At 34.4% G+C, this 144179-nt stretch overlaps 3 protein-coding genes, 2 long non-coding RNA genes, 1 other non-coding gene and 2 pseudogenes across 13 annotated transcripts; all 8 read left to right on the top strand.

The window, feature by feature from the left end:
* Window positions 1-18954: 18954 nt before the first annotated feature.
* Window positions 18955-19764, top strand: LOC107628225 (ethylene-responsive transcription factor ERF098 pseudogene; annotated as a pseudogene).
* A 29367-nt stretch (window positions 19765-49131) lies between these two features.
* LOC110268750 (uncharacterized) lies at window positions 49132-53862 on the top strand. 2 transcript variants are annotated; one of them, XR_015904760.1, is made up of 5 exons: window positions 49132-49191; window positions 49299-49339; window positions 51569-51599; window positions 52886-52961; window positions 53753-53862. It is a non-coding gene; the product is annotated as an uncharacterized LOC110268750 (long non-coding RNA). The 2 variants fall into 2 exon arrangements; XR_015904759.1 differs by lacking the exon at window positions 53753-53862 and having other exon boundaries at window positions 52886-52995.
* Window positions 53863-57313: 3451 nt separating this feature from the next.
* On the top strand, window positions 57314-57676 carry LOC148573181 (uncharacterized). Its single transcript, XM_088505701.1, has one exon. The coding sequence runs from the start codon at window positions 57314-57316 to the stop codon at window positions 57674-57676; it is 363 nt and encodes a 120-aa protein (XP_088361827.1).
* A 5276-nt stretch (window positions 57677-62952) lies between these two features.
* Window positions 62953-64718, top strand: LOC148573180 (uncharacterized; annotated as a pseudogene).
* A 9520-nt stretch (window positions 64719-74238) lies between these two features.
* On the top strand, window positions 74239-74915 carry LOC148573179 (uncharacterized). The gene is made up of 3 exons (XR_015904761.1): window positions 74239-74308; window positions 74411-74513; window positions 74860-74915. It is a non-coding gene; the product is annotated as an uncharacterized LOC148573179 (long non-coding RNA).
* Window positions 74916-76130: 1215 nt separating this feature from the next.
* On the top strand, window positions 76131-77865 carry LOC110268749 (putative acyl-[acyl-carrier-protein]--UDP-N-acetylglucosamine O-acyltransferase, mitochondrial). The gene is made up of 5 exons (XM_088505700.1): window positions 76131-76134; window positions 76404-76468; window positions 76827-76931; window positions 77015-77101; window positions 77647-77865. The coding sequence occupies exons 1-5, from the start codon at window positions 76131-76133 to the stop codon at window positions 77863-77865; spliced, it is 480 nt and encodes a 159-aa protein (XP_088361826.1).
* An 8880-nt stretch (window positions 77866-86745) lies between these two features.
* LOC107625049 (protein trichome birefringence-like 14) lies at window positions 86746-95793 on the top strand. Of its 7 annotated transcripts, none has more exons than XM_021115607.2 (6): window positions 86746-86958; window positions 92355-92421; window positions 92880-93063; window positions 93666-93863; window positions 94054-94249; window positions 94580-95793. In XM_021115607.2, exons 3-6 carry the CDS (start codon window positions 92910-92912, stop codon window positions 95406-95408), a joined length of 1377 nt encoding a protein of 458 aa, XP_020971266.1. In that variant the 5' UTR covers window positions 86746-86958; window positions 92355-92421; window positions 92880-92909; the 3' UTR covers window positions 95409-95793. The 7 variants fall into 7 exon arrangements, with proteins under 7 accessions (XP_020971266.1, XP_016183067.1, XP_020971268.1 ...); XM_016327581.3 differs by having other exon boundaries at window positions 92806-93063; XM_021115609.2 differs by lacking the exon at window positions 86746-86958 and adding an exon at window positions 88029-89843 and having other exon boundaries at window positions 93699-93863.
* Window positions 95794-136121: 40328 nt separating this feature from the next.
* Window positions 136122-136229, top strand: LOC148573178 (small nucleolar RNA R71). Its single transcript, XR_015905651.1, has one exon. It is a non-coding gene; the product is annotated as a small nucleolar RNA R71 (small nucleolar RNA).
* The last annotated feature ends 7950 nt before the right edge of the window (window positions 136230-144179 follow it).

Below are 144179 nucleotides of genomic sequence, written 5' to 3'. Positions count from 1 at the left end.
CATTATATGTTAGATATGTGGGCATTGTTACCATGCTGAGAACCTCCGGTTCTCATTCCATGCGGATTTTGTGGTTTTCAGATGCAGGACGTGAGGCTCCTCGCTGAGGCTTGTTTGAAGCTTCTGGTTAGCGAAGATCCTTATCTTTTGGGACTTTATTTTGGTTATATGTATTTATATCGATACTATTTATCTCCACTGTTTATATATATATATATATATACACTGTATTAACTCCTCTTAGAGGTTATTTTGGAGACGCAGGTTCTGTAACTTTGTATTTTGGGGTTTCTTTTGGGTTTTCCTATATATATCTATATGTAAACTTATGTGCTCTGACCGGTTATCTTCGCGAACCGAGTCTTGAGCCTTGTTATCTATATTTTGATACTCTTTTATATCTATTCGTGTTAGCCTATCTTTTATGTTACTTCGTTTCCATTATCGCATTCAGAAGTGTTGTACTTTTCAATTTAATGATTTTGCTTTACCCTTTTCTTCAAAGGCTACTAGTTAAAAATCTTTTTTACTATTATTATATATATAATTTTACTTTTAGAGGTCGTAATACCTCACCACCTCTGTCTTATGACTTAAGCATAAGGCTCTGTGTGGTAGGATGTTAGAAAATGGACCATTGAAGGACATTGTAAATGTAGTGGTCGTAGATAGTTACCTCAAAGGAATAATATTAAAGGGGTTTAGGATGTGTGTTGGATATGGGAGTAGGACAAGATATTGGAAAGACTTATGGCTAAAAATAAGGTCGAAGGACAAGTTCCCAAGACTATGCGATTTCAGTGCATAGATCATAACTTATTATGAATTGTGGTTTTTAGGATGGTCTATCGTGGAATTAGAACCTTAGATGAAGAAGGTTTTTCTTTGAGTGGAAGAGTAAATACCGCGAGAAACTTCATATTATACTACAAAATGCTTTCTTGAATGTAGGTACAGAAGATAATATCATTTGGACGTTCTTGGTAGACGAAGATCTTTCGATCAAGTCTTTGGTGAATACGACAATTGGAGAAAAGTTAGGTTTTGTTGAATCCAAACACTTCTTTGACAACATATGGAGAGGAGTAGTCCCACTTAGAGTAGATATGATGGTATGGTTTGCGGTACTTGGGAAGCTAAACACAAAGGGGAGGCTTGCAAGGCTCAAAATAATTGCGAAGGACAAAACAAAATGTATCCTTTGTGGCATAACTGATAAGGATGTGAATCACCTTTTTGTACATTGTGAATATGTAGATAAATTATGGGCAAGTGAATTATGTATAAAGGGAGTGAATTGGGTGACACCGTTAGGTATTAAAGAGTTATTTTAGCATTAATGTGGGCAACAGAAAATTGTGATGGATAGAGAAAAATTGATTAATTTGTATTTTACAGTTGTATGGGTGACCTGGTAGGTTAAGAACCTAATTTTTTTGGAAAATAGAGAAATCCAGTGGGAAGAGGCTTGGGGAGAGATTATAAGTCATTGGAAGAAATGAGAAAAATATAATTATAAGAGTCATTAAGGTGGGAACCTTAGGAATAGAGAGGTAGATAAAAGGAATATATGTCCTAATCCTCTAAAAGTTAGGTGTTGGTGGTTATGCTCAGATTTTATACCACAAAAGCAATATTTTGTAGTGGGTGGATATATGCTAAAGAATAATAATAAGTTAAGGGTTATTCTTTGTGAAATGGTTTTTGGAGGTAATAGATTGATGGCTTTGGTAGATGGAAGTGAAATTGTTATGCAATTTATTCTTGAAGAGGTTCTTGAGATGATAAAGGAATGTACATTCATAAAATGGACGAGTCATGCCTTCTCGCGTGGCAACAAAGGAAGTCAAGTATATATTGGAGAATGAATTTTGAAAGAAACAAGTTCTGAACTTGATGCAAAAGGTGTCCAACATAGAATTTCAAATGGTCCAAACAAAGAAATTCATCTTCATTGATAAATGGAGAAAAATGGCTCAATTAAATAATGATAATGTTGTAATTAGCAATTTTAATTTATAAGTATAACTTAAGGTGTTTGTTTTTTACTACACATCAATTGGAACAATGTCTATCCTGATAGCAATGCTGAAGGGATAACGTGTGTTCTAAATTTTGATGTTGGTTTGGATATTAGGATGACTAGATAGTTTATTTGGTGATTAGTAAGCATAGTGATGTTTTGTTGGTAGTTGTACTTAACATACTTCTCTCTGTTTTTTGGGGTCGAGATCTTTGCAAAATTATCAAAAAAAGAGATATACACATGTCCTTTCTTGGACAAACACTTATAACATTTATACTGAGTAACATAACCTAATAATAATAATCAAAGATCAGATTTATAGTCTAGTTTTTGTTTGTTATAGGGTTTAAATAGGAGAAAACATGTACACCTAAAGACTTTTAACATATTATAATCTAATTTATTGTGAAGCAACATTTCAAAAGGTGTTTGATTTTGTAAAACAAGTATAGGAAGACGATTAATGATGTAAATGTCAATGATAAAAACATCATCCTAAAAATACATAGATAGAGAGACTGTGATAAGCAAACGAAAACAAACTTTAATGATGTGCCTATGTTTGTGTTCTACAGTTTTCTGTTGTTCATGTGTATATGGACATGAAAGGTGATAATGAATTCCATAAAAATATAAAAAAATTACAAAATTATTAGAGAGAAATTATTTTCCATTATCAAATTGCAATGCTTTAATAAAATAACCTGTTTGTTAGTTAATAAGTATAAGCAAGTAAATTTTGAAAACGCATCAACAAAATAAATATAGTAACAAAAACTATTTTTAGAGTAAATTGGAACAGAACCCTAAATATTAACATACAAAGGTCTAAAGGTGCATTATAATTATATTTGAAGGTAGTAAGAGGTTGTTGATGCATTTTAGCCAAATGATAGATTTCACACGTAGAAATAAGTGAGGAATTCATTGAAACATAATTATCACATTGTTTTAAAACATGTAAAATGGTGTTAGAGGCACTATGGCTTAACCTCTTGTGCACAAAGCAAAGTTTTTCTTCTTTAGATTTAGTGGTAATGGTCCAAAGAATAAATTTAGGATGAGAATGCAAATTAGTATGCAATCCATAAGAATGGCAAGATATAAAACAATTTAAAAAAATATTAGGATCTTTATTTTTTAGAGAAGTATTCAAAGTACATTGGTGTTGGTAAGAATTATTATTTAATATAAAGGATGAATCAGTGTTTAAAGCAAAAGAATTAGAAGGTGCAACAGTAAAAGATGCTAAAGTTTGATTACATTTTGGATATTGAGCACACACAAAATCAACAGAATTAGTAACATGTAAACATTTAGAAATAGAGACAATATTAAATCTATAGATGTCATTATCATCTTTGCTCTAAAGAAGGTATTATTGGATAACCTGATCACGAATAACATAATAATATGGCCAAACTTTGAATAAAACATGGTTGTTAGCAACAAATTGTGACACACAAAGTAAGTTATGTATAATATTAGGTACATACAATAAATTATTTAGTTGAAAACATAAATTATTAAGAGAACTAATAAGAATACGACTGCTTGTATGATGAATAGAGATACCTTGTCTATTACCAACAAACAGTTTTGAACCTTAACATGTGTTTGATGAGGTTAAGAGGTTGGAATGATCTGTAGTGATATGATGAGTAGCCTTAGAGTTAGGGCACCATGGTGAATCAAAGATGGATGAAGGGTTGGAGAAGTAAGCCCATAGTTGATGAAATGAGGATGATGGGGGTGTGGCATGAAAATTTCATATGAAACCATAGTTGGTGGTCAAGATGGTGCATTTGAACCTTGAAAATGTGTATCAAATCGGTAGTAATAATTTTTCACTACATGGCCTAAACGATCACACAATTGACACTGAGGAACCCCAATTGAACCTTCCACCACAATTAGAACTGCCTCCTCTTACATCTCTCCTGCCTTCAAAGCTACGCCTAGAAAATGGTTGATTGAAAGAGGGATTTTGTTCCAAATTATCTTGGGCTAGAGTGAGTAATAATTGTTTGAACTTTTTTGTTGTGTTTTCAGGAAAGGTCAGTAAATTTTCAACATCACCGATATTGAATAGTTCTAGTTTCACTTGGATTAAAGAGATATAGTTTGAAAATTTCTCAAGGAGACCTTTACAAATCGTTTCAAGATGGCCTTCATTAGAAAGATTGTAACTTGTGGCAGCCAATGATGCAACAAGATTCTTAATTTTGGAAGGTTAATCTGTGATGGAAAGATACTTCTTCTTTAATTCATGAGTTGATTGCGGAGTTGTTTTATTTTTATCTTCGTAGATTCAATCGAATGGTGTTGAAGCTTTTACTAGATTTTCAGAGAGGATGAGCAATGCACTATGAGATTCTTCAAGGAGGAATAGACAAAAGCTAGAATCCATGTGCTCAAATTATTGTCTTATTGAACCCATTCTACATACTTGGCAGAAATTATTCCAGAGGCTTTGGCAGCTTCATATTCAAACTTGGGAGGTGCCTTACTGATGGGAGAGAAATCGTCGGTAAAGAATTTCACAAAAAATAATCGCATTGCAAGTATAGATCTAAACCGACAATTAAACCTCAATCAAATTTAATTTGTTTGTCACTTAAGCAAACCCAATAAAAATCGACCGAAGTATTTAAACATCGGGTCGTCTCTCAAGGAATTGCAGGGAAGTGTACTTATAATTGGTTATGAGATTGTATCTTTTTGGGTTTTGTGATAAGAGACAAGTAATATAAATAACAAGGAAATAAAATAACAACTAAGAAAAGTCTTAACAAGGATTGAGAATTAGAATTCTTATCCTCATTGTCATAGTCACTTGTAATGGTAATTGCCTTTTGTTCTCACTTAGTTAACCTCTAACAGTTGAAGGTAAGTCAAGTGAGCAATTCAACTTGAGCTCACAAGTCCTAATCAAAGACTAGAGTTAGTGAAGCTCAAGCCAACTAGCAACTTTCAATCACCAACCAACAAGAGTGTTTTGATAACTCAAGTGTCTCCAAATTATTCAATCCAAGCTAAGAACATAAAAAAACTAATTTAAAATTCAACAAAGCATTTTATCAAACACTTGGTGGGCACAAAATAAAAGCTTAGACAAACAATAAGAGAATGAAAAATTTAAAACTAACAATTGCAAGCATCAATGATAACAAATAAAGGAAGGAGCAATAACATGAAATACATCAAATTGTATTAAAAAGGAAATTGAATCTAACATGAAGAGTTCATAAATTAAATTGGAAAAATAAAAACATCAACAAGGGAAATTAAACTAAGATGCTAGAATAATAGAAATAGAAGAAAACTAAATTAAAGTAAAGTAGAATTCTAAAATTGAGAAGAAACAAAGCTAAAAATCCTAAAATCTAGAGAGAGGAGAGAGCCTCTCTCTTTCTAGAAAACTACATCTAAAACCTAATAATTGTAAATAATGAGCTGTCTCTCTTGATTCTCCTACTCTGTAGCCTCTAGTCTGTGTTTTCGGGCTTGGAACTGGGCCAAAAATAGCCCAGAAATTGGCCCCAGTGTTTTCTGATATCTGCAGCACGTGATGCTTTTTCACGCGTATGTGTCGCTTGATAAGATCCTGGTCATGCGTATGCATCATGTCACGCATACACGTCGCTCGTCTGCTGCATTGATCACGCGTACGCGTCGCTGCTAGCTTCTCAAAACATCATTTTCTTGCGTTCCTTCCACTTTTGCATGCTTCCTTTCCGTCCTCTAAGTCATCCCTGCCTATAAGCTCTGAAAACACTCAGCAAACATATCACGGCATCGAATGGTAATAAGAGGGGATTAAAGTTAGCAAATTTAATGCCAAAGAAGCATGTTTTCAATCAAAGCACAGAATTAGGAAGGAAAATGTAAAACATGCGAATTATATGAATAAGTGTGAGAATAATGGATAAAATCTATTAAATTAAGCACAAGATAAACCCTAAAAATGGGGTTTATCACTTACCTTCTTGAATGTGATCTTCAAGTTCCTGGCCTCTAATGGTGAAGAGCACATATTTTTGCCAAGCCATGAAATTAGAATCATCGAACTTATCAAAGATTGGGGCTAAAAAAATTGTTTGTGGTGGCAGTGGAAATTGTTAACATCATGGATCGATTTTGGCTCTAGATACCATGTAAAGATTCAAGAATAATGCAAATCTGGGTTCTTGATGAACACATTACTTTTTAGTGAGAGTTTCAGAGAAAATAAACTGAGTACATAAATTGAGTACATGTATTGAAGAAAAATCTGAAAAAGAATAAAATTAATTCTAGCTACAGTACCATATCTAGCAATGGTAGTTAGAATTATTATTCAAGACAAAAATCCTAACTATTCTTTACACATGCAAATACCTTAACCACATTTTTCTCTTAAACCAAACCCAAACAAGTAAGCAAAATTAACACCGTCTCACTCTGCACACTTTTATCGGCACTACTACTACCATGTGCTACTGCCTATTTACCTTTTCGCCTCCTCCACACACCACCTACTTTGCCATCCTGTCTCCACCTCCGAACCTCAACTCAACTTTGCCTTTAGATATGTCACCATATCTTCATTATCGCCTTCACCTCCAACACCACATTCGGATTAAACCCGACCGCCTCTGCCTTCTTTTCTCTACCCCTATCTCTGTTTTGCCTCTTGATTTTTTACTTCATCCAGCTATCAAGATGATTAAATAATTTTCCAAAGCACCAAAAATAATATCTCTATAATCTTAACAATCAGACCAAGATACTCTATTTGAGTATTGTTCTTATGCAATCAAACCACAAGACGTACTGAAAAAAAGAAACATTTTTCGTTCCTTTTTAAAAATGGATTTATAAGGATCCATTCATGTATCTTAGGTTCATCATCATATTTTATCCAAAGTTTTGCTCCAACAAATATTATCATTTTCCGTTGGCTATCTTGTAATATTCTCCTCTTTTGAATAATTGATCACCATCTCCTCTAATGTTCCTAAAGCTTCTTCAAGGATAAATTGCATCACAATATCCACTCCCAAAATTGTCATAGCTGTACAACTACATGTTTCAACACATTCATGAAATAAAAACTAACATTGTCCTCTGGCCATTTTTTTTCATCCTCTTCTTGTAATATAAATTTTTTTAGTATAACAGAAATGTTTGAAAGATAATAAAAACTAACTCAAAGTTATTTTATTTTATATTTATTAATTATCTTTAAAATAAATATATAATATTAAATATAATAAATTTATAATTTTAGATGTTATATACATAAAATTATAAATATTAAATTAAATAAAATAATTTTAGATTATTATCTTTAGCATTACTGATTAAATTTCTTTCTTCAAGATTTTTCTTTTAAATAATCAATTGCCGCTTCTCATCACTTCATTTCAACTCCAGATTGGTACCCAACTTCCACGTTTTAAATGTCGCATTATCGTTGTCCTCTTCCATGGATTCATTGTATTTTTCTTGATCACTCTTAGCCTCTCTTTTATACTTTGGGGGTGTAACCTGATATAGCAGACTTAGAATTAGTTAGTTAATTGCTGCTGTTAGTATTAGTCAGTTAGAGTTGCCAGCTAGCAAAGTTAGTTAGACAGATTAAGTTAATTAGCTCTTGTGTAACTATATAAAGATAAGCATGTAATGCAGAAACATATGATGAATGAACACAACTTTCATCTTCGCCAAAATCCTTCTTTCTCATCTTCTCCAATTCTCTCCTTCTGCAGATTCCAATTCTCCAAATTCCAATTCACTAACAGCTTCTTCTTCACTTGCACCTTCCTCCTCTATTCATCTCTCTCTCTCTCACTCCCTTCTCCAAATTCTTCACCCTTCACCTTTGGACTCACCTGACAGAGATTGATGAGAGCCCAAATATCTCTAACCACGAAATTTCACACAATTACAATAAAATTCCACAGCAAAATTACAACTTTGATCCATTATGATTCTCACTACACTGACTCATTTGCTCCTAGTTTGCATCAACCAGACATGTCTCAAACTCATGTTCCACCTACACATCATCAAAACTATCAAAATTTTCAAACACCATCAACTTTGCATTCTGAATTTGTTGATCACACCATAAATGAACCTGTATATTCAACACACACACTGTTGAACAAACAGAAAATCTTACATCACATGCATCACATCAAAATCCACAGCCACTTGAACTTAGAAAATCTACACGAATTAAAAGGTTACCAGTCTATCTCAAAGACTATCATTGTAAAGTGAACAATTCAGTTTCTAACTCCACTCATCCTTTTTGCAGGTACCCTATTTCGCAGCATATTTCCTATGATGCACTCAATCCAAAACACAAGGTTTTTTCTTTGGCTGTTGCTGCAAACGTTGTACCTAGTAACTATGAGGAAGCTGCTGCTCACCCTTGCTGGAGAGAAGCTATACAAAGAGAACTTGAAGCTCTGAAGAAAAATCAAACTTGGCAAATCACAACACTCCCTCATGGCAAGAAAGTTATAGGTTGCAAGTGGGTGTTCAGGATTAAATTCCTCCCTGATGGAACCATCGAAAGATACAAAGCGAGGTTGGTTGCAAAGGGCTTCACACAAATTAAAGGTGTCGACTTCATTGACACATTCAGCCCAATGGTTCGAATGTCGACTTTGAGAGTGGTTTTGGCCTTGGTGGCTATAAAACAATGGCATATCAAGCAGCTAGATGTGAATACTGCTTTCTTGCACGACGACCTACATGAAGAGGTCTATATGACGCTTCTTCCAAGGCTTGAACAATCTGAATTGGCAGCGAACTCAGTGTGTAAATTGTGGAAATCGCTCTACGGCCTGCGGCAAGCTAGTAGGCAGTGGAATTTGAATTTGATTGAAACATTGAGCTCGGCTGGTTTCTCCAAATCAAAATCGGATCATTCTTTGTACACCAAAATCATAGCTCATGGGGTTACAATCATCATGGTTTACATGGACGACTTGGTCTTGACAGGCAATGATCTTGCTGGGATTGATTCAATCAAGCAGCTACTTGATCAAAAATTCAAAATTAAGAATTTGGGAGACTTGAAGTACTTCTTAGGCATGGAAATGACCTGCTCGTCAAAAGGGATCCATCTTTGTCAATGCAAGTATGCCTTAGACATCCTCAAAGACTTCGAATTCTTAGAGTGCAAGCCAACTAGCACTCCAATGGATTATACTTCTGCATCAAAATTGTCAAGGGAAAGCGGCAATGCATTAGAGGATCGAGCCCCATACAGACAACTAGTTGGCAGGCTCTTGCACCTGACCAACACAAGGCTATATTTAGCTTATGCAATGGGAAGACTTAGTCAGTTTATTGACTATCCCACAGATGTGCACCTGCAAGCTGCTCACAGGGTACTGCCAGTGACGGACCCAGAAAATTTATGTTAGGGGGGCAAAAATAATATACATTACTATCAAAAGATATATTAATTCAAATTTAAAAATATAAATTAAAGTGCACATTAATTAATCAAATACAAAAAAATAAAAAATTATATATAATAAAATAAGACGAAAAATATTTTTCTATTACTATTTCTAAAAATAAAAAAATATGTATTCTAAATGAGTAAATTGATCAATTGACTTTAGAAATTTATATGCAACATAATTACATATAATAAAATAGAACGAAAGATAAACAAATAAATAATAAGGATCACTAAATTGAGAATAAAATAAAATATATAAATTTATGAAAAAATAAAAAATTAGATTAATACCTACACTATAATTGTTTGAATTAAAATTTACAATTGAAAATATCAAAAAGAGAAATAATAAAATTAAAAGATACATAGAGTCATAGAGAGTTATATAAAAAAATATTTAAAATTTATCTTTTGATAAAGAGAAGATGACCACTAAAAAGAAATAGAAAAAAAAGGCTGAAAATATGAAATTAAGAAGACGGTTTAAGAGAATAAAAGAGTGGTGACGGCTAAAATTTGAGAATGAAAAAATACTAAATTTGATTAGGTTAACTAATAGTCAAAATGATAGAAAGATAAAATGAATTTGAAACTTTAAATAATTAGGTTTAATTTATTTGTAACGAAGTCATTTAAAATTTAAAATAAAAATATATTATATATATATATTTCAAAAAAAAATTGAAATGGGAGTGGGGGCACGTGCCCCCTACTCTAGCACTTAGGTCCGTGCTTGGGTACTGCGGTACTTAAAAGGATGTCCCTCAGTTGGTCTGTTCTTCCTGGCTGCCAATGATCTTAAACTCACAGGGTTCTCGGATGCAGACTAGGCAACGTGTGCAGATTCCAAAAAATTCATCACTGGCCATTGCTTCTACATTGGAAATTCACTCATTAGTTGGAAAAGCAAGAAACAGAACACTGTTGCGAGGTTGTCCTCAAAAGCTGAGTACAGAGCTCTGGCCCTGGCAAAATGCCAAGCTCAATGGCTATCTTTGCCAAAATTCTTCTTTCTTATCTTCTCCAATTCTTTCCTTCTGCAGATTCCAATTCTCCAAATTCCAATTCACTAACAACTTCTTCACTTGCACCTTCCTCCTCTGTTCATCTCTCTCTCTCTCTCTCTCACTTCCTTCTCCAAGTTCTTCACTCTTCACATTTGGACTCACCTAACAAAGATTGATGAGAGCCCAAATCTCTCAAACCACAAAATTTCGCAAGAGAAGTTCCATTCGCTCTTCATTTCTTTGCTTTCTCACATGTGTGAGTGGTTGTTGCTGTTGTTTGATTATTATTATGATGATCAAAGTTAAATATTAATAGAAGTATTATGCATAAATATTTTTGTGTTTACAATTAAGTGGTGACTTTTAAATTTTTCTTTACAATTATTAACACAACTATTGACTCTTAAAAATACAAAATATTTTTAATGACATTAGATAAGTGGCCATAAAAAATATATTTTATATTTTTAAAATAATAATAATAATTATTGTTAAAGATTATAATTAGATCGGACAAACCGATTTAGCCAAAAAATTGATGAACCAAATTTTAAACCAGTCTAAATTAATTTTTTTTATAAAAAATAACTACAATACCTAATTATAAAAAATGACTAAAATACTCATATTATATATATTATATATTTTGAGAACTCTAAATTCTAACCATTTTCTTCTCTTTGTGTCGTCATGGGTTAAGATTTATGGTTTTTAATATATATATATATATATATATATATATATATATATAAAAGAGTATTTTGTCATTTCTTATAATAAGGGTATTATAGTCATTTTTTATAAAAAAATATTAATTTAAATCGGTTTAAAATTTATTTTATCATTTTTTTGGCCAAATTAATCTATTTGATCTAATTTTAATAAAATAATATAGTTTAATCAATTATATATATTGAATTTTAATTATTAAAAAAATTATATTTATCTAAGTGGCTCTCATTATTTTAATAATCGATGGGATTTGGTGTCAGCCAATCCTAGTGAAATGTTTTATATTTAATAATATATGTTTATAATTAAAAAATATAGATAAATAATTTCTAACTAGTTAATTTTAAATAACTGTAATTATTAATTATATATTTTTTAAAAACTAAAATTTAAGAAATCGCTAATTAATTGTATAGAGTACAATTTGAAAATATTTATTAACTTATTATTGGCTAGATCTTTGTTAATTACCTAACGAGATTGTTTATAATTATATAATCAGTTTTGAAAATATTTAGTAACTAAAGAAAATCAGTCAAAAACAACCATAACTTACTTTATTTAACATTCATTAATTATTGCGACAATTAATAAATACTAAATAAGACAAGTTTTGACTGTTTTTTTTGTTCCTTGCATTACCCACCAGTTTTTGGATAAGACACAAATAGGCGGCGATATGTTATAATATATATTCACAATTTGTTGCGTTTAATTTAAACTATTATATAGTAATAAAAAATTATCAAAGATTTCCCTTCAAGTCACTATCGTTTATGATGAAAAGGCAAAGGACACAACAAAACACATTCGTTTACCTTCACACATTTCTTAATTATTAAACCTCTAAAATAATAATTAAGTGACGGCTCTAGATCATCATCATTACCTTAACTATCGCTAACAAGCATCATCTCAACATCAGCCAATCGTAGATTGGTCCTAAGTAGTAATATGTTGAGCGCAGGTTAATAACAACTTGAAATTAACTCAAAATATGATAAAGTTTAATAGGCCACATCAATATGTTAAAATATAATATCCATTTGACCATATAGTTTGGTGAATATAATATAGGGCACGCTCATATTTTTTGGGGAAAAAAAATTCATGCTCGTATAATTGGATAAATAACTGCTGAATTGATTTTAATGTATTGTTAAGTAAAAATAATTGTTTTTTATTTACTGTTTAAATAACTATTCAAAAAAGATAGTTGATTGAATGTTGGATACAAAATTTTATATATGTCAATTCATAAAAATAAATATATATTTAAAATATAATTTACATATATAAATTAATTAAAATTTACAGTGATATCTTTCCTTGTTTCTTTATTCAAAGAAATTTGGACAAAATTATCCATATACTCTCTAATTAAAACATGTCAAGAGAATTTCTTTGGGTCACTTTCTGTTTAGTTTCCTTCTATGGTGTGCTGAGGAAAACGACACATACATACCCTCGTCCCAATTTTCATCTTCTATGTATATATTCTCTGAAGTGGTGATTCGATTCTGATGACTTATGTTACCAGTTATTCATGGCAAAATAACGTCATGTTGACATCAGCCAATCGTACGTATATGATAATTGGATTATATATATACAACAAAATTATTGATGAAGAAATATATCTTTTAAATTATTAAATTGATGAAAAATATAGATTTTAAATTTGTTGGCTACAAAAAATAACTCTAAAATAATTTAAAATGCGATAAAAATATTTAAATATATATTTTTAAAAGAAACTTTAGAGATTGAATTTTGATATAATGTATAATCGATGATAAAATAATCAGTTATAGCTTGGATGAAAATAAAAAAGTGAACATTTGGCTTAATTTTTGGAGTTAAACTAAATAATTGGGTTAACTTAGTATGTAAGATGGCTAGGGTTTTTTTTTTTTTTTTTGGTATATGGGGTTAAGATGCCTATAAACTGATGAGACCTATTTGGTTATATGGTCCATCTTTATGCGAGCATTATTATTTAAATTTTGTTGAATTAACTCTATTGACAGGATTAGGGCTTCAAGCAACTTTACTAATTAATATCATGGAAAAAGGTTATAACTTTTGACTTTGTTAGAATTTGAATACGGCTGTTTTGATGTGTTTGGATGGAAGGAAAATATGGAGAAAAGAAATGTTATAAAAAGATAATTTTATTCTTATATTATAAAATATATTAAAAAAGTAAAAAGGTAGTATTGAAAGTAGAAAAAAAAATATTAATTTTTTTTTTATTTTCTTTCTAATGTTGGAGAGAAAAAAATTAGTGGACCCACCAGTTTTTTTTCATTCATTTTTTTTCTTTTTTAATTTTCCTCCTCAACTAAATAATGAAAAATAATCATTTTCTTTCCCATTTTCTTTCCTCCCTTTTCTTTTCTTTTCTTCCATTTTCTTCTCAAACAACCATGCACTAAAGAGAATAAGAGAACGATATGGTGGGATTGAGAGAAACGAGGTACAGTAGTATTTATTGCATGTTAATGAGATTCAACGATATTTTGAAGTTGGATAAGAAATTCCTTATTCTGGTTGCAGAAGCAAATCGTTGCATGGTATGATTCTAGGTTTATGAGGAAAGTTGAAGTAATGCTATGAAAAGATATTTAATTTCAGGTGGTTTGGTGATGATTATGGTTAATAAATTTAGCAAAGACGTGTATTTTGTTTCGCTTTCATAATAATATTAATTTTATGTCTAGTAAAAATTGTAATTTCATCTTGCTTACGAATTCTTTCTAATTGTAACGATAACAGGGCACACAATTCTTTAAATAATTTTTTCTAAGAGGAAGTGATAGAGGTACTCTCTTTCAAAAGATTTCAGGCTTTTTTATTTCTCTTTTAGAATACACGATAAAAAGATTATACTTAGTGATGGTTATCATATATTGTCGAATCAAATAATATAACCAACATGTGTTTATGGCCAATAAAATGCGCATACCTCATATATATATATATGGTTTGAATTGTGTGAGTATGTGCTGTTGTGAGTTGTGAATTATATATGTGCTTATGTGCAAATTGCTATATATATGACTGTGTTATTTGCTAATGCCTCATTGGTGTTCAAAGATGATTGAAGTTGAGGTAGTGTTAGAGCTTAGAATATATCTCTAGGCTATGGTAATGTGTTAAAAGTTAAAAAGAGAAATGCATGATAAGTTTAATGGGGGTAAATATAGCTACTAGGTGAGTTCGGTAATGATAACAAAGATACATAAATCCCTAGTTCTCATCGGTCCCCAAGTAGTTAGAAAAGACTTCTTAGAAGATGTGATTTGAAAAAATAAACAAAATGAAATAAGTATAAGACTTAAAATTTTATAGAGATAACCCATATCTAACATCTCTAACATACACATTGACAAAATATTAGGGTTAAGTATAATTTTCGTTCTTAAAGTATACATTAAAATTTTTTTTTGTTTCTAACTTTTTTTACAAACAAAATTATCCTTAATATTTAATTAATTTTAAAATTGTTCTTATTTTAGGGACTAAAATCGTATGAAGGTGGTGACGGAAGCGAAAGCAGAGGTAAATCGTAGACAGTTTCTTCTTTCTTTTCCCCTTCTTTTTCTTTCCTTTCCCCTTCGCAGGAACATAAACACTCTCTTTCTCTTTTTTTTTATTTTATAATTTTTTTGTTATGGATAATTTGGTCCAAAATTTTAATATTTAAGTTAAAATGAAGATTTTAAAATTTGATTTTAAATTTTAAAGACGATTTTGTATGCAAAAAAATATTGGAGACGAAAAAAATTTTCAATCTATACCTTAGGACGTAAAATCATACTTCACCCCATTATATTACTTATACACATTTATGTAACTATTTTCAAAAGGAAAAATTTTCAAATTTATTTTTAAACAAAGGTTAATATAGCAAAACTTCCCATAAATAAATATTTTTCATCAATTATATTATAACCAAATATGATTTATGATAGTAAGGATATTTTATAATTCCACTATGTGAATAAAAAGCATTATGAGATTGATTTATAATCTTTAGGTGTTTGTTTCAGTACGATAATAAATTTATACAAATAAAAATATGGACAAATTAAAACATAATATATGGATTATATTTTTCATGTCAATAATTATTTTTTTTAAATATATATCATATCAATACTTTTACTAAATTACCCTTATGATTTAATAAAAATAAAAACTATTTTTTATTTAATGTTACAAAAATACTTAAATATCCTTTTTTTATATTGGATAAAAACTATCCTAATCTTTTTAATTTAGTCAAAATTCAATTAACCTTAGTTTTATATTTTTAAATTTGAAACCATTTAAAAATTAAAACCAAAATATATTTGATTATTCGTATACACTAAAAGATTGCTTCGTTTCTCATGAACCATAATCTAATCTTTCGTACCCCGATTCAAACCAAAAAGAAGAACACGTGTGAAAAATTGATCTTCATCATTGTATACCAGTCTACCAATAAAGTGCAATCTCACCCTTAATTTCCTACCCAAACAGCAACAGCCTATCCTCACTCTCTCTCTTCGTCGTAGCCACGCTCTCTCTCCATTGTTCTTTATGCAGTAGCAGCACGCATTAACAGCCACCTTATCGTTCTCCACGCATCAACAACCCTGTGTTGCCTTCTGTACAGAGCAACCATAGTGTCATCCTCCACATAGCAGCAACCTTATATTGCTCTCCAGTGTTGTGCCTTCCTCCACTCCTCCTTGCAGTTTCCACTCTTTGTCTTTCGTTTGCAGCCGTTCAGCCCTGTTATTTCCACGGTCTAGCCCCACAAGTTTTGTCGACACAGTCCCCTGCATCTAGAATGGAGCCTCAGGTAATTTGCAGTTCAGTTCCAACGTTTTCTGTTTTAACTTTTGATATTTTTTGATAATTTGTTGTTTTGATAATTTTAATTATTTATAGTTCTATTATTTGTGGTTATGTTCTCTACTCTAGTGTTCTCTCATGTAACCTTTATAGTTGCTGTTTTTTGATTATTTAATTTTAATTTGTGATTTGGTATTTAATTTGTGCTTGTTCTAATTTTAGTATTATTGTAATTTTAATTTATGTTGTTCTAATTTTAGTTTTAATTTTGCTTTAGTGTTATCTGCTGGAAAATGATTTTAATCCAAATCCTCAGTAGACATTGCCCTCTTCATTCTCAGCACAAGAGTTTGCTTATTAGTTGGATTTCATCACTTTTCTTCTCCTTCTCATGCTTCTTTTTTATTGTCTCTTTCCTCTTCTCTTCTCTCTTTACAACTTACTACGTGGAGAACGATAGAATGGCTGTACTGCACGAAGGGTGACACAGAGCTGTTGATGCGTGGAGAATGACAAAGTGGCTGCTGGTGCATGATACTACTGCATGAAAGACGGCGGAGAGAGAGCGTGGCTACGAGAAAAGGAGAGGATGAGGATAGGCTGTTGCTGTCTAGGTAGAAAATTAGGGATGAGGTTGCATTTTATCGGTAGATTGGTATACAATGATGAAGAACAACTTTTCATATGTGTTCTTCTTTTTGGTATGAACAGGACACTACAACAATATAGATGATTTTTTAGGGTTATATGTATAAAAAAAAATTAACAAATTTTGACACTATTTTAACTATGAAAATATGTTAATAAAAATTTTGTCAAAAATAGTATTTTTAACATATAAGTAATTGTGAAAAAAGTTTAAATCTTATTTTGATAAATATTGACTATCAAAAATAATTTGTTAGAAAAATTTGAGAATATATTTTCTGTGATACTTATTAACCATCAAAAATACTATTTATTTTGACACTTATTGACCATAAAAAATTCTCAACAAAAATTTTCAACAAAGAATGAGATGAGATCTTGAAATTGAAGAATAAACTGAAATTTTAAAAATAAAGAATGAGTAGTATGATCCCAATTAAACTGAGTGCAGTGTGATGCCAAAATTGACAAAGCCCAGAAAAGAAGAGAAATAGTGGAGTAAATTGAAAACAAACGAGTGTCAAAATTGAAGAGTAGTTTTCTACGGTTAAATTATTCATCAAGAAAATATAGAGAATTTAATATTTGTGATATTTGTCAAAAATATATATTAATTTTTACATTTAATTATGATTGTTAAAAAAAATGTTAAAATATAATAGGAGTACGAGAGATTAGATTAGAGTTTATGAGAAACAAAATAATTTTTTAGTGTATATGAATAATTAAATGTATTTTAATTTTAATTTTTAAATGATTTTAAATTTAAAAATATAAAACTAAAGTTAATTAAATTTTAACTAAATTAAAAGAATTAAGGTAATTTTTGACTAATATAAAAAGAATATTTAAATTTTTTTACAATATTAAATAATTTTTTTAATTTTTATTAAAATATAAAAATAATTTAATAAAAATATTATATTGATATAATATATATTTAAAAAAATTAATTACTGATATAAAAAACATAATTTATGTATCGTTTTTTAATTACCGATATATATAAATTTATTATTATATCGAAGTAAACACCTAACTTTTAAGTAGATGTATGACCAACGAAGAGATTAGTCATAATCCCTGCCAACATTAAGATCGATATGATATATGATTCCATAATTAACATTGCTGTAAAAATATCACCGTGAAATTATTAGTAGTATAAAAAAATCAAGTAGTTGACCAACTCCCTCGTAAATAAATATCAGAAATTCGAATATTATTATTATTATTATTATTATTATTATTATTATTATTATTATTATTATTATATATAATATAATTTATTAATTAATAATAAATTTTTAATAAAATTTAAATTTATAATAAATTAATTTTTAATTTGTTGAAATAAAAGATGTAGAAAATTAGAAGTATATATAAATGCTTTTATTTTTATATATAATCAGTTTTTTAATTTAAATTTTAAAAATAAAACTTCTTTTTATTTGAATATTTAAGAGTCTTTGTGGATTATGACTAGTATTTTTTATTTTTTGAATTTCATAAAAATCAAAACAAAAAATAAAATAAAAAATAAAATTTATTATTTTCTCACAAAATAACTAAAAATATGATAAAAAAAAAATTAGTATAGCATTAGAGCTATTTTTGTATAACCTTACAATGACGAGTTCGAACTATAAAAATAATTACTGATATAATTATTAAATTAAACGACATATATATTATATTTTTTTAATTGTGATCCTTCTCCTAAAACTTTAGACCAAATAACTCCTAATATTTTATACCGTACCTTTGCAAGTTTATAATTGTCGAGAGATCTAGTATCAAATTTGAGATTTTCCTTTAGAAAAAATTAGAGATTTTCTAGAGTAGTCATTAAAAAAATAGAAAAGGAAAGAAAGAAAGATGAATGCACGTGCGGGCGCCAGCAAAACGACAAGTGTGCATAAGCTCTGCATCATGCATGCACAACCCTTCCCTGTTGCTTTTTCCGCTATTCTTACTTCTTAGATGGGTCAACTTCAACATACTACATTTAATATTATATAATAATATTATTCTAATATCATTACAATGGGTTTTTTTATTTTCATTTATTTTTTATTCAAACCGTCACATACGACCGACCCCCTATATGGTCAAAACTTACCAAGACGACAACATAACAAACACAATTTAGTAACATTAGTCGTCACTTTATCTCCATATATAAGTGTATTATATCCATTTACCACACACCACCAATCAAGCTTCACAGAGCTCACAAATCAAACATAGAACCAGTTACTTTTTTTTGAGTGTCTAAAAATTAATTACTCTAATAATTAGGGATAATTATTGATGGAGGGAGGGAAATCATCATCATCGTCGTCGTCCTCAATTTCTAATGGCAATAATGTTGAAGTAAGGTATAGAGGGATTCGTAGGAGGCCATGGGGAAAATTTGCGGCGGAAATTCGTGACCCGACAAGAAAGGGGACAAGAATATGGCTTGGAACATTTGAAACTGCTGAAGAAGCTGCAAGGGCTTATGATGCTGCTGCTTTTCATTTCCGTGGCCATAGGGCCATTCTCAATTTCCCAAATGAGTATCAAGCTCCTCTTAACCCTAATTCGTCCTTGCCTTTGCCTTTGCCTCTTTCTGTTCATCCTCCTCCTCCTCCTCCTCCTCATTCGAACACGAATGCATATAATTTGGGTTCGTATTCGAATGAGGGGATAGTGCAAGGTGATCATAGTCATGATCGTGCTTTTGAATTAGAGTATTTGGACAATAAGTTGTTGGAAGAACTACTCCAACAAGCTCAAGATGATGATAGGTATATATACCAGTGCAATGATCATCATACATTTTACAGATAAGTGAGATTAGTTATATAATAAATCGAATGATTGGTCGTTCGAATCATGGAATCATGCATATGCAAAGGTTAATAAGAAGCAAGCTAGCTTAGAATTACGAGAGTGTTATCTGGCTTGAAATTTATTGTTCATTATTTTCATTGATTATTAATTTTGTTTGTTTATGTATATCATCATCAAAGTTCTTTCGAATGGAATTGGACATTTTATTATTATTATAATAATTTCAGGAATTTGTTTAAAGAAAATAAGAGATGATGCCACTTTTGCTAAACATTGGATTCCATTTTGATTTCCATTGCTTATCCACGTGCTGATCGCGTTGCTAATTAAGTTAAAGAAAAGAATATGTGCCCATTCAGCAACGAATTATATGAAACTGAGAACCAACATATATATGACATTAAAATCATGTTTACATGCACAAAATCATGTCTGTATGACTATAAGATATTGTATTTAAAGATATTGAATTAGTATTTTTTTTGTATTTATTATTATATTTTTTATTTTTTAAATAAAAAAATAAAAATAAATTAAATTTTTATAATTTATTTTAATTTATTATTAAATAAAATATAAAAATATTAATTTTTGGATCTTATTTTATTCTATTCTTAAAATTAAAGACGGCATAATATATTGAACGGATATGAAAATATGGTGCTCTTAAAAAAAAGAAAGAAAATAACAAAAAAAGGACAACATAAACAAAAGATATTATATCAGGAAGAGAAATTAGCTGGTAACATACTAACATGCATGTACATTAAGAGAAATTGGATAGTAATATGCATGTACATTTATTTATTTAAGAGGTAAATATCAAATTGGTATTTGAAAGATTTTTGTACTGATAAAATGGTACCTGATTTTTGTTATTGATAAAATAGTCTTTAAAAAAATTTTAAAATTTGACAAGTGTGTCCCCAAACTCGCCGGAACAAATCTCCGACAAGCACAATGCTAACATGGCCACCGTATTTTGGTGACCTGGCAAATTACCCTACAAATCCTAATCCCCCCTCCCCCAACGCAGAGTACCCCTCTATCTCCTTCTCCATCGCAACCCTCTCCCTACCCAACGCAACCCCCTCCCTCTCCCTCCCCACCGGAACCCCCATTTCCTCTCCCTTTCTATTGCAGCCCCCGACGCACACTCCCCCTTCCCTTTCCCTCCCCATCGTAGCCCCTTTCCCTCTCCCTCCTATCACAGCCCCTTAACCCCAATGCACACTCCCTCCTTCTCTCTCCCATTCAGTAACGAATTATGTAAAATTGAGAACAACATATATATGACACTAAATCATGTTTATATGCACAAAATCATGTTTGTCTGATAATAAGATATTGTATTTAAAGATATTGAATTAATGTTTTTTGTGTTTATTCTGATAGAAAGGATATAAAGATACTAATAAGAGGTATAATTTATTTTTTATTTTTTATTATTTTTATTAATTTTTTAATTATATTTTTATTATTATATATTTTTTCATTTTTAAATAAAAATAAAAATAAATTAAATTTTTATAATTTATTTTAATTTATTATTAGATAAAATATAAAAATATTATTTTTTGTTGAAGAAAATCTCATGTTTTGAAGCTGTGATATTGATGGTTTGATAAACCAAAAGGGATTAAGAGAGAAAAAAATAAGTTCTTCTCATTTTGAAAAGAATGAAAAAATTCCTTTTAAAAATATTTGTTGAGTTATTACACCTTATATACTATGTATTTCTTATGTACTCCCACTAAAAAAATTATAACAAGTAAGCATATATCTACTATTAATAAAAAAATAATCTAGGTAACACCCTCCCGCAAGCTAGAATTGTATAAATCTAATAATCCTAGTTTGAAAATATTACTAAGAAAAGGACCCGGTGGCAGAGTCTTAGTAAGAAAATCAGCAAGTAGGTCTTTGGAACGAACTAGCATGAGATCAATGAGACCAGACAAATGCTTTCACAAATAATGTGGTGGTCCACTTCAATGTACTTGGTTCTTTCATGAAAGATGGGATTATTGGCAATGTGAATGGCTGATTGGTTGTCACAGAATAGAGTGATAGCCTTCTGAAGCGGCAATGAATGAAATCCATTAAGAAAGATAACCAACTAGCTTCACAAGTGACAACAACAAGAGACCTATATTTAGCTTCTGTAGAGGAAACGGTAGTTTGCTTCTTACTCTTCCAGCTAACGAGAGAGTTCGCAAGCATAAAGTAATAACCGGTAACGGAACGACGAGTATCGGCACAGGTAGCCCAGTCAGCATCGACAAATCCGGTGAGATGCAGATTAGAAGTAGAGGAGAAGATAGACCAGTTGCAGGTCTACCTTTTAAATATCAGAGAACACAAAGCAACCTGTAGGTGAGAAGTGGTTGCACAGTCTAAAAACTGGTTCAAACGTCCCACAGTATAAGAGGGTTTAGAGTTTAGGGTTTAGTGTTTGTGAGATAAAGGAGTCGGCCGATGAACTGTCTGTAAGTAGTGTTATCCGTTAAAATGGTACCTGATTCCTTCGAGAGTTTCTAACTATAATCAAATGAGGTGGAGAAAGGCTTGCAATTTAGATAACCAAAATCCTTAAGAAGGTCCCTGGCGTACTTCCGCTAATAAATGTAAATTCCAGAGTTAGAGCGTGCTACTTCTATTCCCAAGAAGTACTTGAGATCACTAAGATTCTTTATTTTGAACTTGTCATCCAAAATTTGCTTGATGGAATTGATTTTGCCAATGTCATTCCCGGTTAAAACCAAGTCATCAACATATACTAGAATGACAGTGAAGCTTTCAGATTGTTTCTTGATGAAGAGGAAATGATCATAAAAAAACTGTTTATAACCAGCATCAACAAGAGTCTGAGTGAGCTTAATATTTTATTGTCTACTTGCTTGCTTAAGCCCATATAGAGACTTTTGCAATTTACAAAGCAAACCTAGTTGTGACACAGCCAAACCGGGTGGTATATTCATATAAACTTCCTTGTCCAAATCTCCGTGAAGGAAGGCAGTATTGACGTTCAGCTATTTCAAATGTCATTTCTTTGCCACTACTAATGCTAACATTACTCGTAGGGTAGTCATTTTGACAAATGGATTAAAAGTATCACCATAATCTACTCCTTGCACTTGAGTGAATTCTTTTGAAACTAGCCTCGCTTTGTGTCTTTTTATGGTGCCATCGGAATTGAATTTTACCCGAAAAACCCATTTGCAACCCACAGCCTTCTTGCCTTTTGGGAGTTCATTAAGATACCAAGTTCTGTTCTGATCTAGAGCTGTCAATTCAGCTTGTATTGTCTTTCTCCAACATTTATGTGTAGCCGCTTCCTCATAAGTGCTAGGTTCCAGATTTGAGGTGATGGCCAGAGAAAGGGACTTATATTTTGGGGTTAGTTTATCATATAACAAGTGTTGTTAGATAGGATATAAAGAGTTAGAGTTGGCAAAGTTGCTAGAGTGAGCTGTGTGGGTTATCATACAATGGTAGTCCTTCAAATAAGCAGGCGATTTCTTAACTCTTTCAGATTTTCTAGTGATGCAGTCATGTATGATGTCGTAGTTTTGTGATGCATGTGCATTGTTAGTGTGTGGTGTGGTAATGGGTGCAATAGTGTGTGAGAAAATTGGTGAGTGCATTGAGTTTGAGAAATGTTCATTTGAATCTGTGAGTGTGGTATGTGTATGTGATTGCAAATAATGTGTGGATGGTGTATCATATTGAAAAAGATCAATGCGTTATGGAGTACTAGTGGGTACTGCAGGAATATCAGTGCTAGTAAAATGTGAAAATGGAAAATGAGTTTCATAGAAAGTTAAATTTCTAAATATGAAAATTTCTTTTTATTTTAAATCAATAAATCGAAAACCTTTTGTTCCTAATTTAAAATCGAGAAAAGCTATTTTTCTGGCTCTTGGGTCTAATTTTGTTCTTGAATTTGTTAATGTGGAGGCATATGCAAGAGAATCAAATACTCTTAAATATGAAAGATTAGGTAAGTTACCATACAAAAGCTTATAAGGACAAGTATTATCTAGTTTAGTGTTGGGCAGCCTATTAATTAGGTGAATATCGTAAGTAACTGCGTATAGCCAAAAACAATATGAAATTCCTGATTGAAATAACAGTGCTCTAGCAACACCTAAAATGTGTTGTTGTTTTCGCTCTACAATCCCATTTTGCTCTGGTGTTTCTACACAAGAAGTTTGGTGTAAAATACCAGTTAATGCAAAACAAAATTTTAGAGTGAATTCTGGCCCATTGTCAATCCTTATATATTGAACTTGTTTTTTAAATTGTACTCTGACAAAGTTCACAAAATTAATAACCAATCGTGATGTCTTAGATTTGGTTTTCATAAAAAAAATTCAAGTGAATCTGCTCTTGCCATCCACCATAGTAAAAAAATACCTATGTCTTTCATTGGAAGGGATAGAAATAGGACCCCAGATATTCATATGAACTAAGTCAAAACAATCTTTTATTTCAATTGTACTAAGATTAAAAGATAATTTCTTTTGTTTTGCAAAACGACACGAGTCACAAGGAAGTTTTGAAGCAACATAATCTATAAAAGGATAATATTTCTTCACTAAAATCAATTTATGCATGGATATGTGTCCTAATCTAAGATACCAAATGTTGTTGTGCTCAGTGTGTGATGGTGTTGTGGGATGAGTAGCAGTCGTAGTTGCTGCCAATGAAGCTTGCTTTGTTGGAGGAGGGGAAAGTGAGAGAATTCTGGTTCTCTACTCATTGTATATAACCCTTTTATACACTCAACAATGCCAATCATCTTTGATGTGGATCGATCTTGTATCTCACAACACTTATCATTGATTAATAGTTGGCAATGTAAGTTTGAGGTTAATTTTCACACAGAAATCAGTTTAAAATCAAAAGAAGGAATGTACAAAACATTTTTGAGAAAAAAGTTTTTAGAGAATGTGATTATGCCAATGATGGTGCTAACAGTTTTGGTCCTATTTGGCAATATCACATTTATTGGAGCAATATTTTAAAAGTTTACAAAATCTTTTAAGTCAAAAGTCGCATGATCTGTTGCATCGGAGTCAATGACCCATAGTGCAGATTTTGGAGTGATAATGCTCATAATTATCGCATTAAAATGTAATACAATGGTTTCACCTGGAGCAGAGGTCTGAATAGAATTAGTCAAAATTTGATTTGCATTATGAGGTTATTGCTGCACACTTTGTGAGTTTTGTCTTTGATCAACTCTAACAAGGCAAATCTTTGTTCTGGAGTGAACTCAGATCTTGATATTTCAGTGTTCTCTTGGAGACAATTGAGTTGGGATTGTTTATCACCGAGTATATCATCATGCTCCTCAGCACGTGATTGATAGTGGTATTATGTTGTTGTCGTTGATAGAAATGGGAGGAGTACCCATACTTCTTATAACACACATCTTCTGTGTGGCCTTGCTTGTTACAATGAGAGCATGTCATTGTAACTCCACGATTTCTACTACCTAGATTTTCTCTAGGATGGAGAAAATAAGGGTTTGATTCATATTAAATCGAACTTGTGGCTTCGAAATTTGAGATTGAAGATTCGTGAGTTGATGGAGGAGATTGGCATTGCTCTGGTGGTCAAAACCACCACTCGAGGATCTATTTACCATATCTGCTATTTTGAGAAATTAATGAATCATAGAGTAATAAGGATTTAGTTCCAACTCGTTGATCGGAACAACTATGTTTACCAAAAAAGAATCTTGCGAACTAGTCTCTCATCAAACTCTATTGGATGAGTTTGAAGGAAGAGATAAGAAAAGGGAAAAGAAAATGCCGAAAGAAAAATTAGGGAAAGAAAGAAAATAGTAAGATTGGCAACGATTGTTTCTCAATTTATAACTTTTTCAATTTGATTCATAGCTTGATTGTTCTCTACGCTCACCGCACCATAAAAAAAATTTCATTTCCTAAGCTGTTCAATTTAATAAATCAAAAGGGATTAAGAGAGAAAAATAAGTTCTTCTCATTTTGAAATTGAATAAAAAAATCCCTTTTAAAAATATTTATTGAGTTATTACACCTTATATAGTTTGTACTTCTTATGTACTCCTTCTAAAAAAAATTACAATAAATAAGTCTATATCTACTATTAATAAAAAAATAATCTACATAGCATTTATGTCTTATTTTATTCTATTCTCAAAAATAAAAATAGTATAATATATTGAACGGACATAGAAATATAGTGCTCCTAAAAAAAAAGAAAATAACAAAAAAAAAGAGATAACATAAACAGAATATATTATATCAAGAAGAGAAATTAACTAGTAATATACATGTACATCTATTTATTTAATTATTATTTCACGATCAGAATATCTTCTGTCGAACATAATGACTAATCCCTCGTTATTATAGCTTACAGGTATGCAATAAGTAAGACTGTTTAAAAAACTTAAAAAAATTTTCATACTCAACGAGAATTAAATTTTTGATAACTGATTAAAAGAAGATGACCTATTCCTTTTAACTATACTCCCGAATTTTATTTAGTAGCTCTAATTAAATCTTCATTGGTTTTAGAGGGTCGGAGTAATAGTTAATTACATGGATCCAGAGGAAAAATAAACTTAAAAAAAAAACATAAATAGAAAGAGAGAGAAAAAAAAGTGAAATTATTGGTCCAAGTCTTAGCGCAATGATTTGTCTCTTTGAGTTATAAAAAACTAGTATTTTTATCCGTAATAACTACGCAATGATAATTTATTTGTCTCTTTGAGTTATAGAGAACTAGTATTTTTATCTGTAATGTTATTACGAAAATATATATTTTTTAAAATTATGTTCAACTTTATTTTGACAGTATAGATTATGCAAGGATTTATAAAATCAAACTACTTTTATAAAAAAAAAAGTTGTAGGTTGACAAAAGTTTCTAGCTAAGAAGACCAATGTATCTATGGATAAAAAATCAAATAATAAGATTTTTAGTTATTATTTTTATATGAAAATGTCTAATTTTTTATTAATAATTAATTCTAATATTCGTTATCTAAAATTTGAAACAATTTAACGTGTATACTTTTACATTTAATTAAGTAGTAAGTCTGTTGCACAAATAGAAATAATTAATTTTTATACTTGTTATTTAAAAGTAATATTTTTTCTCTCTATGTATATAAAAATATAATTAGATATTAATATAAAAAAATTATACTACTAGTTATAAAATTAACTCAAAATTAATTTTTTTAAAACAATTGAATCTTGATTCTAACTTTTAATTATAACATTAGTATTCTCTCCAAATTATACGTAATAAATATTTGAAAGAAGAGAAATGAAAATATAGATTAGAAAGATAAGTGGTGAAAATTTAAAACTAAATAAAAAATTAAAAAAATATGTATATAATAATAATACTAATATTTTTTATCTGAGTTATATTATTTTGTTAATTTTATTTTCTGTAGAATAGAAAGGTAGAAAAAATAGAGAATGAGAGAAAAGAGAGAGAAAGATAAAGATAAAGAATGAGAGTGATAGTGAGAGTTTGTTAATTTTGGAAGAAAAATTTTATTTTAATTGTAATAAAAAAATATCGGATGATATATTTTGATTTGTCAAATTACTAATATAAAATATAAATTATATATAGTGTAAAAATGGTAGAGAGAAATAAAAAATGGAGAGAGATAGATGAGAGAATTTAGGAAGAGAGTTTATTAATTTTGGAATGATATATAAAATTGTTAGAGTGGTTGAAGGAATGAGAGAGATAGAAAAAGGAAGAGAGAGGAGGGAAGAACTCTTTAATTCTAGAGGGAAAGATTTGATTTCAATTGCAATAAGGAAGTGACATGTGACACATTTTGGTTGTAAAATTAGTATGGAGGAGAGAAGAATTCTTTAATTTTGGAAGGAAAGATTTAATTTTAATTATAATGAGGGAGTGACATGTGACATATTTTGATTGTAAAATTAGTAAAGAGGAGAAGAGGATTTCTTAATTTTGGAGGGAAAGATTTGATTTCAATTGTAATGAAAAAGTGATATGTGATACATTTTAGTTGTAAAATTAGAAATATATAATAGATATAATAGATATAAAAATTTTGGATGTTACTCAATGTGTAGTTTTGAGTGTTACTTAGTGTATAAATAGATATGTGTATAGACTCAATAATAAACGACTCAATAATAATAAAATAACAATTAAGTGTTTATTTTTTCCATACATTCTCTTTTTTCTTTGTACCTTATACATTACGGTTCTTTTGTTCATCTTCTTTTCAGAACATTAAACTCTTTTTACATGGTATCAAGAGCAAGGTTCACACACACATAGACACAGAAACATATATATATATATATATATATATATTCAATTCTAATATTTTAAAATTAACAATATCATCAACACACATATATATATATAATCCATATTTATTCAATTCTAATCCTTTAGAATTAACAATATCATTCTTAAAGTACATAATAAATTAAAATAGTAGCACACATTATAATAAATACTTTAAAACATACATTCAAATTTTGTAATACTAAATCTGCAATATTAAATCTGTAATTTATTAAATCTTTAATTGAACATTGAAAAACATCAAATAATCAAATTAGAAACTCAAAAAATAATAAAATTATAAATTATACTAATACTGTAATTTACTAAATCTGCAATATTGAAAGTAAAAAAAAATCTAAATCTTTAACTTTAAAGAACCAAAATAATAAACATTTGACAATTCAACATTCAATACAAGTTCAACAATCTGTTTACGACTTACAATTAACTCTAATCAAAATAATTAATTACTAACAGCCATGAATGGATGAACCATCTGATCATCTAACATAAACGATAAGCAATAGACTAAAATTAGAAGGATAATAAAGTGTCATGACAGTTCTAAAGCTCATACGGTAATATATATAGAAGGAATAGTAATGCGAGAAGTCCGATAAATAAAATAAAACTCAAAGACGTGGAAAACAGAGGTACAAAAGTGCGAATTGTTACACATGATAACTAAAGAATAGAGATACGAGATCATGACATAATACAAAGTTATATATAAGTATGATAGTCATAAGAACACTAGCCAAAACCTGCAGAGTTTAAGCCGACTAGTTAATATAGACAATCAGAGTATTTGATTTAAAACAGCATATACATCCTATCTCTCAAGTTTAGCCTTAAGACAACAAAGTTATACTTATACAAAAGATGAGAGAATAACTATAATAAAAGTAAAACAGATACAAAATAAAGTGAAGCCATCCTCCGCTCTGTCACCAATCTGCAACTCACATAGGTGGGTTGCGACCTGCATCTAACAAAATAACAACAATATATGGTATGAGAATCGTAGGTTCTCAGTATGGTAACAGTGCCCAATATGTAAGAGATAAGATTCTGGGATGCCAAAGACAATCCTAGAACTTCACATCAAACTTAAGATTCAAACTTAAAGCAATGATAAATTTAAAACCCTAACTTAAAATCATAATGAAACAGGGGTAATCTAACTTAGAAAATTTCGAACTAAACCAACACCATCTTCCCATAGCCTTTACTAGCCTAACCTCCACGCGATCCCATCGCCACCACCTACCAAACATTCTCAACCCCAGTGGCAAACACAAACAGATACAAAGAAGTAATACACAGGTAATATGACATATACAGCAAGAAATTCAGGAAGCATATATAAACATGTTATACAATTAGGTAAAACAATGCAAGTAGGCAAAGCAAGCAAACATATAGAAAATGCACATGATGAATGCCTGTCCTATTGACTGTGATATCACATTGTCAGTACAACTGCCAACCCGACACATTCCGATGGGAATGGCGCTTCCGGTCATGAATATAAAGGGTACCCTCCCTAGGGATATAGTGCCCGGCCACTTTTCCAGAGATATAGTGCTCGGCCACTCTTATGACTCAAAAGGATGCGAGCGAGATATTGAGCCGCAGACCTCACATTACCCAGGGATATAGTGTCCGGCTACTTTTCCAGGGTTATAGTGCCCGGCCACTCTTGCAAATTACAAATCGCCTTTCAATTAGAACCAAACTCAAGTTATCACTCTCATTAACCATATTCATTCCTTCCCGAGTCCCAGACTCGTCATAATCATCATTAGTCCTTGATTCTACAAGTTAATCATCAGTTCTCAAGTTTCCAAAGTCATCACCCATATAACACTTCACCCGTTTACCCACAACTTCAGAAACCTGAGTCTTTGTCTTCTAAACTCATACAGAAATTTACCATTTAATTTACTAACCCATCTTTATCAGTCTTAGGGCCAAATCACTAGTTAGTAATCTCATACAGTAGATAAAGAAGTTTGGAAGGTTAGAGAACCCTTGAAAAGTGAAAAAAAAAATTTCAGCAAAACAGGGATCTCGCGTGCGCAAACCACTGTCCCGCATATGTATGTCTTGAAATTTGGGTGTCTGCATACGCGGCACCCTACTCACGTACGCGAGTATCCAAAACTGAATGAAATGCTAGCATCGCATGTGAAAAATTTGCATACGCACGGGTAAAAATTTGAACTTCTGCATACACATGCAGTGCCCGCATACGCGAGACACCCAGGCAATGGGAAATGCTCGCGTTGCGTGCACTGTGTTGCCTATGCAAGCCTTACCCGACTTAGAAACATTTTAAAGCTGCAGAATTTCAGATTTTTGCACTGAACTTCAATCGTGCATAACTTTTAATTTTAAAACATTTTCCATTCGTTCTTCGAATGTCTTAAAGCTCTCAGACCCAAATTTCATAAAAATCTAGTTTCATAAAAAATGGGGGTCTGGAGGCCAAGTTATGCTTCGCCAAAATTCATTAAAAATCAAGGTTTATACAAAAACATCAAAGTTCTCTAGTTTCCAAATTCCAAAACCAAACCAAACCAAAACCTACTCAATTTCATTACAAAACACTACCACATACTACACTTTACTATTCCATTGCACTTCAATCAATTCAACACCTATTTCATTCAATTTTTCCACCTCCTTCCATTATAATTCAATAAAAATCCACAATTCATAAATCAAGATCTCAACCTTAACAATTTTACATAATTTAACTCTTCATAAACATCACTCACGACCATTCAATATCAACACCAACCACAATATTCAAAACCCAATATCATCATCAACATTTATCATCAAACATTAATACTCACCATCATAATTCATCAATTTCATCACAATCATCAATAATCATCATACATTATCAACAATCCAAACCTATCATCTGGTCCACTAGTCTAAGGTTCACGAAACATTACATATTACAAAGAGAAAACCGAAACCATACCTTGGCCGATTTCCAAAATGCACAAAAGTCACCAATTGATCACAACAAGCTCAATCAAGCCACCAACTCAACTCCTCTTGCTCCCAATATCACAATTATCAAGCTATACACAATTAATTCCTAAAAATCAATACCTAAGATTCCTAAATACACAATTTCACAAGGGTTGAGAGTAAGCTTACCTTACCTACTATAGATTAGGATAAAACCCAACAAATCTCCACTAATGGTTGACACCTAAACAACCAAATCACAAAAATCTACTCAAAACCAAAATCTTAATTTTAAAATTCATAAGGGCTGAAGAATGGTGTGTGGATTTCAAAATCTTACCAATAATACTTAGTTAAAAACGACGGGCTTGGCGAGAGCTTTCCGTAGCCATAAACGAGATGTGAATCGGAGCACCGTAGCTCAAGTTACAAATGAAAGAAGATGAATGTGAATAGTATTTTCTTGCAACCCTCACATATCTTCTCTAATTCACGTTGCTGCTGCTGTGTTGTGTTGAAAGTGGCTTAAATGGCCACTTAAATAGCTTTACATATGTTGGGCTTGGGTCCAACTTGGGCCCGGTCCAATCCGTTAGCGTTTTTGGCCCGTTTGGCACAATTTTGGGCCAAACCTTTAGAATTAGCGCCCGGATTTTCATCTTTAATTATTTCTCTAAGGTTTTCTACAGTTTTTATTACTCTCACGCAGTACTGGACAGACTTAAGCCAGTACTACTAGCTAATTTACCGGTACGCGTTTTTATGCATTTTTCCGCAGAAAATTACATTTTTCTGCTCGAAAAAATCTACTGAGTCGAAATATCATATTTAAAATTTCTAATTAATATTCTAAATTTGTTTGAACCTATTTTAGGCAATTAAATTTTTTTTGTTATCTATGCGGTAAATTTTTAATTCCAGTTCTTACATTCTCCCCTCCTAATAAAAATTTTTGCCCTAAAAAATGTCAGTCACCACAATAGCACACAAGAGTAGATCTCGTTCAACTCAACGTATAGCTTCCCGACCTTTTGATAATCCTTAAAATGGTCCGTCACACGCAATGTTCGTTGACACTAATTTGAAAGCTACCCTAACCTTGTTCTCTTTTTCTCCAACTCGTAGCTCCTCAATTCTCTGCTAATCTTTAAAATGAATTACATCCATATCCTCGAAACTCCTTCTTCCACGAAGCGTTCCTCTCCTAGCGTCATCAACTTAATCAACTCGTCCAGGCATACCTCATTGTTTCCGGCCAGTGCTAACGATAACACATTTGATTCATCCTGACCGCACCAAATCCTTCCCGAGTCCTTGGCAAACCCTTTTACGACATCCATGACAACTCCTTTCCACTTCCAGTGAGAAATCTCGAGAGGTTGTAGCCTTTCCGATGGCCTTTGATGTTCTATCTTCACCTTCTACTTACGTCAGACTCTTGACACAATCGATGCTGCACCATCTTCATCTCAGGTCACCAGAACACCTTCTTTAAATCGTGATACATCTTCGTGGTTCTAGAAAGAATAGAGAATCTGCTCCTATCCCCTTCTAATAACTCTTGCCTCAAATGCCCAAGGTTCGGTATACAAATTCTCATCTTATGCCTCCATATACATTTTTCATCCTCAGTAATCGCTCCTTGCTTTTCCTTCCCAATCGACTATGACATTCTCTAAAGTCCTTGCTCACCCTATTGCCCCTCCTGTATCTCAGTCATAAACATACTGGTAACGTGTAACTAATTCCAACAAATTCCTTTCGTCTGCTTCTCCAACTCCTAACTTAAGTTTCGCAAATCCACTCATCAACTCCCTCTCTTTGGTTTTCACCCACTTCAAATTCCAACAGTTTTCTTCTCTGATCCGCATAACTCTTCTGTCAGCTCTGTGCAGTCAAGATTCTGGCCCTAATCTGTTTGATCTTCTCAGTGGTCTCTGCTACTAAATCCGGCCCCAACACACTTGCTTCACTGACTTCATACCAACACTGTAGAGATTGGTACTTTCGTCCATATAAAGCCTCATACGGAGCCATTCCGATGCTCGCATGAAAGCTGTTGTTGTACGCAAACTCCACTAATGGCATGTAACGGTCCCAACTTCCTGGTCGATCCAACACACATGCCCTTAGCATATCTTCCAACGTCTAAATAGTCCTTTCCGACTGTCTATCCATTTTCGGATGATACGCCGTGCTAAGACATAGTCTCGTACCAAAATCTCTTTGGAATGCTCCCCAAAATCTCGAAGTGAAACAGGGATCACGGTCTGATACTATGCTTGATGGCACCCCGTGCAACCTTACCACATCTTTAATATACAACCTTGCCATCTCCTCAAATGAGTAGTTCATCCGTATCGGCAGAAAGTGAGCGGACTTGGTCAATCGATCCACGATCACCCAAGCTGCCTCAAAACCTGCTCTCGACCTTGGTAATCCTGACACGAAGTCCCTCGCAATTCCTTCCTCAATTGTCAGCAACACCTTCTGTAACTCTTGATCGTCTTGTTGAGCTTTTAAAATTTTGATCTTGAAGTCACTAGAGATCTGCAGTTGGTTCAGGCATACACTCTCATCAAATTCTCCGACACTCAGGCTCAAATCCACAAACTTGCTCACCAACTCCTCTTCTTTAATCATCATCCAAGCGAGCATCAACGACTTCTGACTCAATGCATCTGCTACAACGTTCGCCTTCCCGGGGTGATAACTCAGTTCAAAATCATAATCTTTTAGTAGCTCCATCCACCTCCTTTGGCGCATATTGAGCTCCTTTTGATCAAAGATGTACTTGAGACTCTTGTGATTCGAAAAGACTCTAAACCTCACTCTGTACAAGTAGTGCCTCCAAATTCTCAATACAAACACAATTGCTGCCAATTCTAAATCATGAGTTGGGTAATTCATCTCATGAGGTCTCAGTTGACGCGATGCGTAAGCTACCACGTTCCGGTGTTGCATTAACACGCAACCCAAACCCTTCAATGAAGCATCATAGTACACTTCAAACGGCTCGTGCGGCTCCAGCAAAATCAAAACAGGTGCTAAAGTTAGTTTTTCCTTCAAAGCTTGAAATCTCTCCTCACATTCTGACGTCCACACAAACGGCACCTCCTTCCGGGTTAACTTAGTCATCGGTAATGCAATTTGAGAAAATCCTTTGATGAATCTTCGGTAATATCCGGCCAATTCTAAGAAACTTTTAACCTCTGTTATTGTCACCAACCTCTCCCATTCCATCGCTGCCTCCACTTTCGAAGGATCTACCGCTATTCCGCCCTTACTCACTACGTGGCCTAAGAACTTCACTTCTTCCTTCCAAAACTCACACTTCGACAACTTGGCGTACAACTTCCTCTCTTTCAGAGTTTGCAAAACTATTCTTAGATGTTCCTCATGCTCCTTCTTTGTCTTCGAGTACACCAAGATATTATCTATGAACACCACCACGAATTTGTCCAAAAAGGGACAAAATACTCTATTCATGTAATTCATGAACACAGCAGGTGCATTCGTCAACCCAAAGGACATCACCGCAAACTCGTAGTATCCATAGCGCGTCCTAAACACCATCTTCGGGATATCATCCTCCTTCACCCTAATCTGATGGTAACCGGATCTTAAATTAATCATCGAAAACACTCCAGCTCCTTGCAATTGATCCATTAAGTCATCAATCCTAGGCAACGGGTCTTTGTTCTTCACACTCACTTTATTTAACTGCCGGTAATCCACACAAAGTCGTATTCCTCCATCTTTCTTTTTCACCAATAAAACTGGTGCTCGTCACGGAGATACACTCGATCAAATAAACCTCTTGTTCAAAAGCTCTTCCAATTGAATCTTAAGTTCCGCCATCTCTGTCGGAACTATTCTGTATGGCGCAATCGACACTGGTCCGGCTCTCGGTACCAATTCTATCGCAAATTCAATTTTCCTTTGAGATGGAAATTCGGGAATATCTTCAGGAAACACTTATGGGAACTCCCTAACTACCGAAATTTGATCTAACGTCTATTCATCACCTAACGCGCTTGCACCCAAAAGTATATATCTCGGACACTCTTTCCTACTACAATTCACCATTACGGAATTCAGGTAATAACCCTCAGCTATCACTGCTCCTCATTCTCCTTCTCCTTCCGGCATAAACTAAATCAATCGCTCAAAGTAATCCAATAATACTCTATTCTTTGACAACCAATCAAACCCCAAAATCATCTCCAACCCAACCATCGGCAAAAAAATTAAATCATGAATAAATTTTCTACCCTCAAATTGAAAGATATTTGCCTATAACCTAATCTAGTCACAACCGTCTGATACGGGTATGCACATGCAAATCAAAAGCTAATTTTGACATTCTTAATCCCAGTTCCTCAACCTTATCAAAAGCAATGAATGAATGCAAAGCTCCAATATCATATAATGCAACCAATGTCTTGTCACTAAAAAAATATTTACCTCTCATCAAATGATCCGCCTTAGCAGCATCTCTGGCGTTCACAGCAAACACTCGACCTTGTTAGTTCTGGCCCATATTCTGATTCCTCCTACGAGGGCAATCCTTCTCAAGGTGTCCAGGCAGTCCACAAGCAAAACAGCCGCCTCTTCTTATCGCCTGGTGATAATGATCATAAGTGGGTCTCCTAATGCCTCCCTGACCTTGAGGGTGTTCAGGGCGTGTCCACCCCTCTTGAAGTTCTGACCTGTCGGCTGAAATTACTTCCTCAGCCTCTGTTGTTGTTTCCTCCTCGTATATCCCTTGCTAGTGCCACCTTCTTTGCACAACCCTTGCCTTGTTCACAAGCTCGGAAAATATCCGAATCTTCAAAAGAGCCACAGTAGTCATGATGTTTTCCCTCAATCCCCCTTGGTACTTTATGCATTTCCAACTCTCATAGGACTCCGGGACACCTTGACACACCCTAGAGAACCTACAGAGTTCCTCAAACTTGCTTGTATACTCCGCTACTGACAATGAGCCTTGCTTCAGCTGCATAAGCTCCAACTCCCTAGCCTCTCTTACTGATTCGGGAAAGTATTTCTTGTAGAAATCTGTCTGAAACACATCCCAAGGAATGCCGGTGTTCTGAAGCTGTAGTAAGTGGCATTCTCCTTGCTACCAATGCTGAGCCTCTCCCATAATTTGGTACGCCGCAAACTCCACAAACTAATTGTCTGGAACATGCTGGGCCTGCAGAGCACGCTCTACGGCTTGGAACTAATTATCTGCTTCAGTAGGGTTGGTTGGTCCTCTAAAAGTCGGTGGATGAACCTTTAGAAACGAAGACAAGGTCATCGGAGCACCTCCCAAGTTGTTACCATCTCCTTCTCCATTCCCATTTGCATTTCCGTTTCGGTTCATCGCCGCATGAACTCGGCATGTTCATTAACAGGTTGATTACCCTCATTGTCTCTTTGTGTACGCGTATGACCTCGTCCATGAGTAGCCATTAAGGTTCTCGTCTACACCAAACAATCGATATCAAGGTGACTAGTCTCAATATCTCAAGCCTAATGCTTCAATTATCCCAAAAAGATATTCACAAACAAGCATGCTATACAATATCAACCAGATAACCTAAATAGCATGAAAGAAAAAGACATAGAGTATGCAATGAAGCACAATCGGTCCATCCCTTAGGCTTACGAGGACAAACTTCTCTGATACCACTAAATGTAACATTCTATCACCCCAAGCCTTACCTCTAGCCGTAAAGCGAAGGATAATAAAGTTTCACGACAGTTCTAAAGCTCATACGGTAATATATATAGAAGGAATAGTAATACGAGAAGCCCGATTAATAAAATAAAACTCAAAGATGTGGAAAACAGAGGTACAAAAGCTCGAACACTAAAGCATAGAGATACGAGATCATGACATAAGACAATAGTAATCAAGGTATATATATATATATATATATATATATATATATATATATATATATATATATATATATATATATATATATATAAGTATGATAGTCACAAGGACACTAGCTGAAACCCGCAGAGTTTAAGCCGACTAGTTAATACAGACAATACAGAGTATTTGATTTAAAATAGCATATACATCCTATCTCTATACTTATACAAAAGATGAGAGAATAACTATAATAAAAGTAAAACAGATACAAAATAAAGTAAAGTCATCCTCCGCTCTGTCACCAATCTGCAACTCACATAGGTGGGTTGCAATTTGCATATAAAAAAAAACAACAATATATGGTATAAGAACCGTAGGTTCTTAGTATGGTAACAGTGCCCAATATGTAAGATATAAGGTTCCGGGACACCAAAGGCAATCCTAGAATTTCACATCAAACTTAAGATTCAAACTTAAAACAATGCTAAATTTAAAACCCTAACTTAAAACCATAATGAAATAGGGGTAATATAACTTAGGGAATTTCTAACTAAACCAACACCGCTATCCCATAGCTTTCACCAGCCTAACCTCTACGGGATCCTATCGCCACCACCTACCGAACCTCCCCAACCCCAGTGGCAAACACAAATAGATACAAACAAGTAATACACAGGTAATATGACATATACAGCAAGGAATTCAGGAAGCATATATAAACATGTTATACAATTAGGTAAAACAATGCAAGTAGGCAAAGCAAGCAAAGATATAGAAAATGCACATGATGAATCACATTGTCGGTTCAACTGCCAACCCGACACATTCCAATGGAAATGTCACTTTCGGTCACGAATATAAAGGGGTAAGCTCCCCAGGGATATAGTGTTTGGCCACTTTCCCAAAGATATAGTGCTCAGCCACTCTTATGACTTGAAAGGATGTAAGCGGGATACTGAGCCACAGACCTCACATTACCCAGGGATATAGTGCCCGACCACTTTCCCAGGGATATAGTGCCCGACCCTTCTTGTGAATTACAAATCCCCTTTCAATCAGAACCAAACTCAAGTTATCAGTCTCATTAACCATACTAATTACTTCCCGAGTCCTAGACTCGTCATAATCATCATTAGTCCTTTATTCCATAAGTTAATCATCAGTTCTCAAGTTCCCAATGTCATCACCCATATAGCACTTCACCTGTTTACCCACAACTTCAGAAATCTAAGTCTTCGTCTTCTAAACTCATACAGAAATTCATCATTTAATTCACTAACCCATCTCTATCAGCCTTAAGGCCTAATTGCTAGTTAGCAATCTCATACAGTAGATAAAGAAGTTTGGAAGGCTAGAGAACCCGTGAAAAGTGAATAAAAATATTTTTCAGCAAAACAGGGGTCTCACATACGCAAACCTCAGTCTCGTGTACGTATGCCTTGAAATTTGGGTGTCCGCCTACGCGGCACCTTGCTAGCGTACGCGAGTATCCAAAACCGAATGGAATGCTCACGCCACGTGTGAAAAATTTGCGTACGCACGGGTAAAAATTTGAACTTCCGCGTACGCATGCAGTGCCCACGTACGCGAGAGAACCAAACAGTGGGGAATGCCCACATCGCGTGCACTGTGTCGCGTACGCAAGCCTTACCAGACTTGGAAAAATTTTAAAGATACAAAATTTCAGATTTTTGCACTGAACTTCAAACGCGCATAACTTTTTAATTTTAAAATATTTTCCGTCCATTCTTCAAACGTCTTAAAGCTCTCAGACCTAACTTTAATAAAAATCTAGTTTCATAAAAATGGGGATTCGGAGACCAGGTTATGTCTCAGCAAAGTTCATCAAAAATCAAGTTTTATACAAAAATATCAAAGTTCTCTAGTTTTCAAATTCCAAAACCAAACCAAACCAAAACCTACTCAATTTCATTACAAAACACTACCACATACTATACTTTACCATTCCATTGTACTTGAATCAATTCAACACCTATTTCACTCAATTTTTCCACCTCCTTCCACCATAATTCAACAAAAATCTACTATTCATAAATCAAGATCTCAACCTTAACAATTTTACATAATTTAACTCTTCATAAATATCATTCACCACCATTCAATATCAACACCAACCACAAGATTCAAAATCCAATATCATCATCAACATTTATCATCAAACATTACACACTCACCATCATAATTCATCAATTTCATCACAATCATCAATAATCATCATACATTATCAACAATCCAAACCTATCCTATGGTCCACTAGCCTAAGGTTCACGAAACATTACATATTACATAGAGAAAATCGAAACCATACCTTGGCCGATTTCCAATATGCACAAAAGTCACCAATTAATCACAACCAAGCTCAATTAAGCCCCCAACTCAACTCCTCTTACTCCCAATATCACAATTATCAAGCTATACATAATTAATTCATAAAAATCAATACCTAGGGTTCCTAAATATACAATTTCTACAAGGGTTCAGAGTAAGCTTACCTTATCCATAGTAGATTGGAATGAAACCAACAAATTCTCACTAATGGTTGGCACCTAAACAACTAAATCACAAAAATCTACTCAAAACCAAAATCTTAATTTCAAAATTCATAAGGGCTAAAGAATGGAGTGTGAATTTCTAAATCTTACCAACAATACTTAGCTAAAAACGACGGGCTCGGTGAGAGCTTTGCGTAGCTACAAATGGGACGTGAATCAGAGCACCGTAGCTCAAGTTACAAGCGAAAGAAGATGAATATGAATAGTATTTTCTTGCAACCCTCACCTCTCTTCTCTAATTCATGTTGCTGCTGCTGTGTTGTGTTGAAACTGGCTTAAAAATTGCCACTTAAATGGTTTTATATATGTTGGGTTTGGGCCCAACTTAGACTCGGTCAAATCTGTTAGTGTTTTTGCTCCATTTGGCCTAATTTTGGGCCAAACTTTTAGAAGTAGTGCCTGATTTTTCAACTTAAATTATTTTCCTAAGTTTTTCTACAGTTTTTATTACTCTTACGCAGTACCGGACAGACTTAAGCAGGCACTGTTGGCTAATTTATCGGTACGTATTTTTATTCAGTTTTCTGCAAAAAATTACATTTTTTCACTCGGAAAAATATATTGAGTCCAAATATTATATTTAAATTTTACTAATTAATATTCTAATTTTTTTTAAACCTATTTCGGACAATTAAATTTTTTTTATCTAAGCGGTAAATTTTTTATTCCAGTCCTTACAAAAACAATAACAAAATAATTCTAGAAAAGGAAAACGACAAAAAAAATTTTATACACTATAACAAAAATCACTTTGAATGAAAAATTTTTGGTAGTAATAATATAATTGTAATTATATATAGGGTTAAGTACTGAAATCGTCCCTAAAGTCTGGGGTGAAAATCAAAATCGTCCCCGACCTTTTTTTGTTATTAAAATCATCCTCAACGTTACAAAACGTTATAAAATCGTCATTTTCCACTTCAATTTTATTTTTTTTACCATATTACCCTTCATTAGTAATAAAAATAAATAAAAATAATATTAAAAAATTAAAACAAACTCCCCCCTCCCTTCCCCTCCCGTAACTCCCTCACTATCACACCTACGCATCATGTTCTGCATCATCTTCATCATCCTTATCACCTTTTGTCCATAACTTCTACATCATCTTCATCATCCTTAGGCAACTCTCTTCCTCTCCCTCTTCTTTTTCTCATGGCCATCACCACTGCCTCCATAATTATCACACTTTCCTTCTCTCTAAATCACTATCACCCATCCACAAAGTAAATCCAGCAACAGCAACAACAAATTAACCAACAAATTCAGCAACATTAACACACATTTAGCAACAGCAACAACAAAATGAACAACATCAACAACAACATCCACAAAATAAATCAACAAAAATTTTAAATTTAACAACAATTCAGCAATCATCAACTGCAACTTCAGATCCAAATTCAATAGTAACAGAAATTAAAAAAATAAAAAAAAATGATATTTATCAGTTTATGTTCTTTAGAAAAAAAATAAAAAAAAGGAAGAACAAAAAGAAGAGGGATTCGAGGGTGAATACAACAAACTCGAAGACGCTTCTATCAATCCCACCACCCTCTGCTCTCCACCTTCCCAACCTCTCACAACTGACCTCACTCCTCCTACCCGCATTGATCCCCATGGAAAGTGGTCAGCTCCAGGAAGCAAAACAGAGAATCAGAGAAGTAGAACAGGAAGAAGAATAGATCTGAATATGGAAGGAGGAGCAATACGGCAAGAAGGCAGAACGGAGGTGTAACACTGCAGGAGGCAGAACGGAGACGTGGCGCTGTGAGAGGAAGAACGCATGCCGGCGCTGCGAGAGAAAGAGCGCGACGGAGAAGGAGTCGGCGCTGAAGAAGAGTCAGAGGACATGGTTGTCGTCGAGGGGTAAGGATTGAGGTCGGTGATGGAAAGGGAGAAGAAGGTGGAGAAGGAGATGAGGAAGGTGAGGCCAACGTTAATGGAGGAAGGGTTGAGGTTGGTGATGGAAAGGGAGAAGAAGGTGGAGAAGGAGGTGGGGGCGGAGATAATACGGTGGCGGAAAGAGAGAGAGGAAGAATTGGGATTGTGGTTGGGAGGGAGGGTTCCGAAGAGGGGTAGGAAGAAGGAGATGAAAGGGAAGAGAGGGAGAGACACGGAGACAAGATGGGGTTTTGGGAGGTTGGGTTTTTATTTTTATTTTTTTTAATTAATTTTAAGGGTAATTTGGTCAAGAAAATAAAATTAAAGTAAAAAATGACGATTTTATAACGTTTTGTAACGTTGAGGATGATTTTAATAACAAAAAAAGGTCAGGGACGATTTTGATTTTCACCCTAGACCTTAGGGACGATTTCAGTACTTAACCCTTATATATATTATTTAACTTATATTTTTGCGATAATTATATATTTATTTTTATTATTATATATAATAGTAATAATTATATATTTTTTAATTTGTGGCCATTAAAAAGTTTTTTCTGATAATTATATAATTATTGTTAAATTTTTTTTAACTACAAAATATAAGACGACTAATATCTAATTGCCAATAAATAAATTAACGATTATTTTTATTTCCGCTAAAAGTAAAATAAATAACTGCCAAAAATAAATTTTCGATTGGTAATAGTATTACTTCAACAAAAGTGACAAAAAAAATATACCATTAATTTTTATTGGTGATAGTATTACTTCAACAAAAGTGACAAAAAAAGTAAGAGAATATTCACATGATGACATTTTTATATGAAGATGACATTATAAACTCTTAGATGGTTAACCAAACATATTTAGTCAAATATTCAACTCATTCAATAGTCTATAATACTATTTTCATATAAAGATATCATCATAAAAATATTCACTATACCATTGATTTTTATAAGTGATAATGGAATTGTGTATTTAACTCAACTTTAATGTTTTCTTCTTCTTTTTTGGCAACATTTGTATAATTAGTTTTAGGTGTATGTATGTACGTATGCCAAAAACCAATACAAAATTCGACTTATATGCTTTTTTTTCGTATTCTAAATTTTTTTATTATTAATATAAAAAAAATTGACAAAAATTCTACTCAACATAAAATCACCAAATTTTAATATTTCTAAATATTCTTATAAAAAAACTGCAACAAAATCATTTCTAAAATTTTTTTGAGAGTATACCAATATTCCATACTTGATTATATTTACTAATAAGATCTTTTTGAAAACTCTCTTATCGTTTTCATTTCTGTAGTTATTTTTGTCGACACTTGAATTTTTTTACTGTATGTTTGGTAGTTTACATATTAATTTTGAACTTCTTTTTCATAACTATAATGACAATTCGCATCTCCATTGCTTCTTCCGTTTCAGGGGCGGAGTTAGATAAAATATTAGAGGGGGGCAAAAAATATTTACACAATAAAATAAGACTAAAATAAAATTTTAAGGGGACTAAACTGAAATTTATATATAATTTACATGTAAAAAATTAAAATTAGGGGGCCATTACCCGCCTTTCCTTGTACATGGCTCCGCCCCTTCCGCCCCCTCCTCCATAAAAAAAAATTAAAAGAATGATACCTCAATGCAAGTTGATTCTTAGCAATTTTTTATTTGGGAAAATTAGTTGTTAACTAAATAAAATTGATAATTTGACCTTTGATATTTCTATAATATCAAAATTAGACAAACTAGTTCTTAATAAAATAAAAATTAATTTTTTATTTTTTAAAGTTTAAAGCAATTTTTAATCATACTATTTCTTAGAAAAGTTAAGAACTAATTTTTCTATTTATTAAAATATTCAGAGATTAATATAATTTATTATTTTATTATGAATTAATTTATATAATATTTTAAACAATAATGCCCCACATCCAAGTTATATTAGCAACCAAGTCTAACCAAGTCATTTACATACATGCGTTTTTTTTTTCTTTTCGCATATTACTGTTGTAGCTGTCTTTTTTTATTCTTCTCCATTTTTTTCATCTTTTTCTTTCATTATCTTCGTCACCACTACCACCACCACCTCCTCCTCTTCCTCCTCATTTCTATCTAGTTTGAATTTATTCTCCTCTTTCTTTTTTCTCTTCCTATATCATCATCATCGTCGTTATCGTCGTTATTGTCGTTTTCTTCTTGTACGTCTCCTTCATTGTCTTTCAAAATTTTGCACATGTAAGATTTCAATACAATAAGTATGCATTCGAGTCTAATTGAGAAGTAATACTCTTAAAAGAAGTAAGAGCAATAGGAAAACAAAAGAATAAGAAATAAAAAATACAGCATTAAAAAATATATTTTTGTATTTTTGTAGTAATATTTCGATATCAAAATTAAGAAATTTCGGTATTAAAATGAAGAAATTTCGGTATCAAAATAAAAAAATTTCGGTGTCAAATTTAAAAAATTTCGATGTTTTTTGTTTCTGACCAGAATTCAATCCAATAAATGTGAACTTACATTCATTCAACTAAATAAGATTCTAATATAGTACAAACATGTTCATTCAAGTAATTTCGGTGTTATCTTGTGATATTTTAGTATGCAATTTACTTTTTACATTCATTCAATTAAATATGACTGTAATACATATTCATTCAAGTCTAATATGAGAAGCAATGTTCCTAAAAAAAGTAAAAATAACAATTCAAAACTCCTCCTCCTCCCCTTATTCTTCGTTATCTTGATCATCATGATTACTTAGCAAGCTTAAAACATCAAATTAGAATATTCCTTCTCATTATCTTTAGTTAATAAGTAAAAGAAAAAAAAGAAGCTCTCAATGAAGTATAAGAAGTATAAGAAGGCATTAAACAGACATTTTTGTGTTTGTAGTAAAATTTTGGTGTCAAAATTAAGAAATTTTTGTGTTTTTATAACAATATTTCGGTGTCAAAATTAACAAATTTTAGTATTTTTTTCTGGTAAAAATTCAATCCAATAAATGTGAACCTACATCCATTCGACTAAATAAGATTGTAATATAGTACAAACATGTTCAGTCATGTAATTTCGGTGCTATCTTGTGATATTTTAGTATGCAATTTACTTTTTAGATTCATTCAATTAAATAAGATTGTAATACATGTTTATTCAAGTCTAATATGAGAAACAATACTCTTACAAAAAATAAGAATAACAATTTAAAACAACTCCTCCTCCTCCTCCTCCTTAAAGAAGCTGTATTTTTATAGTTAAATTTTGGTGTCAAAATTAAGAAGTTTCGGTGTTATTATTAAAAAATTTCAGTATTATTTTCTAATAAATTCTGCATATTTAAAATTCATTGTCATCTTCTTCTTCATTATCATCATCTTCTTCTTCTTTTCTTGTCTCACATTTTTATAATTCTTTTTGTTTTACCTTTTAACAAAAATAAAAACAAAAAAAAAAGAGAAGAAAAAAGAAATAAATAAAAAGAAGATATACATAATGCTGCAAAAAATTACCAGGATGATGAAGAGGAAAAGAAAAAAATGCAATAACTACCTGTAAAGAAAAAAAAGGAAGGCGAAGAAGAAAGAAGAAGAAGCGTGCGATGCTCATGGGAGTTGGAGCGTGTCTACACACTCTCACTAATAAAATTGGTTTTTGTTAAGTTTAAATCAATTTGATTAGAGTTGGCTGTTAAAAATACTTAGATGTGTAACAAAATTGTATTTTAAAAAATAAAAAAATCCTCTTGTTAAATTTTATATTGGTAAAATACGCTCTGAAACAAGAGCATATTATCAACAAGTTGGTCTGCATTGCATAGAGCTAGCAGCCATGAATTTCGTCCTCAATGTGCAGCTTCTTGAAAGATTTACCAAAGAATTTCAAAGTTGCAAGGAGCATAAAGAAGATCGAACAAAATAAAAGGAAAGTGGAATCAATTTTATTTTTTCTAGAAGAAAGAAAAGGGTAAAAACGACATTCTATAATATTATTTTATATTCTTTCACAATTCAGTATTATAAATAAAGTATTGAACTTTTTGTCCTTTTAATATTTTTTAAAGAATAACATATATTTAATTTTTTATTCATTTAATTAAAAATAAATTAAACCTGTTAATTATCACTGTTTTTTTTTTTTTTTAAGAATCACCCATACCGAGGTAGAATATTTTGGTCCCAGTCCGGCAGTCCCACAGAAGGGATTTGCCAAAACAGCATTAGAGTTTTTCTCTTTTTAAATTCATGTGTTTTGGGCTTGGGCCATTATCAGGTTATTCAAGTCGAAAGTTGCAAAAAAAAAATTAAAAGTTTGGCGGCTACTTACATTACGGAAATACGGATATGATATAGATTTAACAGTGTTTTTCGGATCTAAACATATCTTACTAAAAAATAGAAGAGGTTAAGCTAAGCCACTTCTTTTGCCTTTGGCAAAAAAAAAAAAATTGCTTTTTCAGATATGTTATTATGTGTCAACATATTTAATTTTATGTGTCAACATATTTTAATTTTATTTTTAATCTGTATTTTTAAAATAAATTTAAAAATAATATATTATTATTTACTAAAATAAAATTTTTTTAAATATTTTATATAAGAAAAAATATTAAAAACAATTAAAATATTAATTTATATTTGATATTATTAAAGTATTAAAATATTATTATAATTTCTATAAAAATATTTTTTATATTTAAAAAGATTCTAAATATTTTAAATATTAATTTATATTTTACTATCAATAATATATTTTATTATGATTTCTCTAACAAATATTAAATATTAAATAATATATATATATATATATATATAATAATAAAATTTTTGTATCTGCATGTTCTATATTCGTGTTGATAAATTTTATAGCCCGCCATCAATTAATATGTATTGTAAAAGAAATATATTACTTAAAAGTGAAGATCTAAATCAGTCCAAAAATAAAATTTAAATTGCGATTATTTTATGTTTCAATAAATTTTATTTTTTAAAAGTTTTTGAAAAAAACTAATTTATTTTATAATAATATCGTTTAATACTTTAAGTGATAATAATAATAATAATAATAATAATAATAATAATAATAATAATGTGATGATGATGATGATGTGATGATGTCGATGGTGATGATCCGCATACAATGTTTTATGTGGCGACTATTTGTCCTCTTTTCATCACTAATAATATAATATATTTCCCACGTGGGAATTATTTCTAGTTGGCAAATTTAGCATCAGGTTGCAAGTTGCTAACTGAAAATCCTTTTGATAATTGGATACAATGAACATGTCAAAAAGGGTAAGATCACTTGAACAAGGTGCATGTAATGTGTCAGTGTCACCAATTTACAGCTTTTTTTTTTTTATATTGATAATTAATTATTTTCAATAATCTAGAAGAGGATCTAGTAGTAGTGAACTTATTTGGTCAAGACTTGTAATTATTAATTCTTTTGGCGAAATAGACAAATAGTTGTTGATTAGTACCCACTTTTCATTATTTTATTCTTGCTTCCCTGTTTGCTCTCAAATTTATTATAATGTCAGTTATCCATCAAACTATCCATGAATCTAGCCGATATAATAATTGAGGGAGTGTCCACAAACATTTATACATTTTAAAGTAGAGTAAAGTATATTAATTAACTTGTACTTTGTAATTTAGTAATGTACCACTAGGTGCCACTTTGGACTATGCCTTAATAACATTATATTCCAACTTGCTATTTGCATATATTATTAATTACTAATTTTTACTAGATGCATGAATGCCAAAGAAAGGCGATTGCTGTTACATGAATTGAACTTTGTTATCAATTATTTTTTCTTTTTTTCCTCCTTGACTATTTTAAATTTGGTGGTCCAAATTTTGCTTAATGAAACAAGTGATTGTAATTTAGCAGGTTTTCATGGGTTGCATACTGTAATTAATTGCCTGATTATTTATAAAAAAATATTCTTAGCTGGTACAATTTTTAAGGTTAAAAATATATATTATTGTTAAGCATGTTAAGATATATAACCTATATTGACTAATTATGTATTCTTGATTAATTGTGGCTATTATTTATTATATTTAACTGAATTAATAAAAATAAGTTTAAATTTAAAGATACTAATTAATTTTTTTATGGTATTTCTCAACTTAATAGGTTAAGAATTAATCTGCTGCAGATTTGGATTTATTTAAGGTTCGTCATTGGACAATGGATTGCTATATGTACAAGCGAGATTCAAACTCCTGGCTCTTGCTAAACCGGACGAGTGAACTGACCACATGGCCAACCAAAATTCGTTAAAGTCTCTTTTAATATATCTATAATATATGTTAAAGATATAACAATTCATATGTCTCCATCTTGTTAACTTAAGTTTTTAAGAGAAGTGATATATACATGAGATGATTTCAGAGCTTCTATGATCTAAAGATTTATAATTCGATCCTTGATGACTCTAAGGAAAAAAAATTTTAACGTAAGATAAATAAAAGAAAGAAAACCTATGCAAAAATTTAAGCAAATCTAAAAAGAGACTCTTGCGTGAAGTGGTGTGCGCCGTGTGTTAGAGATATAATTATTCATGTATATTCTTCTATTAATTTAAATTTTTGAAAAAAGTGATTACATAATAATATAATTATTTTTCATTTAAATAAAAGGCAATTATAAGTGAATTGAGAAAGTATTAATTACTAGTGACGATTTTTTAATAAAATGTTAAGAAAATATTTTCAAAAATATTTATTAATTAGTTATAAATTTTACAAAAGCTTAAATAATATTAGGAAAAAGCTAGCTTTTTTTTTTCCCTTTTGGTAGAGGAATTTGAATCTTTTAAGATAATGTTGACCACAATTTCTAATTGTTCACATTTATTAAAAAGTGAACAAATACATGCTTCTTTAAAGAATAATCAATTTTAAATCCAAGAACATTTCCGCTCAACTATATGCTTAAAAAAAAGGATCGTACCAATAAATTAAAATTAAAATCACATCAAAGTTGTAAAGCTAAGAAAGGAAACCTAGGACAACCAAAATTTGTAATAGGTCAAGTTAGGCCCACAATGAAATAATTCAGAGTTCAGACACAGGTTGATACATGCACATTGCACCTATTTTAAACATTAGAAATGATAATATGCATACAAAATTACAATGAACCAACGCAAGTTGCATATATAAAATTTTCAGATGTTCATAAATCCATGATCCTTGGATTTTACGCCGCAGAAACTACCATGTTAAGTACTTTGTTGTTTATTTAAATCCTTTCAATAATAATATATATATAGCATGTTGATTAGCTTGAATTATTAATCAATAATTGCCACTTGAAAGTTGAAAGTGGTTGAATAGACCAACATGTAATTTATTATTAATGTATTTGAGTTATGCAAGAGATCAATTCAACGAATACAACCTAGCTACAAGTTTATATCACTAAGTTCAATAATAAGACTATTTGAATTTGATACATTCATGGTACATGGAATTAATTAACAACTTTCAGTCTTTCATCCCTAATTAAGCTTTTTTCAGGCCTATTACGTAGACCCTTAAGTTTTTTAATGCCAATTTTGTTTCTTTTAAGATGAAATCAAAACCTAATTAATCCATTGATACATAATAATGTATCTAGACATAAATAAGGAGAGGCTGCGCCTCTAATTATATATGGATCATTAATTATATTCCAACTTGTTATTAATTCAATCGAATTAGTTGATGAATAGTGCACAAATAATGCATGTACCTTAATCTGATCAATTGATTTCACATTCGTTGTTCCTAGTACATATTAATTAAGTATGTGATTATATCCCAATTAAATTACCACTTGAGTGATATATGAGAGTTTTCTTTCAAGTTATACATGTTAAGAATTTCCACTATGGACAATGGTGCATATAAGAAACTCATTCAGAAGTTAATAAAAGGTACAAAGTACAAACTAACCGTATATATCACACCCTACATACATATGTCTTTAATTTAATTTGTCTTAGCTTGTATTTCTGATAATATGCTGATTTCATCATAATAGGTTGCTTTGGTAGAAGGAGCTGTTTACATGAATGTATACAAGTAAGTATGTCCTACTATATATCTTTCAATATTTATCATTTAGTTTTGAAAGTTTATTCGGAATAGTAAATATTAATGTACATGTAGACTTTGATAAACCATAGAATAGTAGTTACTTCATTCTTGGATTGAAATGAAATGTGTTCCATATAATTGTGTAATAATCTGATGAATATATATATTGATGTTATGGGCTTATTAGATTTTGAACATCTTTGCTAATGTGATGCATGATAAGGGTTGATGCCATTTTGAACTAGTTCTTGTTAATAATGAAAGCTTGTTTTAATCTAAGGCTACGTGTGGTGATCATGCATGTTTACTACTTCTTAATTGTTGTATGATACTGAAAATGGAAATAACTTTTTTGGGTTTATAAGAATATATTATAAGTCTATTAAATAGGTCCCATAGGCAATATATAATATATAATGTAATAAATAAACATTCTATTACTAATTAACATATAGTAATGATAGAAAAATGATAATATAAAATTATCTTATTTAATTTAATATCTAATAATTAATGAATATAAAATAAAATAATTTTAAATTAATTTGAGTGATCGTTTAATTTTAATTGCCATTTAGCTGAGTTTTCAAAATAAAAAATAGAACACAATAATAGATTAGTCCTGCCACAAGAACACACTAGGTTCGAAGTAGGGATGACAATAAAATTTTATGGAGCAGAGATCTCTCTACCGTCTTCAATTTTCATTTAGTAAAATTTCTTTTATTTTCGTTTTATTTTTATTATGAATTTTCGTTTATTTTTGCAAAGAGGTGAATATTTACAGCTATTTATAGATATTAAATTTTAATTTTTTTAAAAAATTAATACAATTATAATAAAATTTAATATACTTTAATTAAATGTATCAAATTAAAATATAATTTAAATATAAATTTAACATAATTAATATATACACAAAATCTTCAAAACATAAATTAAAATAAAATAAAATAGAAAAACATAAGACTGATCATTTGATGATTTATATTTTAAAATGACAAACTGGTAAAATTGAAATCAGTGCCTATCATATCAATTATTTAATGCTATGAGTTTGGTTTTGGTAAGTATGCCAGACCGAAGCTAGGTGTGATTTTGGTGAGTTTGAGTTCTCTAAATTAAGAAAATGTGTAAACGATCGATAAAGCGACACTACAACAAAAATTATTTTATTGACAAATTTTTGTGGTAATAACATAATAATAACTATATGTTTTATTTAGTTTATATTTTTATGATAATTATATTATTATTATTATTATTATTATCTGTGGCCATTAAAAATTTTTGCTGGTAATTATAGGGTAAATTATTAAAAATATACTCGAATAATTTTGTTGCTGACAAAAATACATTCAAATTTTCTATCGACATAAATTTTCTCAAATAATTTTAAAATTTGACAAAAATATTCAACATTAAATATTTATTTTTCAAAAAATGTTTTAGAGATTTAATTTTGATGCCACTTTTTGTAAGTATAATTAAAAAAATGAGATATTATTATTCTTAAAATTTATTAATTTTTCACTAATTATATATTTTGTGGTTTTTTAAAATTATTATTTATTGGTTGTTGATAAAAAATAAAAAGAATATATTCTTAACGAAAAATTACCAAATTTTAAGGATAAAAATATCTCATTTTTTTAATCGTGTTTGCAAAAAAATCACATTTAAATTCTATCTCTAAAGTATTTTATTGAGAATATATATTTAATGTTGGACATTTTTATTACATTTTTAAATTATTTAAAGGCATTTTTGTTGATAATGAAATTCAATTGTATTTTTGTCAGTGACAATTATTTGAATATATTTTTTGTAATTTATCCGATAATGATATAATTATCGATAAATATATTAGTCGACTAATGTCTAATTCTCGATAAATATATTAGTCGATATTTTTATTACTGCTAAAAATAAAATAAATAATTATTAAAAATGATTTTTCTAGTGTGTAAGAAATAATTTAGAATGCTATTTTGTATGAGAACTTGGTAATCATTATTTCTCGTTATTCTAAGATACAACCCTAGATTCAAAACCCATGTTCCCCTTCCTTAGCTTCTCTTTCATTTTCTCCCTTAAACCCTATTCCTCTTCTTTAATTCTCACCTCTCTCTTTTGCTGTTCTGATTGTTCATTTCTTATTAATGTTAAATCAAATTAATTTTGCTGTGATGAATTTCTGGGATCTCTTTCAAGGAGAGAAGAATTTGCCGAACGGAAATGTGAGGTATGTTAGATTGAACTTGATTTTCTTTCTTATTTTTATTTTTCCTCAAGATTCATATTTATTTTTATTTAATTTGGTATTTTTAGAATGAAAATCACTGTAGGCTGGAACAGTTTTCATTTTACGTAGATTATTATTAAAAAATTAGACCTTATTCGTCTTATATTTTGTCGTTAAAAAATTTGAGCAATTATATAATTTTTAGTAAAGACTTTTTTAATAGCTACAAAAAGTATATATTTATCATTATATCATATAATAATAATGAAAAATATATAATTATCGCAAAACATAAGTTAAATAAGATATATAGTAACTATTATGTTGTTTTTATTAAAAATTTGTTATTAAAAGTGACTTTTGTTGTAGTGATATTTGTTATATATATGCATTATTTGTAATATTCCGAGCTTAATCTTGATGTAGTTCACTTCAATTCTCTTATTGGAATTGGTTTTTAATTTTTGAATGAAAAAATTTAGAAAATAAATTTTTAGTTAGTCAATATTAAATTTTTATTTTAAAAATTTTATTTTTTAAAAGATTTAAAATTTAAAATTTATTATTTAAAATTTATAACTAAAGTTTATTTTTTAAAATTTAAAATTTAAAATAAATAAAATAATTTTCTTAAAATTAATTGATATTAAATAAAAATGTTAGTTCCTAACATTATTTTGTTTTTGAATATATAGTTGTTATGATACTTATGAGTTGAAGATTTGATTTATATTATTTGGATGTATGCAGTAACACAGTTGAAATGTTCCTTTGCACATCATGAGGCACTTGATGATGTGTATTTTTTTTTGTATGTCACAAAGCTTTTATTGGAGATGGCAAATTCAAATATTATGTTTGTTATTTGAGTTTTAATTCCAAATTAAAGAGTGTGTGTAATATTTTAAAAGTGAAATGTGCTTATAAATTAGATAAATGTGACTTTAGTAATTTTAGGTATGAAAATGGGATGGTTGGATATAAACATAAAATAAATTAATTTTAATTTAAAAATTAAAGAAAATTAAAGCTTATTTATAATACATTAAGTATGTTTCATTATTATGGCAGCTAATATATAAGTTGTGATATAATTTCTGGTTGTTACTAATATTTGTCAAGTCCCTTCAAAAAGTTTGATGATGCTGTCTAAATTAATTTTTTATTATTCTTAGTAGTAGACTTATATATATATATATATATATATATATATACATATATATATATATATAGAGCTCTTTTCTGGTTCTTTGTGATTGTAAAAATTCATATTTGTTTGCAAGCAGGATGCAAATAAGGGATAATAAAGCCAGATACAAAATCAGATATGCAAAGCAGATTAAGAAAGATACCCAATTTATGGTAAGTTAATTACTACATGTTGTCTTGAATTAATGGTTAACAATTATTAAATATTAAATAAGATAAATTTTGACAGTTTTTTGTTAATATTTTTTTGTTATCAAATATTTTTATTTTATAATATATGTGTTTTATTTATAAATTAAGATTTTAAAATATTTATAATGTTTAAAATATTTAGGTAATATTTTTTTTTATTCCTAATAATGATGTGATTTTAAGAAAAAAAATAAGCATAGAGTATTAATTGTATTAAAAGTTTGTTTTTCTCCATAAGAGAAAATTTATCAAATTATATCTCTTTTTATCATTATTAAGAGTTTCTTCTCTCTTACATTGAGTATGTTTTGGATAATAAATTATTTCTCCTAATAGTTTAAATTGCTATGTAAATACATATAATTGCTTCTGTATTTAACACGCATCCAATAACCTATGCTGGGATTGAAGTCTGAACAATATATAAAAGTGTTTTTTTTTTTTTTTAACATTGTGTTCAAAGTCCATTTTTATTTAGAAAAATGAGGGCTATAGAAATAAAGTCTATATATTTCGGATATACATAAAAAATTATGATATTATATTATAAATAATTTCTCTTAAAATTAACATGTTAGGTAAATACATATGAATGGTTCTACATTATACATTATGGAACAATTATTATGACACAAAAAGAGTATAAATATAATATGTATTCGCTAATAGTTGTATGTCACATTCTAGTTGGTTTATTGAAACGGTCTAATCCACCAGTTTACGAATATATATTATTTATTTTGATATTCCAGGTCTCGTAATGTAATTCTTAATAGAATGACAAAAACCGTTCAACCCATCAAAATATGTCCATAATAGAGAGGGGAATATATTTTGGCGGTTTAAGTAATTTCTGTTCTTCCATCAAAAACAAAATTGTAAACCCAAAGTGCCAAAGCAATAATATTTCCACGTGCGTGGACTAGATTGTTACATTTATCAATGAGACAAAAAAAATTTTAAAAGTATAACTCCAAAAGCTGGTTTAAGATATAAGAGTTATTTGATACTTGTAAATACTATAAGGATCACAATCTTAATAGAAATGAGTAGGGGTGAATGCAGATCTGATCGGATATGATTAAAATTTTGATATGATTTGTGCTAAAATTATCGGGTCAAAAATCAAATTTAATATTCGCAATTTTTAAGTTTGGATCCAATTCAATTCGCACATTTGCAGATCAGATCAGATCTCAAATATATTGGCCAAACATAGAAATATTTTAAAAACTTATTTTTATTAAAAAATATTAATAAAATATTATTTTTTATTTTTTTAAACATGTTTACTCTTAAAATATTATTAAATATATTTTTTTAAATAATAAAAATAAAATAATACAACATATATAATAACTATTAATTGAAATAAAATATAAAAAGAATATTTACGTATTTATTAATTTATTTATTTTTTGCGAATCTGCGATACCTACATAAAATCTGCAATCCGATCTTATTAGTATGCGGATCGGATCAATATCTACAATTTCGGATTCAATGAATTCGAAAAAATACTGTAGATATGCGGTTCGAATCTAATACATAAACACCCCTAAAAATGAGCTTTATAATACACTTTCTTCACATACACTCAATAATAAACTTTCATATCATAAAGTTTTATCAAAGAAAAAAAAGTTAAACAACTTTTAAAAGCGAGTGGATCTAACTCAATTTAAAAAAGTAGTTAAAGAGATAAACTTATTTACTACTTATAAACACTATTAAAGTTATATTCTTAATAAATGTATGTTCGTAAAACAGAATATCGTTGTCACGATCTTTTTTTAAATAAAAATTAAAAAATTTACTCGGACGATAAAAAAATATGAGAAGATAAAAACATACCTAAGACAAAAAAAAACCACAAAGTATAGCTATCAAAAGTTTTAATATGAAAGTAAAATTAGTAAAATGCCCCGAAATAAGACATACAAGTGAAATTTTGTATTGGCCAATTAGTTTCTTATGGTCCGCGAGAATAGGCTCAAGAATTTGAATATGGTTTAGAACGTGGTGTTTTGGCTGAAAATGGAGGAAAATTGTGTATTACCTCTAGGTGGATGTCTCTGGTGCAAGGTCAACACGCAGGAGGCATGTTACTTGCTACACATGGGGAGCGTGAAGATGACGTGACAGCATGCGGTTGGACGGAGCAAGAATCACGCGGGGGGCGTGATGACGTGGTTTAAAACGATTGGCTCGCTTGGGCAGCACGTGGGGGGCGTGCTGCCTCAGCACGTGGGGGGCGTGATGACGTGGCTGAACGTGATTGACTTGCATGGGTATCACGTGGGGGTGTGCTGAGTCAGCACGCGGGGGCGTGCTGAGTCAGCACACGGGGGCGTGCTGACACGTGGCAAGGCGTGATTGGCTGAGGCAATCAGCACGTGGGGGGTGTGGTGAAAGCTCCTCTCTATATAATGCAGTGCTCGGATCCATTTTCATTCTGAGTAAGAGTGTGTGAGTGTTCTTTGAGTGTGTTTGTAGTGTAATGGAGGGTACCGCAAACTTGGTGGTGTATCGCGACGGTGAGATATTACGTAATACTCATGAGGGAGTGAGGTTTGTGTGCCAGAATCCATTTTCGTTTGTGATTCCATGCACCATGACGTTAATGGAGCTTCAGAATGGTCTCTATCAAAGCATGGAGAGCGGTACGTTAATGAGAGTGAGCAGAATTCTGTACCGGAATCCGATTATAGTTTTTGGTGGTCTAATATAGTTTGATACCATGCTAATCATAGACGAAATAAGTATGCAGAATATGTTTCAAATTCACCGGAATACTCAGATGCGACAGCCACAGATTGAGCTATATGTTGAGTTTAAAACCGTAGAGGCGGAAGGGATTCAAAATGATTTAGAGGTGGCGGATGATAGAGCTGCAGTGTACGAGGGAATGAATAGTGACAGCGAAGAGGACTTTGAAGTCACTTATGAAGCCGACGACGAAGACGAGGATGGTGATGTGGGAATTGAGACAGCAGCGGAGAATGTAGTGGTTCATCCCTCGATTAGTCAACTGATGAACGTGCCACCTTTTATGCGTGAGTTGGATCTCGACGCCATGCATGCACCGAAGTTTCCGGAATATTCAAACATAGGTATGTGATGACTTAATAATACGTTTTTGTTAATTTATACTTTAGATTGATTAATAAACGATGATTTTTACTTTCTGTAGGCGTTGCTGATCCTGAGGACGGAAAGTTCTGGATTGGAATGGAATACAGTTCTAGAAAGTCGGTCGTGGCAGCAATTAGAAGTTACACCATCGCTAGAGGAATTGACTACGACGTGTATGAGTTTGAGCCACAGACGTTCTATGCAAAATGCAAGATGTATGGGCATGGGTGCGACTGGCTTATCCGAGCCAGCTTGATACGAAAAAAAGGTTGTTGGAAGATACGCAGATACAACGGTAGGCACATGTGCACAATGGGAGTGATTTCACAGGATCATTCCAAGTTGGACTCGGATACAGTTGCTGAGGTTATAAGGCCATTGGTCGAGACTGACCCGTCCATCAAGGTGAAACCTATAATAGCCGAAGTCCAGTCAAGGTTCAGCTATACCATCAGTTACCGAAAGGCTTGGTTGGCAAAGCAGAAGTCCATAGCGAAAGTTTTCGATGATTGGGAGGAGAGTTTCCAAACCTTGCCATGGTGGCTCTCGGTTATGGTTCAGAAGATGCCTGGGTCAGTTGTCCAAATAGAAACACGGCCACTGTACAACGGGAATAAGGAGGCGCAAGGGGTAAAAATACTTCATCGCGTATTTTGGAGTTTCAATCCATGCATTAGGGCATTTAGGCATTGCAAGCCCCTAGTTCAGGTTGATGGCACACACCTATATGGAAAGTACAAAGGTACACTTCTGGTCGCTGTTGCACAAGATGGGAACCAGAACATTGTGCCTATCGCTTTTGCCTTGGTGGAAGGGGAGACAGCTGATGCGTGGCACTTCTTTCTCAGGAATCTGCGAATGCATGTTGTCAGAAAAAACGGTGTGAGAATGATCTCAGACCGGCATGAGTCAATTCGGGCAGCAGTAAATCGTTCCGGAAGTGACTGGCAACCTCCAAGAGCATAGTGGATGTTTTGTATAAGGCACATCAGTAGCAACTTCCTACGAGCATTCAAAGTCCCTCACTTGCAAAAGCTTGTGATCAACATTGGGTATTCAAGAATGGTGGAGGAATATAACATCAACTATAAGAGATTGGAAGAGCGAGGCGAGGCATATGCCAGGTGGTGCGACGACATTGGGTATTGGCATTCGACGAGGGACATCGATGGGGCCATATGACGACGAACCTTGTCGAGTGCATTAACTCAGTGTTGAAGGGTGCCCGTAATCTACCTGTGTTGGCACTAGTCCGAGCAACATATTATCGGTTAAATGAACTTTTTACGCGGAAGAGTGCCGAGAGTCACGAACGCAAGCGTGCTGGATTTACTTATTCGGTATTCGCACAACAGCGGATAGAGGCAAATATGCAACAGGCTGGGAATATAGTTGTGCACCGTTTTGACAGACGAAATGAGGTATTTGAGGTGCGCGAAATGACTAGCGGAAAGGTGTCAGTCGTTGATCTTGCACGACGGCGGTGTGACTGTGGGCACTTTCAGTTGGAACGAATACCATGTCGCCATGTTATTGCTTGATGTGCTAACCAGCGTCTCGATTGGCAGCTATATGTGCATGACGTGTACAAGATGACAGAGGTTCGTAAGGTATATAGATTCGAGTTCGCATCGTTAGGTGATTGGTGCGGAATTTATAACCACAAACTAACCGGCAAGTGCACCGAGTCGTACCAAGTAATACTTCAGGTGAGTGAGGGTCGATCCCACGAGGATTGATGGACTAAGCAACGATGGTTGATTAATTTACTTAGTTAGACAACCAGAAAATAGTGTTTTGAGAGTTCAAAAGCATTAAACAGTAAATTCAGAATATCAGAAGATAGGTAGTAAATAAGTTGAGAATAATATATGGAGAAACAGTTAAGGTTTCAGAGTTATCTATTTTTCAGATTGACTTTTCTTACTAACTATTTTAATCATGCAAGATTTAATTCATGGCAAACTATATGTGACTAAACCCTAATTCCTTAGACCTTTTTAGTCTCCTCTAACTCTCGTCAACCGCCAATTCCTTGGTCAATTAATTCCAATTAGAAGGTGAAGTTTAATTCTAGTTATTATGCCACAAAAATACTAATTATCCAAATAAAAGAGGATTATATGTCACGTATCCCATTAAGTCCAGATAATTAGAATTTAGGAGAAATTGCTTTCAAGCTATTGTTCAAGTAAAGAGCTTTTCCAAGTTATACAAGAACTCAATTAGAAAAAGGGTCATACTTCCGTTCCACCCAAATTCATAAGATAACGAACGAAAACAATTCTTGAATTATAAATCAGTACATGAATTAAACTAGAAAAACAATAGAATCAATCCATATAATAGACAGAGCTCCTAACCTTAACAGTGGAGATTTAGTTGCTCATGGTTCAGAGTGGAAACTAGGATTCTCTTAAACTGTAAATTGGAATGAGGTGGAATAATCCCTCAAGAGAAGTTTCTTTTCTCTTTTATATCTAATCCTAATTAATATAAAATCTATTTTCTAAAACTAAAATAATATCTTTTTCTATTTTAAAATAAAAATTAAAGTTTTAATTAAGAATCAATCAACAATCCGTGCGAGCCTTGTAGCGTGGGGACCACTTGGCGGTTGAAGGGGAGCTTGCGCCTAACTTGGTGTGGGTTGCGCCTTACTTGAGTGGCACAGTGAGGAAGGGCACTTGATGCTCATAGCCTGCGCCTTACTTGAATGAAAGGTGCGCCTAACTTGGAGTGCCTTCTCCACTATTGCGTGCTTTTGATGTGTCTTGCGCCTAACTTGAGAAATCTCAAGTTAGGCACAGCCTAGCCAGTGCTCCAAGGAGTGTTATTTGTGAAACTGGCGCCTAACTTGCAAACTTGGGCGCCTAACTTGGGATGTGACCTTTGCTTTGTGCGTGCTTGTTATTGTTTTGCACCTAACTTGAGAAATCTCAAGTTAGGCGCAGTCTTGGCAGCGTAGTTGGAGAAGAAGTATGGACTATTATACATCGTTGGAAAGCTCTAGAAGTTAGCTTTCCAATGCCACTAAAATCACGTCCATTGGATCTTTGTGGCTCGAATTATTCAGGTTTGAGTGCAGAGAGGTCAGGATTGACAGCATCATTCGCCTTCTTCTCTTTTCCTGCGGAAACTCCATCAAATCCAACCGAATGCTACCTGAAATAAACAGAATTGCACACGACTCAAAGTAGCATCCATAGTGGTTAAAAGATAATTAATTCTTGATTAAACTCAACAAATTGAATGCAAATTCACTAGGAAAAGATAGGAAAGATGTTCATGCATCACAACACCAAACTTGAATTGTTGCTTGTCCTCAAGCAACCAAAATTAACATAGGCCCAGGATGTGAATTTGCATGAGTGAGAGTTCGATTAAACTCATGTCTCTTCTTGAAGTGAGGTTTATAACTGCAATCCTGAATAGTTTCGGCATCTCACTATCCTTTGAATAAGAAGGATGTCATTGTCATTCGGAATTAGAATCCGGATAATATTATGAATTCTCTAATCTTTTGTACTTCAATTTAATCCTTGAACACAACAAATTTTCTTTTATTCTCTTTTCTTTGGTGCTTTGCACCTTGAGCCTAGCCGTGACTTTAAATGTTTTGTCTCAAACTTCACTTGACACAAAAACACCACAAGCACTTAATTGGGAAACTCTCTATAAGTTCTGATTTTTCTTTCAGTTACTCCCAGACAGTGGTGCTCAAAGCCTTTGACATACTCTGTTAAATGTATTTGATCTCGACTCTTAGTGTTCTATCTCAAGAATTTCTTGACACAATCACACCATAAGCATATGACCAGGGAAACAACTCTTTGAGCTTTTAATCATGTCTGACCTCCCTAGTCATTGATGCTCAGAGCCTTGGACCTTGCTTTTTTTTTCTTTTGTTGTTTCTTTTGCTTCAAGGATTAAACTTTCACTTATTGCAGAGAATTCATAATAGTTCTCTAAACTCCTGTTCCTTGTACATCAACATTCTTTTGATTCAAATTTAAATATTCACTGTTCATGTCATGCATTTAGAGTCGCAGAAAATACCACCACAATTAAGTAAATAAGACTATTCTTTATTATAAACTCTATTTCTCATACAATACATCTTTTTCTTCTTTTTCTTTTGGATTCAAGCTCAGCGAGCAATACATGAGACACTTTTTAGAATTAAGAGCAAATAACAGAAAAAGAAATAGCAAAATAAACTGGAACCTAGGAATTGAAATAACAAAAGATCATGCAGAAACCAAGTAAAACAGCAGAAAACAGAAATATAACATAATAAGAACGGGAGGAAATATAGAATGAAAAGAACTCAACCACCTCAGTTATCCTAGTGGTCGTCTCATTCTTCAGGTTGTGCTTCTCCGTGAAGATGATTCACCTCCCTTTGGTGCAACTAAAAGAAACAAAAAAAGTCACAAGCGAAGCGACAACACCAAACTTAAAAGTTTGCTTGTCCTCAAGTAAAGAAAAACTGAAAATAGGGAGGGACATAAAAAGACGTACGGAGGAGTAAAAACAAATATTAATGTAAAAGAAACTGAAAATAAAAAAGGATAAGAAAGATAAAAAGTTAAACTTTTTTTTAAAATTTTTGTACATATATAATTATTTATTTATTGTATTTTGTGTGTGTTATAGTTGACAAAGGGGGGCGTATATGTATAAGGAAAGGAAAAGGGGTGGGGTCACGAGTGGATCTAGGAAGTATTGGGGGAAATCAGGAGATTTATGCTTAACTTGATATGTCCTTGTGCCTAACTTGTCCTGAAAAGACACTCTTATGGCGCCTAACTTTAGTTTCTTTGCGCCTAACGTGAGTTGAACTCCTTTATTCACTACACCTGACTTGATAAACCTTGCGCCTAACTTGAGGCCACCCGTGAGTGCAAACACCTGCTGCACCTAACGTGAATTTGGTTGCGCCTAACTTGAGGTGTGTCTTCACATCTTGCGCCTAATTTGAAAATTCTCAAGTTAGGCGCAGACCCTTCAGAGAGAATTGTTCCTTTGTGCGTAATATGCCGCGCCTAACTAGAGAATTTCAAGTTAGGCGTCAACTCTTCTGAATCAATATACTCCTCTATTGACGTCCGTAGCTCTGTACTCAGAAACCTGTTTCTGTTTCAATAACTCTGTATGATTGATAAACCCATATTTTATGATATATTTTGTGCTCAATTCAAGAGATTTATTCAATCCTTCACCCACTTATTCATGTAAATTGCATGGTTTTACTTTTCCTTCCTTATTATGTGATATATGTGAAATACATGTTTCCTATGCTTTGAAATTATTTATTTTAATTACCCATTATTACCATTCGATGCCGTAATTTGTGTGTTGAGAAGTTTTAGATCTTCTAAGGCAGGAATGACTTAAAGGATGGAAAGAAAACATACAAAAATGGAAGGAAAGCACAAAATGGAGTTTTTGAAGAAACTAGCAGCGACGCGAACACATGGACGACGCGGCCGCATGCCCAGCGCGAAAAGGTAGCGACGCGAACGCGTGACTGACGCGGACGCGCACCTTAAGCAGAACACAGATGACGCGGACGCATGACCGAAGCGAACGCGTGATAAGGAAAACTCCAGAAGACGCGGACGTATGACCGAAGCGAACGCGTGATAAGGAAAACTCCAGATGACGCGACCGCGTGACCCACGCGGACGCGTGACAGATGCCACACACCAGAAAATACAGAAAACGCTCCCAGCGATTTCTGAATCCCTTTTTGGCCCAGATCTAAGTACAGAAGGCACAGATTAGAGGTTATAAAGTAGGGGAATGCATTCATTCAAAGAGGTTTTTCAATTATTTTATTTTTCATAGTTTAGATGTAGTTTTTAGAGAGAGAGGTTCTCTCCTCTCTCTTAGGTTTTAGGATTAGGATTCCTCTTAAAGGATTTAGAATTTCAACTCTTCATCAGGTTCAATATTCCTTTTACTTTATATTTCTCTTTTACTTTCAGATACTTTAATGCTTTCTTTCTTTATTACTTTTGTTGCCAAATTGGCTTATGAACCATTCATGTTTAGATTTGATTTTCCATTTAATATAATTTGAGGTATTTCAGAATTATGATTGCTTTCCTTTGTTTATATTAATAATTTAGATTTTTCCCTTTTGGTTTTGGTTGATTAATTAGTAACTCTTGAGTTGTCAAACTCACCGTGACTAATAATTGTTGTCTTTGCTAATTAAATTGAACTTCAATAACTCTAGTCCTTTCTTAGGAATTGACCAGGACCTGAGGATCAAACTAATTGGTCCACTTGACCTTCCTTTGCTTTAGTAAAGGCTAACTAAGTGGGATTAAAACTCAATTCTCATCACCATTGATAAGGATAACTAGGATAGGACTCCCAAATTCTCATACCTTGCCAAGAGTTTATTTTATAGTTATTTATTTATTTTATTTGTCATTTAAATTACTTGCTCCTTGCCTTCGAAATCCCCAATTTACAAAACTCATAACCAATAATAAGAACATACCTCCCTGCAGTTCCTTGAGAAGACGACCCGAGGTTTAAATACTTCGGTTATCAATTTTAAAAGGGGTTTGTTACTTGTGACAACCAAAACGTTTGTAAGAAAGGACTTTTGTTGGTTTAGAAGCTATACTTACAACGGGAGTTTATTCTGAATTCTAGACCATGCAAAAGTTCTCTCTTCAAAATGGCGCCGTTGCCGGGGAACTGCAAACATGTGCCTTATTATTGGTTATTGTAAATATTTTTCTTTTATCTATTTATTTGTTTTTGTTTTTTTCCTTTTTATTTCTATTTAGCTACTATGAACTCTCACCTCTCTCGCTTTGAGTTTGGTTCTGAATTTGTTGAAGGGAATATAAGCTATAACAGGAATGTGCATCAAGGTCTAAGAAATCAAAGATGGATGGAGCCACGAGGATCTGATCAACCCTTTAGACAGCAACACCCTCCACAGTATCACAGACGAGGACCATTTTACAATGCATACCAAGCTGATAGATATGGTAGACCTCCTGATAGTCACCAACAAGCCCCACCCTGTGCTTATAGACCGCCCTCTCAACATAACTTCGAACCACAACACTCACAAGCTCCTTTTCACCATTCACCACCGTATGATCCTTATTTACCCCAATTCCAATCCAATTACTCCCAAACACCACCACTTCCCTATGTACCATGTCCATATTCATCACCTCGAGAATCACAGGCTCGCTTCAAGGAAACAGTAGATCAACTTCATACAACCCTTCATCAGCTGGAGCAAGCAATATATCAATTATCTTCTAGACGTTTGGACACTCAAGGAACTCCAATAGCTTTATGTGGAGAATCTAATGACAAACGTAGCATGAAGGAGACACTGGAAACCCCAGTAGGCAGTAGTGAGCATAACTTTGTTCTGGAACAATTGGAGGAAGCTCAAATTAACCAAGAAGAAGAAGTACTGGTTGAAGATTTAGGAGATGCTGAACCTCCATGGGAATCCAGAGTTGTGAAAAATTCCGTCAAGGATGTTATAATTGATGCTAAGGAGGATAGTGCACAACCCCCAAAGCAGGTATTTTATGAAGAGCTAGATGGAATAACCCAAGACGCAAGTTTCCTTGATGATGATAGTCACAAGTCAAGTTCTCCAAGTAATGAACTTGCATCCGCAAGTGAATTCTCCGAGATTGAAGAATCCTCTCCAAGTGAATACGAAGATGATGCGGAGGTAGATTTCTCTCAACCTCAAGCTTATGACTTGAGTGACGAGGAAGACATAGAAGACGTTGATCAGGATGCAGTTGCAGCTAAAGAACTTTGCAAAGAAGTGGAGGAATTCACAGAAGATTACAAGGGAGTAGAACTTACAGAACCACTGGAAACACCTATCCCAAGGCCATTGCCACCTAATACAAGCTTCAAGTGGGTACAATCCTTAACATTTATCTCTACTTTTCCACTTGAATATGGTTTGCTTGAAACAGATGGCCAGCTTAGAGCTCTCTGCGGCTTTAAGAGTAAGAGGGAAATGGCTCATACTCAGAGCTGGTGCGCAAGGTTCAATAAGGTTCTACGCTTCAATTCGAAGTGCAAGGATTGGTATCAAGTTCAATTGAATGGGTCTCGAAAGATGTTTGGTCATCTTGGTGAGAATACAATTTCTAAACCGCCCGGATGGAAGAATATAGATCAAACCAAAGGCGGATTTAAAAGTAAAGTTTGGGATCCTGGAATCTATTCTAACATTCGTCACCCCGGGAGCCTAAGAGCCTGTTTGAAGCTGCTCAAAGGCTTCACATGCCTAGTTTGGGACCCCGGAGGCTGTTGGCATTCCAAACATTGGTGGAGATTTCTGGATGAATTTAAGCATAAGCCACCATAACAGGAAGCTCATCCAATGTCCAGATTAAGGACTTTAACTAAAAGTGCTAGGTGGGAGACAACCCACCATGGTATGGTCGTTTCTTTCAGTTATTATTTTGTGTTGTTTGTTTTTATATTATATTATTTTTCATTGAACCTGAATATTATTCATTAGCATTGCATACTGCATATCTGCATAATTGCACAATTGCATAAAAAAAGTAGCGTGTGCGAAACTACCCCCCACGCGTCCGCGTTAATCACGCGGACGCGTAATCTGAAAATCGGCGTAAAAAATCCAACGCACAGAAATCTGGGCTGGAATCATGCGGCTGGTGTGTGTTTAGCACAAAACGGCCCACGCGTTCGCGTCCCTGACGCGACCGCGTCACTTACGAAACATCCATCCCACGCGAAAGCGTGAGCGACGCGTTCGCGTCGCGAGGATATTATGGCACCCCAATGGAGACAGAGAATTGCGCTAAAACGACGCTGGAATTGTGCGTTTAGCACAAATTCCAGCGACGCGGTCGCATGCCTCACGCGACCGCGTCATTCATCATTTTACCCATTCCATGCGATCGCGCCAACCACGCGACCGCGTCAACCCCAGTCCACCCTAGCCACGCGATCGCGTGCCCCACGCGTTCGCGTGGATTCAAATTCATTAACCCTAGTGATGCGAAACCCTACCCCCATCGCGCCCCACTTTCCTTCCCCAACCCCCTCTGTTCTCTCTCCCTCCTTCCATTGCCACCACCCCAACCACCTCCGGCCGCCACACCACCCTCGACCACCCAGCCACGACCACGACGCCACCCCCTCCTTCTTCCTTCCCTCTCATTCTTTTCTCTCTCTTCTCTTCTTCCCTCCACTGCTGCACCAGCCTCATCCACTGCACATCCACCTGCCCCTGAGCCCATCTATCACTTGGTGCATCACCTCTTTGCCCGCTTGGATCGCATGGAGCGTCGCAACAAGTGACACTATGAGCACCTTAAGTTGATGATCCGATCCAGCAGTGACATCCCTTCCGAGTCTGACACTCCTTCCGATACATCTGAGGTGGAGGAAGATGCTCATGAGGAGGAGGCACCTACCCAGGCGGAGCAGGCAGGACCACAGCAGGTTGCGCCACATCCTGAGGGTCCACACCAGATACAGGCCGCAGATGCAGAGATTCCTATCCAATCAGCGCCTCCACTGCAGCAGACCGATCCTCCTACCCTTATCCAGTCTGCAGATCCTCAGGCCACCACAGATACTCCAGCAGCCCATCCTTCCGGAGATGACACCCCTTCACACCCAACTTGAGTGAGCATCGAGGACGATGCTACATTTTAAGTGTGGGGAGGTCGCCATCTCTGGCGTATTTTTTTGGTGAACTACTACAGACTCTTTTTATCTTATTTTGTTTATTTTTCTATTTTTATCTTTATTTTTACTTTTTAGTACTTATACATTGTTCTTTTGCTGTATTTTTACTCTATTTCAGTATTTTGCACTTTAGTTCATATTTTAGCCATTTAGTTTAGTTGCAATTCTAACTTATTTAGTTATAGAATATGTGGATTAATTAGTATAGTTTACCCTTTAGCATATGATAGTTTGGTTTAAATTGAAAATAAAAAGGAAGTAAACTAGAGACTTTAACAGAATCAAAACAATCCACACACCTTGTATATATAGCATTACATGTTGGTTAGTTAACAACATTTCATCAAGGAAGAACACTAAAACTTTAAAGCCACCCAAAATTTTTACATTGAGAATAATGGGAACTCTTAATTTTTACTTGCATGACATGTATAACTGATATATGATTTTTGAGCTAGAGAACACACAGCCTGTGAGTTTTGAGCTTAATTGTATGGTTACATTCAAACCATAAATTTTATTCCTGTGTGTTTTGCCCTTCTTTTTCATTCTGATGTTCTTTACTTTGTTTTAATCTATATGTCCGATTATAGAATATAGATACATACCAAGAAAGTGATTGAGGCCATCATTTAAATTTTTCCTCACTTATCCCAAATTAGCCTACCTTTTACATCACCCTTGTTAGCCCCCTTGAGCTTTTTAATCCCCCCTTTTTCTGTAAACCACATTACTAGCCTTAAGCAGAAAAACAAAATAAAAATTCCAAGTTAAATCCTTGGTTAGCTTAAGATAGAAATTGTGTATTGTTTAAGTGTGGGGAACTTTATGGGAACATAGATGATAGAAACAAAGGTAGAAAGTTAAAAAAAAAGAGTTTCAAAATAAAAATTTGGGAAGCATGCTCATGTGAAACAAAACAAAACAATTGAATCACCAGGTGCATCGAAAAAAAAATTTTTAAATAAAGGGGATACAAAAGTTCCCCAATTGCAAAATAAAAAGAATCAATGCACATGTGACAAGGTTAAGTTTAATGCATGAGTTTGGAATACAAAGTGAGAAAATTTTGGGCAAATAGGTTAAAGAAACTTTTGAAATTACAAAGTATGTATGTTAGGTGAGATCTTAGACTAATCAAGGATTCACTTATTAGCTCACTTAGCCTTATACATGTACCCTTACCTTTACCTTGGCCCCATTACAACATTGAAAAAGACCTCATGATTTTTGTATGTCTGTATCCTATAATTGTTGATTGGTTAAATGAATAACAAAGTTATAGAAAGTAAGGATAAAAAGAAGAATAGAGTGATTAACCCAATAAACACTGAGTGACTAGAGAGTAAACACAAAATCCAGTGAGGGTTCAATAGCTCATCACCATATATCTCTGCTTAAATTGTTAATTGTCTTGCAAGTTTATAAAATATTTTTACCCATCTCAATTATAAAAGTGCTTTAACATTATCTAGGGTTTGGCTATGCATATATGATTCCTTGAGAATGTGAATTGATTTAACTACATGTAAGCTTTATATACAAGTGAGTAACAATTAGAATTGCATGATTCATTTAGGATAGATTGCATTGCATGAGATTCCACCACTTTAACCTTACCTTACTATTTATCTTGGATTTAGCATGAGGACATGCTATTGTTTAAGTGTGGGGAGGTTGATAAACCCATATTTTATGATATATTTTGTGCTCAATTCAAGAGATTTATTCAATCCTTCACCCACTTATTCATGTAAATTGCATGGTTTTACTTTCCCTTCCTTATTATGTGATATATGTGAAATACATGTTTCCTATGCTTTGAAATTATTTATTTTAATTACCCTTTATTACCATTCGATGCCGTGATTTGTGTGTTGAGAAGTTTTAGATCTTCTAAGGCAGGAATGACTTAAAGGATGGAAAGGAAACATAAAAAAATAGAAGGAAAGCACAAAATGGAGTTTTTGAAGAAACTGGCAGCGACGCGAATGCATGGACGACGCGGCCGCATGCCCAGCGTGAAAAGGTAGCGACGCGAACGCGTGACTGACGCGGATGCGCACCTTAAGCAGAACACAGATGACGCGGACGCATGACCAAAGCGAACGCGTGATAAGGAAAACTCCAGAAGACGCGGATGCATGACCGAAGCGAACGCGTGATAAGGAAAACTCCAGATGACACGACCGCGTGACCCACGCGGACGCGTGACAGATGCCACACACCAGAAAATACAGAAAATGCTCCCAGCGATTTCAGAAGCCTTTTTTGGCCCAGATCTAAGTACAAAAGGCACAGATTAGAGGTTATAAAGTGGGGGAATGCATTCATTCAAAGAGGTTTTTCAATTATTTTATTTTTCATAGTTTAGATGTAGTTTTTAGAGAGAGAGGTTCTCTCCTCTCTCTTAGGTTTTAGGATTAGGATTCCTCTTAAAGGATTTAGAATTTCAACTCTTCATCAGGTTCAATATTCCTTTTACTTTATATTTCTCTTTTACTTTCAGATACTTTAATGCTTTCTTTCTTTATTACTTTTGTTGCCAAATTGGCTTATGAACCATTCATGTTTAGATTTGATTTTCCATTTAATATAATTTGAGGTATTTCAGAATTATGATTGCTTTCCTTTGTTTATATTAATAATTTAGATTTTTCCCTTTTGGTTTTGGTTGATTAATTGGTAACTCTTGAGTTGTCAAACTCACCGTGACTGATAATTGTTGTCTTTGCTAATTGAATTGAACTTTAATAACTCCAGTCCTTTCTTAGGAATTGACCAGGACCTGAGGATCAAACTAATTGGTCCACTTGACCTTCCTTTGCTTTAGTAAAGGCTAACTAAGTGGGATTAAAACTCAATTCTCATCACCATTGATAAGGATAACTAGGATAGGACTTCCAAATTCTCATACCTTGCCAAGAGTTTATTTTATAGTTATTTATTTATTTTATTTGTCATTTAAATTACTTGCTCCTTGCCTTCGAAATCCTCAATTTACAAAACTCATAACCAGTAATAAGAACATACCTCCTTGCAGTTCCTTGAGAAGACGACCCGAGATTTAAATACTTCGGTTATCAATTTTAAAAGGGGTTTGTTACTTGTGATAACCAAAACGTTTCTTCTTTTTGGGGACCTCCGCCTTGGTGGATGATACATTCCCAACACCAAACTTAGGTTTAATGTCAGGAGAAATTTTATTGGTTGTCAGCAAAGGACGTTTGAGCTGCAGATTCTGCTGTCCGTCATCAGGGGGTTCTTGAAGGTTTGGATCAATAAGCTCAGTCTGTATGCACCTCTCTTCTCTACCTGCTGAATGAATATCTTTGAAGACATGAAAGATCAGTTGCTCATTATGCACTCTAAGTACTAATTCACCCACTTCTACATCAATTAGAGCTCTCCCAGTGGCTAGAAAAGGTCTTCCTAGGATTATAGAGGCATTCTCATCCTCCCCTGTGTCAAGAATCACAAAATCTGCTAGGAGGAAGGACTTACCCACTTTGACCAAGATATTTTCCACAAATCCGTATGCATGCTTTATAGATTTGTCTGCCATCTGTAATGCTATCCGTGTGGGTTGTGCCTCTTGGATTTATAGCTTCTTCATCACAGACAAGGGTATTAAATTGATGCTTGCTCCCAAATCACATAACGCTTTCTCAATGGTTGTGTTCCCAATGGTGCATGTAATTTGAAAGCTCCATGGATCTGGCATCTTCCTTGGCAAGTTATTCTGAATTATGGCACTGCATTCCTTAGTCAGGACCACTGTCTCATCTCCCGTTAAAGGCTTCTTCTTTGACAACAACTCCTTCATGAATTTGACATAGAGAGACATTTGCTCCAAAACCTCAACAAAAGAAATATTGATTTGCAACTTTCTGAAGACTTCCAAGAACTTTGAAAACTGTTTGTCCTTGGTCTCCTTTTGAAGTCTCTGAGGATATGGCATTTTAGGCTTGTACTCAGGAGCCTTTGGCAATGTAGGATAAGTGTTAAGAGAGTCTGTGAATGGGTTGTCTGCACGCTTTGGAGGGGCGTGCTCTACTTCTTCCTTCTTCTCCTTTGGAGCTTCTTTTTCAACTGGCTCCTCATTAACTTGTGCTTCCGTACTTGCCACTTGTCCACTTATCAAGGTGATAGCCTTGCATTCCTCTCTTGGATTCACCACTGTATCACCAGGGAACGTACTTGGAGGCCTCTCAGGTATTTTCTTGCTCAACTGGCCTACCTGTACCTCCAAGTTTCTGAGGGAAGCTCTAGTTTCCTGCATAAAACGATTCATTACTGCTTCCATATCAGTGTTCTCCTGGGACTGAGAATTTGCCTGCTGAGGTAGTGGTTGATGATGAGACTGAAACTGGTGGTTATTATGATTATTCTGCTGAACACCGCCCTGAGAATTATTGTTAAAATTCTGTGATCCCTGAGGTTGCTCTCTCCACCCAAAATTTGGGTTGTTTCTCCACCCCTGATTATAGGTCTTAGAGTATGGGTCATTATTGGGGTTTCTAGGAGCATTCCCCATGTAATTGACCTGTTCAGAAGAAAATTGAGTATAATCATAATTCTCATTTTGCACAAAATTACCTGTCATGTCATAAGGGATCTCTTGAGGTGCATTTTGAGTGTTGACAGCTAAAACCTACATCCTACTCAATTGTTGAGAAATTAAACTCATCTGCTGACTCAAAATTTTATTCTGAGCAAGGATAGCATCAAGAGCTTCTACTTCCATAACGCCTTTCTTTTGAGGGGTCTCAGAGTTCACAAGATTCCTGTTAGATGAATATAAATATTGGTTGCTAGCAACCAATTCAATAAGCTCAATAGTCTCCTCCGGTGTCTTCTTCTTGTGCAATGAACCACCTGCAGAATTATCTAAGCACATCTTGGACATTTCACCTAAGCGTTCATAAAAGATATCTAGTTGGGTCCATTTGGAGAACATGTCCGGAGGACATTGCCTAGTCAGTAGCTTGTATCTCTCCCAAGTTTCATAAAGAGTTTTACCATTCTTCTGCCTGAAGGTTTGAACCTCCACCCTAAGCTTAGTTAGCTTCTTTGGTGGGAAAAATTTAGTAAGAAACTCAGTAACAACCTTGTCCCAAGTATCCAAACTCTCCTTGGGTTGGGAATCTAGCCATAGCTTTGCTCTATCCCTCAGAGCAAATAGGAAGAACATGAGTTTGTACACCTCAGGATTCACTCCTTTTATCTTCACAGTATCACAAATCTGCAGAAAATTAAAAATAAATTGATTTGGGTCTTCTTGGGGAAGACCATAATACTGGCAGTTTTGTTGCACCAGGGTGACCAATTGTGGCTTCAACTCAAAGTTGTTCACAAATATAGGAGGCACCACAATGCTTTTTCCATAAAGATCTGCAGTAGGAGCAGAGTAAGAGCCAAGCACTCTCCTAGGTTGCTCATTCCCATTCGGATTTCCCATGTTGGCATCAACAGCATTATTATGATCCATAATTGATTCTGCAGTCTTGTAAAGTCTTGCTTGTTGCAAACGCCGCCTGAAAGTCCTTTCAGGTTCAGGATCAAAGTCTAATAGAGGTTCCTTGTCTCTGTTCCTGCGCATAAACAGATAGATGACAAGAAAAGATGGAACTCTCTACGTCAGAGTGCAGAGAATTCCTAGGGAAGTAACCTGAGTAAAGAGATAAAAAAAATACTGAATAAAATAAACACTAAAATTCGAAAATTACTATTAAAATTAAGATAAAAAATTTCGAAATTATTAGGCAAATTAAATAAGAAAAATTAAAATAAGACTAACTAGGGAACACCAAACTTAATTTCAGAAATTAAGAAAAATATTAGTGCTATTTATTTATTTATTTATTTTATTTTTTTCGAAAATACTAAAGCAAAATTTAAATAAAATTAAAACTAAAACGCCTAATCTAAGCAATCAAACAACTAATAGTCCACTATCAATCCCCAGCAATAGCGCTAAAAACTTGGTGCGGAATTTATAACCACAAACTAACCGACAAGTGCACCGGGTCGTACCAAGTAATACTTCAGGTGAGTGAGGGTCGATCCCACGAGGATTGATGGACTAAGCAACGATGGTCATACCAATTAATTCACATATAATTCGTATGTCATAACCCTAACTTTAATGTTTGGAACTAGGAATCACAAGAACCATAAATATTTACCTCCTGCATGTAGTCTATATCATGCCTAAATCTCGCTACGGTCTTTGATAACCACGCTGTGGTCCATTCCGAATGACTCCACCTAAAACATGATACATTGAAAAAATTTACATAAGTAACCGTAAATGAAATATGCATAGTGAATATAATTTCCGACAAGAACCATAAATATTTACCTCATGACAACTGGTATCTCAGCAGGTGGAAGGGTATGTCTCAGTACGGGCGCAATACACGGCATTCGCTCCCATGCCCAAACAAACAACAGAATAAGAGGGTCATTCATCTCCTTCGTATCATATCGTGATGCACGACATAGTGCTCTGTAAAGATGTGCGAGACATGCTGACCCCCAACTATAAGTATGGATCCGCTCGAGATCGCGAAGCAACGGTAGATACTTCGCTTGGGCTTATGCGGTCGACTTATCTGTGAATAGGGTCGACCCTAACATACCGAAAATGTGACATCTGACGTATCTCCTTATGGAATCTTCAGTGTCCAACGGCTCTGCATCTCTGATACGTTGAACCCAACCAAGCTTTATATAGGATTTCGAATTACCACTGAGTACTGGTTCACGTCCGAATATTGCCATGCTCTGACTCCGAATGAAGTCACTACTACTGTCAGTCCATCCACTCACAGGCTCTCCATCAATGGGTAAGCCAAATATATGAGCGACATCTTCCAATGTCACTGTAACCTCACCCACCGGCAACACAAAAGTATGAGTCTCCGGCCTCCACCTTTCAACCAGAGCAGCGAATAAAGGGTGAAATCCTCTTATCACCCCAATCACTACAAGAAAAATACCCATTCAGCCACACTTTTTTTAAGCTACATTTGAAAAGCGTAGCCTATTCTATGTATTCTATGAATAGGCTACGCTTTTCTCCGTGTTGCCTTTTTATAAGAGAAAAAGATACACAATTATGACATCATTTAAAAAGTATAGCCTTAGGTATTATAAAAATCACTTATAAAGCGTAGCCGTAGGTTGATATCTATAGATTCACTTTTTATATCAAAGGGGACGCTTTTAAAGGGTAGCCTATTTATTAAGTTTTGGGTGCATTTTAAAAGTGATGCCTAATGTATCTAAAGCAAAAAATTTGACACTTGCTGAATTTTTTTCCTCTTGACTTTTTCCCATAACCACGCACACTCAGCTCACACACTTAGTGAAATTTTTACCCATTACCTCCAAAGCTCGTCATCACTCACCTCCAAAGCACGAAAAAAACCCATTCAGAGAAGATGAAAACCCTCATCATCACGAAGATAGAAAACCATACGTATCTACTATCTAGGGCAAAATGCTCGAAACTTAGTTAATTTTTTTCCCTCTTCCCCCAAAGCACATAACACCCAGTGAATTTTTTCCCCTCTTCCCCCTTTCCCCCGCTATCATCATTTCGCACAAAGCTAAGAGTTCATAGCTCTGCTTTGCCATCACATGGCTCTTCTCCTTGCACCACATCCTCACACTGCTCTGCTACGCCAGGCCACGCCACCACCGCGGCTCTGTTACACCGCACCGCCGCCGCAGCTCTGCTACTTCGCAATGACGCTGCAGCTCTCTTATGTCGCACCACCTCCTCGCCCTGCTCTTCTGCTTTTCTCCGCGTCTCCTTTGCTAATCGTGCCGCCTCTGCTCCGTCTATCCCTACTCGATTCGCTCTCTCATCCACGATAGGCAGACTTTTAATTTTTTTTCCTGATTTAGGAAATTAGGGTTCCTAATTCCCACTAGCCTGTGTTAAATTTAATTAGGGTTCCTATATCACAATTTCATTTTTAATTAGGATTTTTCTATGCCTGGTTCAATTTCGTGTCACATTTGAGCATTGCTTATTATTATTAGTGTTGAATTATAGTTTTATTCTTTATTCAATTTGTGATGAATTGGGAGTTTTAGCTTTCTCGTGTCATACCTACTGGATATGACCCTTGTTAATATGCTTTGTTGTAAGATCATAAAGCTAAGGGTGTTTGAAACTGATTCTAATGGAGACGAGAATATTATCAGCTTTTATTCAGAATAATTCCAGTTCTTGCTGTTGATTGGATTGGCAAAATTAATATAAAATCAATAGAGACATAACTTGAGGCTGATTTATCTTACAAATCAACTCATTCTTTTCTTGGATTTGGTGAAAATCAGAAAGTGGTCAAAGGGAAGATCCTTAATTCATCAACTTTGAATGTTCTGTATGAAGTTGATGGTCATTGGGATAGGTACTATATTGTCTTTAAAATTTTTCACTTATCGGTTCTTAAACAGTTAATTTTATTCTATGTTAGATTTATGCTCATTTCATAACCATTTTGATGGGGCAGAACAATAAAAGTGAAGGATACAAATAACAGGAAAGCGAGAGTGATATATGATGCAAAAGAAGTCATTAATGGGCTGCAAGCACCAATTGTTAAGGATGCAGAGGTAACATATATAAGACTATTCTCTATGATAACATAGCATGTTATTTGTCTCGTAAGATTCACATTGTGTAGTCAACACCTGGAAATGAGTTTTATAAGATCTTATACTTTTTCATCATACGAGCTAGTAGCTTTGTGTTGCAATCTGGTATAATTGTGAATGCAGTAGCTCAACCAAGTTGCTTTCTAACTATTGGCAGTTTCTGCTGAGTTGTTTTGCTGGTTTTGGCACTTATTTTGCCTTGAGATAATTGGAGATACTTAGTTTTCTTGTTAAGTTTTTGCATTCTATCAATTATGAAAGCAAATTATAATCTTAGCTTTCCATTCTGTTAATTATTCATCAGGATAGTACTTTTGGCATCCAAGAAGCAGAAAACCTCTAGTGAAAAGTCAAATACTAAGGGAAAGGCTGCAAGCAAAAGAACAAACAGAGAAGCCGTCAAAAGCTTCAGTGAAGGATCAAGGTGAATTGATTGTATTTTTCTCAATATCATTTCTAAAGTGAATTCTTTTGTTTTTCTTGTATTGCGGAAGAACTTAGCTGAATCCATAGATAATGCGGGATTACATGATTTATTTCAAAAGTTTGGAAATATCTTGTCCAGCTTTGGGAATTGCTTTGGTGCTTCAAATTGGTTTAGAGGGAGTGATGATAGTGATACTGCTGAGAAGCCACGGGAACGAGGTAATAAAATTGAGGTTGTGACTAATTGAATGATGTTGTGTTTGATTTATTGAATGATGATGATGCTGAAAATTCTGTTTGTTAGAGTGCATAATTTGTTGAAAGGCTAAAAGCCAAGTTTCATGATTGAATTAATTGATGATACATGCTAATGATTATTTGAGATGATGCTGGTCTATTTGTTATATATGATGCAGTAAATTGACGATAATATGTGTGAATTGTTTGAGTGATTTGTGGCTGGATTGCTATGTTGAGTAATGCAGAAATTGTTGATTTCATATGAGTATGCTTAAATGTGAAAAGTGACAAAAAATGGTGATTTATTAATCCTGAGCACTTGGGACTGATTTAATTTTTCCAACAAGTTACAATAGGTAAAAGAAAGTTAGAATGCAAGGTTAGAGTGAGTGAAAAGCTAGGAATCAATTTTTGACCTCTCAAAATCCAAGGTTACATGTTGCAGAATTATGCAGTTTCAGGCAGCAATTTGTGAACAAAACTAGGAGCAATCTAGCCACTTAAAATGAGTGAAATTATTTTTCTATAAAACTTTAAGATGTCTAGATTATTCACCTAAAATTTCAGAAATTTTATATGTGTGGTTTGGGAGATATGTTTTTTAGAAAATGGTCATTTTCTGCAGAAACAATGCTGTACGAATTCTGAAACAGCAATTTCAAAATCACATATCTCAACACTCTGAAACTATTTGGAGGTGAAACCAAAGAAGAATGAAATATTAGGATGTCTAGTATTTTATGTCCAAATTTCAGAACAATTCGAATTTTATAGAGAAAGTTGTGTCTTCTGGAAGCAGGGCTGTTCACTGCTGCGACAGCACCCTTTCCTTAAAACAAAACCATATTTCGAGAGGCATAAATTTTTCTAGAGAAGTGAAAATGCTCTGGGACTTGAACTGGGTGAAAGATGGGTAAGTCTGGTTCAACCATACCAAACTTTAGGAGAATCCAACCAAATATGGATTTTATATAATTTTTCTAAGTTGGTTACTGCTTGCTGTTTTTCTGAAGTGTACTAAATCAGTAGCTGATTTTTAAAAAATCATATAAAATTAAATTCTTAGAACGTAGTTGCAAAACCAAAACCAAAGTATACTTTAGGATTCCTCTAATGAACTTGTATTCTATAGTTGGGAAATAATTAATGTTTTTTATATGTAAGGCTATGTTCACACTGCAGGAGAGACTATTATTCATCAATTCTGCCATCTTGGCTCTTTCTCTTTTCTTGGTGGTGGTTCTGTGGTACGTTTTACTTTGAATCTCTTTGTTTAGAATTTTTTTATTTGTAAAAAAAAAAGATATGATTATTATGATATCATGTAAGGATAGTATACAACACTTAAGCCAATTAGAAAAAAGTTTATGAAGGCTGTGATTAGTAAGTATTGTATGAGGAATCTGGTTGTTCTTGATTTTGGAATTCAATAGAGCATTATTGGTCATCGAGATGATTAATAGAAAGTTGATTAAACTGGGTCTAATGTGTTATTGATATTGAATTTTCCTTGTATAACTTGTTAAAGCAAATACTGTTACCATGCCAAATGATTTAACATTACTCAGTGTGCAACTACAATGTCATGTTCTTATATACATGCAGGTTTCACAAAATGTTCGAAAGTACACAATGGTAGCCAGAGAAAGAGCGGAGCTTCGGGGTCTAAATTTAGTGGGCCTGACTCGACGTGGATTCAGCATTGCAGAGGTTATACTAACAAAAATTTTAAAATTACTCATCTTCGATTGTTTTTCAGTGCAACTAAACTTCTCTCTTGTTTAATTATCCAGATCAAGAACCTTAAAGCAGTCTATCGGAAGATATTCATGCGTGCTGATGCAAATGCCGGGTCATTCGAGGATAGGCTTACCGAAGTGGTATTTCTCTATTTTGCTTTATCGCTTTCAGGTAGCCATGATTTGTAGTAACTTAGCACTGTCACATTATAGATATAATTGCGCTGGTGTGGTTAACCACCCCCTTCCCCCGGTGGCACACGCAAAAAAAAAAAAAAAAAAGAAAAAGGAAAGAAAACTGCATGTTGCCTTTTGTCTGATATAAATTTCTAACCTAAGGTTGTTAATAAATAGATCTCTTTTATTTCACAAGGTATATATTTTTAGTGAGAATATGAAAGTAAAAGCATTAACATTGTATTGTGGCATTTTTTTCGTATTGAGGGAAAGGTGAGTCCTAAATTTTACTGAGTCTTTGAGGAGAAGTGTGGCACCACAAAAACGATGTGAATTTCATTTATACTCCATAAACTTTAAGTGTGTCATTAATGTATGCTTTAATTTCTTTGTCTACTTTGAATATATTAATTCATATCATCTATCATTAGTTTTGTTATGATGATAACTAGACAGCTTAGACTACATGTGTTAGCTTTCTGTTTCACTTGGGTTATAGTTTTTTTCAGCACTTAGATTTGTTTTTCAAACCAACTGCTGCTTTCATCTGCAATGTCAACTGCAATGTCAAATTCCCTTTTCAGGTGGCTAGCTTTCCATTTGATGACCATAATTGCCCCCCACTTCAACTGATTATCTCATTCTGTCATAGTGCATACTCGTGGTTGAAGTTAGATATTGAGAATGTTGTGGTTGTCCATTGTAAGGCTAGAATGGCAAGAACATGATTGATGATTTTCGGTCTTCTATTATTCTTAAAAGTGAGTAGTGTAACAACCACCCCTTCTAGAAACCAAAATTTAAATTCGAAATTTGAAAATCAGTTAGGAGATAAGCTTAGAATTTTGAAATTTTGGATAGGAACCTAGTAACCACCCTCCGTTTGAAATTTAAAATATCCCAACCACCCTATCCCCAAATGTATATAAATAGGGGAACACCCATAGGTAGAAAAATCACTCCTCTCAAACACTAACCCTCTCCCTTCTCTCTACAAAGAAATAATATTCTGCGGGCAAACACAAGAGGCAAGCTCAAAGAAGCGTTAGGAAAAAGAGTAGGGAATTATGTTTTTTTAAAATGCTTGGCATGTGTTATGTTCTATTTTTATTTTCTTCCATTCACGAATGTTATCATGACATTAATTATCTTTCACTCATCCTTTATTCATGTTGATCATGTCTGTCCACCATGTCATTCATGTCTTCTTAAATCATTAGTATATGTCTCCTTGTGATATTCATTCAATTATTCACTATACTCATTTTGTGCTCTTTCATATGATTATATTGTTAATATTCCCTTAGGTCGAGAGTACATACCTTCTTATAATGCTTATTCAATCTCCTATATTATTATATTAATATTCCCTTAGGGCCGAGAGTACATGCCTTCTTATACTGTCTTGTTCAACATACTATATTCTATTATATGCATGTGTGTGATCTCTTACATTATTATATTATTATTTATAATATTTCATTCAAATATTTAATATACCCTATTCTATTATGTGCATATCAATATGTTATTATTACTCCTTTAAAGTCAAGAGTACATTCTTTCTTAAATATTTTATTCAAATATTTAATATATCCTATTCTATTATGTGCATATCATTATGTTATTATTACTCCTTTAAAGTCAAGAGTACATGCTTTCTTAAATATTTTATTCAAATATTTAATATACTCTATTCTTATTATGTACACCCATATGATCGTTTGCACCATTATATTATTCCTTTAGGATCGAGAATACATAATTTCTTTAATATTTTGTGCAATTATTTAAAATGCCCTATTTTCTGCACTTTGATAGGACCTCTTTCAATCCATGCTATTATATTACCAAGATCTTTTAATTAGAAAATCCATACACATGCTAGAGTCTCATGATTTTCATATATCCATTTATCATCACAATTGTCCCTTTTCTTGCATGATCTCTTCTTATATGATTTTTCTCTCGTGTATGTTTAAACAACCTAATTGTAAATTGAACTGAGGGAATGATCCTTCGGTAAGGGAAGGTGACCCCCAAAGACAAGATATCGATATGATCCTTCGGTAAGGGAAGGTGATCGATCGAGATGATCCTTCGGTAAGGGAAGGTGATCGAAAAACGTTTGGGATAAGAACCTTCGGTAAGGGAAGGGGACTATCCCATCAATTTTATATAATAATATATCTTTTTTATATGACTCCCTTCTTGTGTATGTCTAAATAACCTTGGTTGTAAATTAAACTGAGGGAATGATCCTTCAGTAAGGGAAGGTGACCCCCAAAGACAAGATATCGATATGATCCTTCGGTAAGGGAAGGTGATCGCCAAAATGTTTGGGATAAGAACCTTCGGTAAGGGAAGGGAACTCCCACTTATACCGGTTTGAGATCAATACCCTCCATAAAAGTTATAAATTAAGAAAGGAGAAGGCACGAATGAAAGTTTGATTTCTATGTTTTTCTTTTAGATTTAATTATGATTATGTTGATGTTACTTAAGATGTTATCCTTCTATTTTCCTATATGCTTTCCTTTTTGCACACATGTTTTACAAGAAAGATGCATATTACATGCCATGTTATACGCTCCTTTTTTTAAATTCCGCACGTGGGCTGGAGATGGATATGGAGGTGTTGCATAGCACTCCTACTGAGACGTTAGGTTCTCACTCCCTTTCTTTTCCCATACTGTCTCCAGAGGAACATGGCACAGCGGATAGAGACGACGCAGTGCCCCCCGAGGATAACTTCCGAGTATGACCCCTCGAAGCACGCGTGGGTAGTTGCGACCACTACTACCGTGCTCCAAACTATCTACTTAGGTCGAGAACTCGTGGAAGAAGAACCCCAGCTGTCCGTCATAGGAACGCTTCAACATCTAGGAAGCGGTCACTTAAGGTGGTACACCTCGAGTCCGACTCCGAGACCGAGGAAGAGGAATCTGACAACCCTGGCCAGAAGGAAGACACCATGGAGGAGGATCCAGAGGAGGAGTTGAACCCTTGTGGAAGTCCAAGGGTGGAATACGTGCCCTATTCCCCCACTTCGGCACCCCGTCGAGTTTTGGTTCATCCCACGCAACGAAACCAGGTCTTCACTGCGCGAAAAGGTGTTGGAGGGAGACCCTTGGTACCTCGATTCGTGAATAACTGAAGAGTCCTGATCAAGGATAGGATATGATGCAAGTATGGGAGCCTCTTCGACAAGATTAGTTTAGGACGTAATTAGTTTCTTTTCTTTCCTATAAGTATTTTGAAACGTACTCATGGTTAAGATGTTATTTCACTTTTATTCAAATTCCAACGTTTTAGTGCTACTCATTTTCCGTTCTACGCGCATTTACTCCTTCCTTGCGTAACGATTAAGTCATTCTTTTTCTTGACCAAGTGTGGCACCTTATTTTAAAGACCTCCACGATAGTATAAAACTTAGGGTGTTACAAGTAGTATCTAAACATTTTCTTCTAAATTTAATGAACCTGCTTTACATTTACTCCATCTTTCTCTTTATGCTGCTCAGTTTTATTTAGATTTGGCAAATTAAATGTGCTGCAGTTCTTTCCAACTACTGAGGAGTCAATGGATTACTATAATCAGAAACGATGTGTTGATGGAAAAAGACTTGTTTACTAGCTAGAATGATGGCTGCTAATTTGTATTATTCCCAGATAGAAGATCTTATGTTCGAAGTAATTTATTTTTAGAGAAATAAATTGTATTTTTAGAGAAATAATTTGTATTATTTTCAAATAGAAGATTTTATGGCTGCTAATTTATTATGGCAATCTAAATCTTGTTTAAGGATAATTTTTATTATTTAAAGAATATTACATAGTATTATTATATATTTATTTTTATTTTATAATGTTTCACTAATTTAATTAAAAATATAGGATTATATATATAATTATATTATTAAATATTAGGTTTTAGAAAAAAATTATATATACATATACATATATATATATATATAGAAAACAAAAAAAAAAAACAATGAGGGACCTAAGGCTACACTTATATGATGTAGCTATGGTATAGAAAAAAAAAAAAAAAGAGGGATCTAAGGCTACACTTATAAAGGGTAGCTCTAGTATACAATGTGGCTACGCTTTTCAGGTGATGCAGTAGCGCTAAAAAGCGTAGTCTATTCTAGTAAAAGTGGAAGCTGAAAAGCGTAGCCTTTGGTCCTGGACAGCATCACTTGAAAAGCGCACCCTATTCCCAAACGCCAAAAGCGTAGCCCTTGGTGCAGAAAAGCTTAGCCTTTGAGAATAGACAATAGCCAAATAGGAATCATCCCAGAAAGCGTAGCCGTAGCCCAGAAAGCGTAGCCGTAGCCTAAGACATCATTTTTTTTCACTCTTGGCTACACTTTTCAAGTGTACCTAAATGTGTGTTTTTCTTGTAGTGAATCCTAGATACGTAGTAGAATCCCATGGTGCGTAAGTAGTTTTCGACCATCGGGTTCCATGTCTGTGGCGGATCCAGTTTACGCACCAACAAATTCTTATTAGGTTGCATCAACAAAAATATATTTGTTAGATTAGTTATAAATATTCATTTATTAATAAACAAATATTAACATATTTATTTATAAAATATATGTAAACCGTTAATAATATTTACATATTCATTTATTTTAATATTTTATTTGTTAAAATAATTAACGTGCATTACCATATTTATTATTTAAAAAGTACTTTTTATAATAATAATAATAATAATAATAATATCTATTTAAACGGTTTGTATATCAGTATATGTATATATTTATTAGTATACAAATCGTTTAAATAGATATATGTATATTATTATTATTATTATTATAAAAAGTATATGTATATTATTATTATTATTATTATTATTATTATTATTATTATACACTTATTTTTAAATAGATATAAATGAATGACCGAGTCGATTTTTTTTCGTGCGTCAAAAATATATATTTTTCTAATATTTAATAACAATGCATATTTTCTAATATTTATTTATTTATTTATTATTTTAACATTTATATATTAAAATTTTGAATATGTGCAACATACATATTTATTTATTTACAGAATATATATTTATTTTACTATAGTATTTTTATATTTTATTATAGAAAAAATATATTTTATTATAGAATTTTTATTATATTATATAAAATACATTTGATTATAATATTTTTATAACATAAAATTAATTTAAAATTAACAAAAAAATTATATTCTAATATATTAAATATCAAAAAATAACAGAAATTTAAACACACAATAAAAATATAATTTACCAACTTATATAAATTGGATGATCTAAATAATTTATAATATGTTTTTTCGGAGCACAATAATTACGAACCATTTTTTAAAATAAATACAAAGTAATATTTTTTTTCTCCTATTTCCCAATCTTCCTCTTTGTTTCTTGCAACCCTCCTTTCCCTCTTTGTTGATCAGCAATCCCCCTTATGGTAACACACTACTTCTACAACTCTTCTACTCTCCCTAACATGGTAACACACTACTTCTTCTGCATATCTGAATGAGGGTATGGGAGGCTCTTTATATAGAGCCACTACTCTATCGCGGAAAGCTTTCTTTGTCGCCTCGCCGTTTTGCTGTCGCCTTTACCGCCAGCTCGCCGCCAATCCACCCACGAATAGCCGTCGCTAGAGGAGTTTCGCGCCAGTCACCGCCGTGCTTCTTGGCGCCGTTGAGTAAAGTCGAGAGAGAGCGTCTGACGTGAAGGAGAGGAGAACATGAAGACTAGGGTAGGAGCAAGGCCCTGTTCCGCACCGCCATGCCTTCACGCCATCGAACTACCACCGCCACTGCTAGGGTTTGGCTCCGTCACGTCCTGCTATAGCTGGAGTTAGCCGCTGTTAGAGCTGCTGTTCTGCCATCGTCAAACTTGAAATGGGTCACTGTTGTTGCTACCGGTAGCAGTGTTTCTATTATGTTTCTGATTCCTTTGTTTATGAGACTTGTAACATTTTCTTCCTTACTCTATTACTATTTTGTTCCTCTGTCATATCTCTGTCCTAATTATATTTGCATATTTTTATTCTAGCGTTGCCAATTTATCTCCTAAAAAATTATGATTGGCGCTAAGATCGCTGTTGCTGTTGCTCCAAGAGGAAAGTTGTTGCTACTACGAATTAAGAATAAACAAAGGATTTGTTGCATTTAATTACCGAATTTCAGCTAATTGAGGTAGGAGATTCGTTTTAAAATTAAGATTTTTTAATTTTAGAATTCCAAAAGCTTATTGAGTAATTGCGAATAATTTATAAATTCTTTGTATGACTAATTAATGAGAACTAATTAATGAGAATCGATGAAGTTAAATTGTTGGTGATAGTATGTTTGAATATGTTGAATTTGATATTTGATTTATTTGATGGTGCTGTAAAGAATTGGTTGGTTAGGTTATCTATATGTGTATTTGCTAATTGTGATTCTGTTATTGATGATAATATTGTTGTAGTTGCTGCTTGTTGTATTGTGATGGTGAATGGTAAAACATTTTATGTTGTTTATTGAATTGGGAATGTGAGTTGCGTTCTATGAATTGAGTTTGAATTGAGGCTGTGATTAATGTTAGAATCTCTAGTTATGTTGATGTTTTAATTTGATTGTTGATTTGAGAAACTATGAAAGTGAGGAAGCCTGTAAGGGTGGCAAAGTCAAATTTTAAAGGGAGGTTATATCCGAGTTTTTGTAAAAATATACAAAAAGTGATTTTGATTTAAAAATCCGACTTATAGGCTTATTTTGAGAAATTATTCTATGTTGAGAAAAGATTTGGCTTACATATTTACACATATCGAGAAAAGGGTTTAATATTGGAAAGTTTGATTTATACTTCTAAAGTAAGGAATGACTTGGGTTTAAAACCGTTGGAATGAGTTTGAGAAAATATTGGTTTGATTTATTAGTTAGCTTTCAGATTTATAAATGTTCTTATAATAGATATAGTTTGTTGGATTTATCAATGATTTTTTAGAATTGAAAATGGTTTGGTAGGGGACATAGTCCGAATTTCAGAAGAAATATTGCCGAAATTTTTATAAAACTCCAAGACTTTGTTTAAAGCGTTATTTAAAAGCAAATCTGATTTAAGAATATTATTTGATTTCGATTTATTACGGAAAGAGTCTTGTTTTCAATTCGAATTGTTAAGAAAAGTATAATGTTTTAAATTCAATCTTTTAAGAAGAGATTTTGTTTTAAGTTGCGATTTGAGTTCGGTTTGTTAAGAAAAAGAAAGAAAGAGAAAAGAGAACCCGACATGTGATTATGAAATGAATAAAAGGTCACGAGATGGTGATGAAAAGTAAATAGTTATGGTGCCGATGTGAGAATGTTACGCCATGGGATTTATATGTGAATGATTGTGCGGGGATGCCTGTGTATATGGAATGGCTTCCAGGAGAAAGGGTCACATGCTTCAGCTGAAGAATCAGTGCCTGCAAGTACTTGCAGAGCTCATGTTTGACATACTTCAGCTGGAGAATCAGCACCTGCAAGAAGTAAAAACTTGCAGAGGTTCTGTCATTGGAATGCCTTATCCAACTTGCTAGTTGGATTGCCTCGGGTGCGGGTGGAAACTGACAAATAAGTTCGTTACCTACGATAGGATTAGACATGTATCATATTGTTTGCGTATTTGCATTTGATTGTGTTTGCTGGTTGTATTTCTCTGTGATTGTGCTGGTTGACTTATTTTGCCTTGCTTGTGAGTTCAATTGGGCCTCTTGTGCTTCTAGTTTATGTATTAAAGTGATTAAGAATTAATGTCGCAAATGAGGTTTATTTTAAGTTCTGAAATTTTAAAGAAATCAATTAATTGTCTAAAGTAAAATTACAAAATAATTTCAAAGGCTTGATAAAAATATAGTTTCATTAAGTAAAGTCAATTATTCGCATTTTGTTCCTTACTTTTATGGCATTCCCTTTCTTTACTGAGAATCTGCGAGGACGATGTTCTCACTGCCCTACAGATTTTCTTTTTCAGCGACAAGTTCAAGAATCCTTGGCGTGGAGCTGCGACTGAATGATAGAGTTTTATGTACAAATGTATTTGTATTTCCTGTATTTGGTTTAGTCTTAGATTTTATTTTACCCTCGTCGTTCATTATCTTAATTTTAGAGGGGGTAAGACTTGTATTTGAGAATCTTTGAATAAATCTATGTATATAAAGCTATGTGATTGTATATATACTTTTGTGATTAAGTGATTTAAAATAAAGTCTCCTTTCGTTTTCTTGATTAAAATTTTGGTTTGTATTCGCAAAGGCTCAATATTAAATATAATATAAAATAAAAAGATTTAGAGGTATGTAACGCCTGGACTTTTAGTGCAATCATGAGGTGCTAAAAGTTAGGGTGTTACATTCACCACCCTCACTAGACAGACGGAACATTCTCAAAATCATACCCAAACTTAACCAAGTCGAGGCAATCTTTGGCCTTCACGCGCACCAAGTTCTTATTAATAGAAAATTTGATTCCAAAAAGTCAAGGTCAGTAATGCCTTTGTTATCGAAAGATTTCCATAGATTCCACGTTCTATCGACATTGGAATGGTGACAGTAGAAGAGAGAATCCCTACCAGCAGAATAGAGAGATCATATGTCCTCCCCATTTAGCTGGGTTCTATCCCTAAACCAAGTGTGGAGCGTGTTGTGCATGCTCTCACAAGTTCTGGCACTGGTTTTCATGGTGAAAGGCGTGTCCTGCAACACAGAAAGCATGTCCAAAGAAGTTCAATGACGTGTTCACTTCAACGAAGTTTATGTACATCAAATTGAGGTTATCGTCTACGTTGCTGTTGGTGTCAGGGCCATTCCTGTTCCAACTCAGATCCACCAAAATCGACAGTTGATGGTTTGCGTTTCTAAGTGGGTCATACATCGATGATCTTCTGTCAGTGGAAAGGGAAGGCATTTCCATGCCACCATGGTGATCCTAGTTCCAAAACAACAATGCAAATGTTAGATCGTTGATTAAGCTTTCCAAGAGTTTCTCGTAGAAATAAAGGCACCAACAATGAAACGGAAGGAAAATCCAAAAAGTAATGGATCTGGAGATTCTTGTCAAGGAAGCCAACTTCGTGATACGAGTTTTGCCAGTAAGCGCAATAAATGGTAGTTTGTTGGGTGAAGAGTGAGGGTTGTTGTGTGGTGAAGGTTGTAAAAGTCTGGAATTTGGTAAAGAAGAAATGGTGGTGGAGTATGGTGAAAGTTGTGAAAGTTTGGGATTTGGTACCAAAAAAATGGTAGTGGAGTTAAGGTTAAAAATTAAAAGGATAATTTAAAAATTTTATTAAAAATAAAAAAATTAAGCTTTTGATATTTTTATCACACAAAATTCATTTATAAGTATAACATTAATTTTTTTTTTGGTGGATACTTTTGTCATAAAATTTATAAATACAAATAGTTATTTTTTCAAATAGTATTTTAGTCGTGTTTTTACATTATTTAAAAATATTTTTGTTAATAATAAAATTTAAATATATTTTTATAACGACAAAATTATTTGAATATTTTTTGTTGATTTATCCTAATTTGTGTTCTAAGATATTCGACAGTTAAACCTTTTTTATTTAGCAGGTCACTACTCACCGGTATATATTCACGCGGCCGAAACGAAAGTTGATCCATTAGAAAAATTCTTGAATTTACATAAACACCCTTGATGATTTCTCTATATACCCAAAATATCCCCTTCGGATGAAATGTGTGGTCATCATCGAGCAGATCTTCAATTAATTGTGAAAAGGAACAGCAGCACTTGCAAAACTACACTGCTAGCTACAAATCACAGGTTCTTTCTACCACTCTTCTTTTCAATTATTTACAAAACTTGGATACACTATGTGCTTTTGTTTTCTGAAGCGAATCAAAATTCATTTTGTTCTTTCCGGTTTGCTTTTCAGATTCTGATGACACCCTATCTTCATGTTTTGGATTTGAATTTTGGGATGTTATCAGATTGCTTGAGAAATAGATACAATACGGATTTAATTTTTTTTGTATTACAACTGTTTGATCATTTACTTGTTTTTAATTTGAGCTACAATAGTTAATAGGTTAGAGATTACTGAATTTAGAATACTAAATCATGCCATTCAAATAAGCATAATGAATATCTGATATAATAGTTTCAACTAACAAATTATTTGCAACATTGAACACTGTAAGTCAGGTTGCCAACCCTTTGGTGTCGATATAGAAATTGAAATCCCAGGTGGATAATTGATTAGATGAGTCCAATGAGTTTACGTTATTTGAGCGGTAATTTGCAAATGGTAGGTCCTTGTTCCTTAGATTTTTACTGACAGATCTTCTAGAAGGCTTCATGATTGTTACTGAAGATGGCGGTAAAAGCTGTCAAAACGAGTAGGAATAAATTAAAGCATAATATTTTTTTATTGTTTTTTGCCTAACATCTTTGGCACCCTCATATTCTTTTTTTTGGGAAGCTATGCATAAACCTAATGCATTCCCTATTTCTGAATTGTGATTTCAACTCTTTAGAATATTTTATCACATGAAAAATTATACTATGTTATAATAGGTGTGTAATATTCCGAATTTTTAAATAATTAAATTTATTATATTTGTTTAGGATTTTATTTTAAAAAAATTATTTTTATTAAAAGTAATTAAATAAAATTTTATAATATTTTAAATTTAAAAATAATTAGGAGTTATATGTAATTTTTTTTATAATAATTAGAGTTTAAATTAATTAGAATTTTATTATAATTGAGTATTTCACATAATTTCAGTAATCGAAAAATAAGAAAAAATCGTATAATTTAATTTAAATAAATTCTATTATAAATAAATTATGATTTAATTTAAATTTTTTATTTTTAGAAAATAATCTATCGAGCATGATTAAATTGATTTTATGAATACTTTAAGTTTAAGTCAATTAATATTTTTGTATAATTTTTATTATAATTAGTTATTTTATAATTTAAAATTAATCTTCCGGTGATAGAAAAATAATGAAAAGTTATATTATTTAATTTGAATAATTAATATGTTTATTTTATATTTTAAATTAGAAATAATTAATTGAACTTAGTAACATGTTGATAAACAATGTTCTTAAATATTTTTAATAGAGTACATTTAATTTTAAAATTATTCTACCCTTTAATTTTATCAAAATATTTATTCATATTTTTTTTTATAAAATCCCTAATTTTTAATCCTAAATCTCAAAAATCCCCAAATTGAAAATCAGAAATCCTAACCCTAATTTTCCCCTTTTTCCCAGCCTCTTTCTTCCTAAACTTAACACACATAGTTGTAAAAATCGATCAAAACCAGTACGAACCAATCAAACCAGTTAATGGTCAACTTGCGTGCTAACATCAGCATGTGGGAGTTAAACTTGGCTCGACTCGTATGAAGACCAAGTTGACAACCACTGCACCAATTTGTATTTTGGTATCTTTCATGCTTTTTATAGTATATATTTTAGTATTTTCTAACTAATACATAAATATATATATATACACGAAAATACTTAACTCAATATTTTTTAAATTAATTATTTTTTAATTGAAGTACAAATTAATTAAATTTAAAATAAAAAATAATTATGAATATAAAAATAAAATAAAAAATACTTATTCTGAGAAGAAAAATAAATTTATATAATTATTTAATTATATTAAGATATTTAGACTTTAAAATTACTTTTTGAATATAATTCATATAGATTGTTATTCTTATTGTATATTATTATAGTAGTATAAACTAATTATGTTTATATTTGTATTAATTATTTATAAAATTCAACTTAATTATTCTTAAAATGTTAGTAAAAATATGTATTTCGAATTTTAATTTTAAATTTTTAATTATTTTTTATTTTTTATTTACGTGAGAGTGATTTTATCAATTAAATTAATAATTTATCAGTTAAACCAATAAATTAATAAATCAAAAAGGAGAGAAAGGAAAGGGAGAACCTAAGCTGTCAAAATAAAAAACACACAGAGAGAGAGAAAGGGAAAACGGAGAAGAGGAGGGAGGAGCTCGCCGCCGTGGAGTGAGGTCACGTCGCTATCAGATCTGAAGTCGCTGAGGAGCCGAACGCCGTCGAAGCTGCACCGTCGCGTCACCGTCGCTGTGACTCCGCCGAACCCGTCACACCCAGCCGTGTCTTGTTTGCCGTCGTGCCATCCACCCACGCCGAGAAGGAAGAGAGAAACAGAGGAGAGTGGCGTCGCGCCTGCTGCGAGCTCGCCGCCGAGGGAAGCCGCCGTCGCCATCGTCGTCCTCATCATGACCTGTCACCATCGCTGGAGCCAGCCGCCTTCGTCGCCGTTCATCCTTGTCGTCGCCGTCGCCGCTGGTCTGCCTTGGAGCCGCCGCTGAGTAGATCGCGAGAAAGAGGAGTTCTCGTCACTGTTGTGCACCCAGTCATCGCTGCTGCTTCCAATCCTGCCGTTGATGCTGCCGCCACTGCCACAACCACCCTTGAGCTGCTGCGCTGCTGTTGACCTGTTGAACCACCACCCGAGCTACTGTTGGCTTGCCGCTGCTGTTTGTTGAGTTCAAGATCGCTGCTGCTGTGCTTGCTCTGTTCTGCCTCTGCTTCTAGTTTCGTAGTTGCTGGAGCCTTTGCCGCGGGGAACCAACGCTGGAGCTGTCGTATTAGGTGACTTTCCTGAGTTCAACTTTGAGGTAGGGGATTTATTTTAAAATTAACAGTTTTAACTTATGAATGCCAATGAGGTTTAGTAAGTAATTGCAAATAATTCATAAATATGATTAATTGATAGGAATAAACTTGATTTGAGGTTGTGAAATTTGGATTAAGTTTGGTATTGAGATGATTTTCTAGTATTTCAATTAATTTATTGATTTTAGGTTGTGGCTGTGAATGTCATTGGGTGTTCTTGTTGTGAGTGATTGATTAGTTGACAAGATTAATTGTTTATTGAGGCCGTGACTGATATTGGTTTTCTGATTTTGATGGAATTGTTGAGAATTCTGGTTTTCGGAGATTATGCTGAGTTGGTTGAGTTGTGACTGTATTCTGATTATTGAGAATAAGTGCTTGCTGTTGATTTTATTTATCTGATATATCGGAATGGCTGTGAAACTGACGTGCGGTTGGTTGGAATTGGTTTTGATGGTTGTTAATGTTGATTCGTGATTAATTAGAATTAAGTTTGAGAACTATTAAAAGATTGAAGTTTGATTACTAAATTATTTTCTTGAAATTTGATTTCTTTTAAAATAAAATAGTAACTTTGCTAATAGATAAATGACTTTAAAATAACTAGAATTATGAAGGCTGATTTTTGGAATACTAGTTGATTAAGTTTAATTTTGGAAGGACTCTATGATATGTGGAAATTAGTTATGAATTGATGAGAAGGGAGTTGGATTGATGGATTATGTGGAAATTGCAGAGTATGGTTAAATTATTAATTATTATGAATTGTGAATTTTTGAATGATTGAGCATCTTCTGTTTGATAATTGTTGAGAAAAGGGCTGGTGATTTGTTAAGAAAGAGGGAGCCCGTAAGGGTGGCTAAGTCCGAGTTTTAGGGGAGGTGTTGCCGAAATTTTATAAAATCTTAAGGCTTTGTTGAAATGTTATTTAAAAAGATTTCAATTTGGAAAATTATATTATTTGAGTTTTACTTAGATAAGAAAAGAATTATACTATTTTGAATTTGGATTACCAAGAAAAGGTTTATGTTTCAAGTTTGAATTATTTAAGGAAGGAATTATGTTTTGAGTTTGATTTAATATGAAAAGAGTTATGTTTTGGAAAGTATTTAGTAAAATTAAAATAAATGGGTCTCTTGAATCTTTTGAAAGAGAATTAAATTGAAAAAAATAGTTTTAAAGTTTGTTGAGTTGAGATGTTGCAAAAGTGAAAGCCATAAAGTTTATGTAGTCTGATTGATCAGAGAAAGAAAGAGAAAAGAGGAATAAGAGAAAGAGAATGAGAACAAAGAGTTGAGCCTTGTGATATGATCATTTATTGTATGTTCACCTGCTGTTTTTCCGTTAACCCTAGAGGTCCTGTAGGCCAAAGTTCACCTACAGAACGTTGTTATTTCCGTAGGCCGAAGTTCACCTACAGTGAATATCAATTGTGTATCTCAGGGTGTTGCTCCTGTAGGCCGAAGTTCACCTACAGAGAGTTGCGATTCCTGTAAGCCGAAGTTCACTTACAGGGGCGCGATTTCTGTAAGCCGAAGTTCACTTACGGGAGTGCCATTTCTGTAGGCCGAAGTTCACCTACAGAAAGTTGTTGTGTTGTGTTTAGACTATTCCTGTAAGCCGAAGTTCACTTATAGGAGTGCCATTTCTGTAGGCCAAAGTTCACCTACAGAGATAAAGCCATATCTAGGACTAGTTCCTAGGTAATGTCGGGCTGCAGGGTGTAAACCGACACGTGAGCTCATGGTCTGCTTAGGACAGACATGCATCATATTGTTTGTGCACTTGCATTTGGTTGTGTTTGCTTGTATTACTTCCCTGTGATTGTGTTGTGTCTTGTTGTGACTTGCTTGTATGTTGAACTGAATTTCTTGTTTGTACTATTAGTTTGTGAATATATTAAAGTGACTAAAAATTGATGTTTTGATTGAGAATTAATTATGTGGCTGAGAGATGGTTAATGTGACTAGTTTTATATTTAAAATTTGTTTTGAGTTTAGAGATTTTGAAAGAGGTAAGTAATTAGCTAAAGTAAAACCAAGAGTATTTTCAAAAAGGTTTGATAAAAATATAGTTTCCTTGAGTATGTTAATTAGTTGCATTTTATTTCATTACTTTTACAGCATTCCCATTCCCTATTGAGAACGTGTGGTTTGTTCTCACCCCAAAATTTCTAGAAATAGGTTAGTAATGCCTTACTTTTGGTACAATCATGACGTACTGGAAGTTGGGTCATTACAAGGTGTTCTGAAGAAATGATTACTATACAGAATTGTGTCCTAATACAGCTTTGAACACTATTTTGGAAGATGCACAAAGTGTTTTGTATGGCTCACTTTGTTGTGTTATTTACAGCAATATTACAAATATCTAATTTTGTAACTTTTCCTAATGCCATACACTATGCAGCTTGAAAATTAGGTTTACTGATTAATCTGGCATCATATCAAGTACAATCTACAGTTGCTTTTTCTATAGTAGTTATTTCTCTGATGGTCTCTCTTCTGCCGCAGGTTCAATATTGTTGGTCAGTGGGCAGTGACAACAATTATAGATTTTTCACTAGCACAACTGATTCAGGTTATTGTTCTCCTTAGTATGGGTGACAAAAATGGTGGTGGATGTCAAGCATTTAAATATGTAGTTATTGCTAACCATGGTGAATTTCAGTGCTGGTTTGGATTAAAAATGGTGGAAAAAATTGGATTTGGTAAAAAAACTTGGTTTTGAATATATGTAAAACTTATTTTAAATTGGATTTGATATAAAGCTGCAGATAATTGGATAATTGGAGATTTTGTGTAAATATCAGAAAAATAGACACTTGTTAGTTGTTCCTGAACTATAGCTAAGTTAGACACTTGTTAGTTGTTATGGAACTACAGGTCAATTGCTTCATCATTTTCATGATACTTTAACTTTGTTTTTCATATTTTAAATTTTGGAATTTCTATACTTGCACAGATAGAGCTCATGAATGTTAAGAATTACTTACTGGTGGTGTGTTGTTATCTGATGGGCACTTCCTGAATGTACAGACAAATTCAAAGAACTGGACATAGTTATAGATGAAAAGTGGAATTAATTATAGCTTCAGAGGGAGGCCTATTTCCCTAGCTCTGGCTGCTTGTTTTCTTTTTACCATATTACTTTGGACATGGGAGAGTAATCCAATAGCTGCGACTTTAAGGTCAGCTCAAGAATGGTACCTCATGCCTTCAGGTTGGTATTCTGTTGTCTTGCCAGATAAACCAAGTGATATTGATAGTCTATTTTATCTCTTGTCTTGTGCCTTGAAGTGGATATATGTACATTCCTGCAAGAATGGCTGAAATAGTTTAGGATTCTGATATGATCACTAGACTTTGAGAACACCTAGTTGTTGATGTTAATACATTCTTATAATCATTACTTTTTCTTGAATATAGAATCATTATGTAATGTGCAATTTTTTTATCTTTTCCTACTACTCAGCAGTGTAGATATCCATATGAAGTAATAATTGTCTTTGCCTCTCTTTGTGAGGCTTAAAGATTTTCCATAATAAACAATGAACCCTGTTAATTACATATTTTTTGTGTGGATTTCTGTAAAGCAATGGTGATCAAATAACAGATTCACATTTGCTATGCTCAAAGTTGTACCTCTTGTACGATCTTGTTGCTAACTGTTTTATTGACTACTAATGGGTATTTGATTCTTGTTGGTTGTGTAACCGTTTTCACGTTGTTTGTATTTTTCAATTACCATTTTTCTTAGCTTGCTAAGTTTGATTAACTGTTGATTTTTATTATTTTTACCCTTTATAAATAATATCTACTCAGAATTTCCTACAGAAGTCCGAATTGATTCAACAGGAACTCAAAAGCTGGAAGAAAGTGAGGAAAAATCCTCAACTCCAATCACGAAAAATGGAACCATCCCAAATGCAAATACTGTGGATTCAGAAGCTGTAGGATCTTTTCCTGCAAAATCTCTAGAAATTCAGTACAATCAAGATGTTAGATCTCCCAGCAGTGAAGGTACATTCTTTTAGTTATATTCTTAGATTTGTTACAACGAAGTTTAAGCTAATGCACTAGTAAATTAGCTAATATTCTGCATATTTTGTATGTGTGTGTTTTAAATCACGGTTGGCATTTGCTTGTATTTTCATTCATCAATGAAGTTTACTGGCTGGATTTTAGTATTACTTGGATTTGTCCTTTTCAGATTGTAATTATGCCAAGGGCAGGTGGGTTGCAGAGAGTAGGAGACCACTTTATTCTGGATTTGGCTGTAAGCAGTGGTTATCCTCCATGTGGTCATGTAGAATGACACAACGGCCAGATTTCTCATATGAGGGCTACCGCTGGCAGCCAGTAAATTGTGATATGCCAGAATTTGACAGCTCTTCCTTCTTGAGAAAGTAGGTATAATCCTTTCTTTTTCTTTCAACAAATTGTTAATTAACACATCTTTTTTAACAAGATTAACATGTGATTTTGATTTACTCTTTTTTTCTGGAATTTTCTGGATCTGAAATGGTGATGAAAGTTTTCTGGCTGGTTTGCGTGCTTGATTTTCTCAACTGTTGTGCTGTTAACATAAATAACATTGCATCGTACTAATTTTACAACTAAATCTTGTGTTTGTTAATTTGTACTTACTATATCTTGTTAACTTAGAATTTCTACTCCTTGTAATTAATTTATATACTTGTTTGCAAGTAGTCTATAACGTTAATGTGGGAATCTAGGATGAAGGACAAAACGATTGCATTCATAGGAGATTCGCTGGGCCGGCAACAATTTCAATCTCTGATGTGTATGGTCACTGGTGGACAAGAAAACCCTGAGGTTCAAAATGTTGGATGGGAATATGGTCTAGTAAAACCCCGTGGGGCTATTCGTCCTGATGGCTGGGCTTACAGGTTTCCGAAGACCAATACCACAATCTTATATTACTGGTCAGCTAGCTTATGTGATCTGGTTCCCCTTAATGTCTTGGACAAACTTTCCGATGTTGCCATGCACTTGGATCGGCCACCAGCTTTCATGAGACGATTCCTTGATCGCTTTGATGTTTTGGTTCTTAATACAGGACACCATTGGAACCGGGGGAAACTTACTGCAAACAGGTGGGTAATGCATGTTGATGGAAAGCCCAATGAAGACAAAAGGATTGCAGAGATTCCCAATGCCAAAAACTTGACAATCCACAATGTTGTCAGATGGCTTGATTCGCAACTTGTCTCACACCCTCGACTTAAAGCTTTCTTCAGGACTATATCACCAAGGCATTTCTACAACGGGGATTGGAACACTGGTGGCAGTTGCGATAACACTATCCCGTTTACTAATGGCAGTGAGGTCACACAAGAGGGATCTATGGATCAAACTATTGAGAGTGCACTAAAGGGAACCAAGATCAAGATACTGGATATAACAGCCCTTTCGCAATTGAGGGATGAGGCTCACATGTCACGCTACACTGCTAGAGGAATTCAAAACACAAGTGACTGTTTGCATTGGTGTTTACCTGGTATTCCGGATACCTGGAATGAACTCCTTGTTGCTCAGATATAGGTTCTGGCACAGTTTAGTTACATCTTCCACTCTTATAACCTGTCAAAAAAAGTGAAGAACAAAAGAAAATACATAGGCTGACATGTGTTAGTAAGATGTTTGGCCTTGGGGAATCAAATCTGTCAATTCTTTATGGTCTAGGGAGACCAGTTTTTGTTTTCAGTCAAATATATTTTATGTATTATTACGTTGGCACTGAATAAGAACATGGGAGTTAATATAATTTCATTCTGTCCCATATCAGTGCCAAAAAACTAGGATTATGCTTTTAACAGAGGATACTAAGCAGCAGAACTAAAACCAGGCACGAGCTAAGTACTTATTGAATAACGCAGGAAATAGAAATATTGGGTAACCAAATTTTCTGGTTACTAAATTTAATAAAGTCTTATGTGTTATGTGTTCTTCTTTTTCACTTTCTTTTGCATTTTTTTCCTTTTTTTTTTTCCTCCATCTTCTTTTTGAGTTTTTGTGCGGTTTTTTCCCTTTTTTTTTTTTTTTTTTTTGGGGTTCTATATTTCTCTTTCCTTCCTTTCCTAAGTTTTTTTTTCTTATTCTTCTTTGTTTTTTCTTTTATTATTTTTTTTACATTTTTTAAAATTTTATGTAAAAGAAGAATAAAGAGTAAAGTATCATTTTTGTTCTCAAATGTTTGGGATAAGTTCTAAAGTTGTTCCTAACGTTTAAATCGTTCTATTTAAGTCTCTAACGTTTCAAAATTGACTCAATGTTGTCTTGCTGTTAAAAATCTGTTAACAAAATTGACAGCATGACAAAATTGAGACGATTTTAAAACATTAGGGACTTAAATAGGACGAAAACGTTAGGGAAACGATACATAGAAATAAATTTTAATTTTATCCTTCAACAATATCAATCTCTTATGGTACATAGTTATTCAATTATTTTTTAATCATATCTAAGTAAATTACACTTAATCACGTTACTTTCATTCTAAATAAATTTATTTTTTTATAATTTTACTCTTAAAGATTTTTACTCATCATGAAATGTTTGTAAAATGAGTAGAATCACATTACTTTATTGTATATGTATTATTTTTTTCCCACAAGTTTATGTATTAGTCATTCTACAAACTTTTTATGATAAATAAAATTCTTTAAGAGTAAAATTATAAAAAAATAAATTTATTTAGAATAAAATTAATGTGGTTAAGTACAATTTACTTAGATGCGATTAAAAAATAATTGAATAACTATGTATGGTAAAAAATTGATATTATTGAGGATAACGTTAAAATTTATTTCTATGTATCGTTTTTGTCTCCAATGTTTTCGTCTTATTTAAGTCCCTAATGTTTCAAAATCGTCTCAATTTTGTCTCGCCGTCAATTCTGTTAACAGATTCCTAATGACAGGACAACATTGAGTCAATTTTAAAACGTTAGGGACTTAATAGGACGATTTAAATGTTAGAGATAACTTTAAAACTTACCCCAAACATTCGAAATAAAAACGATACTTTACGAATAAAAGAGAAACCGAACAAAAAATTGAAGAAAAAATGCACAAAAAAAAGAAGAAATTTCTTTATCCAAAATACATAAATTTTGTGATATTAAACATAAGAAACTTTTTTACAATAAACAAATTATATGACGATGAACAAAAATTTTCTGACGATAAATACATAAATCTTTTAATGGTAAAACACAAATCTATTAAGAGAAGTGTAACAACTCTAGTTTTTGCACTAACGCGAGTTTTTCTTAAAATAATATTTTAAAGCGATTAGTTTTATTTTAATGAGTTGACTTCGAATCCCGAAATAAAATAAATGGTAATATAATTTTATTATTATGTTATTTATTTATTTTATTTGCTCTAATTATAATGGAGCTTAGATAATAATATTAATATTATTATCAAGTCTGACTTTTGACAATATAAGAAATTATCCGTATTTTTTGATGAGTTTAAAATTGCTAAAGTTTCATCAAATATCTTTTAATTTCTAAGTTACTAATGTCATTTATGTTAATAACTCATACATATTTAACTTTATTATTATTATTGTTGTTGTTGTTGTTGTTGTTGTTGTTGTTGTTGTTGTCGTCGTCAGAACCGAACCGGTAATCGAACCGATAAGGTTACTGGGTTACTGGATCACTGGTTCAACCGGTGGGTCACTGGTCGAACCGGTTAACTCGGTATAATTAAATAATTATATAAAATTTAATTATTTTTTATTATTAGTATTTTTATTTTTTTATAAAAATAATTATCATTTTTAAATTTTAATACTTTATTAATTAGTTTATATTTATTTTATTATTATATTATTATAGGTGAAAAGTCACATACAATTATTTTTTTGTGAAGTTGATATTTAAGAACCGTTAGATGATTTGATTAGTTTAACTAAATATCATCTAGCGATTTTCAACTATCAACCTCATATGAAGACAAAAAATAAAATAATATATTAAAAAAATAATATTAATAGATATCATATAATCATGAAAAAAAATAAATTGTGATTAATTAAATTTTTATTTATCTTTTTAATTTGTATATATTTAATAAAATTTATAGTTAAATATAATCATATTGGAAGCATTTTGAAAAATTTTCCAATTCACCATCAACGTTGACCGAACGGCTCGGACCGATCCAGTTTTCACCGGATTTGACCGGTTAATATTGGTTCAACACCTTACACGATCTAAATACTGGATCGGACCGGTATAGAATCCGATTTTCCGGTCGAATCGGCCGATCTGATCCGGTTTTAACAACTATGGTTGTTGTTGTTGTTGACCGAAAGAAGAAAAAAAAAAAAAAACATGGACTCACATTCAACAATAGCACTTCATGTTACACAACCCTAATCATCATCATATATTATTACCGAGCATATAAGAAAGAAAAAGAGAGACTTATCATGGAACCATATGTCATTAGGCGATGACACTTAATCCTTTTTTATTGCCAAATCATATCCCACTAAAAGCCAGTTACCTTCTCCTATTCTTCATCCATTCATAACCGAATTGCATGAAAAAAAAAAAAAAAAGAAAAGAGAGAAAGAAACCAAAAGTACTCATTGAAGAATCGTAACCCCGTTAATTTTCCTTTTTCGATTTTCTACGATCCGTAACTCAACTAAAAAATCTAATATGATAAAAGTGTTCGTATCTTCCTTCTCTACGTGTTGACGTCATTTTTGATCGGTGGAAGTCGACAGAGACGTAACTTTTCTATCCCTTTAAAATTGACCAACTGGAGTTTTAGGAGGCACAGACGATTCTAGATGTTTTCTTCTTCGGCAACTCGGTTAGAAAGTTTCTCTGGAGTTTCGAGTATTTCGATTTCGTATGAAGGTAGGGTTTTGGTAAATTTCACCGACTAAATGATATTTGATAAGTGAACTGATGTTTGGATTGAGTATTATTAAAATTTGATTGCATTTTATGTTGAATTTTGTTGATAAATTGATATTTTGATGAGGTTGTGTTTCAGTCTATGAAGCACGGACACTTTGCTGAGTTGTCGTGTCTGCGTGTCAGACACATTTCGGACACGACACTCACCGACACTAGTCCGACACGCGTGTCTGCTGTGTCCAAACTGTGTCTCAATAAAAAATAAAAAATTCTTCTCCGGACACACTTGAACACACCTAAATACCATTACGTGTTAGCGTGTCCGGTCTTATTCTTAATATATATTCTTAAAATAAATTTAGATATAGTATATATTATTATTTAGTAAAACAATAAATATTTTAAATACTTAATATAATTAAAATAAGATATTAAAAATAATTAAAAAAATAATTTATATTTTAATATCAATAAAATATTAAAATGTCATTACGGTTTATCTAAAACATATTTTATATTTTATATGTATGCGTGTCCCCGTGTCGTGTAAGATTTTAAAATTCGCGTGTCGGTGTATCCCGTGTCGTGTCGTGTCCCATGTCCATGTCAGTGTCCGTGCATCATAGATTTCAGTCAGCTCGAAAATGGATAAAATTTCAAGTTAATGTTTTGATAACAAATAAAATAGGATTTCGGTCTCGTTGGAAGACAAGAAATTAGTTTGGAAATTTTATTTTGAAGGGTGTAGTTTTAATTTTATAAAAAGACTGAGGTTAGGTTTATAATTATATCAAGTTTTTCGGGTATTTTGGACACTAAATCAAAAACAGAGGTAAAGTGGATATTTTATTTAGAATTAGGATTATCTATAACAATATATAATAGCAATACATGGATTTAGTGTCCAATATTTCTTTCCAGTATTACCCTTTTTAATCAATTTCTCCACTTAATGTCAGTTATTCATTTATGAAAAACTCCCATTACTCCACTTGGCCACCTTAACATAACTTTTACCCATCTTTCACTTCTTATCTCATTTTTATTAATATTATTGAATACATTAATAGATTTTAAAAATATATTAATCTCATGCTAATAATAGATTTGCTTTTAAACATTCAGGTACTCATAATAATAGTAAAATTGATCCAAATCAAAGTAATAGATAGAACTGTAATAATATTAATGAGTATAAATTATCATTTTTTAAAAGCTTTAATTCATTGTTAGTAAATTTTCAATTATTTTTAATATATTATGTTACATATCTATAACAATATACAATGGCAAAACCTATTTTGGTGTCCAAATTTTTTTTTTTCACTTTTATCCTTCCTAATAACCTTCTCCAGTATACGTCAGTTATTCTGCTTTACAAAACTCCCACTACGTCATCTTCATTCACGTTCTCTCTTATCTCATAAATCTATACCAATATATCAAGCCAATATCAGAGTTTGGTGTCCAATTTTTATAGACACCATTTGCCCTCAAATAATTTATTTTACAAATCAAATTTATAGACAAAATAGTAATAATACATTTTTGTTTTTAATTTAAAAAAAAAGTCATTAACCCATTAAATAACTGCTGCAATAATGAGAAAATTAAATAACTGCTCTACTTACAAATATTCCTCACTGTTGTTGATTTTTTTTATGCATCTTACTATCTTTTGGTTCTGACATGCATTTACTAAGAAAGGGACACCTGCAAATCATCGTGAGAGGATTTGACAAGGAAGTTGATACAATTTCTATGTCAACTCCATTGCCAAATACAGGTACATTTTTTAAAAATAATAATAGACGTTATGATAATACTAGCGGCTCAACAGCCTGTTCAGTTACTTTTCTATTATTTTTAAGAAATTAATTTTATTTTTTTAATATATTATTCGTTCTTCAAATTTATTAGATCACTATTTTTTTTATTTTAATATTGACGTGATCTTATTTATATCATATTTTAGTATTGGTGTTAATATATTATTCACCCTTTAAATTTGTCAAATAAATATTTTTTTATCATTTCAAAATTAACATAGCCTTAGTTATATGATATTTTGTTGAAATTAAAATTACTATAAAAAACTTTTAAAATGCTAAATTATAAAAGCATTATCGAAAAAAGATATAGTTAAAAAAAACGATAAAAATGTTATCCTAATTTAATATCAATAATTATAAAAAATTATTCAATAATTAAAAAATAAATTATAAAAAAATAAAATATTTTAAGTAATTTAATATTTGTAAGAAATATAAAATAAATAAATTTTAATTAAAAAAATAAGGAAAACGAATTATATTATGCGTAATAAAATCATGATAAAATTTATTAACATTATTTATAAATTAGTTATTTATATATTAAATTTATTTATTTTTTCAATCCTATTTAATTTGAAGCAAATTTAAAAATTTAAATTCAAAATCCACTTTATCTTTATGCATAATTCTAATAGATAAAAATATTTATTTCTTTAATCTTTATTATAATTCTAAAGATAATTAAATATGCTCAATATAAGATTAAAGAAGTAAATATTTTTATCTATTAGAATTATACATAAAGATAAAGTGGGTTTTGAATTTAAATTTTTAAATTTGCTTCAAATTAAATAGGATTGAGAAAATAAATAAATTTAATATATAAATAACTAATTTGTAAATAATGTTAGTAAATTTTTATCTTGATTTTATTACACATAATAACAACATAATTTTTTTTCCTTATTTTTTTAATTTAAATTTATTTATTTTATATTTCTTACAAATATTAAATAACTTACATTAATTGAGTAATTTTTTTATAAATTATTGATATTAAATTAGGATAACATTTTTGTCATTTTTTTAACTATATCTTTTTTCGATAACATATACATATCTTTAATGTGTGCTTTTATAATTTAGCATTTTAAAAGCTTTTTATAGTAATTTTAATTTCAACAAAATATCATATAACTAAGGCTAAATTAATTTTGAAATGATGAAAAAAATATTTATTTGACAAATTTAAAGGGTGAATAATATATTAACACCAATACTAAAATATGATATAAATAAAATTACGTCAATATTAAAATAAAAAAATAGTGATCTAATAAATTTGAAAAATAAATAATATATTAAAAGGATAAAATTAATTTCTTAAAAATAATAGAAAAGCGGCTGAACAGGCATGTTAGTGCCTGTTGAGCCGCTAGTTTTTATAAATATAAAAAAAATACGTGAGATATAATTTTGTAAAATATTGAGGATAGAAATAGAATATTAAAAAGTTTGTGATCTAGAAAGAAATTAGTAAAAGTCTTAGAAATAAGGTTTTATAAACTAAGTTTTAAAAGAAAAATGTAAATGTTATTTTCAGTTTTTATTCAAAATTACTCTTTATATTAAAATAAATTATTTTCTTTATCAAAGATAATTTATATTGTGGAATGATACAAAGGAAAAGAAGAAAAACGAAAAGTAAAGGAAAGAAAGATAATTAAAGGGATCTCTGCCATAAGAGAGTAGAGGACAAAGATAAAGAAAAAGCTTTAAAAGACTGTCTGCCACAGGATAGCAGATGTGGCATTGTTGGGCCTTAGTGCCAAATGTAAAGTGGGGACGCCCACACACTGAGAACTGTTTTCCAGATGTACGCTTATTGATTTGGAAAGTCACACTGTATGCAGCCTAGCCGTACGACTTAAAGTCACACTGTATGTGGCCTAGCCGTACAACTTATAAGCACACTGTATGCATCTGGAAAGACATATCTGGGACTCGTACCCAGGTAATGTTGGGAGCGGGTAGGCAACCGATGCATGAGCTCATTACCTGCACTAGGGATAGACATGCATCATGATTGATTGAGCATATCTTCTATGAATTATGTTTTCTGTGATTGTGTATGTGTTGTGTTTGTTTTCTCTTTATGTTCTTTAGTTATTGTGTTTGATGCGTGATTCGGTTGTTGCTGCTAACTGGGTATAGTATTAAAACAGACTTAATTAACCACCCCGATCCTACTAAGAACTCCCCAATTCTTACCCCTGTTCTTCCCCCTTCAGATGGAAACAGGAACTCTAGTTAAGATTACCCCTATATATATACGAGGACCCAGCAAAGGATATGAAGGTGATAGAGAACTCGTCTTTTGGCTGCAATGATCGATCAGAGACAGTAAGAGTTGGTAGCGTATTTTGGGTGGCGCCTACAGTGTAGCTTAGATATTTTGGTTTAGTCTCTCACTTTGGATAGATCCACCGAGAGATTAGGAGCTATAAATACTGGTTAGGTTAGTTTCGGGTGCCAGCTTAGGGGCTTCCTATATGGACCAGGGCCCGGAGCGTTAACTATGTATATAGTAGCAAGATATGTTGTACGCTAACTCATGCGATATATGGTAGTACCTGATGAGCGGATAATTTATACGCTTTTTGGCATTGTTTTAACTTAGTTTTTAGTATGATTTAGTTGGTTTTTAGTATATTTTTATTAGTTTTTAATTAAAAATCACATTTCTGGACTTTACTATGAGTTTGTGTGTTTTTCTATGATTTCAGGTATTTTCTGGCTGAAATTGAGGGAGCTGAGCAAAAATCTGATTTAGGCTGAAAAAGGACTGCTGATGCTGTTGGATTCTGACCTTCCTGCACTCAAAGTGGATTTTCTGGAGCTACAGAACTCCAAGTGGCGTGCTCTCAATTGCGTTGGAAAGTAGACATCCAGGGCTTTCCAGCAATATATAATAGTTCATACTTTGCTCAAGGATAGATGACGTAAACTGGCGTTCAACGCCAGTTTCATGTTGCAGTCTGGCGTCCAGCGCCAGAAACAAGTTACAAGTTGGAGTTCAACACCAGAAATAGGTTACAACCTAGCGTTGAACGCCCAAAACAGCCCAGGCACGTGAGAAGCTTAAGTCTCAGCCCCAGCACACACCAAGTGGGCCCCAGAAGTGGATTTCTGCGCTATCTATCATAGTTTACTCATTTTCTGTAAACCTAGGTTACTAGTTTAGTATTTAAACAACTTTTAGAGATTTATTTTGGACCTCATGACATTTTTAGATCTGAACTTTGTACTCTTTGACGGCATGAGTCTCTAAACCCCATTGTTGGGGGTGAGGAGCTCTGCAGCGTCTTGATGAATTAATGCAATTATCTCTGTTTTCCATTCAAACACGCTTGTTCCTATCTAAGATGTTCATTCGCGCTTCACTATGAAGAAGGTGATGATCTGTGACACTCATCACCTTCCTCAATCCATGAACATGTGCCTGACAACCACCTCCATTCTAAATCAGATTGAATGAGTATCTCTTAGATTTCTTAATCAGAATCTTCGTGGTATAAGCTAGAATTGATGGCGGCATTCATGAGAATCCGGAAAGTCTAAACCTTGTCTGTGGTATTCTGAGTAGGATTCAAGGATTGAATGGCTGTGACGAGCTTCAAACTCGCGATTGTTGGGCGTAGTGACAGACGCAAAAGAATCAAGGGATTCTATTCCGACATGATCGAGAACCAACAGATGATTAGCCGTGCTGTGACAGAGTATTTGGACCATTTTCACTGAGAGGACGGGAAGTAGCCATTGACAACGGTGACACCTTACATACAGCTTACCATGGAAGGAGCCTTGCGTGTGTGAAGAGGAGTACAAGAGAAAAACTGAAATAAAGAAGACAAAGCATCTCCAAAACCCCAATATATTCTCCATTATTGAGTAACAAGTATTTGTTTCATGCCCTTTTATTCCTTGCTATCAAATTTGATAAGTGAATTGTTTTATTGTTTTCCTGTCTAAGAGTTACAAGGTAACCATAGATTGCTTCAAGACAACAATCTCTGTGGGATCGACCCTTACTCACGTAAGGTATTACTTGGACGACCCAGTGCACTTGCTGGTTAGTGGTACGAGTTATAAAAAGTGTGATTTACAATTCGTGCACCAAGTTTTTGGCGCCGTTGCCGGGGATTGTTTGAGTTTGAACAACTGACGGTGAATCCTGTTGCTTAGATTAGGAAAATTTTGTATTTTGGGTCAGAGTCTTTATATTCTTTTCAAAAATTTTTCAAAAATATTATTTTTCTTTATTAGTTTTTAGTTTTTCTTGTTCTGTTTCTTTTCTTGTTTTTCGTGTGTCTTTTCAAAACATTGGTTTTCAAAAAATTTTTTTTTCTTAAGTATTAAAAATACTTCTTCAAAACAAGTGTTACATTTACTGCCCAATTGGCTAGAGCGTTGGTCTAAGTTCGTGGTAATTTGGTATACTCTTTTCAAAATCTTCTTTTTCAAAAATAATTTCTCTATTAAATTTTGTGCCAAACTTTAAGTTTGGTGTTTTCTTGTTGATTTCCCTTTGGTTTTCGAAAATTTTAGTTTGGTTTTCTAAAAATTTTAAGTTTGGTGTTCTATCTTCATGTTCTTGTTGTTCTTGTGAGTCTTCAAAGTGTTCTTGAGTTTTCCTTGTGTCTTGATCTTAAAATTTTTAAGTTTGGTGTTCCTTGGTATTTTCCCTCCAAAATTTTCGAAAACAAGGAGCATTAGATCTAAAAATTTTAAATCTTGTGCTATCTTATTGTTTTTCTCTCTCCTCTTTAAATTCAAAAATATCTTTTCCCTCTATTTTAAAGCAATTTTTCGAAAATCAATTTTAAAATTTAGATTTTTTTTATTTCAAAATTTAAAACCCTTTTTCAAAAAAAAAAAAAACAAAAATCATATCTTTTTCAAAACTTCCTAACAACTTTCTCTCTCCTCACTTTTTTGAAAATCTTCACCCATTTTTATTTATTTTATTTTAATTTATTTTATTTTCAAAATAAATAAATAAATAAATAAATAAAAATAATTTTTTTATTTTACATCATCTCCCTTTCTCCATCATGGATCTAAGTGGAAATGAACAGTCCAGAAGGACTCTGGGGTCATATGCTAACCCCTCTACTGCTTCACATGGGAGTAGTGCATACCCTCCATTGGAGTCAGTAGCTTTGAGTTGAATCCTCAGCTCATTATCATGGTGCAGCAAAGCTGCCAGTATTCCGGTCTTCCACATGAAGAACCTACAGAGTTTCTGGCACAGTTTTTACAAATTGCTGACACAGTACATGATAAGGAAGTAGATCAGGATGTTTACAGATTATTACTGTTTCCATTTGCTGTAAAAGACCAAGCCAAGAGGTGGTTAAATAACCAACCTAAGGCTAGCATAAGGACATGGAAACAGCTGACAGAAAAATTCCTGAATCAATACTTTCCTCCAAAAAGGATGACACAGCTAAGGCTGGACATCCAAGGCTTTAAACAAGGAGATAATGAATCTCTTTATGATGCCTGGGAGAGATACAGAGAGATGCTACGAAAGTGCCCCTCTGAAATGTTTTCAGAGTGGGTTCAGTTAGACATCTTCTATTATGGGCTTGTAGAAAGAGCTCAGATATCTCTAGATTACTCAACTGGTGGATCTATCCACATGAGAAAGACAATTGAAGAAGCTCAAGAGCTCATTGATACAGTTGCCAGAAATCAGCATCTGTACCTAAACAGTGACCCTTCCATGAAAGAAGAGGCCAAAACAGTAACTGCTGAATTCAGTTCTGTAGAACAAGCTGCTGAATTCAATCAGCAATTGGATTTTCTAACAAAACAGTTAGCCGAATTCAAGGAGAGACTACAAGAGACAAGGATGGCTAATATAAATATGGAAGAACAATTAAAGCAAACAAAGCAGCAGCTGTCAGAACAAATAATAGAAGAATGCCAAGCAGTTCAATTAAGAAGTGGGAAAATATTAAATACCCCACCTCAAGGCAGCAGGAAGCCAAGAAATGAGCAAACTACCCAAATTCCATCTGAGGACAGTAAGAGCCCAGGGAAAAATAATTCTGGCGCTAAAACGCCAGAAATTGGGTGGAAGACTGGCGCTGAATGCCCAAACCATGCTCAGGACTGGCGTTCAACGCCAGAAACAAGCAAGGAACTGGCGTTGAACGCCCAAAGGAAGCACAGTTCTGGTGTTCAAACGCCAGGAACAGATGAGGAGTTGGCGTCTAACGCCACTCCAGCTTCCAACCCTGGCTTTCAAATGCCAGTGAGGGATCAGACACTTGCAAGTGCTGATAATAAATCCCTCAAGAAGGCTTCTCAACCTACCTCTGTAGGAAATAAACCTACAGCAACTAAGGTTGAGGAATACAAAGCCAAGATGCCTTATCCTCAAAAACTCCGCAAAGAGGAGCAAGATAAGCAATTTGCCCGCTTTGCAGACTATCTCAGGACTCTTGAAATAAAGATTCCGTTTGCAGAGGCACTTGAGCAAATACCCTCTTATGCCAAGTTCATGAAAGATATCTTGAGTCATAAGAAGGATTGGAGAGAAACTGAAAGAGTTCTCCTCACTGAAGAATGCAGTGCAGTCATTCTGAAAAGCTTCCCAGAAAAGCTTAAAGATCCCGGGAGCTTTATGATACCATGCATATTAGAGGGTAACTGCACCAAGACAGCTCTATGTGATCTTGGGATAAGCATCAACCTAATCCCTGCATCCACTATCAGAAAGCTTGGCTTGACTGAAGAGGTCAAACCAACCCGGATCTGTCTTCAACTTACTGATGGCTCCATTAAATACCCATCAGGCATCATTGAGGACATGATTGTCAAGGTTGGGCCATTTGCCTTCCCTACTAACTTTGTAGTGCTGGAAATAGAGGAGCACAAGAGTGCAACTCTCATTCTAGGAAGACCATTCCTAGCAACTGGACGAATCCTCATCGACGTCCAAAAAGGGCAGATAACCCTGAGAGTCAATGAGGATGAGTTTAAGTTGAATGTTGTCAAAGCTATGCAACATCCAGACACATCAGACGAATGCCTGGGCATTGATATTATTGACTCCCTGGTGGAAGAGGTCCATATGATTGAGAGTCTCGAATCAGAGCTAGAGGACATTTTTAAAGATGTTCAGTCTGATCTGGAGGAACCAGAGGAAATAAAAGAACCTCTGAAAACTCCTCAGGAAGAGGAGAAACCTTCTAAACCCGAGCTCAAACCACTACCACCATCCCTGAAATATGCATTTCTGGGAGAAGGTGACACTTTTCCTGTAATCATAAGCTCTGCTTTAGGGCCACAGGAAGAGAAAGCAGTAATTCAGGTGCTAAGGACACACAAGACAGCTCTTGGGTGGTCCATAAGTGATCTTAAGGGCATTAGCCCAGCCAGATGCATGCACAAGATCCTATTGGAGGATGATGCTAAGCCAGTGGTTCAACGACAGAGGCGGCTAAATCCCACCATGAAGGAGGTGGTGCAGAAAGAGGTCACTAAGTTACTAGAGGCTGGGATTATCTATCCTATTTCTGATAGTTCCTGGGTGAGCCCTGTCCATGTTGTCCCTAAGAAGGGAGGAATGACAGTAGTTCATAATGAAAAGAATGAATTGGTTCCTACAAGAACAGTTACAGGGTGGCGTATGTGTATTGACTACAGAAGGCTCAATACAGCCACCAGAAAGGATCACTTCCCTTTACCATTCATAGACCAGATGCTAGAAAGACTAGCAGGTCATGAATACTACTGCTTTTTGGATGTATATTCAGGTTACAACCAAATTGCAGTAGATCCTCAGGACCAAGAGAAAACAGCATTCACATGTCCTTCTGGAGTGTTTGCCTACAGAAGGATGCCTTTTGGTCTGTGTAATGCACCTGCAACCTTTCAGAGGTGCATGCTCTCTATCTTCTCTGATATGATAGAGAAGTTTCTAGAAGTCTTCATGGATAACTTTTCAGTATTTGGAGACTTATTCAGCTCCTGCCTTAACCATTTAGCACTTGTTCTGAAAAGATGCCAAGAGACCAACCTAGTTTTAAACTGGGAAAAATGTCACTTTATGGTGACTGAAGGGATTGTCCTTGGGCATAAAATTTCAAACAAGGGAATAGAGGTGGATCAAGCTAAAGTTGAAGTAATTGAAAAATTACCACCACCTGCCAATGTTAAGGCAATCAGAAGCTTTCTGGGGCATGCAGGATTCTATAGGAGGTTTATAAAGGATTTTTCAAAAATTGCAAAACCTCTAAGAAATCTGCTAGCTGTTGACACGCCATTTGTGTTTGACACAAAGTGTCTGCAGGCGTTTGAGACCCTGAAAGCTAAGCTGGTCACAACACCAGTTATTTCTGCACCAGACTAGACATTACCATTCGAACTAATGTGTGATGCCAGTGACCATACCATTGGTGCAGTATTGGGACAGAGGCATAACAAGCTTCTGCATGTCATTTATTATGCTAGCAGTATTTTAAATGATGCCCAGAAAAATTACACAACCACAGAAAAAGAATTACTTGCAGTGGTTTATGCCATTGACAAGTTTAGATCCTACTTAGTAGGATCAAAAGTGATTGTGTACACTGACCATGCTGCTCTTAAATATCTACTCACAAAGCAGGATTCAAAGCCCAGGCTCATAAGATGGGTATTGTTTCTGCAAGAGTTTGATATAGAAATAAGAGACAGAAAAGGGACAGAGAATCAAGTAGCTGATCACCTATCTCGGATAGAACCAGTGGCAGGAGCATCCCTCCCTCTTACTGAGATCTCTGAAACCTTTCCGGATGAGCAATTGTTTGCTATTCAGGAAGCTCTGTGGTTTGCAGACATTGCAAACTATAAGACACAAGGTTCTCCTTCTGTAACCATGGAGAGGAAGCATGAAAAGCTTCTCTCACTGCAGAGTCAACCAAAGCCCCCACAGTCAAACTCTAAGTTTGGTGTTGGAAGGCCACAACCAAACTCTAAGTTTGGTGTTGAACCCCCACATTCAAACTCTAAGTTTGGTGTTGGGAGGTCCCAACCTTGCTCTGATTATCTGTGAGGCTCCATGAGAGCTCACTGTCAAGCTATTGACATTAAAGAAGCGCTTGTTGGGAGGCAACCCAATGTTATTTAATTATATCTATTTATTTTTCATGGCTATTTTATGTTTTCTTTAGGTTGATGATCATGTGAAGTCGCAAAAACAAATGGAAAATCAAAAACAGAATGAAAAACAGCATGAAAAATAGCACACCCTGGAGGAAGATCATTCTGGCGTTTAAACGCCAGAAACAAGCATCTGTCTGGCGTTTAACACCAGAAACAAGCACCAAGCTGGCGTTTAACGCCAGAAACAAGCATCAGTCTGGCGTTAAACGCCAGAAACAGGCTACATTTGGGCGTTTAACGCCAGAAACAGGCAGCAGTCTGGCGTTAAATGCCAGGATTGCACAGTAGGGGCATTTTGTACGCCTAATTGGAGCAGGGATGCTAAATCCTTGACCCCACATGATCCCCACCTACCTCACCATTCAAATTCAAACCATTTCCCTCCCAAACCCACCCATTCACACACTTCCATCTCCTCCATCTTCTCCACTTCTTTCTTCTTTTGCTCGAGGACGAGCAAACCTTTTAAGTTTGGTGTGGTAAAAGCATTGCTTTTGTTTTTCCATAATTCAGTGGTAGAGCAATTGACTGCAGATCAAAGAGCTATGAGGAAAGAGCAACAAAGGCAAGGAAGAGACATAGAGGAGCTCAAGAGCACCATTGGTCCTTCAAGAAGAGGAAGATGCCACCCTCATTAAGGTGGACCCATTCCTTAATGTCCTTGTTCTTATTTTTTGTTTACTATGCTTCATGTTTAATTATGTTTGTGTCTTCACTATATGATCACTAGTATCTAAGTGTCTATGTCTTAAAGATATGAATGTCCTATGAATCCATCACCTTTCTTAAATGAAAATTGTTTTCTGAAAAAGAAAAAGAAGTACATGAATTTCGAATTTTAAAATAGTTTAACTATTTTGATGTGGTGGCAATACTTTTTGTTTTCTGAATGAATGCTTGAACAGTGCATATGTCTTTTGAATTTGTTGTTTATGAATGTTAAAATTGTTGGCTCTTGAGAGAATGATGAAAAAGGAGAAATGTTATTTGATAATCTGAAAAATCATAAAAATGATTCTTGAAGCAAGAAAAAGCAGTGAAGAACAAAGCTTGCAGAAAAAAAAATACGAAAAAAAAAGAGAGCAAGAAAAAGAAAAAGTAAGCAGAAAAAGCCAAAAGCTCTTTAAACCAAAAGGCAAGAGCAAAAAGCCAATAGCCCTTAAAACCAAAAGGCAAGGGTAATAAAAAGGATCCAAGGCTTTGAGCATCAGTGGATAGGAAGGCCTAAAGGAATAAAATCCTAGCCTTAGCGGCTAAACCAAGCTGTCCCTAACCATGTGCTTGTGGCGTGAAGGTGTCAAGTGAAAACTTGAGACTGAGCGGTTAAAGTCGAGGTCAAAAGCAAAAAAAAAAAAAACAGAGTGTGCTTAAGAATCCTGGACACCTCTAATTGGGGACTTTAGCAAAGCTGAGTCACAATCTGAAAAGGTTCACCCAGTTATGTGTCTGTGGCATGTATGTATCCGGTGGTAATACTGGAAAACAGAGTGCTTAGGGCCACGGCCAAGACTCATAAAGTAGCTGGTTCAAGAATCAACATACTGAACTAAGAGAATCAATAACACTATCTAAATTCTGAGTTCCTATAGATGCCAATCATTCTGAACTTCAAAGGATAAAGTGAGATGCCAAAACTGTTCAGAAGCAAAAAGCTAATAGCCCCGCTCATCTAATTAACACTGATCTTCATAGATGTTTTTGGAATTCATTGTATATTCTCTTCTTTTTATCCTACTTTTTTTTTAGTTGCTTGGGGACAAGCAACAATTTAAGTTTGGTGTTGTGATGAGCGGATAATTTATACGCTTTTTGGCATTGTTTTTACTTAGTTTTTAGTATGATTTAGTTGGTTTTTAGTATTATTTTATTAGTTTTTAATTAAAAATCATATTTCTGGACTTTACTATGAGTTTGTGTGTTTTTCTGTGATTTCAGGTATTTTCTGGCTGAAATTGAGGGAGCTGAGCAAAAATCTGATTCAGGCTGAAAAAGGACTGCTGATGCTGCTGGATTCTGACCTTCCTGCACTCAAAGTGGATTTTCTGGAGCTACAGAACTCCAAATGGCGCGCTCTCAACTGCGTTGGAAATTAGACATCCAGGGCTTTCCAGCAATATATAATAGTCCATACTTTGCTCAAGGATAGATGACGTAAACTGGCGTTCAATGCCAGTTCCATGTTGCAGTCTGGCGTCCAGCGCTAGAAACAAGTTACAAGTTGGAGTTCAATGCCAGAAACAGGTTACAACCCCAAAACAGCCCAGGCACGTGAGAAGCTTAAGTCTCAGCCCCAGCACACACCAAGTGGGCCCCAGAAGTGGATTTCTGCGCTATCTATCATAGTTTACTCATTTTCTGTAAACCTAGGTTACTAGTTTAGTATTTAAACAACTTTTAGAGATTTATTTTGGACCTCATGACATTTTTAGATCTGAACTTTGTACTCTTTGATGGCATGAGTCTCTAAACTCCATTGTTGGGGGTGAGGAGCTCTGCATCGTCTTGATGAATTAATGCAATTATCTCTGTTTTCCATTCAAACACGCTTGTTCCTATCTAAGATGTTCATTCGCGCTTCACTATGAAGAAGGTGATGATCCGTGACACTCATCACCTTCCTCAATCCATGAACGTGTGCCTGACAACCACCTCCGTTCTACATCAGATTGAATGAGTATCTCTTAGATTTCTTAATCAGAATCTTTGTGGTATAAGCTAGAATTGATGGTGGCATTCATGAGAATCCGGAAAGTCTAAACCTTGTCTGTGGTATTCCGAGTAGGATTCAAAGATTGAATGGCTGTGACGAGCTTCAAACTCGCGATTGTTGGGCGTAGTGACAGACGCAAAAGAATCAAGGGATTCTATTCCGACATGATCGAGAACCAATAGATGATTAGCCGTGCTGTGACAGAGCATTTGGACCATTTTCACTGAGAGGACGGGAAGTAGCCATTGACAACGGTGACACCTTACATACAGCTTACCATGGAAGGAGCCTTGCGTGTGTGAAGAGGAGTACAAGAGAAAAACTGAAATAAAGAAGACAAAGCATCTCCAAAACCCCAACATATTCTCCATTATTGAGTAACAAGTATTTGTTTCATGCCCTTTTATTCCTTGCTATCAAATTTGATAAGTGAATTGTTTTATTGTTTTCCTGACTAAGAGTTACAAGGTAACCATAGATTGCTTCAAGCCAACAATCTCCGTGGGATCGACCCTTACTCACGTAAGGTATTACTTGGACGACCCAGTGCACTTGCTGGTTAGTGGTACGAGTTGTAAAAAGTGTGATTTACAATTCGTGCACCAGTACCTTTATATGTATGTATGTTCTATGCTATATGTTATGTTGATATATGATATTGGCCTTGTGTATGTTTTATTTGATTCCCTATTATAGCTTGTGTATGTTTAATTAGCTGTCCTCGCAAATCCTGTTATAAAATAAAAGTTTTTCTCCAAAAATTCGATTCGCGCGCTAATACGGTTACAAGATTAATAATAAATATTTAGTTAGCTATTAGGTGAACAAGTTGGTAACACTTGGTTTCCAGTATGATCATGACGTACTGGGAATTGGGTCGTTACAAGAAATATAAGAGGCAAATACATAAATTTTCTGATAACAAATACAAAAATTTTGTTATGATAAACAAATACATTTATGAAACTAAACACAAACTTTTGAAGAAAAACATAGGAAGAGATACAAAAATTTTATAATAATAAACACAGAAATTCAAATTACATTTTTGAGTTACTCACATTGTATTTATATTATTCAACTAAATTTATTTATCTTTTAACTAAAATTTTGTATTTTTTTTCTGTTATTCAATTAAAAAAATATGTACAATTCAGCTCACATTTCTATATTATTCAACTAAGACTTGTGTGTACTTTGGCTAAAATTTTGTCATTTATTTGTGTTATTTAAGTAAAAATTCTACACAGTTCAGGAATGAACAGTAGTTGTACTATAATGTAATGAATACATTTGGCTTGTGTAATATTTTGACAGAAGTGAATAAAGTTGTGTTAGTTGTATTTTTTGTATTTCACATCAATATAATTCCCTTACATAGCTTAGTATTAAATTAAGAGGAATGACTTAGATATCATAGAAACAAGCCAAAAAGTGCTTTAATTATCCCCAAAGGCACTCACAAACAAGTATGCTATGCATATCAAGCAGATAATTTAAATAGCATGAAAGAAAAATGACCCAGAGTGTGCAACGAAGCACAATCGGTCCATCCCTCAGGCTTATGAGGACGAACCGTTTTGATGCCACTAAATGTAACACCGCGTTACCCTAAGCCTTACCTCTAGCCGTAAAGCAAAGAATAACAAAGTGCCATGACAGTCCTAAAGCTGATAATATATAATATATATCCAAGAGTTTATATAACTAGAAGCCCGATGAAAGAGTAAAGCTTTAAAGCGAAAATACAAAAGGTGAAGCGTTCATACACGATAGCTAAACGCGTAAGCACGAACAGGACAAGACATAAACCTTGTTGATAGCTCCAGGATACACAAGGCAATAATTAAATTAACAAGATATATATATATATATATATATATGAAATACCAAAAAGAGAACTAGTCACAGCCTGCGGAGTTTAGGCCGGTTAGTCAAACTAAAATACAAAAGAGTTTTTGAAGTTTAAAACAGCTTATACAACTTATCTCTCAAATCAAGCATCCAAGGCCATAAAGTCTAAAACAGAAAAGTGAGAGAAAGTACTATAGCAAAATAATCAAAAATGCCGAAAAGAAAACAAAAGATCCTCTGCTCTGTCACCATCCCGCAACTCACTGAGGTGGGTTACAACCTGCATATGAAAAACAACAGCATATGGTATGAGAACTGGTGGTTCTCAGTATGGTAACAGTGCCCAATATGTAAGATGTAAGGTTCCGGGACACTGAAGGCAATCCTAGAACTTCACAACGATATAGATATCCAAGCTTAGCAAAAATAAATAACTTAAACCATAAACAATATACAGAGTTATCTAAACTTAGGGATTTCTAACTAAAGCTAGTCACCGTTGTCCCACAGCCTTCACCAACCTACCTTCCGTGTGATCCCATCGCCACCACCTATCTAGCCTCCTCAGCACCAAACAATCACAGATAATGCAAGCAAGTAAAACACAGGTAGTATTCATATATAACAAGTAATTCAAGAAGCAAGTAGGTATATTATACAATTAGGCAAACTCAAGTAATCAAAGCAAACAAGCATATAAGAGATGCATATGATGAATGCCTGTCCTATTGGCTCGTGATATCACTTGTTGGTCTGTAAATGCCAACCTGACACATCCTTCCGAATGTAGCCTTCCTGCCACGCCTAGAGATATAGGCTCTGCACACTCATGCAGCAGAAAACATACTGCCACCCCCAGAGATATAGGCTCCGCACACTCATGTAGCAAGGAATGAAACAACAACAACTATCTCATCATAACTCATTCCAAATATATAGTGTTGGACACACTCTTGCAGCAGAAAAACTGCCACGATGGATGGTGCACGAATTGTGAATAACCAAGAGAGTATAAATTAAAGGTTACTTGTTATGCAGTAATGGAGAATATGTTGGAGTTTTGGAGATGCTTTGTCTTCTGAATCTCTGCTTTCCTCTGTCTTCTAATTCACGCACGCACGTCCTCCTATGGCAAGCTGTATGTAGGGGATCACCGTCGTCAATGGCTACATCCCATCCTCTCAGTGAAGAATATGCTCACATGCTCTGTCACAGCACGGCTAATCATCTGTCGGTTCTCGATCATACTGGAATAGGATTCTTCATCCTTTTGCGTCTGTCACTAACGCCCAGCACTTGCGAGTTTGAAGCTCGTCACAGTCATTCGATCATTGAATCCTACTCGGAATACCACAGACAAGGTTTGGACTTTCCGGATTCTCATGAATGCCGCCATCAGTTCTAGCTTATACCACGGAGATTCTGATTAAGGAATCTAAGAGATACTCATTCAATCGGATATAGAACGGAGGTGGTTGTCAGGCACACGTTCATAGTTTAAGGAAGGTGATGAATGTCACGGATCATCACCTTCATCACAGTTAAGCGCGCGAATGAACATCTTAGATAGGAACAAGCGTGTTTGAATGGAAAACAGAAGTACTTGCATTAATTCATCGAGACACAGCAGAGCTCCTCACCCCCAACAATGGAGTTTAGAGACTCATGCCGTCAAAGAGTACAAAGTTCAGATCTAAAATGTCATGAGATGCAAAATAAGTCTCTAAAAGTTGTTTAAATACTAAACTAGTAGCCTAGGTTTACAAAAAATGAGTAAACTATGATGGATGATGCAGAGATCCACTTCTGGGGCCCACTTGGTGTGTGCTGGGGCTGAGATTTAAGCAATTCACGTGCAGAGGCCATTTGTGGAGTTGAACGCCAGTTTTTGTGCCAGTTTGGGCGTTCAACTCCAGCTTTTGATCCTTTTCTGGCGCTGGACGCCAGAATTGGGCAGAGAACTAGCGTTGAATGCCAGGTTACGTCATCTATCCTTGTGCAAAGTATGGACTATTATATATTGCTGGAAAGCCCTGGATGTCTACTTTCCAACGCAATTGGAAGAATGCCATTTTGAGTTTTATAGCTCCAGAAAACCCACTTTGAGTGCAGGGAGGTCAGAATCCAACAGCATCAGCAGTCCTTTTTCAGCCTGAATCAGATTTTTGCTCAGCTCCTTCAATTTCAGCCAGAAAAATACCTGAAATTACAGAAAAACACACAACTCATAGTAAAGTCCAGAAATATGAATTTTTCCTAAAAACTAATGAAAATAGACTAAAAACTAACTAGAACATACTCAAAACTATATGAAATTAACCCCAAAAAGCGTATAAAATATCCGCTCATCACAACACCAAACTTAAACTGTTGCTTGTCCTCAAGCAACTAGACAAATAAAATAGAAGACTAATAGGTTGAGAAGAAATAATATCTCAGAGTTTTTGAGTGAAGCTCAGATTCTAATTAGATGAGCGGGGCTAGTAGCTTTTTGCTTCTGAACAATTTTGGCATCTCACTTTATCCATTGAAGCTCAGAGTGATTGGCATCTATAGGAACTTAGAATTCAGATAGTGTTATTGATTCTCCTATTTTAGTGTGATGATTCTTGAACACATCTATTTTATGAGTCTTGGCCGTGGCCCTAAGCACTTTGTTTTCCAGTATTACCACCGGATACATAAATGCCACAGACACATAATTGGGTGAACCTGTTAGATTGTGACTCAGCTTTGCTAAAGTCCCCAATTAGAGGTGTCCAGAGTTCTTAAGCACACTCTTCTTTTTGCCTTGGACCTTGACTTTAACCACTCAGTCTCAAGTTTTCACTTGACACCTTCACGCCACAAGCACATGGTTAGGGACAGCTTGGTTTAGCCGCTTAGACCAGGATTTTATTCCTTTAGGCCCTCCTATCCACTGATGCTCAAAGCCTTGGAATCCTTTTTATTTGCCCTTGACTTTTGGTTTTAAGGGTTATTGGCTTTTTGCTCTTGCCTCTTGGTTTTAAGAGCTTTTGGCTTTTTCTGCTTGCTTTTTCTTTTTTTTTTTTCTAAATTTTTTTTCTGCAAGCTTTGTTCTTTGCTGCTTTTTCTTGCTTCAAGAATGATTTTTATGATTTTTCAGATTATCAATAACATGTCTCATGTTCATCATTCTTTCAAGAGCCAACATATTTAACAGTCTTAAACAACAAATTCAAAAGATATATGCACTGTTCAAGCATTCATTCAGAAGACAGAAAGCATTGCCACCACATTTAACTAATTAGAATTTCTCTTATTAAAACTCGAAATTTTATTGCCTCTTATTCAAAAGATCTACTACTTTACTCATGTTTGCTGATGATGAGAAAAATAAACTATAGCTTAATTGGAGATAAAATCAAAATAGATACTAATTACTACTATATGACTCCTAAGGTAAACTTCTATAAGGACATTGTCACAGAGTTAAGGCAGAAATTGGAAATTAACAACCTTTATTCTGGGGAAACGGGGGTTCCTCTGATCCTTGGGGTGCTTGGTCCTGCAAGAGAAGACTTTTGGCACTTCAATTCCCTTAAGTCACGCCCTTGCTCCTCTTGTTCTTTAAACATATAGGTCAGCATTTGACTGTGTTCCTTCTGTTCTTTTATTATTTGCTCCATAGCTTCCCGTATCTTGGTAACAGACGTCTCAAGATACTCCCAGTATTCAGATTGAGGGATCTCTGGGAGGAATTCCTGTGCTCTCTTCTTGATGGGATCATCCTGTGCTTGTTGTTTTTCCATTGATGCTTTGGTGATTGGCTTCTCAACTGAGATATACTCAGTTATTCCCATCCTTACTCCAGCGTCCTTGCAGAGCAGAGAAATCACGCTTGGATAAGCCAACCTGGCCTCTTTAGAATTTTTGTTAGCAATTTTGTAGAGTTCAGCTGAAATCAGCTGATGAACCTCCACTTCCTTTCCCATCATGATGCAATGGATCATCACTGCTCTTTTAACTGTGACTTCAGAACGGTTGCTAGTAGGCAACAGAGAATGCCCAATGAAGTCTAGCCATCCTCTGGCGACTGGTTTGAGATCCTCTCTCTTGAGTTGATTTGGGACACCCTTTGTGTTGGTGGTCCACCTGGCTCCAGGGATACATATGTCCTCTAGAATCTTATCCAGGCCCTTGTCTGCTCTCATCATCCTCCTGTTGAAGGAGTCTGGATCATCCTTCAGCTGAGGTAGCTTTAAGATCTCCCTGATCCTGTCAGGGTGGGTATGAACAATCTTTCCTCTGACCACGGTCCGATAGTCATAGAGAGCAGTCCCAGATAGTTTCTGCTTGTCAGTTTGCCACATATTAGCATAGAACTCCTGGACCATGTTCCTTCCCACTTTCGTTTCAGGATTAGCTAGGACTTCCCAGCTCCTGATTCAAATTTGCTCCTGGATCTCCGGGTATTCATCTTCTTTCAGATCGAATCTAACTTCCGGGATCACTGATCTCAGACCCATTATTTTGTTACAATAGTCCGAATGTTCTTTAGATAAGAACTTCCCTTGATTCCAAAGTGGTTTTGGAACGCTCTCTTTCTTGCCTCTTGGAGTGGGTTGTTTTCCTTTGGGGGCCATGATCTTAGTGATTGCGGATAAAAACACCAAACTTAGAGGTTTGCTTGTCCTCAAGCAAAAGAAGAGAAAGGAGAGGGATAGAAGGAGAGCTAGGGGCAATTGTTGATGGGAGAGGAGGGAGGCCGAACTCAAATTTATAAGGGGGGAGGGTAGGTTTTCGAAAAAAGAGATAAAGATATGATAAAAAGATTTATTTGGAAAAGATAAGATAGAAGATATGATAAGAGAAGATATAGTTTAAAATTGAGAGGATATGAAAGATTTTTGAGAAAGATAGATTTAATTTTTGAAAAAGATAAAGTGGAGGTTTTGAAAAAGATATTGATGAGTTTGAAAAAGATAGATTTGAAAAGAATTTTGAAAAGAGTTGGATTGAATTTGCAAAGATGCCTGGTGCTTATGGATTAAAATACATTTGATATTTTTTTGTGGTAGGGTTTTTAGAAATTATGGAATTTAGAAATCAGGGTTCTTGACATGTTTATGTAAAATCATGCATTGAAACATAAAATTTGAAATTAGAATGGAAAAACGTGTGGAAAAAATAAATTTGGCTCCTCCCTGCCTTCCTGGCGTTTGAACGCCCAAACACTGCCTGTTTTGGGCGTTCAGCGCCCAAATGCTGCTCTCCTGGGCGTTCAACGCCCAGTTGCTGCCATTACTGGCGTTCAACGCCCATTGGGTGCCTAATTCTGGCGTTGAACGCCCAGATTGCTGCCATTACTGGCGTTCAACGCCCAGTGGATGCCCATTTTGGGCGTTGAACGCCCAAAATACACTTTTACTGGCGTTTTCTTGCCAGTGAGCTCTTTTTCTCTGTTTTGTGTGCAGATTCCTTCTGTAACCCTGTGAACTTATGCAATTGATTATTTACCTTGTTATCAATGAACTCTATATAAACAAATAAAAATAAAAATAGAAATAGGGCAAAATGCTTAGAGGATTGATGCCCCATGGCTGGGTTGCCTCCCAGCAAGCGCTTCTTTATTGTCTTTAGCTGGACCTTGCTGAGCTTTTAATCTAGCTTCAGCCTTGAGCATTCTTGCTCAATGTTGCCTTCAAGATAATGCTTGATTATCTGTCCATTGACAATGAACTTCTTATCAGAATCAATATCTTGAAGCTCCACATAACCATATGGTGATACACTTGTAATCACGTATGGTCCCCTCCACCGGGATTTCAGTTTCCCGGGGAATAGCCTGAGTCTAGAGTTAAACAACAGGACCTTCTGTCCTGGTTCAAAGATTTTAGATGACAGCTTTCTGTCATGCCATTTTTTTTATTTTTCTTTATAAAGCTTGGCATTTTCGAAAGCTGTGAATCTGAATTCCTCTAGCTCATTTAGCTGGAGCAATCGTTTTTCTCCTGCTAATTTGGCATCAAAGTTTAGGAATCTGGTTGCCCAGTAGGCCTTATGTTCCAGTTCCACGGGCAGGTGACATGCCTTACCATACACGAGTTGGTATGGAGAGGTTCCTATAGGGGTCTTGAATGCTGTCCTGTAAGCCCACAGAGCATCATCCAAGCTCCTTGCCCAATCCTTTCTACGGGTATTTACTATCCGTTCCAGGATTCTCTTTAATTCTCTGTTAGAGACTTCAGCTTGCCCATTGGTTTGTGGATGATATGGAGTAGCCACCTTGTGGCGAATCCCATACCGAACCATGGCAGAGTAAAGCTGTTTATTGCAGAAGTGAGTGCCCCCATCACTGATTAGTACTCTAGGGACACCAAACCTGCTAAAGATATGTTTCTGGAGGAACTTCAGCACTGTTTTAGTATCATTGGTGGGTGTGGCAATAGCCTCAACCCATTTTGATACATAGTCGACTGCCACTAGAATGTAAGTGTTTGAGTATGATGGTGGGAAAGGTCCCATGAAGTCAATTCCCCATACGTCAAACAACTCAATTTCCAAGATTCCTTGTTGAGGCATGGCATAACCATGAGGCAGATTACCAGCTCTTTGGCAACTGTCACAGTTACGTACAAACTCTCGGAAATCTTTATAGAGTGTGGGCCAATAGAAGCTACATTGGAGGACCTTGGTGGCTGTTCGGTCACCTCCGAAATGGCCTCCATATTGAGATCCATGGCAATGCCATAGGATCCTCTGTGCTTCTTCCTAGGCACACACCTACGGATAATTCCGTCTGCACATCTCTTAAAGAGATAAGGTTCATCCCACAAGTAATACTTTGCATCAGTAATTAATTTCTTCTTTTGTATCCTGTTGTACTCCTTGGGTATGAACCTTGCAGCTTTATAGTTTGCAATATCGGCAAACCATGGTGCTTCCTGAATGGCAAATAAATGCTCATCAGGAAACGTCTCAGAGATCTCAAGAAAGGGGAGGGACGTCCCTTCCACTGGCTCTATCCGGGACAGATGATCAGCCACTTGGTTCTCTGTCCCTTTTCTGTCTCTTATTTCTATATCAAATTCTTGTAGAAGCAATACCCATCTGATGAGCCTGGGTTTTGAATCCTGCTTTGTGAGTAGATATTTAAGAGCAGCATGGTCAGTATACACAATCACTTTTGATCATACTAAGTATGATCTGAACTTGTCAATGGCGTAAACCACTGCAAGTAATTCTTTTTGTGGTTGTGTAATTTTTCTGGGCATCATTTAGAACGCGACTGGCATAATAAATGACATGCAGAAGCTTGTCATGCCTCTGTCCCAATACTGCACCAATGGCATGATCACTGGCATCACACATTAGCTCAAATGGTAACGTCCAGTCTAGTGCAGAAATGACTGGTGCTGTGACCAGCTTAGCTTTCAGCGTTTCAAACGCCTGCAGGCACTCTGTGTCAAACACAAATAGCATGTCAGCAGCTAGCAGATTGCTTAGAGGTTTTGCAATTTTTGAAAAATCCTTTATAAACCTCCTATAGAATCCTGCATGCCCCAGAAAGCTTCTGATTGCCTTAACATTGGCAGGTGGTGGTAATTTTTCAATTACCTCTATTTTTGCTTGATCCACCTCTATTCCCTTGTTTGAGATTTTATGCCCAAGAACAATTCCTTCAGTCACCATGAAGTGACACTTTTCCCAGTTTAAAACTAGGTTGGTCTCTTGGCATCTTTTCAGAACAAGTTTCAGGTGATCAAGACAGGAGCTGAATGAGTCTCCATATACTGAAAAGTCATCCATGAAGACTTCCAGAAATTTTTCCACCATATCAGAGAAAATAGAGAGCATGCATCTCTGGAAGGTTGCAGGCGCATTACATAGCCCAAATGGCATCCTTCTATAAGCAAACACTCCGGATGGACATGTGAATGCTGTTTTCTCTTGATCCTGGGGATCTACTGCAATCTGGTTATAGCCTGAGTAGCCATCCAAAAAGCAGTAATAATCATGACCTGCTAGTCTTTCTAGCATCTGGTCTATGAATGGTAAAGGAAAATGATCCTTTCTGGTGGCTGTATTGAGCCTTCTATAGTCAATACACATGCGCCACCCTGTAACTATTCTTGTAGGAACCAGTTCATTTTTTTCATTATGAATCACTGTCATACCTCCCTTTTTTGGGACGACTTGGACAGGGCTCACCCAGGGGCTATCAAAAATAGGATAAATAATCCCAGCCTCTAGTAGTTTGGTGACCTCTTTCTGCACTACTTCTTTCATGGCTGGATTTAGCCGCCTCTGTGGTTGAACCACTGGTTTGGCATTATCCTCCAATAAGATTTTGTGCATGCATCTAGCTGGGCTTATGCCCTTAAGGTCACCTATGGACCACCCAAGAGCTGTCTTGTGTGTCCTTAGCACTTGAATAAGTGCCTCCTCTTCCTGTGAATTTAAAGCAGAGCTTATGATCACTGGAAAAGTGTCACCTTCTCCCAGAAACGCATATTTCAAGGATGGTGGTAATGGCTTGAGCTCGGGTTTAGGAGGTTTCTCCTCTTCCAGAAGAAATTTCAGAGGCTCTTTCATGTCCTCTGAATCCTCTAAATCAGGCTGAACATCTTTAAAGATGTTTTCCAATTCTGATTCAAGACTCTCAGCCATGTTGATCTCTTCTACCAAAGAGTCAATAAGATCAACTTTCATGCAGTCTTTTGATGTGTCTGGATGCTGCATGGCTTTGACAGCGTTCAGCTTGAACTCATCATCATTGACTCTCAGGGTTATTTCCCCCTGTTGGACGTCAATGAGGGATCGTCCAGTTGCTAGGAAGGGTCTTCCTAGAATGAGAGTAGCACTCTTGTGCTCCTCCATTTCCAGCACAACAAAGTCAGTGGGAAAGGCGAATGGCCCAACTCCGACAATCATGTCTTCAATCATGCCTGATGGGTATTTAGTAGAACCATCAGCAAGTTGGAGACATATCTGGGTTGGTTTAACTTCTTCAGTTAAGCCAAGCTTTCTGATAGTGGATGCAGGTATTAGGTTGATGCTTGCCCCAAGATCGCATAAAGCTGTCTTGGTGCAATTACCTTCTAATATGCATGGTATCAGAAAACTCCTAGGGTCTTTAAGCTTTTCAGGAAAGCTTTTCAGAATGACTGCACTGCATTCTTCAGTGAGGAGAACTCTTTCTGTTTCTCTCCAATCCTTCTTATGACTCAAGATCTCTTTCATGAACTTGGCATAAGACGGTATTTGCTCAAGTGCTTCTGCAAATGGAATCTTTATTTCAAGAGTCCTGAGATAATCTGCAAAGCGAGCAAATTGCTTATCCTGCTCCTCTTTCCGGAGTTTTTGAGGATAAGGTATCTTGGCTTTATATTCTTCAACCTTAGTTGCTGCAGGTTTATTGCCTATAGAAGTGGTTGAAGAAGCCTTTTTAGAGGGGTTGTCATCAGCATTTGTGTGTGTCTGATCCCTCACTGGCGATTGAGTGCCAGAGTTAGAAGCTGGAGTGAAACTGGACGCCAGCTCCTTGTCTGCTCCTGGCGTCTGAACGCCAGAACTGTCCCCATTTTGGGCGTTCAGCGCCAGGTCTTGCCCATTTTGGGCGTTCAACGCCAGATCCTTGCCCATTTCTGGCGTTGAACGCCAGTCCTGCCTTGTTTCTGGCGTTGAACGCCAGTCCTGAGCATGGTCTGGGCGTTCAGCGCCAGCCTTCCACCAATTTTCTGGCGTTTTAGTTCCAGAATTACTTTTCCTTGGGCTCTTACTGTCCTCAGGTGAATTTTGGGTGGTTTGCTCATTTCTTAGCTTTTTGCTGCCTTGAGGTGGGGTATTTAATGTTTTCCCACTTCTTAGTTGAACTGCTTGGCATTCTTCTGCTATTTGCCTTGACAGCTGCTGTTTTGTTTGCTTAAACTGTTCGTCCATATGTATATTAGCCATCCTTGTCTCTTGTAACCTTTCTTTGAATTCGGCTAACTGCTTTGTTAAAAAGTCCAATTGCTGATTGAATTCAGCAGCTTGTTTTACAGGACTGAGTTCAGCAGTTGCTGTCTTAACCTCTTCTTTCATGGAAGAGTCATTGCTTAGGTACAGATGCTGATTCCTGGCAACTGTATCAATGAGCTCTTGAGCCTCTTCAATTGTCTTTCTCATGTGGATAGATCCACCAGCTGAGTAATCAAGAGACATCTGAGCTCCTTCTGCAAGCCCATAATAGAAGATGTCTAACTGAACCCACTCTGAAAACATTTCAGAGGGGCATTTTCGTAGCATCTCTCTGTATCTTTCCCAGGCATCATAAAGAGATTCATTATCTCCTTGTTTAAAGCCTTGGATGTCCAGCCTTAACTGTGTCATCCGTTTTGGGGGAAAGTACTGATTCAGGAATTTTTCTGTCAGCTGTTTCCATGTCTTTATGCTGGCCTTAGGTTGGTTATTCAACCACCTCTTAGCTTGATCTTTTACAGCAAATGGAAACAGTAATAGTCTGTAGACATCCTGATCTATTTCTTTATCATGTACTGTGTCAGCAATCTGTAGAAACTGTGCCAGAAACTCTGTAGGTTCTTCCTGTGGAAGACCGGAATACTGGCAACTTTGCTGCACCATGATAATGAGCTGAGGATTCAACTCAAAGCTACTGACTCCAATGGAGGGTATGCAGATACTACTCCCATATGAAGCAGTAGAGGGGTTAGAATATGACCCCAGAGTCCTCCTGGACTGTTCATTTCCGCTTAGGTCCATGATGGAGAAAGGGAGATGATGTAAAATAGAAAAAATATTTTTATTTATTTATTTATATATTTATTTCGAAAATAAAATAAATTAAAATAAATAAAAATTGAGTGAAGATTTTCGAAAAACTGAGGAGAGAGAAAGTGGTTAGGAAGTTTTGAAAAGGATATGATGATTTTGAAAAAAAAAGTTTTAAATTTTGAAATAAAAATCTGAATTTTTAGAAATAGATTTCGAAAAATTGTTTTTTTAAAATAGAGAGAAAATATATTTTTGATTTTTAAGAGGAAAGAGAAAAACAATAAGATAGCACAAGATTTAAAATTTTTAGATCTAATGCTCCTTATTTTCGAAAATTTTGGAGGGAAAACACCAAGGAACACCAAACTTAAAAATTTTAAGATCAAGACACAAGAAAAACTCAAGAACACTTTGAAGATTCACAAGAACACAAGAACACCAAACTTAAAATTTTTAGAAAACCAAACTAAATTTTTCGAAAATCAAAGGAAATCAACAGGAAAACACCAAACTTAAAGTTTGGCACAAAATTTAATTGAGAAAATATTATTTTTGAAAAAGATTTTAAAAATAGTGTACCAAACTGCCACGGACTTAGACCAACGCTCTAGCCAATTGGGCAGTAAATGTAACACTTGTTTTGAAGAAGGATATTTTTAACCAAGAACAATAATAAGAGACTCTAAACCAAAAATAAAAATTTTCCTAATCTAAGCAACAAAATAAACCGTCAGTTGTTCAAACACGACCAATCCCCGGCAACGGCGCCAAAAACTTGGTGCACGAATTGTGAATAACCAAGAGAGCATAAATTAAAGGTTACTTGTTATGCAGTAATGGAGAATATGTTGGAGTTTTGGAGATGCTTTGTCTTCTGAATCTCTGCTTTCCTCTGTCTTCTAATTCACGCACGCACGTCCTCCTATGGCAAGCTGTATGTAGGGGATCACCGTCGTCAATGGCTACATCCCATCCTCTCAGTGAAGAATATGCTCACATGCTCTGTCACAGCACGGCTAATCATCTGTCGATTCTCGATCATACTGGAATAGGATTCTTCATCCTTTTGCGTCTGTCACTAACGCCCAACACTTGCGAGTTTGAAGCTCGTCACAGTCATTCGATCATTGAATCCTACTCGGAATACCACAGACAAGGTTTAGACTTTCCGGATTCTCATGAATGCCGCCATCAGTTCTAGCTTATACCACGGAGATTCTGATTAAGGAATCTAAGAGATACTCATTCAATCGGATATAGAATGGAGGTGGTTGTTAGGCACACGTTCATAGTTTAAGGAAGGTGATGAATGTCACGGATCATCACCTTCATCACAGTTAAGCGCGAATGAACATCTTAGATAGGAACAAGCATGTTTGAATGGAAAACAGAAGTACTTGCATTAATTCATCGAGACACAGCAGAGCTCCTCATCCCCAACAATGGAGTTTAGAGACTCATGCCGTCAAAGAGTACAAAGTTCAGATCTAAAATGTCATGAGATGCAAAATAAGTCTCTAAAAGTTGTTTAAATACTAAACTAGTAGCCTAGGTTTACAAAAAATGAGTAAACTATGATGGATGATGCAGAGATCCACTTCTGGGGCCCACTTGGTGTGTGCTGGGGCGAGATTTAAGCAATTTACGTGCAGAGGCCATTTGTGGAGTTGAACGCCAGTTTTTGTGCCAGTTTGGGCGTTCAACTCCAGCTTTTGATCCTTTTCTGGCGCTGGACGCCAGAATTGGGCAGAGAACTAGCGTTGAACGCCAGTTTACGTCATTTATCTTTATGCAAAATATGGACTATTATATATTGCTGGAAAGCCCTGGATGTCTACTTTCCAACGCAATTAGAAGCATGCCATTTCGAGTTTTGTATCTCCAGAAAATCCACTTTGAGTGCAGGGAGGTCAGAATCCAACAGCATTAGCAGTCCTTTTTCAGCCTGAATCAGATTTTTGCTCAGCTCCTTCAATTTTAGCCAGAAAAATACCTGAAATTACAGAAAAATACACAACTCATAGTAAAGTCCAGAAATATGAATTTTTCCTAAAAACTAATGAAAATAGACTAAAAACTAACTAGAACATACTCAAAACTATATGAAATTAACCCCAAAAAGCGTATAAAATATCCGCTCATCAATGGATATATAAGCTCCGTACACTCATGCAGCAGAAAGCATTCTGCCACGCCGGAGATATAGGCTCCACACACTCCCATATAACTCAATAATTTCATCATTCATTTCCAAGCCCTCATCTCATCATAACCATCACCAGTTTCCAACTTCTCAAAAATCTCTTCAACCATATATTTCACAACTCAACACTCACCACTCAAACTAGAAATTACACAAACCATCCAAACCTAGGTCACCGGCTCTAAACTCATAACTAAAAATACCCTCTTTATTCCTTTATTTTTCCCCTTTAGTCAAGATCCTAAAACTGGCAAAAAGGTGTTAAACAAGTATTACAGAAGTTTGCAAGCTTACCGGGAAGGTAAAACGGTTAAAAACACAGCTTTTATTGAAAAACAGGGCAGTGTGCGTACGCATAGGGTTGTGCGTACACACACCCAGAAGAGTTTTTCCAGCTTGTGCGTACGCACGATGTTGTGTGTGCACGCCAGAGTGTGCTAGCGCTTCCAACAGTAGGCATATCCACTACAAGAAATTACCGGAATAGCGACCGATTTAGCGACCGATTTTTGAACAAGACCACCAGACCTTCACCAAAGAGTTTTAGTCACTAAATCGGTCGCTAACATAATCGGTCGCTAAATGGTGATCAAATTTCCTGTCGCTAAATCGGTCGCTGGGTAAATCGGTCACTAAATGGCGACCAACTTTTCAGTCGGTAAATCAGTCGCCATAAAATTGATCGCTAAATTGGTCGCCAATACCTGATTTGGAAATCTAAAATCGGTCGCTAAATTGGTCGCTAATTCCTGAACTAAAAATCTAAATCGGTCACTAAATCGGTTGTTGTTCCTAATTTTATAATTATTGATTTTTACTAATTTCACATTTACCACTATTAAAACTTAATTTTCATAAATAATTATATTTCCACAAAATATAAAAAGAATCAAACATAGATTAATTTTCCAAATAAATACCAAAACATTCACAATGTTTACATAGAAATATAGAATTTAAAATATTGAAAAATTCTAAATACATCAAATCTATGATCCACAATCTAAACTAAAACATGGTAAAAATAATTCATGAACAACATAACTACATAACTCTGCTAATTTCACTCTTCATCTTCTTTCCTATGCCATGTATCTTCTGTATGTGGTAGAGTTTCATGTAGAGCACCTCAGCCTTGGTTCATCTTTCAATTTCAGCATCTTCACCTAACAAAACAATATTCTAGATTAAGAATTCTGGTGTCATAGCTTGCCTCAGATTTCATTCATGCTTCTTGTTTGCTTCACTTGGTGGTTGATGTTAATTCTCACTTATTTTTTATAATATTGATAAGCATATTGAATGTGAAAGTTTTACAATTCGGTGAATTCATAGTTTCCATACTAATATATAGTGATTGGACTTAAATCAAAGGAGAAAATAAAATCAAGTGCAAGCCACTCTCTTGATGAACAATTACCTATTAGGTTAAACAATATAACAATATATATTAACATAATAGTAAAACTAATATTCTAAATACTATAAAAATAATGAAAAGTATATTAAATATTTGAAAACGATATAAAAATAAACTGAAAGCCAATAGACAACCAGTGGTTCAACTAATAAATAGATAATGGAAGGTTAAAAAGCTTTCCTAAAAAAGGGTACAGCTTGGTAATATTTTCAAGTGACTGAGTTTTTATAAAGATACTAGACAAAAAAAGCTAGGCTATTAATTCCAGTGAAATGACGAACATACATTAACATGTTACATAATTATAAGCATGCCTTCAAGAGAGAGCAGAGCAAAAAAGCATAAAAAGGACAGAATAAGTAGCTTCATTTGACAATTTTTTTAACTATCTCCATCTTTTCTTGTTATATACCAGTGCTTATAGAATTAAGCTTTCCGGTTGAGTATTTTTCACTGGCAAGGTGTACGTCAAAGTCTGTTTGCCCTAGACATTAAGTTATACCATTCTATTTATTCGAGTCAAGTCTTTCAGCAGCTTCATAGCTCTCATCTTTTCCTTTGTTTTCATGTTCTTCATCCTGGTTATTTAACCAAAGCATGGTGTCACTTTGTACGAATAAAGCAACAATCTTATATCAATATTGAAAAACACATAAATGAACAACTGAGATGAGCAGGAAAAACACAGGCAAGCTGCTCAATTGTCTCTTGTACTAAATATTAGATGTATTCATTATTCAAATTTAATTTCCAAATATAGTTAGCATACTGAGAAGTTCACACATATCTACTTTTCATCATCTATTATGTCAAAATTATCCTTTTTATATACCTGAAGAAGGATTGATTCATTCAGATCTTCCACTGAATCAACTTAACTATCTGAGTTTATTTCAGCCTCTGCTCCACCTTCAATGAACTGCACATAAATTTGAAGAGCATTAAGGAACAATCAAAAGCATGTCAAATTGACACTCATGCATATAAATAAATTAAATTGAACTAATCAATAAAATTTCAAATATAATTAAATACCTCAAAAACATAATTAAATAGAAAAATAATTCTAAACTATTCACAATAATGCATAACATATAAAAAAATATATATACAGGCTGGAGCAAATACTCACATATCAATAAATGGTTTGCTAAGGTCCCTATTAAGATTCCCTGAGGCATGGATTAATAGATTAATGCATTGGACGTAGTATCAACTATTCATATTCATAATCAGTAGTATATATTGGCACATAGGACATATCTAGAATGTTTCTTTCTTTTTGGAGATTAGAAAATTGCAAACAAAACCTTCAACTTATCAAAAACAATCAAATGCTCCAAAAAAAAATATAGTTTAGTGTCTTGGGTAGTTTTAGCATCAACTGCTATAACTCTTACCTTCTAAGAACTAAAATGGTGATCACCAGCTGTGAATGAAGGACACAGATGATTGTTCTATGAGAATGAGACTAATAGCAGGACACAAACTCATGATGACAAAAATGAATGTTATATAGATTAAGAGCTAGATCATTTTCCAATAAAAAGAACCAAGAAATGCAGAGTACAAAACCATAGTCTTGTTTTCTTGTATCAAATCAAGTACCTTTACAAAGTTTTTAGTCCATACTTAAGACCCTTGGAACTTTAATATACAGCTCCTCATAGCTTGGAACCGCACCAATCATCGCATCCCTGTAAACCAACACATTTGAATCAACCGTTTTTCAACTATGTCCAATTGAAACATAATGATTAATGGCTAACTTCTGGTACGCGGAATCGTGATTACACTTTAATTATGTAAAATTCATTGCTCTTTCTTTCCCTGGAAATGGCGCCAAAAACATGATGCCAAGACCATGGTTCACAACTCCGTGTAACTAACCAGCAAGTGCACTGGGTCGTCCAAGTAATACCTTACGTGAGTAAGGGTCGAATCCCACGGAGATTGTTGGTATGAAGCAAGCTATGGTCACCTTGCAAATCTCAGTTAGGCAGATATAAATTGATAATGGTGTTTTCGAATAATAATTAATAGAATAGGGATAGAAATACTTATGTAATTCATTGGTGAGAATTTCAGATAAGCGAATGGAGATGCTTTCGTTCCTCTGAACCTCTGCTTTCCTGCTATCTTCATCCAATCAGTCTTACTTCTTTCCATGGCTGGCTTTATGTGATACATCACCACTGTCAATGGCTACTTTCGGTCATCTCTCGGGAAAATGATCCAATGCCCTGTCACGGCACGGCTAATCGTCTGGAGGCATCACCCTTGTTAATGGCTTCATCTTATCCTCTCAGTGAAAATGGTCAACGCACCCTGTCACGGCACGGCTATTCATCTGTCGGTTCTCGATCATGCTGGAATAGGATTTACTATCCTTTTGCGTCTGTCACTAACGCCCTGCAATCGCGAGTTAGGAGCTCGTCACAGTCATTCATTCATTGAATCCTACTCGGAATACCACAGACAAGGTTTAGACTTTCCGGATTCTCTTGAATGCCGCCATCATTCTAGCTTACACCACGAAGATTCTGGTTAGGAGATCTAAGAGATACTCATTCAGTCGAAGGTAGAACGGAAGTGGTTGTCAGGCACGCGTTCATAGGGAATGATGATGATTGTCACGTTCATCACATTCAGATTGAAGTACGAATAAATATCTTAGAAGCGAAACAAGATGAATTGAATAGAAAACAGTAGTACTTTGCATTAATCTTTGAGGAACAGCAGAGCTCCACACCTTAATCTATGGAGTGCAGAAACTCTACCGTTGAAAATACATAAGTGAAAGGTCCAGGCATGGCCGAGATGGCCAGCCCCCTAAAACGTGATCAATAGTCTCCTAAGATGAACAATGGATTAAAACTGAGACCAAAGATTCTCTAATACAATAGTAAAAGGTCCTATTTATAATAAACTAGCTACTAGGGTTTACATGAGTAAGTAATTGATGCATAAATTCACTTCCGGGGCCCACTTGGTGTGTGCTTCGGCTGAGCTTTAACTTTCCACGTGCAGAGGCTATTTGTGGAGTTGAACGCCAGCTTTTGTGCCAGTTTGGGCGTTGAACTCCACTTTGCAGCTTGTTTCTGGCGCTGGACGCCAGAATTAGGCAGAGAGCTGGCGTTGAACGCCAGTTTGCGTCATCTAAACTTGGGCAAAGTATGGACTATTATACATTGCTAGAAAGCCCTGGATGTCTACTTTCCAACGCAATTAGAAGCGTGCCATTTCGAGTTCTGTAGCTCCAGAAAATCCACTTTGAGTGCAGGGAGGTCAGAATCCAACAGCATCAGCAGTCCTTCTTCAACCTCTGAATTTGATTTCTGCTCAAGTCCCTCAATTTCAGCCAGAAAATACCTGAAATCACAGAAAAACACACAAACTCATAGTAAAGTCCAGAAATGTGAATTTAACATAAAAACTAATGAAAACATCCCTAAAAGTAACTAGATCCTACTAAAAACATACTGAAAACAATGTCAAAAAGCGTATAAATTATCCGCTCATCACAACACTAAACTTAAATTGTTGCTTGTCCCCAAGCAACTGAAAATCAAATAGGATAAAAAGAAGAGAATATACTATAAATTCCAAACTATCAATGAAACATAGCTCCAATCAGATGAGTGGGACTTATAGCTTTTTGCCTCTTGAATAGTTTTGGCATCTCACTCTATCCACTGAGGTTCAGAATGATTGGCATCTATAGGAACTCAGAGTTCAGATAGTGTTATTGATTCTCCTAGTTCAGTATGATGATTCTTGAACACATCTTCTTTATGAGTCTTGGCCGTGGCCCTAAGCACTTTGTTTTTCAGTATTACCACCGGATACATAAATGCCACAGACACATAATTGGGTGAACCTTTTCAGATTGTGACTCAGCTTTGCTAAAGTCCCCAATTAGAGGTGTCTAGGGTTCTTAAGCACACTCTTCTTTTGCTTTGGACCTTGACTTTAACCGCTCAGTCTCAAGTTTTCACTTGACACCTACACGCCACAAGCATATGGTTAGGGACAGCTTGGTTTAGCCGCTTAGACCAAGATGTTATTCCTTTAGGCCCTCCTATCCACTGATGCTCAAAGCCTTGGGATCCTTTTTATTTGCCCTTGCCTTTTGGTTTTAAGGGTTATTGGCTTTTTGCTCTTGCCTCTTGGTTTTAAGAGCTTTTGGCTTTTTCTGCTTGCTTTTTCTTTCTATTTTTTTTTCGCCTATTTTTTTTTCTTCAAGCTTTGTTCTTTGCTGCTTTTTCTTGCTTCAAGAATCATTTTTATGATTTTTTAGATTATCAAATAACATGTCTCCTAGTCATCATTCTTTCAAGAGCCAACATATTTAACATTCTTAAACAACAACTTCAAAAGACATATGCACTGTTCAGGCATTCATTCAGAAAACAAGAAGCATTGTCACCACATCAATATAATTAAGCTAAGTTCAAGGATAAATTCGAAACTCATGTACTTCTTGTTCTTTTGAATTAAAACATTTTTCATTTAAGAGAGGTGATGGATTCATAGGACATTTATAACTTTAAGACATAGTTACTAACTACTAATGATCATGTAATGAAGACACAAACACAGATAAGCACATAACATAGAAAACGAAAAACAGAAGAAATAAGAACAAGGAATGAATCCACCTTAGTGATGGTGGCGTTTCCTTCTTGAGGAACCAATGATGTCCTTGAGCTCTTCTATGTTTCTTCCTTGTCTTTGTTGCTCCTCCTTCATTGCTTTTAGATCTTCTCTGATTTCATGAAGGATGATGGCGTGCTCTTGATGTTTCACCCTTAGTTGCTTCCAATAATTGTGTGGAAGAAAATGTATCCCCTGAGGTATCTCAGGGATCTCTTGATTTGCAGTCAAATATTCTACCACTGAGCTATAGACCCTTGATGGAAGCTTTTGTCTTCCCTTTCCTCTTTCTAGAGGTTTCTCTGGCCTTAGGTGCCATCAATGGTTATGGAAAAAACAAAAAATCTATGCTTTTACCTCACCAAACTTAGAATGTTGCTCGCCCTCGAGCAAAAGAAGAAAGAATAGAAGAAGAAGAAGAAGATATGGAGGAGATGGATGGGAGTGTATATTCGGCCATATGGGTGGGATTGGGTGGGAGATAGATGTTGAATTTTGAAGGTGGTGGGTGTATGGATGTGAGTGGTAAATGGAAAACAGAAGGGATGATCATGAATGGAAAGAGAGATGATGAGGTAGGTGGGGATCTTGTGGGGTCCACAGATCCTAAGATGATCCTGTGGGGTCCACAGATCCTGAGATGATCCTGTGGGGTCCACAGATCCTGAGGTGTCAAGGCATTTACATCCCTGCACCAATTTAGGCATGTAAAATGCCCTTGCACACAACTCTGGGCATTCAGCGCCAGGTTGGTGCCCATTTTTGGCGTTCAACGCCCATTTGTTGCCATTTCTGGCATTGAACGCCAGAACCATGCTTGTTCTGGGCGTTCAGCGCCAGGATGCTGCCCATTTTGGGCGTTCAGCGCCAGAACCATGCTCTGTTCTGGCGTTGAACGCCAGGCAGATGCTTCCTCCAGATTGTGATTTTTCTTCTGCTGTTTTTGATTCCGTTTTCAATTTTTATATTTATTTTGTGACTCCACATGATCATGAACCTATAAAGACATATAACTAAGAAAAATATAGTTAGATAAAAATTGGGTTGCCTCCCAACAAGCGCTTCTTTAATGTCAGTAGCTTGACAGTGGGCTCTCATGGAGCCTCACAGATGTGCAGAGCTTTGTTGAAACTCTCCAACACCAAACTTAGAGTTTGGATATGGGAGTTCAACACCAAACTTAGATTTTGGTTGTGGCCTCCCAACACCAAACTTAGAGTTTGACTGTGGGGGCTCTGGTTGACTCTGTAGTGAGAGAAGCTTTTCATGCTTCCTCTCCATGGGTGCAGAGAGAGATCCTTGAGTTTTAAACACAAGGTTGTCCTCATTCAATTGAAGGATTAATTCTCCTCTGTCCACATCAATCACAGCTCTTGCTGTGACTAGGAAAGGTCTTCCTAGGATGATGGATTCATCCTCTTCCTTTCCAGTATCCAGGACTATGAAATCAGCAGGGATGTAAAGGCCTTCAACCTTTACTAACACGTCCTCTACTTGTCCATAAGCCTGTTTTCTTGAATTGTCTGCCATCTCTAATGAGATTTTAGCAGCTTGCACCCCATAGATTCCCAGTTTCTCTATTACAGAGAGGGGCATGAGGTTTATCCCTGAACCAAGGTCACACAGAGCCTTAAAGATCATGGTGCCTATGGTACAAGGTATTATGAACTTTCCAGGATCCTGTCTCTTCTGAGGCAATGTCAGTTGATCCAGATCACTTAGTTCATTGATGAACAAGGGAGGTTCAACTTCCCAAGTATCAATGCCAAATAATTTGGCATTCAGTTTCATGATTGCACCAAGAAACTTGGCAATTTGTTCTTCTGTAACATCCTCATTCTCTTTAGAAGAGGAATATTCATCAGAGCTCATGAAGGGCATAAGGAGGTTCAATGGAATCTCTATGGTCTCTAGATGAGCCTCAGAGTCCTTTGGTTCCTCAGAGGGAAGCTCCTTATTGGTCACTGGACGTCCCAGGAGGTCTTCCTCCTTGGGATTCACGTCCTCCTCTCCCTCATTGGGTTCGGCCATTTTGCTTATGTTAATGGCCTTGCACTCTCCTTTTGGATTCTCTTCTGTATTGCTTGGGAGAGTACTGGGAGGGATTTCAGTGATCCTTTTACTCAGCTGGCCCACTTGTGCTTCCAAATTTCTAATGGAAGACCTTGTTTCATTCATGAAACTCACAGTGGCCTTGGACAGATCAGAAACTAAGTTTGCCAAATTAGAAGTATTTTGTTCAGAGTTCTCTGTCTGTTGCTGAGTGGATGGTGGAAAAGGTTTATTATTGTTAAACCTGTTTCTTCCACCATTATTAAAGCCTTGTTGAGGCTTTTGATCCTTCCATGAGAAATTGGGGTGATTTCTCCATGATGAGTTATAGGTGTTTCCATAAGGTTCACCTAAGTAATTTACCTCTGCTATTGCAGGGTTCTCAGGATCATAAGCTTCTTCTGCATAAGAAGCCTCTTGAGTACTGTTGGATGCAGCTTGCATTCCATGCAGACTCTGAGAGATCATATTGACTTACTGAGTCAATATTTTATTCTGAGCCAATATGGCATTCAGAGTATCAACTTCAATAACTCTCTTCTTCATAGGCGTCCCATTACTCAAAGGATTCCTTTCAGAAGTGTACATGAACTGGTTATTAGCAACCATATCAATGAGTTCTTGAGCTTCTGCAGGCATTTTATTTAGGTGAATGGATCCACCTGCAGAAGTGTCCAGTGACATCTTTGATAGCTCAGATAAACCATCATAGAATATATCCAGGATGGTCCATTCTGAAAGCATGTCAGAAGGACACTTTTTGGTCAACTGTTTGTATCTTTCCCAAGCTTCATAGAGGGATTCACCTTCTTTCTGTCTGAAGGTTTGAACATCAGCTCTAAGCTTGCTCAGCTTTTGAGGAGGAAAGTACTTGGCTAAGAAAGCCGTGACCAGCTTATCCCAAGAGTTCAGGCTGTCTTTGGGTTGAGAATCCAACCATAATCTAGCTCTGTCTCTTACAGCAAAAGGAAAAAGCATGAGCCTGTAGACTTCAGGATCTACTCCATTAGTCTTAACAGTATCACATATCTGCAAGAATTCAGTTAAGAACTGAAAAGGATCTTCAGATGGAAGTCCATGAAACTTGCAGTTCTGCTGCATCAGAGAAACTAATTGAGGTTTCAGCTCAAAGTTGTTTACTCCAATGGCAGGAATGGAGATGCTTCTTCCATGTAAATTGGAATTAGGTGCAGTAAAGTCACCAAGCATCTTCCTTACATTATTATTATTTTCGGCTGCCATCTCCTCTTCCTGTTCGAAAATTTCTGAAAGGTTATCTCTAGATTGTTGTATTTTAGCTTCTCTTAGTTTCCTTTTCAGAGTCCTTTCAGGTTCTGGATCTGCATCCACAAGAATGTTCTTATCCTTGCTCCTACTCATATGACAAAGAAGAGGGCACAGAAAAATAATAATAATAATAGAGATCCTTTATACCACAGTATAGGGATCCCTGTGTGAGTAGAAGAAGAGGGGGAGGCAAAGAATGTAATGTAATGGAAGAAACACAACTGTGAGGAGGGTTGAGATGTGAGATGAGATGTTAGTAAATGAATAAATAAATAGAATGAGATGAGAGAGGGAGAATTTTCGAAAAATATTTTTGAAAAAGAGTTAGTGATTTTCGAAAATGGTTTTTGAAAAATGTTAGTATTTTTCGAAATTTTTTTTTTAAAATCAAAAATAAAAATAATTAGTTAATTAGAAAGAAATTTTTGAAAAAAGGGGGAAGATATTTTCGAAAATTAGAGAGAGAGAGTTAGTTAGGTGGTTTTGAAAAAGATAAGAAACAAACAAAAAGTTAGTTAGTTAGTTGAAACAAATTTTGAAAAGATAAAAAGTTAGGAGGTTAGAAAAGATATTTTAAAACCAACTTTTTTTGAAAAAGGTAAGATAAGAAGATATTTTAGAAATTAGTTTTGAAAAAGATTTGATTTTTAAAATCTCAATTAATGACTTGATTCATAAGAAATCACAAGATATAATTCTAGAACTTAAAGTTTGAATCTTTCTTAACAAGCAAGTAACAAACTTCAAATTTTTGAATCAAAACATTAATTGATTATGTTATTTTCAAAAATTTGATATAAAAATAAGAAAAAGATTTTTGAAAAATATTTTTGAAATTTTCGAAAATAACTAAGAATTTTGAAAAAGATTTGATTTTTGAAAAAGATTTTGAAAAAGATAAGATTTTCAAATTGAAAATTTGATTTGACTCATGAGAAACAATTTAATTTTAAAAATTTTTGAAAAAGTCAATCCAAATTTTCGAATTTGATGAGAGAAAATGGGAAAGATATTTTTTTGATTTTTTGAAATTTTTATGATGAGAGAGAAAAACAGGAAAAGTGATGCAATGCATGAAAGTTATGGATCAAAACAATGAATGCATGCAAGAATGCTATGAATGTCAAGATGAACACCAAGAACACTTTGAATGTCAAGATGAACATCATAGACACAATTTTGAAAAATTTTTAATGCAGAGAAAACATGCAAGACACCAAACTTAGAATTCTTTAATGCTTACGCACTAAGAATTCAAGAATGCATATGAAAAACACCATACAACACAAAACAAAAAATCATCAAGATCAAACAAGAAGACTTACCAAGAACAACTTGAAGATCATGAAGAACACTATGAATGCATGAAATTTTCGAAAAATGCAAGATGCACATGCAAATGACACCAAACTTATGACATGACTCATGACTCAAACAAGAAACAGAAAAATATTTTTGATTTTTATGATTTTCTAATTTTTTTGGATTTTTTTTTTGAAAATTATATGAAAAAAAGAAAAAATAAAGATTCCAAAATTTTTAACATGAATTCCAGGAATCTTGCATTCTTAGTCTAAAGCTTCAGTCCAGGAATTAGACATGGCTCACTAGCCAGCCAAGCTTTCAATGAAAGCTCCGGTCCAAAACACTAGACATGGCCAATGGCCAGCCAAGCTTCAGCAGGTGAATCAGGAACAACAGCAGGTGGATTAGCAACAACTAGCTTGCTCTTGATAACAAATTGCTGCCTCAGTCCAAATAAATTTAGACATGGCTTCACAGCCAGCCAGGCTTCACATGCTTCATGAAACACTAGAATTCATTCTTAAAAATTTTGAATAAAATTTTTGAAAACATTTTTATAAAAAAAAAATTTTTTTTCGAAAACAAAGGAGAAAATTTTGAAATATTTTTGAAAAATTTTTTGAAAAGAAAACAAAAAGAAAATTACCTAATCTGAGCAACAAGATGAATCGTCAGTTGTCCAAACTCGAACAATCCCCGGCAACGGCACCAAAAACTTGGTACGCGGAATCGTGATTACACTTTAATTATGTAAAATTCATTGCTCTTTCTTTCCCTGGAAATGGCGCAAAAAACATGATGCCAAGACCATGGTTCACAACTCCGTGTAACTAACCAGCAAGTGCACTGGGTCGTCCAAGTAATACCTTACGTGAGTAAGGGTCGAATCCCACGGAGATTGTTGGTATGAAGCAAGCTATGGTCACCTTGCAAATCTCAGTTAGGCAGATATAAATTGATAATGGTGTTTTCGAATAATAATTAATAGAATAGGGATAGAAATACTTATGTAATTCATTGGTGAGAATTTCAGATAAGCGAATGGAGATGCTTTCGTTCCTCTGAACCTCTGCTTTCCTGCTATCTTCATCCAATCAGTCTTACTTCTTTCCATGGCTGGCTTTATGTGATACATCACCACTGTCAATGGCTACTTTCGGTCATCTCTCGGGAAAATGATCCAATGCCCTGTCACGGCACGGCTAATCGATTGGAGGCATCACCCTTGTCAATGGCTTCATCTTATCCTCTCAGTGAAAATGGTCAACGCACCCTGTCATGGCACGGCTATTCATCTGTCGGTTCTCGATCATGCTGGAATAGGATTTACTATCCTTTTGCGTCTGTCACTAACGCCCTGCAATCGCGAGTTAGGAGCTCGTCACAGTCATTCATTCATTGAATCCTACTCGGAATACCACAGACAAGGTTTAGACTTTCTGGATTCTCTTGAATGCCGCCATCATTCTAGCTTACACCACGAAGATTCTGGTTAGGAGATCTAAGAGATACTCATTCAGTCGAAGGTAGAACAGAAGTGGTTGTCAGGCACGCGTTCATAGGGAATGATGATGATTGTCACGTTCATCACATTCAGATTGAAGTACGAATAAATATCTTAGAAGCGAAACAAGATGAATTGAATAGAAAACAGTAGTACTTTGCATTAATCTTTGAGGAACAGCAGAGCTCCACACCTTAATCTATGGAGTGCAGAAACTCTACCGTTGAAAATACATAAGTGAAAGGTCCAGGCATGGCCGAGATGGCCAGCCCCCTAAAACGTGATCAATAGTCTCCTAAGATGAACAATGGATTAAAACTGAGACCAAAGATTCTCTAATACAATAGTAAAAGGTCCTATTTATAATAAACTAGCTACTAGGGTTTACATGAGTAAGTAATTGATGCATAAATTCACTTCTGGGGCCCACTTGGTGTGTGCTTCGGCTGAGCTTTAAATTTCCACGTGCAGAGGCTATTTGTGGAGTTGAACGCCAGCTTTTGTGCCAGTTTGGGCGTTGAACTCCACTTTGCAGCTTGTTTCTGGCGCTGGACGCCAGAATTAGGCAGAGAGCTGGCGTTGAACGCCAGTTTGCGTCGTCTAAACTTGGGCAAAGTATGGACTATTATACATTTCTAGAAAGCCCTGGATGTCTAATTTCCAACGCAATTGGAAGCGCGCCATTTCGAGTTCTGTAGCTCCAGAAAATCCACTTTGAGTGCAGGGAGGTCAGAATCCAACAGCATCAGCAATCCTTCTTCAACCTCTGAATCTGATTTCTGCTCAAGTCCCTCAATTTCAGCCAGAAAATACCTGAAATCACAGAAAAACACACAAACTCATAGTAAAGTCCAGAAATGTGAATTTAACATAAAAACTAATGAAAATATCCCTAAAAGTAACTAGATCCTACTAAAAACATACTGAAAATAATGTCAAAAAGCGTATAAATTATCCGCTCATCAACTTCATTTTCACCTGTGCTCAAATGTTAAAATCACTAGACTATTATCAAAATACAAAAATGCAGGTATATAATAATGTATATAACAGATACCGTAGCGTAATCATTGGCTATAAGATGAGCCGAAAGCAATTCTCCAAGAACTCTAATTGTCGTCTCAAACAAAGAAACAATTTTGTTCTGTAACCGACCAAAAAGTAATTAAATTCATCCTTAACTCCAAATTGAGTACAGAAACTTGAAATTCAGTTGCTTAGCCATTCACTCACAATATCAAAGCGAATATTTTTACCAATCCATTCAACAGAAGCAGCAAAGCGATCACGGTCACCGAGTAGAGCCAAAGTGTCCAAAGAATCAATCTAATAGCACAAATCACAATTATCATCAAAATTATCTTATAATTGATGGATGAATTAATTAATTTTGGTGATTTTGCTTAAATAATATAATTTAGTAAAGCCATTAGCAACAATTAAGTATTGTTTTTTAAATTTAGTAAAGCCACTAGCAGCAAGTTCCTTGTCTAAAAAACCAGCACTTCTTTCTATTTCAGAAAAACAGGCCCTTCCGTCTTCATCTTTCCCTTCATCAGAATCATCATTGTCATCAATGCTTTCTTGGAAAGAAAGATTGAACCTGAAATAGAGAAGTGGAACTCGGTCATAAATCACTACAAGCCATCAAAATGCGTAAAACCCTCAATATAAAAAAATAAACGAGAAAGGAATAAGAGGCATAACCTGCTAACATAGAAGACAGAGGCATGACGATGGCAGAGGAGAGACAGAGATCAACTACAAATTCGAAATGGAGAACAGTGCAGATCCTCAAATTTCGCGGAGAAGAAGGAACACGTGAGGGAAAAATCTGCAAATGAAAAATGATCTAACACATTTACCGGAATAGCAATGTCTTTTTCTTTGTAAAAGGACTTTTTCCCTTCATAAACTGATGAGAAGAAATATAAATATAAGAACAAAGCATTCGATGATATGAAAAACGGATAAAGAAAAACGGAAAGCATTCGTATGCTGTTACATTTGCATAAAACATATGATAAAAACAAAGCTTAATTAAGCATTTTATATGATAGACTATGAAATTATCAAGGCCTATATTTTTCTTTGAAGGTATGTGATGAGCGGATAATTTATACCCTTTTTGGTATTATTTTTACATAGTTTTTAGTATGTTTTAGTTAGTTTTTACTATGTTTTTATTAATAATTATACAAAATTTACATTTCTAGACTTTACTATGAGTTTGTGTATTTTTCTGTGATTTCAAGTATTTTCTGGCTAAAATTGAGGGACCTGAGCAAAAATCTGATTCAGAGGTTGAAAAAGGACTGCAGATGCTGTTGGATTCTGACCTCTCTGCACTCGAAGTCAATTTTCTGGAGCTACAGAAGCCCAATTGGCGCGCTCTCAATTGCGTTGGAAAGTAGACATCCTGGGCTTTCTAGAAATATATAATAGTTCATACTTTGTCCGAGATTTGATGGCTCAAACTGGCTTTCAAAGTCAGCCTAAAAATTCTGGCGTAAAACGCCCAAACTGGCACCAGAATTGGAGTTAAATGCCCAAACTGGCACCAAAGCTGGCGTTTAACTCCAGGAACAGCCTAAGCACGAAAAAGCTTCAATGCTCAGCCCAAGCACACACCAAGTGGGCCCTGGAAGTGGATTTCTGCACTATTTGCACTTAGTTACTCATTTTCTGTAAACCCTAGTTACTAGTTTAGTATAAAAACTACTTTTAGAGGTTTATTTTATGACTTTTTGACCATCTTTGGACGTTTAGTCCTTAGACCTTTAGTCTTTGGTTAGTCTTTTGTTAATTTTATGCCATCATAGACCATGGAGGCTGGCCTCACGGCCATGCCTAGACCTTTCACTTATGTATTTTCTACGGTGGAGTTTCTACACCCATAGATTAAGGTGTGGAGCTCTGCTGTTCTTCATGAATTAATGCAATTACTACTATTTTTCTATTCAATTCACGCCTACTTCTTCTCCAAGATATACTCTCGTACTTAATTCAGTTAAGTCAGAATGAAGGGGTGACCCGTGACAATCACCCAATCTTCGTTACTCGCTTAGCCAAGGTCGCGTGCCTGACAACCACAAAGCGATCTACATGATGTTCAACGTAGTCATTGGACGACAGCTGGAGTATACTCTCTTGGGTTTCTAATCTAAGATTAGAACCTTCGTGGTATAGGCTAGAATTATTGGTAGCCATTCCTGGAGTCCGGAAAGTCTAAACCTTGTCCGTGGTATTCCAAGTAGGATCCGGGATCCGGAAAGTCTAAACCTTGTATGTGGTATTCCGAGTAGGATCTGGGAAGGGATGACTGTGACGAGCTTCAAACCTGCGAATGTGGGGCGCAAGTGACAGTGCGCAAAAGAACAATGGTCCTATTCCGACGCTAGCGGGAACCGACAGATGATTAGCCCTGCGGTGACATCGCAGATGGATTTGTTTTCATCCGAGAGGATCATACAGCTTGCCATGGAAGGAGGTAACGCATGGTTGGAAGAAGACAATAGGAAAGCAGAGGTTCAGAAGCAACAAAGCATCTCTATACACTTATCTGAAATTCTCACCAATGAATTACATAAGTATTTCTATCTTAATTTATATTTTATTTATATTTTAATCACTAAAATCCCATAACCATTTTAATCCACCTGACTGAGATTTACAAGATGACCATAGCTTGCTTCAAGCCGACAATCTCCGTGGGATCGACCCTTACTCACGTAAGGTATTACTTGGACGACCCAGTGCACTTGCTGGTTAGTTGTGCGGAGTTGTCAAAAAGAGTTGAGATTACGATCGTGCGTACCAAGTTGTTGGAGCCGTTTCAGAGATCACAATTTTGTGCACCAAGTTTTTGGCGCCGTTGCCGGGGATTGTTTGAGTTTGGACAACTGACGGTTCATCTTGTTGCTCAGATTAGGTAATTTTATTTTATTTTATTTTTAAGCTTCTTATTTTAAAAAAATAATAATAATAAATAAATTATTCTATGCCTTCAAAATTTTTAAGAATGAATTCTAGAGTTTCAGATGATGCTTTTATCATCACAAGAGCTAGTTGACTGCCATCAATTTGGTTGTTGTATGTAATGTCCTGCTGAAACTTGGCTAGCCATGTCTAATCTTTTTAGACTGAAGCTTTAGACTAACATTGCATGATTCCTGGAATTCTTATTAAGAATTTTGCATCTTTTTTATTTTCTTTTTCTAAAATAATTTTCGAAAAATACAAAAAAAATTTTAAAATCATAAAAACCAAAATATTATATGTTTCTTGTTTGAGTCTAGTGTCAAATTTTAAGTTTGGTGTCAATTGCATCTTTTTCATCTTTCTTTAAAATTTTTGAAAAACTCATGCATGGTGTTCTTCATGATCTTCAAGTTGTTCTTGATGATTGTCTTTGTTTGATCTTATGTCTTTCTTGTTTTGTGTCTTTTATTGTTTTTCATATGCATTTTTGAATTCTTATTGTCTAAAGTTTAAAAATTTTTAAGTTTGGTCTCTTGCATGTTTTTCTTTTCTTAAAAATTTTCAAAAATAAGTTCTTGGTGTTCATCTTGATCTTCAAAGTGTTCTTGGTGTTCATCTTGACATCAAAGTGTTCTTGCATATTTTTCTTGTTTTGATTCATAATTTTTATGTCTTGTGTCATTTTTGTGTTTTTCTCTCTCCTCATTAAAATTCAAAAA

The sequence above is a fragment of the Arachis ipaensis genome, chromosome B2 (assembly GCF_059453495.1).
Source record: "Arachis ipaensis isolate K30076 ecotype BB chromosome B2, ASM5945349v1, whole genome shotgun sequence".
Taxonomy (NCBI): Eukaryota; Viridiplantae; Streptophyta; class Magnoliopsida; order Fabales; family Fabaceae; genus Arachis; species Arachis ipaensis.
This window is presented reverse-complemented; position numbering and strand designations above follow the sequence as displayed.

Coding starts and splice junctions, on each gene's coding strand:
- LOC110268749 (XM_088505700.1), top strand. Junction 76,469..76,826: donor TTCTTGGTGGTGGTTCTGTG/GTACGTTTTACT, acceptor ATATACATGCAG/GTTTCACAAAATGTTCGAAA. Junction 76,932..77,014: donor GTGGATTCAGCATTGCAGAG/GTTATACTAACA, acceptor TTAATTATCCAG/ATCAAGAACCTTAAAGCAGT.
- LOC107625049 (XM_021115607.2), top strand. CDS start 92,910: ATGAAAAGTGGAATTAATTATAGCTTCAGAGGGAGGCCTATTTCCCTA. Junction 93,064..93,665: donor ATGGTACCTCATGCCTTCAG/GTTGGTATTCTG, acceptor ATATCTACTCAG/AATTTCCTACAGAAGTCCGA. Junction 94,250..94,579: donor AGCTCTTCCTTCTTGAGAAA/GTAGGTATAATC, acceptor GTGGGAATCTAG/GATGAAGGACAAAACGATTG.
- LOC148573181 (XM_088505701.1), top strand. CDS start 57,314: ATGACGACGAACCTTGTCGAGTGCATTAACTCAGTGTTGAAGGGTGCC.